General features: G+C 41.5%; 1 protein-coding gene across 2 annotated transcripts; it reads right to left on the bottom strand.

Moving 5' to 3' along the window:
* Positions 1-78,918: 78,918 nt before the first annotated feature.
* TRPA1 (transient receptor potential cation channel subfamily A member 1) lies at positions 78,919-143,221 on the bottom strand. Of its 2 annotated transcripts, XM_048840931.2 has the most exons (27): positions 142,940-143,221; positions 140,996-141,158; positions 140,336-140,511; positions 135,482-135,589; positions 134,118-134,226; positions 132,450-132,595; positions 129,374-129,510; positions 127,125-127,173; positions 117,410-117,509; positions 116,187-116,287; positions 114,036-114,205; positions 113,784-113,948; positions 109,671-109,785; positions 108,058-108,224; positions 103,476-103,569; positions 103,035-103,094; positions 96,891-96,989; positions 95,729-95,799; positions 94,983-95,130; positions 92,556-92,645; positions 92,166-92,335; positions 88,796-88,925; positions 87,465-87,647; positions 86,088-86,156; positions 82,284-82,394; positions 81,578-81,675; positions 78,919-80,131 (listed from the first exon to the last, which is right to left on the bottom strand). In XM_048840931.2, the coding sequence occupies exons 1-27, from the start codon at positions 143,180-143,182 to the stop codon at positions 79,933-79,935; spliced, it is 3,471 nt and encodes a 1,156-aa protein (XP_048696888.2). In that variant the 5' UTR covers positions 143,183-143,221; the 3' UTR covers positions 78,919-79,932. The 2 variants fall into 2 exon arrangements, with proteins under 2 accessions (XP_048696888.2, XP_074981222.1); XM_075125121.1 differs by lacking the exons at positions 78,919-80,131; positions 81,578-81,675; positions 82,284-82,394 and adding an exon at positions 85,006-85,125.
* Between the last annotated feature and the right edge of the window lie 958 nt (positions 143,222-144,179).

The following is a 144,179-nucleotide window of genomic DNA, read 5'->3' as shown; positions in this document are numbered from 1 at the left end:
ACTGTAGGTAGCTTCACAGGAATGCAAAAGGGTGAAAACTTCCTCACTCCTCCTGGCTTATAGGTAGTCAGTGCTAAGTGAAATATTCACCCTGCCAATGACTACTGTGACAGCCAAATAAGGCATGAATACTTGGATTAATTCAAGAGTAACTTTCCCAAAACAATTAGGCTCATTTTAACAGGTAGAGTCATATTGTAATTAGAGCAGTAGGAACAAGTACTAGAAATACACATGTACAGTAAACTTGTCATTTTCTAAAACTACTTACATGTCTTAAATGGCACTTTTGTTAATATAAAAATGAACACTAAATGTGAGAGCAATAAAACGATATATTAAACAAATACTTGCTGAGTTGGCATAATTCCCAGAATGTACTATGGTGAAATTTTTGATTGGAGATATTAGTAGGTGATAATAATTTTTTGAAAGGTTCATGTATATTTTTTCCACAGTCTCTGAAAAACGGAGGCCAAACTATCACAAAAAGGGAGTATTAAATTTAAATTCCACCCTAAATTAAAGGTGCTTGGCTTATGCTGTCACATAAGATTTTGTTTTTGACAGGGCAATATATCTGGATTTGTTCCGAGAGTGAACTAGAGGTACTGCACATTTCTGAGGGCTGGGTTACCATTAAAAGACTACATACTGTCTCACAACAGTAGATCAGCTCTCAGGAGCTCTTTCTGGGATTCATAGATTCTAAGGCCAGAAGGGACCATTGGGATCATCTAGTCTGACCTCTTGCATAACACAGGAAGGTATTTCAAAACCAAAGCCTCAGTCAAGAACATTTTCCATACAAGGTTTCCATTAGAATAAACGTCTGGCAAATACAAATAATCAAAAGTTCCAAGGACTTTCCTCTACACAATTCTTCAAGAGTGTTAGATATAATGTACTCACTGTGGCTCTAGATGAGTGCAAAGTGGGACAGCATATAGAAGAGGGAGGAGTGCCTCAATGGCACGAATGGTGAGTGGCTCCAGAGAATGCCAATGCCCCCCCAGTGTGGGAAGGGCATGGTTAGGGAAGGCATATGAGGAATATGCCTAGAGGAGTAGAAAGAGCTGGAGTGTCCCTGTCCCTCTCTCTGTTCAGTGTGGATTCCCACTGGAAATGTGCATAGTAGTTATTGCTGGTTGCACCAGCAGAAATTCCCAAGCTGCTCCAACTTGCGCTGTGGGCCCAGGTTAGTACAGACTGGCCCAAAGATCTGGGAGCTGTAAAAGTTGCCGGACTAGTAGATCTGACCCAATAACGTTTTTATAGACCATCTTCATTGTATATAATGTCAAAGGGCTTTGCAAACACAGATGAATTACACTTAGCCATGCCTTATTCTCAGAGGCTGTGCTAGCCCATTGGGGGCCATAAGCAGGAATATTCCCCTCCCCGCCCCCCCGCCAACACATAATAAAAAGTGAATTGGGGCTCCTTGAGCTGCTCGGTGTCCTAAGCACCGGCTCCACTTATTCTTATCCCCATTTTATTGCTGGGGAAAACTGTGGCACAGAGATTCCTTATAGTGAGTCAGTGGTAAAGCCAGGGACAGATTATGGAACAAGAGTTCTCCATTCCAGGCCCTTGGTCTAGACTCCTAGACATAATACACGGATAGTTTTTTTTTTATTTTGTAATCTTTAATACCATATAAAAAGGAAAATCCACAAATCTCTTCTTTCAAATTCCTCCTTAAATCATATTTCTTCTAAGATGCTCCAATCCTCTAGCCTACTTAATTTTTGTGATACCTTTTGTACAAAATTAATTAATGAAGGAAGTAAAAGGAGTTAAAAATACTCCAGGAGTCAGGTTTCCTTTAGGTCTCCCATTCCATTTGCACTACCCATCTATTTACATTGCAAGCACCTTGGGACTGGGTGTGATGTTGCACTCCACATGTTTTATGGAAATGTGCTTATGAGTGTGAATATGATGTAACTGGAATATGCTTAATGCAAAAGGTCTCTTGTAAGGTATCATAATAAAGGTTATAACCTACTAAATATGTTCTTCTGATTTGTATGTATGTATCATTCTTGTATCTGAAGCTAGAAATATGAAGTATAACTCTGAGGTCCTATTGTAATTATTCAACGTGTGGGCCATTAATGGTGGTTTAGAATCTTGATGGCTCCCATTGACTAGGACAATTGGTTGTAAATGGTTTATTTACCTGCAAACTTTTCTGTGTACCTGCGGGCCAACCCAGGAAGAATGAAGACTAGGCATCTTACAGTGACATGTGACCATGTCACATGGTACTGGAATCCATCTTAATCCTTGTACTTTTCCATTGATGAGGCGGGGTGGGGACAAGCTCAGACAAGAGATTCCGGCCTTGTGCCAAAGCTATAAAAGGGGTTGGAGCAGGACAAACGGGGCAGCCAGTCATGAGAAGACCCCTGCTTACCACCTGAGATATCTGCTGGATCTAACAAAGGTTGTACTGGGAAAAGGAGTGGGCCAGGACTAGGAAGGAGTCTAGTCTTTGAGAGAAGCTTATTGGAACATCTTTGAGGGTGTTGTATTACCTATAATCAGTTTCTTAATGTATTAGGCTTAGACTTGTGTGTTTTGTTTTATTTTGCTTGGTGACTTACTTTGTTCTGACTGTTATTACTTGAAACCACTTACATCCTACTTGGTATACTTAATAAAATCACTTTTGTTTATTAATAAACCCAGAGTAAGTGATTAATACCTGGAGGAGCAAACAGCTGTGCATCTCTCTCTATCAGTGATATAGAGGGTGAGCAATTTATTAATTTACCCTGTATAAGCTTTATACAGAGTAAAACGGATTTATTTTGGGGTTGGATCCCACTGGGAGCTGGGTGTCTGGATGCTGGTGACAGGTAACCTGCTGAGCTGTTTTTAGTTAAAGTCTGCAGCTTTGGGGGTGTGGCCCAGACCCTAGGTCTCTGTTTGTAGCAGGCTAGCGTGTCTGGCTCAACAAGGCAGGTTCTGGAGTCCCTAGCTGGCAGGAAAACGGGCTCAGAGGTAATTCCAGCACATCAGGTGGCAGTAACCGAGGGTATCTCGGTGACTGAACTCATCACACAGGATTCATTCCTTCTTCAGTGACTTGTACAGGATTAATCACATGGCTTGCACTTGATGATTAATAAAAAATAAGTAATAAACATTGTGAATGTATCCTTGTTTCTAAAATCTCAGGCACAGTTTGGTCCCATTGCTGTAACTCATTCCACATGGGCAGAGTCTTGGGTCTGGGGGTGTACAAGGGAGTAAGTGTCCATCCATGAGGTACGAGTTTCAGGATTGGGTCCTATATTCATAAAACGTACATTATTTATGTTTTAAGCACTTTGTGGCTATCCTGATGTTTTTAAGCTAAGACTTTAAAGCGCAAATGCAAGATTTTAGATCACCTTGAAATGTCTTATAGTAATCAGTATTTGTCTACTAAATGTGAATTATTGTTCTGCAACCCAAAACCAACCAGTCCCTGACTCAGGTGCAGTTAAAAGAAGAAAGATTAAATTGTGTAGTTTCTGAGGAGGAATGCCTAACAAGGTGACAAAGGCTGTAAGTAATTTTGCAAAAATGAGTTGATTTGTAGCCAAGACCAGATGACCTATAGCCTTGCCTTAATGTGCTTTGGAAGATTCCATAGTCTGTGTTGCCCATCAGGATAAGAGGTTTCTTTTTATGTTGCATATTTCTAATACATTGATTTATCTTCCTGTAAAAAATATAACCCTTAAAAAATATGTTTGTTTCCCATACGCTGCCCAACCTTCCCATACAGTGTAACATTCAAGATTTCCTAGAAACAGGAGTGCAGATATACAGCCAGGCAGTTGGCATGCGGTTGCAAAACTTAGGCCAAGAAACAATGAGTGGTCTTGGGTCTACACTTCTGGAACGATTGGCCTTTAAAAGTCTGACAAGTTTCAGTTTTATTACAGCTCTGATTCTCAATAAGAGCCTGGTCATGGATGATGTTGAGTGGTGCTGAATCTTACTGGCTTTGTTGGGAATTGAGAGTGCTCAGCACCTCACAGGACCAAGCTTTTAAACAATCATCAAGAACAAAACCATGTAGTTCATTTATTCTTCAAATAATATATAGGCTATACTCAACAATCAATAAAGTTATTTATACAATTGTAAAAACAGCTCTTGGCAGTCAATAAAATAGAATATAAACACATATTCCTGCCTACACAAATCCTGCAGGGACAAGGCAGCCACACCCAAACTGATGTTTTTGCTGTGATTACATCCACTTTTGACTGTTCATTCTCAAGAGTCCCAAATTTAGTGAGAATCTTTTTAGTGCATGATGATATCAATAAACTATTGTAATAAGAACCAGCTAAGACCTTTGCCTAGATTCAGAATTCAAACTAAGTCAAACCCAACCCTGTCTTTTAACATTTTCTTTTTTAATTTTTCAGAAGTAATAAACCCCCCAAAAGTAAAAAGTAATATGATAAGCAGACATTTAAATTAACAACACTGAATAATAGACATCAGCATAGAGGAATGTAAACAGACCATGTTTTTAGATTCTTTTTTCCCCTCTCTCTTTAAAAAAAAGGCACAGCAAAGGAACACTACTTTTTCATAAGATCAGTTTACACAAATTAGAAATGCATCCTAACAGTGTTTTAGATATAACATCATATATAACAGTTTCATTAATGCCTCCAAGGGTCACCAAATTTCCATGTATTTTTCCTCAAATTGTTACCAATTTACAGTTATTTTCACCATCAAAGCTATGTCTGACTGTTCTTTCACTCATTCTGAATAAACGGAATGAATGGAGCTAGTAAAAATGTTCAGATTTCCCTTTTTTATGACACCTTTTGTCCAAAGTTCAATTTCCAAACCCACTCTCCTATCCCAGCGCACTGGTTTAGCAGGCACCTCTGCACAGTAAACTGCGGGAATATGGTCCTTTGTACTAAGAAACATATATTTGCTTCAGAGCTTTTACAGTCTGGGCTAGTAGATTTATTTTGTTATCTTTGGCTTTTCATTGCAGGTTGTGCCGATGTCTGCTGAGCAGCAGATAACTCTACGGAAGCTAAAGACAAGCTGAGTAGAGGCTTCAGTGAATCCTGCCTTCTAGAAAAAAAAGATCTTGTGTTCTCACCTTTGTTAGGACAGTTGTTTTCTGTGAAATCACTTGTTGTGTGACAGAGACTGACTCAAATGTCTGTTGTGTGACAGAGACTGACTCAAAAAGGGCACACACACATTAGTCAAAGGCACACTTTGATGGTCTGAAAACCTTGCTCTTATTTCTACAGTTGAATGAAAATACGAAAGTAGTTTAGGAAAATACTATCAAAAGTCTAATTAAAAAACATAAGAAATTATGTTCAGAAACTGTAAATATATCCAAATTTCAATCAGCTACTTATTGTAAAATGTTAAAACTTGACCTTTAAATGGATTGGGGGCAGGGGGAGGAAAGGGATCACATTTGTAGCAGTTATCTCCAAATGACTGAAAAATGTCTTCCCTAGTACTCAATTACTAGAAATTTGAGTGCCCCTAGTCGAGACTGCAGCTGTTGTAGTTTCAATTATTTCTTACTTTATCTCCCCCCAGTATGAACCACATGGCTGCAGTGCAATCCAGTCCAGGTAACAGTGGGATGCCCACTAAGAAAACCCAACTCCCTGTGTCGAGTTAACATGAGAAGAATCAGAGCTCCTGTTCGTTTTTCTAAAACCTGGGGCAAGGTTTAAAAAGATGCTATGGTGCCCCGTTCTCTTACCCATCCACTTGTGGCAACTTAAAAACTTGATTAGCAGCTGTTATTAAGAAATATAACGGCACTGGTGTACAGCTTCGTGACAAAGAGCTATGGCTCAAGGGTGTGACATTCAGATATCTCCAGGATAGAGAGGTATTCCAATGACACTATGAAGAACACTAATCCTTTTCCTTTCTTGGATGAAGAATTGTAGGCTGTGCTATCAGTTCACTGTCACTAATTTAGTGGATAACGATTATGATTTTTTTGTTTTAAGTAGTGATTTTTTAAAATTCAAATTGATTTTTACATTTAAATACGATCTTTTATTTACATGTTGCTAGTTCTCTACTTTCTTCCAATTTTATAGTCTTAACTTGCAAGTGGATGTTTTGCACTTGTTTTTAAATTGTTTTTGTAATTGTTAGTAGAATTTTAGATTTTCCATAGCAATCTTTTCTACTAAGAAGTTTCACAGTTAAATGACAGGTTTCAGAGTAGCAGCCGTGTTAGTCTGTATTCACAAAAAGAAAAGGAGTACTTGTGGCACCTTGGAGACTAACAAATTTATCTGAGCATAAGCTTATGCTCCAATAAATTTGTTAGTCTCTAAGGTGCCACAAGTACTCCTTTTGTTTTTACAGTTAAAATGCTCGTCTAAACTGAAAAAGACAAGCCTAATGTGTCATTAACATAACCGCAGTGAAAACAATATGAACTCAGACACAAAGTTCATAAGCAAATGACCCGGGATGCCTTCGCAACCAGCACCCCTTTCCAATATAGTGAACTTCCACACATCAAAAAAGCAAATATGTTTTGACTAGCCTCTACTTTTCCATGAGGGTTTGTAGTTTGACGTCAATGGGACCAGTGCTCTGAAGTCACTTAGATGTTCTGCAAAATCCCACCCTTTAGTGCCTAAAAATGGGTTTAGGAGAACTCTAGGCTCCTATTTTTGAAAAATGTTGGTTTGTGTGTACAAAAACATTCACAATAATTTTGTTAATGTATTAAAAGTTTAAATAACGTGTCATTGCTAATACTGAAGTACTTTTGTTTTGAAGTGACAAAGATTTGATTCCACTAAGAGAAAAGGTTTTAAGAAAAATACAATTTTAGTTATATGCCTGCTTAATGATGCCTAGGATCAGGGCCTTAATTTTCTATATTTTGTTTATTCTTTAGAGCAGTTTTGTAAAATTCAAATTAATTACCTTATTAGTAATGGCATTCAAAAGAAAACCAGCATTTATAACAGTTTATTACAAATTTTAATCTAAACTTGCACTAGCATAAATCTTCCAATTAGTTTTACACAGCCTCAGCTGTGTAAATCAATAAATCAGTTATTGAAACTGCCTTGCTTTCAATTAATCCACCACAATCACTAGCCATTTTATCTCCCTTCAGTGGATCTTTTCAATATCAGTTATATCCTTCTTGAGGTTAGGTAACCAAATCTGAATATATTCTACCAGCTGAAGGCACATCATTATTTTACATGGGTATACAGCCTCATTTTCAGAGATGCTGAGCACTCTCAATGCTTCAGATCAGGTAATTAATATATGACATTATAATGAGAGTTCCTATATCATTTTTCCCGCCTTTTTAACAATCAGGCATCCTATTTGCTATTTTAGCTGCTGGTGCTTTGTAGTAACTGGAGCTCAACTTTGAACTGAACATGAGAATTTCCTACAACTTATTTCTTGGAGGATCCCAAAAGATCAGTGCCCATCCACTGGGAGAAAAAAAAAGACAGAAATTCATGTTTCAGTCCAGCTGTGGAGGTTGATTGATCCTACCTTAGGAGGTACTACGAGTGGTGCACTAGCTGAGAATTTGATTCTTGAAGTGCAAATACTTTTCTGGTGTGTGAATTCAAAACTCTGTTTTCACAAATTTCACTTTGAAATTCACATTGCGTCAACTTTTGTGCCAGTAAAATTTTGTCAGCCAAATGTTCACAGCAAATGAATACAAAAAAGGTACACATATTGCTGAGGTGATTCATGGTGCATTAAAAATGGTTATAGGAAAGATAAAGGCATCAGCTGAAATGTGGGTAAAGGTAAAGGTTCAAACAAGAACATCAAAAGTTGGACACAAGCCCCCCTATCAGTATAGAAATGCCTTCTTGGTGAAAAGTGAGACATACTTCAAATGGCCTGATGAATGTACACAGCCAGCAAAATGTGGGTTTTTAATTGATACTTTTAATTGGAATAAAATTAATGGATGAGGGGGGTACAGGGGAAGAATGTGACATGAGTGCATACAGTTCTTTCCCAGCTCGGTGAGAAAATGAAAGTCCGCAGTAGGAAGAACAAAGCTTTAAAAAGTGAATTCATATGTGAGATTTCCATTCCCAGGATCAAAAACCAATAGTAGTTGTGAATGCATCCATCTGGTACAGAAAGAGTGTTTATGTGACAGTTCTTCTGCTGAACAGATTATGTTTTGGCTGACTCACATGATGCAATGAGCAATTTCGGAAGGCCCAACATATACTTACATCAATTGGCAAAAGATCTTGGCAACTCAACCAGTCTGCTAGGACTTTGGATTTGCCTACAAATTCAACCTCAATTAAAAATTGAGCTGGATCTTAGTACAGCTGCTTAGCAACTGAATTTTTAGACTAGCACATCTGCTGCTTAGATAAGCCATTGAAGCTCAGAATGGTCAGTTACCTACATGTGAGGAGGCACTAAGTTGTTGAGTGTTAGATAGATAGTCTGTAACTCTGATTATACCCACCAGAACCTCCTAGCATATGAAAATTGATGGTTAGAACCATCAGCAGTTGCAGTTCTATCTAAAAGAACAATTACATAGCCTGTTGTTGATGACATTAATAATTTCTTCAAATCTATTTGCAAACACCACGACTGGAATATTTGGCAATTTCTTTTGAAATACAGAGAATTTCCTGAGCAAATAGTTTGTATTTGGCACGTGTATTTGATGCGGCTTGGGGTGCAATCCAGACCAGTGAGGGATTGTGTCACCACTTGCCCTGAAGCCCTAGGTGTTTTACAATGATTTCCTACTGTAGCTCCCAGACTGGGATGCTCACAACCAGCCTACCAGCATGTAGTTTCCTGAGTGTCTGTGTGCTAGACAGCCCTGGTTCAGCAGCTCTGACCCCAGCAGCCTGTCTACAACCTCACAGCCCGTCTCTGGCTTTATCAGCTTTGGTTACCACTAGCCAGGTGACCCCAACATGCTCCCACTCCTGAATTTTCCCCAAACCGTGAGCTCTGTAATCTCCAGCCCTCCCCTGGATAGTTCAGAGAAATAATAAGGTTTGTTTGTTCCTCTAAGGACACAAAACCCACCAGCATGCCACATTAAATGGAGTTAACATTCATTCTAATTCAAACACAGCACTGGTATTTTAGATTAATAGTAAAACAACTTTATTAACAAAAGAAGATAGGATTTTCAGTGAATTCAGGTTTAAGAGATAAAGGTAGAGATGGTTACAAGCAAATAAAAGTGAAAACACGCATCTAAAAGTTTAAAACTTACTCTAGCAAGGTACAGACTTGTTCAAGATGGTTTCTCACCTATATTCAGTTTCCAGAGATTTGAACGCCACCATGGTTGAAGGACCCATCTTTCTCAGCTTGCAAGCGCTCTATTCCCTTTTGTCTGTCTTGTGACGATGCCAAAGATGGCTTCTGTCCTTGCCCATATTTTCCAAAGTTCAATTAACTTGTTTCAAGAGGCAAGATGACCTCATGCTGTTTCTCCCTTCCTGTGGGCTTCCTATCCCCCTTATGTAAATGGGGTTTCCCTTGTTTTGATTCCACCATGCTTCATTTACATAGGAGCTAGATAAATAGCTGCCTTCCCTCCTGTCTGGGAGCAAACCTGTTTCTCCCTGTTTGGCCACAGTCTTTAAACCATAATATTATTAAGTATTCATATTTCCTCATAATATTAATACATACATTTCAGAAGGATATTAATCACCAGTGAGTCATTGGCTTTCAGCAAAGACCTCACTCTATACACTTTTCTAATACAGTATACAATCCATTGATCCAATTGTTTATCACTTGAGATCCAGCCCCCTGTCTTTATAGACCAATAAACTTGAAATGGATTCTTCTGAGGGTTACCCCTCAAAGTGAAGTTTATTCAAAATGGGAGGAAGATGACATGGAGTCTGGTGGAGAAGGAAGCTCCGTGGTTTTTCTTCTCCCACTTGTTAGCTTCATAGCTTTGTTTTCCTAATTTGTAGAAATGGACCTTCACTGTCTCTGCCATAAGACTGGGCTGGTCAGAGAATCAAATATACATTCCCTTGTCCTAGGCAGACCTGTCTCCCTTTATACTCCCATGCAGGTTGCATTTCTGTTTTCAAATGTTTTAATTGCCCCCTTCTCTTCTCTCATCCAAAACAGTAGCGATAAATTCCAGTAATAACTCTACCACTGCAGTATCTCAGGCTAGCAGACGCTGATTTCTTTCTCTTTCTCACAAATTGGCCACAAGTCTGGAAAATTAGAAGACCACAAGTGTGAATTCTGTCATTCCTAATTTCCTCCATTTCACCTCCACTCACACCTTGTTCAGAATGACAGGACTGGGGTTTGAAGCTGGCTGCTTGCCACCTTTAAAGAAGTTCCTATAAACGCTACACAGAATAACCATCTCTAGGAGCCACATGGTGACTAACCTCCACCTTGTTGGCATGCTGCAGTGCTAACCACATACTGTCATATGTAAACAAGCCTAAACGTTGTTTGGTAAAATGTACTTACAACAGTTCTGGTATTATTTAGAATAAGTCAGTACAATTTTGCTCTAACCAAAGTTAATGTTTATCAAAATATGCCTATTCTCACTCCTAATCCCTCCATTCTACATAAAAGGGATTTTCTTGATAGCTCTCAACTGGATTTGAATAGCCAGCTATCAACAATCAGGAGACTGAGTGTCAGGCAAATATTTCAATGCTTTAGCCAATCACATACTGCTGTGAAGGAGCAGGGTGCAAATGCTCACCATTAGCCTTGCTTAATCTGTTACTTTGGGAAGACACCAGTGGCCAAATCCTGAACTCATCCACACTGGGTTCAGCTAGGGAAGTGAACACCTGCGCCACCCTCAAATGTAAATCTGGGCAGAGGTGCTGGAACTAGGGGAGCAGGGGCCGCTGCCGCACTCTCTGTCTTGAAGTAGTAATAACAACCCAAATACTTGGTTTCTGCCTTCAGCACCCCTGCTATAAAATTGTTCCAGCATCACTGAATCTGGGGTAACTGCATGGACTTCAATGGAGATACTTCAGATTTACACCACCCTGACAGAGATCAAAATCTGTTTAAACAGATACATATCTTGCCAATTATCGCTTATAGGCAAATGGTACATGACCCAGTAAGAAAGTATACAAGATATACAGATCAGCCAGCCTTCCTTATTTGCTGATGTAGAAATCCACTATTATTTATAATCTATTTTAGTCTAATAACAGTTATTCTACTATTCTTCAACACTTGCACTACTAAAACCATATACAAATTTAACCAGCATTGAAATAACACTGATACTGGCAAAAGGATGGTAATACGTGCTTTAAATTGCTACTCATTCCATAAATACATGTATGATATGCTGATTATTCCATATGGGAAACCGTGGCCCACATCAACTCATTCTTAATATATCTGAAACACTTTTTAATGATATATTAAAAACTAACTTGGCCTAAAGGGACAGACCAGTCCAAATTCTCTAAGAAAGTGATTACATGACAATATACTTTGTATATGCTTAATAAGCCATTTTTAGGTAAAAGTGATTCCCATTACACTGCTCTAACTCATAAACGCTCAGCAAACACGGGATATGATACAGTTTTATCTCACCAGCTGACCTCCCTGTATGTGGTTGGACATTTTTTCCTAACTAATTACGTGTGGTTTTGGTAGTGAGTAACCCACATGTTTTAACAGGGAGAAAACAAAGGCTATGTTTTAATGTAATGAACAATTAGGAATTTAAAACAATTTGGTTCATCAATCAGAACATTCAAATGTTCAAAAAAGACCCCCATCTAGTTTAACAGTCTTTTCACCTGGGGCTCATTAGTGCTGGGATTGTTTCTCTCTCCTGCTTCTAACTAATGCACTGCTGGGAGTCCAAGCAGGTGTTCGTTTCAGTGCTGTCTGCTCCCAGCAACTCTATCTGAGAACTCCATCTCTAGTCAGACCACACTAATGGAACCTTCTGCACTGGTTCTATTAAATTAGAGCACCCTCCAATTCCATATTAGCAAATGGAAATATTAATGCATAGCTTAAGACAACACCATTTGGGTGCCTGAAATATGGTGTTTGATTGGTGTTCTGTCTCTAAGGGAATCAGCCCCATCAACATGTTAAAGATTTCTTAAGGGAACATTTAAAAATGTATAATGGTTTTCTTTTTTCTAATGATGGGGTGTTATCCTAAAAGAAGAAATGGCTTGATTTAGAAATAAAACTGACCTAATTTCTGCTCTCAGTAAAACTGGGGTAAATCTAGAGTAATGCCATTTGAATGAACCTGCAAATGGACTACATGAGTTCAAATTTGTTTAACCTACACAAGCCAGATAATACAAGGCTTTTTCAATTCTACTTCTAACTGTTCACGAGCAATGAATTCAATTGCATTATTCTGGGTCTATAATTTGGCCCATTTTGTAGTACATACAGATTATATTAAGTACCATGTAATCATTTTCCAAGATGTTGGTTTTATTTACAATTGAATCAATTTTTTTTAGTGACCAAGTTTAATTACATTTGTGCATGTCAGCAAATATATGTAATAAATGTATGGCCAACCCTCGACCCCCAATATGCCCTTTCCCCTTGTGCCAGAGTATGACATAACAGCTCAGAGTATACCATAATCATATGATTCTTGACCTTTACCATTAATATTTAGTTAAAAATTCATTTGCATTTTCTCTGTTCCAGTACAACTCCTTGGAAGAGGGTTCACATTCTTGTGCACTGCAATTTAATCAAATTAAAATTATGAATTTGTTAATCTCATATTGATGTGTGTGTGTGTGTGTGTGTATTTCTATAACATTTAAAGCTTTTCTCAGAGCCTGGGCATGTTAGGGCTTTCCTGCTTCCTTCATTACTTGCAGCTGCTTCATCTTTGACCTGCAGATTTGAGCTAAGGGTTAGTAGAATACCCACATAATCCGTAGTGTCCACGCAGGATGCCTGAGCTTCTTGGTGCCCAATATGAGACATCTCAAGCTGGACATCCAAAAAATGGAGTTACTCAAAATTAATGGACATTTAAAAATTTAAACCTAAGTAGTTTAATTAACCATCAGAATGGATCTACCGTCACAAAGAAGTTAGCTTGGCCAATAGTGAAAACTGTTGAAATGAAAACAAAAACACTAAGAAAGTGAGAAGTATAACTTGCCTATGAATTTCTGAACTGAAATACACTATACACAGGAAACATGATCATGTTGTCATTGAAGCCAATGGGAATGTTACCATTAATTTGAGATGGGAGTTTTGCCTGAGTTAGGAATGTAGGATCAGGATCAATGTGCATTTTCAAATCACAATTGTTGGAACAGCAGCTCTTGTACATTCAGAGAACAAATTACCTTCTCTTTCTAGGTTTCATTTTAAACTTTTTCCTTCTGAAATTTCCTAATAAAACCCAAGCTAAACAATAAGGAAACATTTTATGGAGATAATGTGAAGGCTTTCACTAAAACCCATAGAAGAAAGCAAATCAGAGCTGATGTTAAAAATTGGGCTTGATTCTATGAGCCAAATGTTCATAACTGACCACCTAAATTGCATGCACAAATTTCCCAATTTTGTGTGAAAATGGAAAGTTACAGGTCCAATAATTACCACACAAAATTTTGGCATCCAGTTTTGAAATTGCGCTGTGCCCTTACCATACACTGATGCAGTTTTTTTTTGTTTTTGTTTTTGCACCTGTGTGACCAGAACAGCAGAGCACTATCATTCCAACGATTTGGAAACCACCACGTTGCCAAGGGTTCAGAAGTAGAAACAAAATGATTATAGTGGATCCCAAAGAGGAAGAGTATTTGCTTCAGAGTTCTCCTTTACTGGGGATGGCAGTAGATATGGAAGCTGGATGCCAATGGAAGCTGTTTCTTCCATCATAACAAATAGAATTTTCTGCCACAAAAACCATGCAAAGCCCAAAGAATGAGCCAGAAGATGCAACAGAACGTTATTATGGGTATGATTTACACATGAAAGGTCATCAAAGATTATTAGATGTATATCTAGAGATGAGCCTGAACAAAAAGTCCAACATTTTGACAGTCTGGATTTGGAGGACATTTTTATTCAAATATACATCTGAACTTTGCTGTTAGTCTTCTCTCTGTAATGGGTCAAATCAAAACCAGCTGAGAGGCAAAATCTCTCAAATTTGAGGAAGCTCAGATCCAGATTCCAAATTTGCAGCTGAGATTCATTGGTACTCATGTCTTAGCTGCCCTAACTTTTGTGGGGTTAAATTAAATCACACATTTAATAATTCTTTTACCAAAGTGTTTGTAGTAATGAGTTTCCTTACTGGTTAATCTGACTAGGACTAAGCAGAAACACTTTGAAAAGCTTAGTTCTCGATTTAATTGTTCATTTCAACATGCTGTTGCTTGCCTTTTCCTCAACTTGCCTAGCAGACTTTAGCAGTAACATACACCACTTGTTATTACAAAGTTCCTGCAAGTGATTTATGGAACTCAGCGTGTATTTTATTTAAGGGGGAAATCACAGCAGGGAAAATATTTCATGCCTGTATGTGGCCCTCTTTTGGCTTGCCTACCTGTTGCCTCCCAATAAATGACACATGTGCAACTCCAATCATTTCCTTCTTTTTATACATGCAAGTGAATGAAACTTCTGGGCACCTTTTGGCTTTAAGGTTTGTACATGTGTGAAACTTAGCTCAGGTGACCATAATAAAAAAATATCACTCAATATATTGGAAAATGTCATATGAAAATGGTAAGAATGAGCAAAGTTATTGAGGAAACAATGACTTATTCAGTGATTTATAATAAATCTAACTAACACAAAAGCAAATTTTTAACGTTTTTAACCAGACCTTTTCCTGTGCAGAAGGCTAGAAATGGACATTACTACTCAGAAGCATGCCAAAAGTGAGCAGACTTGAATTCCTGCCATACTGAGTTTATTAAAGTTTAATGTGGAAGGAAAGTACCAAGAAAGCATGAAAAGACATTATTGCATAGGGCCAGATCTGCTGTCTTTCGCTGTAGAACTAATGCTCACAGCCCCATTGCAATCAATAGGATTAATTAGTTGCATAAGTGATCAACAGCATGGATACCCATGGCTGCAGATCCCATGAAACAGAAACAGTGTGTGTTTGCAAGCTTTTGGAGTTTGTGAGAAGTGGTTAGCTAGAGGAGAGGCTCTCTGTGGAGCACATCTTCCCAGCAAACCCTTTGAAGGGAGCTAAGGGTAGTATAGCTCCTTAGAGGGGCTTAGTTGTTGCTCCAAGACAATTGGTCCGAACTGGGGGTGAAGAGTGAGCTCTGGGAGGCACAAGAGCTTCTGGGAGTGTAACAGTTGTGCATGCTGTCCCCTTCACAGATGTCCTGCTCTGCTGACCAAGAAGGGAGTGGTGATAAGGTCATGGCTCCATTTCTTCCCTTCCTATGCCTTCTGGCGTGGCTAGAGGGAGTGCTCGCAGGGAGCAGTCTATGAGCTCAGTACATTACAGGGGTAACAGTTGTATCTGGCCCTGCACATGGGGAAGCACTGGACAGTGGGAAAGGAAGAAAGTTTTCTTTTGACCATCCTCAAGCACCCCCATGCAACATCAAGGCATAGTCTGCCCCTAAATTAAAATGGTTTTGCCATATTTCATATGGGCCAAATACACCCCTTGTGTAACTCAGCTGATATTAATGGAATTATACCAGAGCTGAACTTGGCAGGGAATGTATCATACCACGCAAACATAAAGGGCCAAATATTGCTCAACTACACCAGTGTAAATCTGGCATATCACCACTGAATTCAATGGCGATAGCTACAGTAGTGTAAATCCAGTGTGTCCCCACTGAAATCAGTGACCTTTCTTTGGACTTACACTATTGTATATGAGAATGAAATCTGGCCCCAAGTTAACAGAAGCAGACCATAACCTGAACAGCAAAGTATTTCAATAGTAAAAAGAAAAGGAGTACTTGTGGCACCTTAGAGACTAACCAATTTATTTGAGCATAAGCTCACGAAAGCTTATGCTCAAATAAATTGGTTAGTCTCTAAGGTGCCACAAGTACTCCTTTTCTTTTTGCGAATACAGACTAACACAGCTGTTACTCTGAAACCTATTTCGATAGTGACTCAGTCCCCCATATATAAGTAACTGAAACTGGTAGTTACTAGGAAGCCTCATTGGTCCACAGCAGGAAGTGGGCAGAAGTGTAGTGCAAGAGTTTTCATAACAATTGCATTCTTACGGTAAAATGTCAGGCCAAGGTCTGTCAGAGCTGAACCTATTTTATTCATTCATGAAATGCTTATGATATTGTTTGTGAACTGTAAGAAATAAAATCTCCCCAAGCAGAAATAAAATCTCGGTCTGGCAGCTAAGTAAAGAGAGTGACCTTTCCCCACTGGAAAGATTGGTAAGCTGCTATCCTTGCAAAATTATTCCCTTCTCAGTGTTACTCAGCATATCATGTCTTCCCTGTGTTTGTCTTTAATTATAAGATCTTTGAGGCAGGGACTGTCTCCCCTGGGACTTATACAGTGCTCAGCATACTGTTGGTTCTTACAGTAGAATAAAAACTTCATTCTGTACCCAAAATACATGTGATAGTAGCACAAAACAGACTGATTATCAGGCAGATAATTCTGTTCATCCCATCTACATTTGGCCTGAAGTCGATGAGCCAGGTTGCATCCTCTCATGGAGAAACCAGCAGGGAGGGGGAAAGGAGACTCAAATATTTCCAAGAGGTTCCACCACATGTGTCTGTGAGGGCGGAAGGGTTTTCAGCTCAAGTGCAATCTGCTGACAACTGTTGACTTTTCTAATAGTGATCTGTCTACCATGTAAAATGGAATTTGGTTCAGAGCATTATCTTCAAGTAGCTTCAGTTACATTACATTATTATATGGAACTCTGATTCTTTGCTGGTGTCAGTTGGTTCTTTGATTTCAGTGATGTAGTGCTAGTTTACACCCACAGAGAATGTGGGCTTAGGGGTAGATAGAAAAGGGATTTAGGCACCTAATTGTCACTTAAGCTTCGTGGTGCCACTTCAGGTGCCTATGTCCAACATTTAAGTGTCACTGAGAGCCTCAAAACTCACTGCTTAGCTGCCACTTAACCATGTAGGCACCTAAGTTTCTGCTGGTAAAGGCCCCAAGCAGCCTAAGTCATTGCAGGTGGGCATGTGCAGAACTGCCTAAGTCCTGGTGCTGACAAGTTGGGTGGGAGGGATAGCTCAGTGGTTTGAGCATTGGCCTGCTAAACCCAGGGTTGTGAATTCAATCCTTGAGGGGGCCATTTAGGAATCTGGGGCAAAAATTGGGGATTGTCCTGCTTTGAGCAGGGGGCTGGACTAGATGACCTCCTGAAGTCCCTTCCAACCCTCATATTCTATGATTGGCACTCTAGGTCATGCCCGCCCCATCAGGATTCTCAGACCAAGCATTCTTCCTCCTGGACCACCTGTGGGGCCTGATCCGGTAAACTTGCTCAGAGCAGACCTGCTGGATTGGGCCTCACACACAGCTAGCCAGAGATGAGCAGACTGGGACTATGGCTGGCTGCCATGCCCAGGTGTATCCCCGTGCCAATAGCTCAATGGTGAGGGCATTCACTGGTGTATCCCCTAGCACAAATCAAGCAGAGAAGTGCTTTGTAATCAGGTCTCGCACGTCTCAGCTGGGCCATTGGCTATAATGGAATGTGGAAAAAAGGATGTGGAAAAAGCTAATGTACTCAATGCTTTTTTTGCCTCTGTTTTCACTAACAAGGCCAGCTCCCAGACTGCTACGCTGGGCATCACAAAATGGGGAAGAGATGGCCAGCCCTCTGTGGAGATAGAGGTGGTTAGGGACTATTTAGAAAAGCTGGACGTGCACAAGTCCATGGGGCCGGACGAGTTGCATCCGAGAGTGCTGAAGGAACTGGCGGCTGTGATTGCAGAGCCATTGGCCATTATCTTTGAAAACTCGTGGCGAACCGGGGAAGTCCCGGATGACTGGAAAAAGGCTAATGTAGTGCCAATCTTTAAAAAAGGGAAGAAGGAGGATCCTGGGAACTACAGGCCAGTCAGCCTCACTTCAGTCCCTGGAAAAATCATGGAGCAGGTCCTCAAAGAATCAATCCTGAAGCACTTGCATGAGAGGAAAGTGATCAGGAACAGCCAGCATGGATTCACCAAGGGAAGGTCATGCCTGACTAATCTAATTGCCTTTTATGATGAGATTACTGGTTCTGTGGATGAAGGGAAAGCAGTGGATGTATTGTTTCTTGACTTTAACAAAGCTTTTGACACGGTCTCCCACAGTATTCTTGTCAGCAAGTTAAGGAAGTATGGGCTAGATGAATGCACTACAAGGTGGGTAGAAAGCTGGCTAGATTGTCGGGCTCAACGGGTAGTGATCAATGGCTCCATATCTAGTTGGCAGCCGGTATCAAGTGGAGTACCCCAAGGGTCGGTCCTGGGGCCGGTTTTGTTCAATATCTTCATAAATGATCTGGAGGATGGTGTGGATTGCACTCTCAGCAAATTTGCGGATGATACTAAACTGGGAGGAGTGGTAGATACGCTGGAGGGGAGGGATAGGATACAGAAAGACCTAGACAAATTGGAGGATTGGGCCAAAAGAAATCTGATGAGGTTCAATAAGGATAAGTGCAGGGTCCTGCACTTAGGATGGAAGAACCCAATGCACAGCTACAGACTAGGGACCGAATGGCTAGGCAGCAGTTCTGCGGAAAAGGACCTAGGGGTGACAGTGGACGAGAAGCTGGATATGAGTCAGCAGTGTGCCCTTGTTGCCAAGAAGGCCAATGGCATTTTGGGATGTATAAGTAGGGGCATAGCAAGCAGATCGAGGGACGTGATCGTTCCCCTCTATTCGACATTGGTGAGGCCTCATCTGGAGTACTGTGTCCAGTTTTGGGCCCCACACTTCAAGAAGGATGTGGATAAATTGGAGAGAGTCCAGCGAAGGGCAACAAAAATGATTAGGGGACTGGAACACATGAGTTATGAGGAGAGGCTGAGGGAGCTGGGATTGTTTAGCCTGCAGAAGAGAAGAATGAGGGGGGATTTGATAGCTGCTTTCAACTACCTGAAAGGGGGTTCCAAAGAGGATGGCTCTAGACTGTTCTCAATTGTAGCAGATGACAGAACGAGGAGCAATGGTCTCAAGTTGCAGTGGGGGAGGTTTAGATTGGATATTAGGAAAAACTTTTTCACTAAGAGGGTGGTGAAACACTGGAATGCGTTACCTAGGGAGGTGGTAGAATCTCCTTCCTTAGAGGTTTTTAAGGTCAGGCTTGACAAAGCCCTGGCTGGGATGATTTAACTGGGAATTGGTCCTGCTTTGAGCAGGGGGTTGGACTAGATGACCTTCTGGGGTCCCTTCCAACCCTGATATTCTATGATTCTATGATTCTATAATGGGGGGGGTGTGTCATCTCTTGTTATTCACAAGAAAGGGCTGAGGTGACTTAGGTGCCTAACTTCAAGAGAGGATTCACAGCTGTGAAACCCAAATGGCAGGAGGCACATCCCTCTGGCCTGGATTTAGGCACCTAACTACTTTGTGGCTTAAGACCCAGTCCTCTCCTTGCCATTTTCCATTGGTAACTCCCCTTTTGGCTTGCTGGCTTCTTTGTATCCCTTTCTTAGGCATCTAACTCTCCCCAGGCACTGTATGGAGAGCGTGGGAGACAAACTTGGAACAGTGAATTCCACAGGGTGGCTAGGAGTTAGGCATTACAATGCCTTTTGTGGGTCTATCCCTTAGGTCTTTAAGAAAATGCATGTATTTAGTTCAAATATACCTTTCATATAAGGTATCTCACTATGGTTAGGCTAAACTAGTTTGCAGAAATCTCACTTGCCTTGGTATACAGAGATATTTTTAGGTAACAAGACAGTGAATACATTTTGCTGTTAGCTCCTTATCTTAGCTAGCTGGGTGTTCCGTTTCATTCCCAGAAGTGCATCTGGGAATAACAGTGTAGTACTGGGAGTACTGATTCATTGGTCCTATAAGGTCACATTTCTCACAGGGAACCAGAGTTCAGAAACCCTTCATCATACTGAATAGTATCTTACTCCATGAAAAGTCTTCCTGAGACCAATGAGACAACGCATGGAGTACAGTGCTACTCAACATGAATTAGCATGGCAGAATCTGCGACTGAGTGACTGCAACATCTAAGGCCAGGAAGAAATCCCCACCTTTCTCCAGGCAAGATGGAGGAAAAGTCAGGAGTTTGCACATTTTTTTTCTGTGTAGCACTGAGCAGTAACTCTCATTTAGGATCAGGTGCATATACCACACAAGATCAGTTTCCTAAAACTTCAGGGACAGATGGTTTTGGATCTCATTCCTTCTAATCATCATCTTCTAAGTTTATGTGAAAGTGCCAGAAGCACCATGTCTAGATGTAAATACTTCTAAGAATATTATCCCTGTGCAATATTTCATTACTCCAAGGATTCACAGATATTTTGACTTCAGACTGTCTCCAAATTTCACTGCCGAAAATTGATCTATTTTGGGGCCATTTTCATTTTATTCCTATCAACAATTATTCATATTCCTATTTAACATACAGTGCTAGTAAATGCTGATAAATTAAGTAGGTGGGACATTGGCTCAATTGATTACTTTCAGATGGTAAAGTCAACACTATTGGTCTTAGCAATATCAACCCCAATATCAACCCCAAACTTATAAACCCCAAGTTTACAAAGTTGTTATTAAATTTTACTGCATTGTTATGACCCTGATGAATGAAAACATTTAAGTTGGGATTTTCAAAAGCCCCTAAGTGAGTTAGGAACACAAGTCCTATTGAATTTCACAGGGGCTTGCGCTCCTAAATCACTGAGATTCGTTTGAAAATCCTAACCAAATTCTGAGATCCAGTTAAACCTTGGATTGAAGTCTAGCAAGAACAGCTGATTTTGAGAGATTACAGCTGCATTGAAATATGGATCTCATCTGTTAATGGATTTGGATCTCGTGATTCTAATCAAAACCACTGCAGAATGCAAAGAGTTCAGCTGTTGACCTCTCTCTTATCAGAGTCCCTTTAAGACAGAACTGACATCTTAATTATTGTTACTGTAATATTTCACAGAGGCTAAAATACTGGCATAATAAAGACATCAGATAAAACCAAAGAAACCCTGTGGAGATTTTTTAAATAGCTTAAAAATTCTTTGATCTTTTAGACCCATAAACTAAAATAAATGACATACCTCCTTGCTTTGCTCTGTTTATGTTTAGCATTTATCTTGCAGTTAATTAAGGTAAATGTTTCTCTATTTTTAGCAGACCAGTGAATTTTCCTTAAAAGAAAAGAAATCATCCTTCCTTTGCCAGTTATTACTAATCTCTTGAAATGAAGCTCTGCTAATTAATCAAAAACTTCTTACAGGCTCAACAATCCAACCCGAACTGACCCTGAGAGTAAATGAAAACACAGAAGTAAAAACAAGAATCTCTCAGCCAAGGAAAACATCTTTATTCTTTAAATAGGCCTGGGGGAAAGGCTATTTAGTACACGAGACTTCACAAAAAACCATCTTTTTCACCGTTGAGATGGAGCAAATGAGAAATATGCCATTAGGAATGGGGTTTTCAAAAGCACTCAGTGCTGGTTTGCATCCACTCCCATTGAAGTCAACGATAAAATGGTCATTGACTCCAATGGGAGCAGAAGTTAGGCCAGTGTTGAGTGTTTTTGAAAATTGCATCCTAATTGTGCTGTTGTCGTCCCAGGATTTCCTCACGCTGCTGCAAAAGAGGGTAGTTTGGAAAATCAGTTGCCTCAGAAATTCACCCCCATTCATAGGACCAACACTAGGCCTCTGAACCATTGATATCCTTCTGGCAACTATAGCACTTATTCTGCCTTTGCCATAGGGCTTAAATTGTACTTTATTGGAATTTGTCCTCAGAGCTCTTGCAAAGGGGTGTAGGTCACTCAGTGTGCACTGTGGGCATTGGTCTGCAGGAAAGAAAGCTTTTACAAGAACTTTAGTTTTAGTTGCTGCTATTTTAGCAAATGTATATGCCCAGTCAAAGAATGCTTCTGGTTGTGGTTTGAAGCAGGCAGTGTAGGAAGTCAAAGGGCTGAAGTAATTCAGGGATTTGGTTAAGAGGTCATAAAAAAGGATCAAAAAGCCACTTAGGAAAGTGTCATAAAAATTTCAAGATGAGGAGAAGACTAGTCTGCAATAAACTTGCACTTTCTTTCCATTGTGCCTTGCCAACACCTCAGATGAAGGACCTTTCAAAGAGCTGTCTGAATGTGACACCTTGTTACTGCTTTAAACATTGCATTAAAGAAGGTGTGGTACTACGCTGCATGTGTTGCTTTAAGGGGATGCTGGGTAGCTGTTCAGCAACACATGTTCCCCATGGTTCACTGGGCTGGATTCAGTTACTCTCACTCCTGCCATATGGACCTTTCCCCATAAAGCCTTCCATTGACTTCAGTTGGGCCATTTGAGGAGTATTGTACTACTCAACAGAAGTAAGAATTTCTTCTTTGGAACACCCCTGGGAGGGTGCCACTGATGTGCTGCCTCTAGCCCACTGTTATTTCCCACCCCTGTTTTCCTGAATGTGACAAAAGCACATGGAGCTCATTGGGAACTACCAATAACCTAAGGCTTTACTTTAAACATTACGACCATTTAAAGTCATAGGAGTCTAAAGCAATTTCTGAAAAAAATGTTATTTGCTTTAAAATGCCACATTTTTCACGCTTAAAAAGAGGTGAACAGATTTCCTTCAGCTTTTAAAAACGCTCACTCTCGGACTGAGAACAAGGACGGAAAGTTTCATCTCTGAAAGTCCTTTTGTTGCTGTCTTTCTGAAAGAGGCTGACTATTAAGTGCATGGAACAAGCTGTGCGATAGATCCAGAGTCCTCCTATTTTTCCCTACCCCCCACTGCCTCAAAATCTAACAACAACAACAACACTGCTTAAAGGGTGCACATAGTAATTTAAAATAGATTTCCAAACATTTAGACTTAAAAACTTCTCCTTTTTAAGGAAAAGTTTGCTGGCTATCCTTTGGAAGTACTGTCTTTTAAAAGTTATTTACTGTTATGCAAACACTGCTGCTGTCTTCTCAGTCTTAAATTAGAATATTTATCCTCAGAGGTTCTAAGACCCTAACGTTAAAGATAAACTAAGACTGTTTGTTTCCCTGAGGAATCCCTTCCTCAGTTACAGCGCCAACCACATGCTGAAATGCCAGCAGTTTCACAAGTTCATTTTTATCTTGGGCTTGGATTTTAAACTGCAACGTTAGCAGGAAGCTATTGTATGTATTCCCAGTGTATTCTTACATATAGAGTAAGGGAGTATTTAGCTCATGGTTCTGGATGAGGCTAACCAAATACTTTCAATTTAATTATAAAATAAAGCAAACACTCATTAAATAATGACATACTCTGGAGTTTCAATATTCATATTCAGACAGTCTTTCCAAGATATTACACCAGCAGTGGCGTTAAATCTATCGTTGCAGACTCACTAACAATTAGAGATCTGCTGTCATAATTTTTAGCTTTCTGTCTTTCTCACTTCTGATGTGGATTAAAGTCTGCAGTCACAACTCTTGCTGATAGTTTAAAGATATTTGATCCTATAGTATTTATCCATTATTGGCTCTGTTTACCCAAGGGAAAATTAAGTGCTGTGCTTTAGAACAGTGAGATCTGTAATCCACTGATGCCTTAACTGATCTCTGACAGATGTTGGTCTTTGGGAAAAAAATGAAAAGCTACGTCATTAGCTTGGGAAGCCAGTTTTACAAACTTACTGTGCTTCTGCAGGTGCACATGCAGTTATTTGTCACAAAAACTATACAAGGGTGAGAACATTTCTGATGAAAATGGTGATTCCATTTTATTTTATTTTTTATTTTGCCTGCCTGACAGGTTAAAAGGTGCCTTTTAACACTGAAAACAAGTTTTTTCATGCACTTAGTTCTGTTTCATCTTCCATGGATAGAAACCTTGACGTAGATACAATTAGTGATTTTTCGGCTTTACTGAATGTTCCTCTAGCTTTTCCAAAGTAAACCATGGAGACATTTTTCTCTATAAAGTTTAGAGGGTTCAGAGGTTGTTTTTATCCTGGTAATAAGAAGAGTATAGATTGAGACCCTGTTCCAACATGACAGTATATACATTTGTCCAAGGAATAATATGCAGTAGGAACTCCCTCTAATGTTGGGGAGCGTGCTTAAGAACATACACAATAATTACTTAGGATCTGATCTCTCACCCTTACCCACACTGTCAATACTCATAAAGGGAAGTGTGTACTCACAATGCATACAAGAGCATCCTAGGTCAGTTAATTTACCTGAATGTTGTCAGTAGGAAATATTTCCTTCCTTACAGATATTGCTTCTCAGTTAGACTGTGGATGGCTAATTTGAGGACCACAGCTAATCTGCAGACCACTCAGATTCCCTTCTGTCTAAGAAAACAGAAAATAGATTTGTCCTCAACTAACTACAAGTCTGAAATGAACCATTCATACCATAACCTATAAGCAATCCCAACACTGGAACAGATTAAAAGCCCAGTCTTGATAGATGTTGACAGCCCTCACCTCCCATTGGCTTCAGTACTAAGGCGTGTAGTACTTTGCAGGATAAGATCCAATAGGATTTAAACCTAGATCATCCTGGGGACTCTGACAGTGTCTCTGGCAATCCCCTCTAGATTGGTTCTGGAACAACATAAAACATGGGCTCCACAAAGAGCTGTTCTCATATACTTTGGGTAGGTAGCAACATGGTATATTACTGGTCTGAAACACAAACATAGATGAGCAGAATAAGCACAGAAGGTTAATTAAAAAGAAAAGTCATGACCCACTCTGATTTACCATAGGAGAGTTGCTTTCTGGTATAAATGTGTATAAATTCTGCTTAAAAGACTGAAGTGATTCACAGCAGACTGAGGGAAAAAACATTGAAAATACTATTTCAGAGTATTTGCTTTCAAACCAGCTGAAAGAACAAGGGTCCCAATTCTCCTACCTTTACTCACATCACTACATGACAGGTTTCAGAAGTAGCAGCCGTGTTAGTCTGTATCCGCAAAAAGAAAAGGAGTACTAGTGGCACCTTAGAGACTAACACATTTATTTGAGCATAAGCTTTTGTGAGCTACAGCTCACTTCATCATGAGTAATCCCATTGAAACCAAGACAGAGACATAATAAAGCACTAATGTAGGGGCCAGCTCCAGCTCCTATCAATGTCAGTAGAATTATTCCCCCTACATTTAATGGGAGCTGGATCAGGTACAGTGTAAGAAAGAGTGACAGAATAAAGCCCTTAACCCCAGATCCTCAAAGGTATTTAGGTGCCTAATTTCCATTGATTTCAATGGGACTTAGGGCCCTAAATACCTTTGAGGACCTGGACTGTGGGAACCATGTTGTATGTTTCTTAGAAAGATCTCCAGCATCACAGGCAGTTTCTGGACCTTTTCCTCAGTGTTATTATTTATCATTACAAAAGAGGTCAGTATAATTATTTCCATTTTACATATGGGGAAACTGAAACACAGAGATGGGAAGTGATTTGGTTATGGTCATCCAGCAACAGAATCAGGAACAGATCTCAATTCTCCTGACTCCTAGTCTGCTGTTCCATTCACGAGGCCACACTGCCTCCTCACAGCCTGCATGTAATACATGCTTATGTCATATAAAATAGTTTCAAAGGCTAGAGGGATTGATTGTGTCAAAGGGTTGAACCTTTTGTTCATCCATACTACAGATATTACCTTGCACCTGCCTGGTTTGCTTAGCTACTGATTCCAAAACGGTTCTCTAGTGGATTTGAGGGGAACTTCAGGCTTTTTGATCATCAGTTCCATACCTTTTGGAAAAAGAGATCATGCTGAAGTATTTGTTTTGAGGGGGGAGGAATGTTACATTTATGGAGACAAAAACGAAGCCATCCACTATACAGTTGGGAAACTCCAGAGGCAAACGAGATCAAAGTCTGGTCACAAGATCTGTTAAAGCTACAACAAACTTTAAAGTTGTATATAACATGGCTGCCACAGCATTTCCAAAACAAGAGCAAAACAATGGTTAGCAGAAGGACTTTTGAGGTAGCCTGGAACAAAAATTAGGCAACAAGAAGCATCCTAATTTTTAAGAAGAATGTTTTACTTTCCCTTGCAAATATAGTTTGAAGTAACATTCGAAAAAAATTGGGGCCAGATCAATATATCTCCATTGAAGTCAATGGAACTAACCACTTTCCACCAGCTGATGTTTACAAAAACAGCTGTGTTAAAAAAAAGAGGTTAACAAAACTAGATGCATGTAAAACAAGCACACTTAGAATTCTCTATATTGTCACAGTACTATGGGTCAAATTCAGACACTGTGTGAAAGAATGTAATTTTTGTGGCCTTAAATATACAACTTAGATCTTTTATCCCAAGCTCAATGAGATATATGAACGTACCTATTTGCAATGAAATATTTTAATTGTTTTCATAACATGACAATGACAATTATGCAGCTATTGATGGGTTGGGTTATAAATGTTGTCCTTAAACAACTGTCTGTTTTTCAATTGACTGGACTGCAGCTACATTTCTGCACAGACTGTTTCAGTAGGTGGTGGCAGAGGCAAAAAATGGCCATTCAGGTAAAAGGGAAAGTGTAAGTTCCCAGTCCTGAGAAAGGCAAGAACTATAATATATTATCTACTGAAGCCACTGTACCCAGCCCCTTCCAAATATGCAAGAATGATTGATTTAAGACACTATGCAAAACTTCCCTTTTTCAGTAAGTGTACAGTTACTATTGAAACATATGTGCCTTGTTTTAAACAATCTCCATGAAAGAAGGACACAAAAGGCTCATTTGGGCTAAAATTATTTCACAGATTATGGAATTTACTGTGTCTTATTTATATAAGAGGCTACCATCCCAGATGTGAACTGCCCAAACAGACAGAACTGATTGATTACTCCATAGATAAACTCATTTCACACATCATCAAGAAAAATTAACATTTGAAATATGGGAACAAGTAAAGAATCAATTCAGTTCCAAGCAGAATAGTGCAATTAAAATTAGTTTGTTAAATGGAAACTAAAATGATTTAGAAAAACCTTGATATCTAATATTTAATGCTAGTCAGATTTGATTAACAGAATCATTACTTAGTCCAGTTTTTGTTTGCTGTTTGTTTTCCTTCTTAAATAACATTTATAGTCAAGTCTTGCAAGGCTATGTTATCACCACCAAACAAAATATAGGCTATATCGAACGGAGTGTATGACTGACACACAGTAAGCTGAAAGTCTGCTTTTTTGTGTCTTCATGAAAGATATAAATAATAATGTAGTTGTCTATAATACCAATGCCAGCAATAGGATTGCTTACAGTAACATCTGATTTTGACAGTAACCCAAAATATAACTTGTATTAAAAAATATGTTCCCTTTGAACCATCTTTCTAAAAATTCAGGAATGAAATCCTGGCCCCACTGAAGTCAGTGAAAATATTGCCCCTGGCTTCCATGAACTAGAATTTCACCCCAGCAGCCTCTACATATGCAATCCCTGCTTAGTAGTAGTAGTATTTATATTACAATAATGTCTAGAGGTTTTAACAGAGATCAAGGCCCCATTGTGCTAGGCACTGTACAAACACCTAGTGAGAGACCATCCCTGCCCCAAAAACCTAAATAGAGCAAACAGATAAAGGGTGGGAGAGGAAGCACAGATACCGAGCAGCAGAGTGACAGGCCAAGGGCAAACAGCAGGTTAGTAACAGAGCTACAGATAAAACCCACGTCTCCTGGCTCCCAGTCCAGTGCTTGAACCCCAAGTCAGTGCTCTATCTACTGGGTCACACTGCTTCTCCTCTGTGTTTAACCACAAAGTATTACCCCAATGGGCTGGGTAGTTCCGAATTACCTATGCAAACTGTTGCTGGAGTAAATCGATAGTGGAGGGGACAAAAAGCTTTAAAAATCTCAGCAAGCCTCAAAGGTCATTCTCTCTCTCATGGGCTCTGCAGTTTGCACAGTAGCCATTTCAGTGTGTCTCCGACATTCAGGGAGACAAGTTTTCCTCTGCAGTGATGTATTGGAAAAGAAATTAAAACCAAATTCCTCACTGAAATTTATACCAAATCACAGGTTGCATTGATAGTAAAGAATCCACATGTCTTGGGCACAAAGTAAAGACAATATCTGTATTTTATATTGTTCCAAAGTTCTGTCTTGGAATATCAGCCACCAATATCATTCTCCTTTCACTATCAGTAGCATCCACAAAGGGATTGTGTGTGGTTCTCCCTGATACTGGGAACTCCTTAAATCCTAGCAATGACATTCAGCTGTATCTATGAGCTCTTTCTGACCTGCAATGTATGAATATTCACACAACACTCACTAAATTTCCAAGATCCTCCTATTCCAGCATCCACTTGGCACAGTGTAAAATGTGGGATGGATTTTCTGGGGGAAGTCTTTTGTTAGGTTGTTCTGGTCAGGAACGTAGAGTGGCAATCCCAAAACTATTGCACTGTGCATCACACCAGAAAGTAAACACAATTGCTAGTTTAACAAAGTTTTCCTTTGAACACACTGTATTGGATCCTGAGTGGGGAGAGGTGTGAGGCAAAGACTTTCCACCTTCTCTGGTCCAGTCATTTACTTCTTATGATGATGATGATTACTTGGATAGTGCCACAAGTGTGCTAGGCTAGAGCATCATACAAAAAATATAATACAAATTAACTCCCCCATCCTGCAAGTCTGTCTGTGCAAGGTGGGCCCTGCAGAGCCCCACTGACTTCAATGCAGGGATCTACCCACATGGAGTTACTCATAGGATCAGGGCCTAACTTTTTAATTTGCAACAAGGTCATGGAACTAATTTTAGTGCGAACAGGTTTTCTGGCTTTCAGGTTGGGTATCAAACTATAATGATCACATGAGCTCAGGCAATACAAGGCCTGATGTAAACAATTAGCTTGGAGGACAGGCAAACATAGGTGCAACTGCAGTGTGGAAAGAAAAGGGGATGCGAGGGACATGCATCACCATTTGTCCGTCAAACTTTTGCTAGGGTCCACTTTTTATTTAAAATGCCACATCTCATGTCCACAAGGAAGGAGGAGCTTTCTGTAGGTTTTTGGCTGCCCAGTAGACTAATGAATGAATCCCGTCTTACTTTAAACGTAAAGCAGGCCGGGCTTGGGAGAAAAGCTTTGAACAATGGAGCATAACCAATTTTTCTCAGGAAGCAGCCCCTTGCACTATTTGTGCACTGTTTAATGAACTATGGGAAGCCTGTAGCTTACAAGGCAAAGGAAGCTCCAACTGTAATTGATGAAGCAGGTAATGATATGAGCAAATTCAGCATTCACTCAGCAAAATTATCCATTTTCCTGTCTTGATAAGTTAAAAACATACTTCTGCAGGTCTGTGACACAAAAGCACCTCGACTGCTTTGCTATTTTCAGTGCATGTTTGGAAAGATTGGACCTTACTAATCTTTCAGTAGCAAGGGAGTGTGTCCAAAAATGTGACTCACGATGTGGTACTTCTGGAAATGTCCAGTTAGATTTTAAGAGGTGTGTTAGTGTAATCCCAGTCACTGATTTTTTTGCACTGTTTTTGCATTGCCTTTGTATTGTATGACTAGCTGCACTGAATTAGATATTATCCTTTTATATTTGTTTAACAATCAGCCAACCCTGCATAAACCAAGCTCATGTGTGGTCCAAAGTTAGTCATCACAAAGCGAAACAAACATACGTTCAGACACCTTCAGTGTGAGCTTGTATAGCACAGGATGGGTTGTTTTAATGGGAAAAGAGTCAGGCCTACATACACCCTTGCAGTTGCAGGCCTGTATGGTGCAGGGTAAGTCTCATATACCCTTTGCATGCATAACCTGCTCTTATTTTTCCATAATTTTGTGAAATTGAGTTTCATGTCATTTTTAAATTCCACAGCTAGATCATTTAGTCTAATATGAGGCATACCAAAGGACCTGGGCATTTTTTTAGAATACAAGTAGCTATAGATAATAAGATTTAATTGCATCTGAAGAAGTGAGGTTTTTACCCACGAAAGCTTATGCTCAAATAATCTGTTAGTCTTTAAGGTACCTTGAAGATTTAATTTGTTTTTCTGTGCAGGGTTTGATACCCAATTCTGAACAACAAAAACCAGCAGCTGTTTTGACATTATCCAACTTTTAATTAGAGCATGTGTCTAGTTTGTCAACCAATGACATGATTATCAAATTCTATGGGCAGCAATATCAAAAGGAGATCTATATACTGCTCTTGTCAAGGGAAAAAGGTGTTATTGGGTTGACAGGCTGAAAGTGACATTGAGGGAAAAACCGAATCTTAAAAGAACCCCAGGAAATATTTTCAAGGAGGGCAGTCTTTGGTGAATGTCACTAAGGAGATGCTGCCTTAGTAGAATTTACAGATCTTTTTTAACTACTGCGCAATCTTTCTCTCTCAACTGCAAGGCAAGAAGCCCTGTGATGTTTGCTACTACCCACATCTAATTGCAGTTCACCTAAGATTTTTCAGCAAGATAGAAGTTACAAAAGACAAGCCATAAGATAAATATTTCTGCAGATTTGCTACATTTTAGCCAGCCAAAAATATTCTTTCCACTGCCCAGCATGCAAACACCCGTTCTACTGCTAGGTTTTATGACTGCTCAGGATGGAAGTTGTAAATTATGTGATACTTTTGTGCTATAGCATAAACTGCTTTTCCCCCAACTTCTTTTGGGAAATCTAGCTCAAAAAGCAATTTTTGTGCAGGAAACTTAATTTATTAGCAATATCATTTTTAGGGATACAGTAGAGAACATTACCATAAATATGTTTTACAAATTCTAGACACAGATCACCCCTTATTATTGCCAGAGGCTAGAATCCTGGGATTCGATAGCACCATGCTCCTTCTCCACTTCTAACAGCTCTGCATTAATATGGTGCGAAAAACCTATATATAGAATACTTTTGTTAAAATCAGATTATACTAATTCTATATGAGGTGCTTTAATGAAAAATGTTTAATGGATGAAATACTATAAGACTGCAGTTAGAGTGCAGGTGCAAAAATGATATTCTACACTCCCTGGAGAGCAAACTTGTACATACTGTGAAATATCAATTAAAGTTTATAGTTGCCTGTGCCGGTTAAATGTCTTTGTCATGGGAAATTTTTCTCCTCTCTTATGAAGCAATCATTTTGGGTTAAAATGTGCACTGAATTATGTGGGCATTTTGAGTTATTAAGGAATAGGTTTGTTTTACAAGCAAGCTGTAAGCATTCTTTGCTGTTTTTATGAGGTCATCGACATGACTTTTAAATGGGGCTCTTGGCCAACGCCGATTCTCACATCAGTTCATTAATTCACACAGCTGTCTTTAAAAACTACAAGAATAATATATACTGCAGTCTGAAAGAGAGAGGTGGATTTCAAGGCTGTATTTCAATCAAGGGATCCTGCTGACATCATAAACTATGAGAAGACAGCTTAAGCTGTTTTGTGAACAGCAGCAACCCCTTGATTGAAATACAGCCTGTTTTAATTGATTTTTTTTTTACTATATGGAGAAAGGATACAGACAATCATTTTCCTGTGAGCACAAATATTACAGAAAAGGACATAGCCATGCGCAACACATGGCCTAGGGCACGTACAATACTCAAGGCTGGCAAAAGTCATTCCAAAAAACCTGCCCACGCTATATCATCACATGCCAAGGCAGGTAGTACTGTAAGTACTGGCCTACAGTAATAGGAAAGGTCCTGTAGATAAGGCACCAGACTGGGATTTAGAAGATCAGGGATTAGTTCCTGGCTATGCCACGGACTTTCTGGTGATGTTCTGTGCCGCAGTTCACAGTTGTCCACTTTTATGTTGTTTCCCTTCCCCCTCCCCCCCGAGCCTTTGTCTGTCTTGTCTAGTTAGCCTATAAGATTTCTGGGTCAGGGATTATCTCTTTCTCTTACCCTAGCACAATGGACCCCCAAGTCTTGGTTGGGGCCTCAGGGCACAACTATAATAAAAATCATAACAAAAAATCAAATGATAAATAACCTAATAAATACTTTGTGTTTGACATACAGAGCAACTATTTTAAAAACACTTTAGAGAATTCATCCTGGGTCAACAGATATGGATAAAAAGAGGACTACAATGTGCCCTCAGGAGCGCTGTCAAAATTTGGTTACCCTGCTATACTCGTTTCCACAGGTCTCTAACACATCGTCGTTTTGCTGCGACAAGAAGTGGATGCACCAAAATATCTGAGATGGGGATAGCGGGGGGAGAGGTGTAAATTGTCATAGATCCATTGATAATGCAGCTCTGACAACTTACACCCAATGAGGATCTGCCGCAGGATCATCTTGTGGTATTTCCAGCTTGACTGCAAACAGGAAATTCCCCAAATCTCAATACAAAGCCAATTCTCATGAAATCTTCATCCTGGTATCTACAGTCAGGTGATTTGGATAAATTAAAATAAGTTTCTGATAGGCATATCTGAGCTGAACCTCCTAACCTCTGGAGGATAGTCCTTCACTAATGTTTTTCAACAGTTTCTACACTGTTCTGGTTTCTGAATTGGGGCTTTGGGTGTTGATAATAGGATACAGACCCTCTCCTCTCTAGACCACTAGTTCCAATCCAGTCCTGGTCGGTAGTGACCAAAAGCTAGAACCATCTAATGACTGTTGTTTCGCCTATGTGGAATGAAATGGTCTCAGACCAGGTCCTCGTTACAAAACCTAGTATAACCGTCATGTGGTTGTGACGCTTCCCAGTGGTACTCAGGGTTGTGAGGCACCTTGCTACCACATGCTCTTAGCATGGGGAAACCTTGTATGGGCCATCCCAACTCCACTGGCCATGGGCAACACAAGCACTCCCCTCTAGGTCTATGCAGGCCCCACTGTCTGTCTAGAGGGCTAGCAATATGCACACTCCAACTCCCGAGTGTCTCCCTGGAGTGTCCAGCACCTATTCCACTGCACACTAACAGTAGTCACAGCTCTGCTGTTTCCAAAGAACCAGTACCCCCAGCTTGCCACTTCCTCCCCAGATCACTGATCAGCTTAACACACAGCACTTGGATATGTCTATAGTGAAATTAAGTGTAAGTTTACTGAACAAAGCACAGAGATTCAAAATAATAGCAAGCAAAAGTACTGGAAACAAATGGTTACATGAAAAATAAAATTACAACATGAATTCTAGAGCCTAGATTTAATTAACAAGATACTTTCATGTCTAACAAAGTATTGCTCACCAGCACTTTACTGCAAGGCTGATTGTGATCTGCTTTTCATGAAACAACCCAGGCTATCAAACAATCCAGAAAAGCTGGACGAGCACAAGTCCATGGGACTAGATGTGCTGCATCCGAGGGAGCTAATGGAATTGGCAGATGTGAATGCAGAGCCATTGGCCATTATCTTTGAAAACTCATGGCGATCGGGGGAGATCCCGGATGACTGGAAAAAGGCTAATGTAGTGCCCATCTTTAAAAAAGGGAAGAAGGAGGATCCGGCGAACTACAGGCCAGTCGGCCTCACCTCAGTCCCTGGAAAAATCATGGAGCAGGTCCTCAAGGAATCAATTTTAAAGCACTTAGAGGAGAGGAAAGTGATCAGGAACAGTCAGCATGGATTCCGCAAGGCAAGTCATGCCTGACTAACCTAATTGCCTTCTATGACGAGATAACTGGCTCTGTGGATGAGGGGAAAGCAGTGGACGAGTTATTCCTTGACTTTAGCAAAGCTTTTGATATGGTATCTCACAGTATTCTTGCCAGCAAGTTAAAGAAGTATGGGCTGGATGAATGGACTATAAGGTGGACAGAAAGCTGGCTAGATAGTCAGGCTCAACGGGTAGTGATCAATGGCTCCATGTCTAGTTGGCAGTCAGTATCAAGCAGAGTGCCCCAAGGGTCGGTCCTGGGACCAGTTTTGTTCAATATCTTCATTAATGATCTAGAGGATGGCATGGATTGCACCCTCAGCAAGTTTGCAGATGACACTAAACTGGGAGGAGTGGTAGATATGCTGGAGGGTAGGGATAGGATACAGAGGGACCTGGACAAATTAGAGGATTGGGCCAAAAGAAGTCTGATGAGGTTCAACAAGTCCTAAGTGCAGGACTCTGCACTTGTCCAGAAGAATCCTATGCACAGCTACAGACTAGGGACTGAGTGGCTAGGCCGCAGCTCTGCAGAAAAGGACCTAGGGGTTTCAGTGGACAAGAAGCTGGATATGCGTCAACAGTGTGCCATTGTTGCCAAGAAGGTCAATGGCATTTTGGGCTGTATAAGTAGGAGCATTGCCAGCAGATCAAGGGATGTGATCATTCCCCTCTATTTGGCATTGGTGAGGCCTCATCTGGAGTAGTGTGTCCAGTTTTGGGCCCCACACTACAAGAAGGATGTGGAAAAATTGGAGAGAGTCCAGTGGAGAGCAACAAAATGCTTAGGGGGCTGGAGCACATGACTTATGAGGAGAGACTGAGAGAACTGGGATTATTTAGTCTGCAGAAGAGAAGAATGAGGGGGGATTTGATAGCTGCTTTCAACTACCTGAAATGGGGTTCCAAAGAGGATGGATCTAGACTGTTCTAAGTGGTACCAGATGACAGAACAAGGAGTAATGGTCTCAAGTTGCGGTGGGGGAGATTTAGGTTGGTTATTACGAAAATCTTTTTCACTAGTAGGGTGGTGTAGTACTGGAATGGGTTACGTAGAGAGGTGGTGGAATTTCCTTCCTTAGAGGTTTGTAAGGTCAGGCTTGACAGAGCCCTGGCTGGGATGATTTAGTTGGGGATTGGTCCTGCTTTGAGCAGGGGGTTGGACTAGATGATCTCCTGAAGTCCCTTCCAACCCTGATATTCTATGATTCTATCAGCTTGTCTCTTTGGTGAAGGATCCTGTGCGTTTCTTTGCATTCCCTGACACACCGGATTAGTTCTTGGATCTCAGTCATAAACAGGACACTCTTCCTCTGATTGTTTTTTCTTGTAGGTTTTCTCTCTTGTAGATTTCGCAATCTTTCAACTGGTATCTGGCTTAGTATGCAAATAGGCATCAATTATTAGACACACAATACACAAATGGCCATACAGTGAGATAAGTACCTATTACTTCCTGCCTGAAAGGGGTATGTCACCTCTTGATGACCTGCCTTAACTCCAAGACCATAAGAATATAATTTTTATTATAGGTACATAATTCCATAAATATTATCTGTATGTACATTTTGCAATGGTGAGGAGTGGGCTCTTGGCTCTCAGGAGAGACCTCACATGCCACCCTCTGGTGAATGATTATGCATTTATCTGACCTAGGGAATCCCTGTAAAACCATATGCCTACCCTGTGCCTTCTGCCAGTTGGCACCAAGAGATCCCTGAGTCACAGTGGTGGTCAGTGCTCACGGAGTGTTTAAGGTGCTTGCAAGAGGACTGATATATTTAGTGTCCCATTCCAACTGGCAGTACATAACAAGAGCTTCTCAGTGCCCCTCCAGGATCTCTGCCTGGGAAACTCAGCCCTTAAATGCACAGACCTGAATACCACATATTACATATGGTCGTCTCAGCAGACAGGTCCAAGTTCAAATGAGCACATAGACTCATGTTCAGTCTTGCATCATGCAGAGGTCCCTGAATGTCTATTCTGGAAAACACCAGCAAGGCAGTGTGGGAAATCTGGTACTGCTGCTGCCATACCTTACCTGCTGAGTAGACATAGGACTTCAGTGCTCAGGGTTAAATTAAGCCCTTTACACAAACACTTTGAGAAGAATTATAGTTTTGCGTCACAGCAAATATCCCTAAGAGCATGTGTGCATGATAAGAACTGTAGCACTCAGGGAGTCTGGAAAAAATTATCTGGCCAGTAAGTTTACTTAAAAATACAAAGCACACCAAACCTCTGAGTCTAGAAAGAATTTCATTAGATTTTTTCCATTTGCTAATTGCCCCACCACACTTTGTAGATACACATATATAAATTTAAAACAATGTAAATTAAAACATTATAAAACAAAACTGTCAATGTCACAGCTCAAAACATCCAGCAAATCTTCTGAACTAGAAATTCAACTCTCTCAAGCCAGTCCCTCTGACAAAATCCTGGATTAGTAGATAGAAGTCACGAATTGCAACTTGGGCTCTCTCAGAGCAACAAGGCTAGTGAATTCCACACAGAGTCCAGGTCCCACACTGAGAATGCCCTACAACTAGCCCCCTCAGAATTGAAATCTGGCACTGACAGCCTCTAGAGCTGCTCCGAATACAAATTTTTCATCCTGTGAAAAACTTCAAGATATGAAAAAAAAAATCATCTTGAATCAGGATGAAAAGCCAACATTTTGAAAATTTTTTGCAAGATAAAATTTTGAAAGCATTTTGTCAAATTCATCAAAATTGGTATGATTTTGTGAAAAGTGCTTGGCTTTGGAGAGGAGACAAGAGGAGGACTATGAGAAGAATGGATCTTTTAAAATGATCAGTGGAACTTCTCTCTAAACCCTCCTCCCAATTTACTCTAAATAAAAGTTTCTGGAGTAGGTACTGCAAAGAGGCCAGCAGTGACACAAACATTGTACACTATTGTTGTGTATGCCTTGCACACTAATAATTGATCTTCAATTTGCAAGCTGTTTGGAAGCAGCTTTTGTGGAGATGAGCGACTTATACAAGGAAGGATGACAGTGTGTCCTGACCATAGGCTTCCACTATAGCTCACCAAATGTTTGATTTTCCCCAAGAAGTGTAAAAGGCGTATGTCAATCACCCTCATGATCCTCAGTCTTCGAACTGAGACAAAACAGAACCCAGTGATACTGGACAAGGAGCAAGAAGAGGGTACGTTTACAGAGTGTTTTAAAATGACCTCTCCAGAGCAGGGCAACCTGCAATGGGAATAGAGCTTTCCTGGTCACTGAGTAGAGATCATTACAGTGGGGCATGGGCAGCAAGCTACCATGTACATGAAAAGCAAGAGGAAATATCTAACAGAGAAAATGACAGCCAGAGTGCCTGTATGAGAAGCTGGTCAATAAGCCATAGGAATTGGCTACTAGTCAAACATCTGGACTTTGAGAAAGACCAGAACAAATAGGTTCACTCATTTAATTCATGGTTCAGTTTAATACAAGTGAAGCCAATGCCAAGGTGGATGCTGAACAAAGGGAAGTGGGTTTACAGTTCCAAGTTTGTAGTGTGTGATGTCAGTAACTAGCCTGTAGAGAGACTGTAAGAACGTAGCTCGGGCACTAACTATCTTACCTCCTCCTGTGATACTGTGCACACTAACAAGACTAGACAGCCCATAAATGACAGCATGACAGTGTAAATCATCATAGGCCAGATTCAGCCTGGCTCTTAACTGGATGCACAGTAGGAGAGGAAGGAAAGGACACAAGCAATGTAGCCTGCATAAAGGCCAGGCAAAACTGCAGTCCCTCCACTCTGGAGGGTGCAGAGACTGCTCTATCCCTACTCTTTATGGAGCTCATGGCATCCCAAGGGATGTGGGAGGAATGGGAAGGAGGTGGACGACATGCTCCCACCTGCACCAGTCCAGGGACTGGGACTGGAACTCAGGAGAGGAGCAAGCTACAGAAGTGTAGTAGCAGGCACACTCCCCATCCCTATGTGCTGGGGAACTTACAGGGTCATTCCTGTATTACTGCTTCCAGCAGAACCCCAAGTCATGCAGCATGCGCATGAGCTACATGTATTCTACCAAGCAAGCTCAGAAATCCCCACCTAAGTGGGTAAGCTCTCTATGAGCTCTCAAAGCTCTCTTTGTTTCCCTGCCTATTTTCTCCCATTTCTGCTCATTGTCCTTACACACAGGCAATGCCATGTCCTCTGAGCCAATAGCCAGCATGTAAGTGAATGTATCCCAGTACTGCATGCAATAGCACAGAATAATGTATTGCACCCCTGAACAATGCAGCCAGTTCCAAGGCCACAGTTGCTCCATTCAGACAATGAAATTGCCTTTTCAGCATTCAAAATGTCTCCTCCATAGCGTTCTTTGTTCATCCAAAGGCAACATTGTGTTTTCTCATGGTCCTCTTCTGGAATGGCCAGATGGGGTTAGCAGATAAGAGGCACGTCTACAACCAAAAGGGAGCCAATCAGAGTCCTTTCAGGCCTACTTGTCCTGTCTAGCCATTCATGCTGCATCCCATATCCCACAAGAAATGGGAGCTTAAAACTCACATCTTGGAGCCTCATATCCACCTGGATGTTCAAGACAGAGGTATGCCCAAGTTGCATCTAGAACATGTCTGTATGTGCCTGGAATTAGCAGCACTATAAAAGGTGCACAGCCATATGAATGGAATCCTGGTCATGGTCCCTGATTTACCTGAGAGCCACCCAGAATTAGCAGACATGATCCTCAATTAAGAACATAAGAACAGCAATACTGGGTCAGATCAAAGGTCCATCTAGCCCAGTATCCTGTCTTCCAACAGTGGCCAATGCCAGGTGCCCCAGAGGGAATGAACAGAAGAGGTAATCATCAAGTAATCCACCTCCCTGTCGTCCATTCCCAGCTTCTGGCAAACAGGCTAGGGATAATGACTAATAGCCATTGATGGACCTATCCTCCATGAAATTATCTAGTTCTTTTTTGAACCCTGTTATAATCTTGGCCTTCACAACATCCTCTGGCAAGGAGTTCCACAGGCTGACTGTGCATTGTGTGAAGAATTACTTCCTTTTGTTTGTCTTAAACCTGCTGCCTATTAATTTTATTTGGTGACCCCTAGTTCTTGTGCTATTTACTTTCTCCACTCCAGTCATGATTTTATAGACCTCTGTCATATCCCCCCATATCCAAGCTGAAAAGTAACAATCTTATTAAACTTGACTCACACCAAAGCTGTTCCATACCCCTAAACATTTTTGTTGTCCTTTTCTGAACCTTTTCCAATTCCAATATATTTTTTTGAGATGGAGCGACCACATCTGCAGGCAGTATTCAAGATGTGGGCATACCATGGATTTATATAGAGGCAATATGATCATTTCTTTCTTATTATCTATCCCTTTCTTAATGATTCCCAACATTCTGTTTGCTTTTTTGTCATGAGAAGAACCAGGAAAACAGGATGGGACATGAGTGATGACTTTCCATGCACTACAAACTGCATCTTGAAATGGCTTCTTGTTCATTACGAAGTGGAATCTCTGCTGCATGTCTGCAAAAAATAGATTCTCTTTGATGTTGCTGGCAGCTTAAGGAAAACCAATCATACAGTCCACATGATATTTGAATGCTGCAGTAAACTGGGTAAAACTCGGAGACACTGAAAGCTGTGACAACTCAGACTTCTGCAGTTATCGCCCTGGAAAGATCTTTTTGATTCACCATTACTTTCTGTGATCTGGGACAATTTCTAGAGACTGGGGTTAGCTGCTCTGCCAAGTGATAACAGAATGCAGCATGACTCCCTCTTTGGGTCTGAACCCATTTATTTACCTATTGTTTTTTAAGCCCAAACCAAAATTGACTGTGAAGAGCCAATCTGCTTTCCTTGTGGGGCCTGCGTTTTCTTGGGCTGGTGCATGTCATTATAAAGAAGAACATGACTGTCCAATATTACTCAGCTTGACCATCTGTTAACTGTTCAAATCCACATGATTACTTTATTACATAGATCTGTAATATAGTGCTCAATTGTCTCACCTGGCTTCTCGTAAAGAAAATGTCTATTTATTCTATATAGGTTCTTATACCATGAATTTCCCAAGTGACATTTTTGCATGGATCATAGTATTCCTGAAAGTTTTAAATGACTTTGTCTAGCAGTTTGCATTCTCCTTTATTTTAACATTGGAATTTATTGTAGATCCCCATTATTTCCAACTTTTTCTTCAATACCACTTGCTTCCAGGAACAACTGGCAGCACCAAAATCACCTGCTTCAGTTCTCTCACAGTTTCCCTTCTATACTGAAGGATACAGACACTTTCATTTGTTCCATTTTTGACAAAAGACCTAGTTTCTAACACCATGTAATCAAGACACGACACACAGGAGTCTTTGAAAGAGACCAGTCTGTATTCTCTGGCATCAGTCACATAACATTGGTCATGGTTTCTAAAGGTTATGCCCTGGTGACATGGCAAGGATCAGTATCCACTGACCTGAAGGGATGCTGCTCCACTCAGATGCTCTGATGAGGTGCTGCATGCCCTCCATTTAATTTAAATCAACAGGAATTGAGGGCTCCTGGCTCCGAACAGATAGTGGTAAGTGGGATGATTGAGTCCTATGTGAGTTCTCATTTGCCTATTAGCTAGAAATGCATGGAAAATGCAAAATGGTGATATATTATTGCAATGGTTGTTCTAGCCAGTAGCTGTGTTTAATTAATTAGGTTGGTGACTGAGATCTATAGGACAGCATTTGAAAGCAATGTGGGAGAGAAGCTGGTTGTATTGTTATAGTCATCCTTAGCATGCCTAGGCATTTTTGTTCTCTGATTCAATAACAGTACAGCTTTGGTTAAAGAAATCCAAGGATAATTTTATAAATTTTGAATGTACTGCAGGGAATATTTGGCAAGAAGGATGGGATCTTGTTAAGATTAGCTAAAGGTTTTCCAGTTTGCTCCCAGACAAATCATTTTTGGATCTGATCCCAAGAGAACAGTACATTTCTAGAAAAAAAACCTTCAAATTTTCATTTCTTTTGATGAAAATATTAAGAGCTTTGATGCTTATCTTAACCATTTGGAAAAGTTCTTTATAGCTAATAATAGTGCCAAAGGGGAAAAAAGGTACATAATGTAATGCTGTATTTTTGCCCACTGTGGGAAGAAAAACATACACATGAATATTGACCGACTTAATGATATCCCAGAAGCCAAATTTTGTTTAAGGACATAATAGAGGGCTTTTAAAAGCTCTCATTTTGCCAAAAAAACCTACTTTTATTGCAGAATGTTACAAGTTATGCCTGAGAAACCAGATGCAAGGGGAAACTCTTTCCAAGTACCTGATGAATTTGACGAAAATGACAAGAATATATCATTTTGGGCAGTTCTTCTATACAGTAGAACCTCAGAGTTATGAACACCTCGAGAATGGAAATTGTTCATAACTCTGAAATGTTCGTAATTCTGAACAAAACATTATGGTTGTTCTTTCAAAAGTTTACAACTGAACGTTGACTTAATACAGCTTTGAAACTTTACTAAGCAGAAGAAAAATGCTGCTTTCCCTTTATTTTTCTAGTAGTTTACACTTAACACAGTACTGTATTGTATTTGCTTTATGTCTCTCTCTCTCTGCTGCTGCCTGATTGCGTGCTTACGGTTCCAAATGAGGTGTGTGGTTGACTGGTCAGTTTGTAACTCTAGTGTTCGTAACTCTGAGGTTCTACTGTAAAATGCTCAGTGACAGATTTGTTTGTGCACAAAGCCCTGAGCTACAAGAGCACTCACTGCAAGCTACTCACACAAAAGACTTAACACTGTAATTTCTGTGGGGGTGAAGTAGGAAATTCTTCAACTTGTGATTTCAAAAATATTTGAAGGTTTATTCTTTATTATTAGCCTATTCAGTGAATCTCAGTGAGCTTGCAAAATGCAGCAGATTGTCCAGGCACAGTCCCCAATGCAAGCCCACAACTGCTCTTGCTCAAAGGGGTTGCCTGCAAACATTCAATCTGAAAATAAACAGCACATGTGCACTTATAAAGGAGATAATTGAAATCAGTTTGCCAGTGAACTTAGAAGCCACCAGAGCCTTTGAGTCTGTACAGCGTCTTTTTACAGGATCATTTTCATTGTAGTCTGTTTACTGAGTTTATAATCTGCCATAAACATTTGATATGAGCCAATACTTTGCTAACTTCTAACTATATGTCAGTTTGTGCGTAAATTTTTCTTACTGACACCAAATGTGCATATGTTAAGTCAGAAATAGTATTCTCTAGAGTATAGTGGGCTTAAATATTAGTGTGGATAAGACAGTAGGTATTAAGAACATAAAATTGAAAATGTTGGAAATATTAACACTTTCAACTCAGTTGCTATGATTGGTTAGTGAGAGAAGGTGGATGAAGTAATATATTTTACTGAACTAACTTCTGTTAGTGACAGAGACAAGCTTTTGAGTTTACACAGAGACATTTTAAAGCACAGAATCATAGAAATGTGGGGCTGGAAGGGACCTCAAGGGGTCATCAGGTCCAGCCCCCTGCACTGAGGCAGGACCAAATAAACATAGAGCATCCTTGACAGGTGTTTGTTTAACCTTTTTCTTGAACGTATGAAATGATGGGGATTCCATAACCTCTCTTGAAAGCCTGTTCCAGAATTTAACTAGTCTTACAGGTAAAAAGTTTTTCCTAATATCTAACCTAACTCTCCCTTGCTGCAGGTTAATTGCGTTACCTCTTGGTCCTACTTTGGGTGGACATGGAGAACAATTAATCACCATCCTGTTTATAACAGCCCTTAACATATTTGAAGACTGTTATCAGGTTCCCCACTGTCTTCTTTTCTCAAGTCTAAGCAGGACCCGTTTTTTTAACCTTTCCTCTGAGGTCAGGTTTTCTAAACTTTTTATTATTTTGTTGCTCTCCTCTGGACTCTCTCCAATTTTTCCACATTTTTCCTAAAATGTGGCACCCAGAATTGGACAGAGTACTCCAGCTGAGGCCACATCAGTGCCAAGTAGAGAGGGACAATTACCTCCCATATCTGACATACAGCACTCCTGTGAATACCCCCCGGAATGATCATTAGCCTTTTTTGCAACTGCTTCACGTTGTTGATTCATATTCAATTTGTGATCCACTATAATCCCCAGATCTTTTTTTGGCAGTACTACCACCTATCCTCTCTTTGTAGTTATACATTTGATTTTTCCTTCCTACATATAGTACTTTGCACTTCTCGTATTTGAATTTCATCTTGTTGATTTCAGACCAATTCTCTAATCTGTAAAAGGTATTTTGAATTCTAATCCTGTCCTCCAAAGCACTTACAACGCCTCCTAGGTTGGTGTCATCGGCAAGGTTTATAAGCACTCCATTATCCAAGTCATTAATATTGAATAGTACCAGACACAGGAGTGACCCCTGCAGGACCCCACTGGATACACCCTCTCAGTCTGACAGCAAGCTATTGATAACTACTCTTTAAGTACAGTCTTCCAATCAGTTGTGCACCCACCTTATATGTAAGAACCTACCGGGCTGGAATCTGGGACTATGAGAGTTCTTTACTGCTGCTGCTGCATCACCACAGGAGGCTTAGGCTGGGCTCCTATGGGAGGTCCATGTGAGGCTGGGCTTGGCAGGAAGTACTGCCCAGCAGGATCTAAGTGAAGTCCCCTCAGGCACACTGATTGGCTGGTACCAGTACTTAAACCAGGAAGCCAGGATGGGAAGCTGCCTGAGCAACAATGCAGACTGTCTACTTGTCTTCACTCTGGACCCTGCTTGTGATGACGCTAGAATCTGGCTTCTGACCCTGGTTTTTCCTTGGTTTTCTTCTTTGATTGCTGTCTGCAACCTGGTGTCTGACCCTGATCTTCTGATAATCTGACCCTGGCTGCCTGCTACTGCCTGAGCTTCAGTCTGCCCTCCGGCCTATCCTGGACTCTAACCTCTTGATACCTGACTTGGCCTGACTCCCAATTCCTGCTCTGACCACTAGGTCTGACTACACTCATCCCGGTCATTACATTACAGTCATTTCATTTAGACCACATTTTCTTCATTTGCTTATGATAATATCATGTGCTACTGTGTCAATGCCTCACTAAAATCAAGATATATCACGTTTACTGTTTCCCCCCATCCACTATGCCAGTAACCTTGTCAAAGAAGGAAATAGGTTTATTTGGCATGATTTGTTCTTGACAAATCCATGCTATTTCTTATAACCTATTATCATCTAGGTGTTTACATATTGATTGTTTAGTAATTTGTTTGAGTATCTTTCCATGTATCGAAGTCAGGCTGACTGGTCTATAACTCCCCAGGTCCTCTTTGCCAGTGATGCAAGTGGAATCCATTTCTTACCTTTACAGGGAAATGTGGGGGGCATGTGACAGCCTCACATGACCCTCCATGTGACTCCTCCCCGCTGCACCCACAGCCAGGGCCCCTACGCTCTCCCTGTCCCTTCCCCATGATCCACCCCCCTTACCTGGTGGGGGAGGCCCTCTGTCCTCCTCCCGCTGCACTGGAGACTTCAGAACCGCAACAGCGAAAGGAGCCAAACGTGGGCCCCACGCCTGCAGCTCCTCCAGTGTGGCTTTACCGCCCCAGCCCTTCCACGCAGTGTCTCCTCCATCTGTATAGCAGCCTCGCTACAGGATGGGGCTGGGGGCAGGGCTGGGGGAGGTACAGCTGCGCCAGAGGAGCTGTGGACGTGGGGCCACCCAGTAGCCCTATGTTCTGCTCCTTTCCCTGCTGCAGTTCCCGGGAGAGCCCTGCAGTTCAGGGCTCTCCCAGGAACCGCAGCGGGGAAGGGAGCAGAACTCCAGCCCCGCCCCTGCCCTTCCACGGGGCTGTGTCTCCTCCTGCTCCATCTGAACAGCAGCAGCCCCGCCGGAGGACATGGCTGGGGGAGCGGGGCTTGGGGTGGTACAGCCGCCGGAGTTGCTGCCGGCAGGGCCGGCCCACAACATTTTGGCACCTGAGACAGGGAGCTCAAATGACACCCCCATACCCCCTCGCTTGGGCCAAAACTTTAAACTCTGGGTCCTAGTGGTGCCCCCCCCCCAGTCTGGCACCTGAGGCGGCCGCCTCAGTTCGCCTCATGGTAAGGCCAGCCCTGGGTCAAAGCACACAGAGCGGTGGAAATTCTGGGCAGTGGTGTGGCCCATAGGGCAATCTGGCAATAGCGCTGCAACTTAAGTCCCCAGGGCTGCGTGTTCTGTGCTGAGCCTCCTAGAGGCAAAGTGCAGAATAGCATCCTGTGTTTATGCATGTGGGCTACAGCATAGATGTTACTCTAAAAGTCTACATTTTTAATGGTTACACAGAGCTCTTCTTCAGCACTCACCCAAAGATGAGCTCTGTTGAAGCTTGAAAGCTTGTCTCTCTCCCCAACAGAAGTTGGTCCAATAAAAGACATTACCTCACCCACTTTGTCTCTCTAATATCCTGGGCCCGACATAGCTACAACACCGCTGCACACATTTAATAGCAGCAGAAAGAGTTTGTGAAAGTCCATATAGGCAGAGCACACTGGTAAACTTACTGCCTAATAGCTTTTGTTTAACAGTTATTCAGTAGTATTTCAAATACCGTTTAATATTGTATTAAATGTAAATATTTGTTTGCTAAGCAAATTGTGTAATTCTGTCTTTCCGAGAGTGAGTGGGAGTTGTTTTCAAAACTCTGATTTTAGATATTAGTAACAATAGCCCTGGGTTTTGTCTCTGTAATGCTTCCTGAAAAGTACTGAAAGAACATAACACTGTCCTGGGCTTTAGCAATGAGTCCAACTGAAGTGCAGGAAAGGGGAGTGTAATAATAACTGTACATAATTTAACCCGTCCCACCCAACATGATTTTTGCATGAATCCATAATAAAAGTACCAACTGGATTTTGGATCTGATCCATTGTATTAGACTAGCTGCTTTGGAACCATTATATTGATCTTTGTGATGCTTTTTTATCTGGTCATCTGTTAACTTACCATTAATTAAAGCACCAGACATAATTCTAACTTTCTTCTTTGTTAGGTACCCAGAATCTTAAACATTACAGACACAGCCTCTCAGTTCAGCAGCCAAACAAACTATTGAGTCTTTCTCTGACACAACTCCCCACTCATTCCACTAAATGCACTTTTACATTCTTGCATTATATATATTTATTCAGTCTACAGATGGACTATTACAACGTTGATACTTGTGAAGTCAGTCCTACAAACAATTTCCGCCAGGTATATTGCTTACTACCACTGACCTCAATAGGAATAGCCATGATAATGCTTGCAGTATTGGGCCTTTTGATCGAGTCCATTGAAGCCACCCCATGATATTATATTATCTGGTCTGGAGTTAATATTATGATATACATTTCCATGTCAGATTCCTTAACGACGGGAAGCTGTTCCAGAATGAAGGTCTGCTGGGAAGAGATGGGATCCACCTGATCAAGAACATGAAGAGCATCTTTGAAAAAAGAAAAGGAGTACTTTGGCACCTAAGAGACTAACAAATTCATTTGAGTATAAGCTTTCATTAGCTACAGCTCACTCCATCGATGCATGCAGTGGAAAATACATTGGGTGATTTTATATACACAGAGAACATGAAACAATGGGTATTACCATACACACTGTAATGAGAGTGATCAGGTAAGGTGAGCTATTACCAGCAGGAGAGAAAAAAAAACCTTTTGTAGTGATAATCAAGGTGGGCCATTTCCAGCAGTTGACAAGAACGTCTGAGGAAGAGTGGGGGAGGAGGGGATAAACATAGGGAAATACTTTTACTTTGTGTAATGACACATCCACTCCCAGTCTTTATTCAAGCCTAATGTAATGGTGTCCAGTTTGCAAATTAATTCCAATTCAGCAGTTTCTCGCTGGAGTCTGTTTTTGAAGTTTTTTTGTTGAAGAATTGCAACTTTTAGGTCTGTAATCGAGTGACCAGAGAGATTGAAGTGTTCTCCGACTGGTTTTTGAATGTTATAATTCCTGACGTCTGATTTGTGTCCATTTATTCTTTTACGTAGAGATTGTACATGGCAGAGGGGCATTGCTGGCACATGATGGCATATATCACATTGGTAGATGTGCAGGTGAATGAGCCTCTGATATTGTGGCTGATGTGATTAGGCCCTATGATGGTGTCCCCTGAATAGATATGTGGACACAATTGGCATCAGGCTTTGTTGCAAGGATAGGTTCCTGGGTTAGTGTTTTTGCTATGTGGTGTGTGATTGCTGGTGAGTATTTGCTTCAGGTTGGGGTCTGTCTATAAGCAAGGACTGGCCTGTCTCCCAAGATCTGTGAGAGTGATGGGTCATCCTTCAGGATAGGTTGTAGATCCTTGATGATGTGCTGGAGAGGTTTTAGTTGGGGGCTGAAGGTGATGGCTAGTGGTGTTCTGTTATTTTCTTTGTTGGGCCTGTCCTGTAGTAGGTGACTTCTGGGTACTTTTCTAGCTCTGACTTACCAATCTGGTCAGGAGGGTTTTACAATAATTTCAAAAGGGGGCAGATGACAAAAGCCCACCAGTAAGCATCAAAAGGAGACCTTAAAAGAGGGCTAGATGTTGGGGGGAAGAGAAGGGATGGAAAATTGCAGTAGGGGCAGAGGAGCAACAAGAATGAAATCTGGGGGATTCTGCTCTACATATGAGAAGTCTATATACAAATGCAAGGTGTATGGGGAATAAGCAGAAGCACAGATGATTTCAAATATCCAGCTTTATTCACCACTGCTGCTCCCCCCTTTTCTGCACTTAAAAACAAAATGGTGCAGTATCAAGCATACGGGTTACAACCATCACACACAGTATTACAGTTGAATGAATACAAATATCAGTTCAATTTTTCCTCAGTGCAAAATTGATGTATGATTTTCATGAAATATTCCCATTGCCAACTATGATGAGAAGCCAACCAACTAGAAATTACAAGTTGTGCCCCCCCCGTCCACAAATTGGTTGCATTGTTTGTCTGGTGTTTTAAAATAAAATGTTTAGTATTATACTGCATAGCCCAAATACTGTTTCAATACATACTTCAGTGAATGATTAATCAGATCAACTATGAATATTCTTTAAAATATCTAAACATATTTTGGGCCTGATTCTAATTTATACAGGGCCCCTTTACACAGCTCTGGTAATGTAAGGGGGGTCTTAAAAAGGGGAAAGCTGTAACTGGGTTACCTTGGGCAAATTGCTTAATCTCCCTGTGCCTCAGTTCCTCATATGTAAAATGGGGATAATCCTACCGGCCTCAGAGGGCTGTAATGAGAGTAAATGTGTGGGAGACGCTCACATACTACTGTGATGGGGGCCCTTGTAAGTAAACACAAAGGATGAAATTCCATTCTCAATTCATTGTGCTCATTCATTGCTGGGGCTCCTGAAAGCAGGGATCATAGGGCACATGCAGAATGACTCTAAAATACTGTGACAGGTTTCAATCAGTCTTCCGAGCCCCGAGGGGGCGAAGGAGAGCTATGGTCCCACTGGCAGGCCTTAGTCACACCTTTCGGGCACTGGGGAATTAGCGGGAAAGGTGTGCTGGCCGGAGTCTGCAGCGCGCCCCTCAGGCAGGGGAGTGTTGGCAGGTTGGCGGGGTAGGGGAACGCCGGCTCACCCAACTCCACTGCGTTCCAGCCCAGGGCCCTGACAGTGGCGGAGCCGAAGGTCCCGCCGCTCGGTCAGCAGGGGACCACCCGCGCCCGCTGACCAAACACACCCACCCCATGGTGCAGTTCTGCCCCTGGGCTATCACCTACCCGGTCTCTCAAGCGGGTCTCTCCGGTCCCTCCAGCTCGTCCGGGTCTTCCGTTGCTGGCAGCTCCAGCTCCCTCTCTGTGTCGGACTCACGCTGGCCTGGGCTACAGCCGGGCCCCTCCAGGTCCTCCGGGTACTCAGCGGCTGGCAGTCCTGGTCGCCACAGGCCTTCCTCCCGGTCAGGTTCCTCCTGGCCCAGGGCCTCCCCTAGGTCAGAGCAGGACCGCGAGGGAGCAGCCAGCAGCCTGTGTCTGTCTCCCTCCCTGGCGCTCTCTCCACTGGGCAAACGGCCCCGCCCTTTGTACTTCCTGTCCCGCCCCTCCCCTTCCGGGGATTGGCGTAAACTTGGTCTGGCCCCGCCCACTCAGGCTGAGAGGGTGGCACTTTACCCTCTGGTTCGGAGAGGAGCCACCCTGGCTCCCTACATACCCCACCCCTCAAATCCAGCTCCCGAGCTTTGGAGCTGGCGTCCTCACCCTCTCCAAGGCGGGATAGGAAATCCGCATTGGCATTGTCTCGTCCCGCCCGATGGTGAATCGTGAAGGCATAGGGCTGCAGAGCGAGATACCACCGCATCAGCCTGGCATTATTGTCCTTCATCTTATTAAGCCACTTCAGGGGTGTGTGGTCCGTAACCAGTATAAAGGGGGCCCCGAGGATGTAGTAGCGGAGAGCATCGACTGCCCACTTAACTGCTAGGGCCTCTTTCTCCACGACGGAGTAGTTCCATTCTCTGGAGAACAGCTTCCGACTGAGGTAAACAATCGGGTGTTCCTCCCCGTCCACCTCCTGTGAGAGGACCGCCCCAAGCCCTAAGCCTGAGGCATCAGTCTGAACGATAAAGTCACGATGAAAGTCAGGGCTGAAGAGTATTGGACCACTACACAGCCATTCTTTGATAGTTCGAAAGGCCGTCTCTCACTCGTTGGACCAATGCACCCGGCGGGGACTGTCCTTGGTCAAGAGCTCTGTTAGCGGGGCCGTAATGCTTGCGAAGTGGGGTACAAACCGCCGGTAATAACCAGCTAAGCCCAGGAATTGACGCACCTGCCTCTTCGTGGTCGGCACCGGACATTCCTGGAGTGCTTGGACTTTCCCGATGAGGGGGCGGACCTGTCCCCGGCCCAAGGTGTACCCTAGGTAAGTGGTTTCCTCCCGCCCGATTCGGCATTTTTTTGGATTGGCCATAAGCCCGGCTGCGCGGAGGTCCCGGAGGACCGCCACTACTTGGTTAAGATGTTCCTCCCAGTTATTGCCATAGATGACCACATCGTCCAGGTAGGCTGCAGCGTACCTCGTGTGTGGTTGCAACATCCGGTCCATCAAACGCTGGAAGGTTGCCGGGGCCCCATGTAGGCCAAAAGGCATCCGGGTGAAATGGTATAACCCTGAAGGGGTGGCAAACGCGGTCTTCTCCTTGGACCTGGGATCCAAGGGGATCTGCCAGTACCCTTTGGTGAGATCTAAAGTGGTGATATAACAGGCCTCCCTGAGGCGGTCGAGGAGCTCATCGACGCGGGGCATCGGATAGGCGTCAAATTTTGAAATGGCATTTACCCTCCGGAAGTCAATGCAAAACCGCCAGCTCCCATCTGGCTTTGGTACAAGGATGACGGGGCTCCGCCACTCGCTCTGGGAGCGCTCAATAACACCCAGATCCAACATCACCTGGACTTCCTCTTCCACGGCCTCCCGCATTCACCTAGGCAATGGCCGGGTTGTCTCTTGGACCACCACTCCGGGTTCCGTCTGGATCACATAGTAGGTGAGCGTAGTCCGCCCGGGTTTCATGGTGAACGTCTTGGGAATGCCATTACTAAGCAGAGTGCCTGTTCTTGCTGCTCGACTGTGAGAGTCTCTGCTAGCTAGTCACCATTATCCGACTCCTCGGGCGGTTGGGGCCCCAGGTCCGGTTCGGGGGGATACGGGGCAACTAGGAGCCCTTCCTGGTCCTGCCAGGGTTTTAAGAGGTTTACATGATAAATCTGTTTTTCCTTACGGAGACCAGGTTGCCGAATCTCGTAGGTGACAGGCCCTACCTGGCGGAGGACCTCATACGGACCCTGCCAGTGGGCAAAAAGCTTTGATTCCTCCGAGGGGAGCAGGAGGAGTACTCGGTCCCCTGGCCCAAATGATCGAGCCTGGGCACCCCAATTGTAGTGCTGCTCCTGGGCTCTTTGGGCTGTGTTTAAGTTCTCCCTCGTGAGCTCACCCGCGCCAGCCGCCCCTGCAGTTGTAAGACGTATTGCAAGAGACCCTGTGTTGTGGACGGGTTGTGTTCCCAAGTCTCCCTCAAGAGGTCCAACACCCCATGGGGTCACCGCCCATAGAGGAGCTCGAACGGGGAGAACTTGGGGTCACCTCCCATAGAGGAGCTCGAACGGGGAGAACTTCGTGGATGCCTGTGGGACTTCTTGAATTGCCAGTAGTAAAGGAGGGAGCAGCTGGTCCCACTGGCAGAGATCCTGGGTGGGGAAAAGCCGCAACATTCTCTTCAGGGTCTGGTTAAACCGTTCAACCAATCCATCAGTCTGGGGATGGTAGACCGAGGTCTGCAATTTCTTAATCCCCAATAGGGCACATACCTGACAGAACAGCTTAGACGTGAAGTTGGTCCCTTGATCAGTGAGTATCTCCCGTGGGAGGCCCACCCTTGCGAAGATCTTCATGAGCTCCGCAGCGATAGTGCGGGCGGTGATACTTCTTAAGGGGACGGCCTCGGGAAGCGGTGGCATAGTCCATGAGGACGAGGATGTATTGATGGCCTGCCTTACTTTTTGGAAAAGGCCCGACCAGGTCCATTGCTACCCTCTCAAATGGTACACCTATGACTGGTAATGGGACTAGGGGGGCCTTCCGTACCCCTGCCGGGCCTGCATGTTGGCAGTCCAGGCACAACGCGCAGTAATCCTTCACCTCACGGTGGACACTGGGCCAGAAGAACATGGCCAGGACCTTGGCCACAGTTTTTTCCTGCCCTAAATGGCCGGCAGCCGGGATGTCATGTGCCAGCTTCAGGACCGCCCGACGATGAATGCGGGGGACCATGAGTTGGGTCTGGATCTCTTGGGTCTGGGGGTCTCGGTCCAGGCGGTAGAGCTGCTCGTGGTTGAGTTCAAACCTGGGCCATTGGATGGTGCACCGCGTCTCCATGACCTCACCATCCACCCAGGCTAGCTGCTCATAGGCAAACCGGAGCGTAGTGTCCTCCCTTTGATCCCAGCTAAAGTCCACCAGGTCAGGAGGAGGACCAGCCATTTCCAGGCCATCCTGCCCGGGGGTGAGACCTGGGTCAGCTCCAGGGTTGGACCTCGAGTCAGGTCCTGTCTTCATCTCAGGCAGGGCTCCCTTGAATGCCTCTTTGGTGGGTAGGGATTGGAGCACCTCGACGAAGTCTGGCCAGTCACGGCCCAGGATCACTGGATAGGCGAGGGATGACGCCACCGCCACATTCATTAACTGAGTTGCTCCATTCACTGTGATGAGGACCCGAACCGTGGGGTACGATTTTACGTCTCCGTGGATGCACTGAATCCGTACTTCCCCAATGGTCCGCTTGGTGTCCAAGGAGAGTGCCTGGCGGACAAGGGTCTGCCCACAGCCCGAATCAACTAAACCCACCACGGGGACCCTGGTGACTTCCATGGGAGCTGTCAGTTTGGCCACAGAGGGCGGACGGGCCCGTCGCCCCCCAGTGCACACCAGGCCAAAGTTACAGTCCATCGCAGGACAGCCCCGTTGCAGATGACCGTACTCGCCACATTGGAAACAAGGTCCTACCTCTGGGCGCACTGGCTGCGTGGGCGCACCAGTGGGGCTGCAGAGTTGGCTGGGGCCCGGTGGTCGGGTTAAGCATCCAGGGCTGGAGAGTGGTGTGGGCTCGGGGGATCGGGAAAACTTGGTCCTGCCGCCATCTGGTCATCGGGTATGGTGGGGTGCGTTGCTTTGGGAAGTGGGCCCCCTCCTTTCAAGTTTTGGTGCATTGGGTCCAGGTTTTGGGCCAGTCCTATCAGGGCCTCTGCCTCAAGAAAGTCCTCCATAAGTGCAACGGCCATGCTCAGGCTTTGTGGCCGGTGCCACAACACCCAAGCCCTCCCCTGGGGCGGGAGGATGTGCACGAATTGTTCGAGAATGACCTGTTCAGTCAACTCAGCTGCGGTTCGACGCTCGGGTTGGAGCCATCGGGTACCTGTGCCCTTCAGTTCCTGGGCCATGGCCCAGGGTCTGGCACCTGGTGGGTAGACCTTTTCCTGAAACAGTCATCGAAAAGTCTCCGGGGTAATGTCGAAGGCATCCAAGATAGCCGTTTTCACTCAAGCATAAATGCGGGCCTCATCATCTGAGAGCCCACGGTAAGCTTTCTGGGCCAGCCCCGTCAGATATGGGGCGAGGAGGGTCGCCCATTGGTCAGGTGCTAACCGGCCACTGAGGCAACCCGCTCGAAGGTCACCAGGATAGGCCTCTGGGTCATCCTCCAGCCCCATCTTGGCCAGACAGATCAGTGGGGCGGGACGGGTTGGGGAGGCTGCCCTCTCCGGTTGAGCCCCATCGTGGCCCGGCCACAGATTTGCAAGCTGCTGGAAGCATTGGGTTTGTTGTTCATGGTGCTAGGCCCCCAGGGTTTGAAGCAACTGCTGCTGGTGGGCCCCCAGCTGCTGTACGAGTTAGTGCTGCTGCTGTTGCTGGCTCTCAGCCAGGAACTTGATAAGCCTTTTCATCTTCATCTTTCCAGTAGGGGAGCTTCAGAGGCCCCCTCACGCTAACCCCTTTCTGCAGGGATAGGGATCGCCTGCCCGCATTCTCCACCACTTGTGACAGGTTTCAATCCGTCCTCCGAGCCCTGAGGGGGCAATGGAGAGCTATGGTCCCACTGGCAGGCCTTAGTCACACCTTTCAGGCACTGGGGAATAGTGGGAAAGGTGTGCTGGCCAGAGTCTGCAGCACGCCCCTCAGGCAGGGGAGCGCCGGCATGCGTCTGCAGCGCGCCCCTCAGGCAGGGGAGCGTTGGCAGGTTGGCCGGGGTAGGGGAACGCCGGCCCACCCAACTCCACTGCGTTCCAGCCCAGGGCCCTGACAGTGGCAGGAGCCGAAGGTCACACCGCTCGGTCAGCAGGGGACCACCCGCGCCCGCTGACCAAACACACCCACCCCATGGTGCAGTTCTGCCCCTGGGCTACCACCTACTCGGTCTCTCAAGCGGGTCTCTCCGGTCCCTCCAGCTCATCCGGGTATTCCGCTGCTGGCAGCTCCAGCTCCCTCTCTGTGTCGGACTCACACTGGCCTGGGCTACAGCCGGGCCCCTCCAGGTCCTCCGGGTACTCAGTGGCTGGCAGTCCTGGTTGCCACAGGCCTTCCTCCCGGTCAGGTTCCTCCTGGCCCAGGGCCTCCCCTAGGTCGGCAGCAGGACCGCGAGGAAGCAGCCAGCAGCCAGTGTCTGTCTCCCTCCCTGGTGCTCTCCCCATTAGGCAAAGGGCCCTGCCCTTTGTACTTCCTGTCCCGCCCCTCCCCTTCCGGGGATTGGCATAAGCTTGGTCTGGCCCCGCCCACTCAGGCTGAGCGAGTGGCTCTTTACCCTCTGGTTCAGAGGGGAGCCACCCTGGCTCCCTACAAATATCCTTTTAGTTGTATTGCAACTCATAGGCGCAATACACAGAGTTAAGCATGGTGTTTCAGACTTTGACATTTCCTAGCTTTTGTAGGCTTACTTTAGAACTTTAATGTTGTCTGAATAGAGTTTCCTGTGCTTTACTAGGAGAGGCATTGTGTAGCTATATAGATGTTAATAATGCAGGTTTCATGAATTAGAAGTAAAGATGGTCAAAGCCTACAGTATAAACTCAAAATTTATAGCTGGAGGAAAGGGGAGGGAGTTACTGTTCAGACATCTTGATTGCAGGCTACAATGAATTCTTGTGTACTTCAGTTTTACAGTGCTCAGGATGATAGTTATGGTAAATACATTCCTGATGGCACATGTTTTTAAGGGTCTTGCCTTCATCTTTTTTTCAATTAAGCTTTTCTGTTAGCTACATATATTTTAAAAGACCATTTTCGCTTGCTTTGTAGTCAGTGACAACATCAACTTAAAGCAAAGCTGGAGAGAAAATGAAAATCAGTTCAACTGTTATAAATTAATAATTGAATGGGTGAGATTTTAATGGAAAGAGCTTGCAGTAACTAACACATTAGACAGAACCATTATTCAAATCAAAATGTCTTACCATAACTTCAGATCAGTCTAAAGCCCTTTTTAAAAACACATTCCATAAAATAAGGATGGGGCTAAGACTGAGTTCCCGGACAGATAGCAATAAAGTCTCTGTCATGCCACTTCATTACACATTCCACCAATGCCACTTGTTTTGTTTCAGTTTTGATATCATTTAGTCTGCCTTTACACTTTCCTCCTACAAAGTAGATTACTCACTATGAGGGAGATGTTCAAAGGCACAGTTAGCAGTTAGGATCACAACTCCCCACTGGCTTTCAGTGGGAGTTGGGCTCCTAAGTGACATTTGTGCCTTTGAAAATCTGCCTGTATGGATAGACAAGGCCAAACAGAGCAGATGGAACTTCAGTGACTTCAGTGCAGTTCATTGGGGCCCACATCCGTGCACCTGCTATGCACAATGCATACTATTGGGAGACAGGGCCACCAGGGGCAGAGAAGGGATAGTTTGCCTTGCGCCCCCGTTTGAGAGGGGACCAAACCAAGTGGTATTGTGACCTGGAAGGCAGTGTTGCATCACCACTCAGGTGGGGGCTGCCGGGCCAAACCTGAGCAGTGCTGCAACCTTACGTGGCAGGTCGCAGCGCCCACAGTGGGGAGCCAGGGCCAGCCCCAGAAGAAATGAGCCACCACTACAGTCCCAGGATTGAAGTAAGTGCACATTTAAAGTTTCATTGGTATTTTAATTTTATAAATATCCAAGATAAAAATGTATAATACATTTGCCTGATGGCTGACATTACATTAGAAGTTGTAATATAATCATCAACGTTTTAATTTTTTATCTGCCTCTTTTGCCACTAAGTGTATGTGTAGACACTATGCTAAGTTAAAGTGAGAGTGGTTCAGTTGTTCTTACCATGTGAAAAATTTCTGGGGGCACTCCTTGTTCTCACTTACACCAGGGTTGACTCTGGTTTAACAACATTTGCCTGCATAAGGAAAGAACTGCAGCTATGGAACCAAAGTCACTTCATTTCTCCTCTCCATCTATTTTAGAGCTTTTCATAGAATGTTTCACCGTATAAAATGAAATTCTGGCCTCAGTGGGAGTTTTGCTGCACAGTTAGATTCAACTTGCATAAATAAGGTCTGTAGTGGACTTCGCAATGTTTTGAAATCTAGACTGTGGATTGTGGAATACAGGAATTGATGTGACAGTTACCGTAACACATTACTACAACTAATAATTCCCAACAATGAGCTAAGCACCTCATAAAAATGACTAATAGATTCTATCCTTGCCCTGACGTGCATACAATCTCAGATAACAAATGGTAGTCAAAAGCAAACCAGAAAGAAGAGTGGGGAAATGAAGCTGAGGATGACATGTCCCCAGGGTAACACAGTAAGGAATGTACAAAGCTTGAGGATCCTGTAAAAACTCTTTTAAAAATGTGTTATTTTTATTCGCCATTGTTTCTCATAGTGAGAAGAAGAATTTCCATCCGGTGAAATAATTGTAGTTAATATACTGAACAATGAGACCTTCAGTAAATCAGATAAAAAGAACGAATGGCAGAGCTGGAATTAGCTAGCTAAAACAAGGTAGCTAGCTAATTAGAGATGACCTGCCACCTTGATATTGCTTAAGGTCTACAGTTACGTTCTTAACACCTGGTCCTGTGAAAAATCCATCTCTAAGAAAGGAGAGTCAGGAGCTGCATAATCTCAGATTTAAAAGCTTTATTGTAGATGTGACAATTTTACTCACTGTTAAAATAAAAGCTACTATTGCAGCAAAAATCATGTGTTTGTATTTCAAAAGAGTCATTCCACATCTAAAATCCTCAAATCAATTGGGCATTGTTAAGAACAGAATTGCCAAGAAAGTTCTGGGAAAGTTATGCAATACAATGAATGTAATGGAGCCTCATAAAATCTCTCTCTCCAACATCTGTATATGAGAGAAAATGCTGTGGGGCAAGTCTTTGAAATGTCTGGCTGAGCTTCCTTCCCCATCCCCCGGATCTGAATAAGACTTCGATTCACTGTGCAACTTCTGATCTTGATTTGAACTGTTCCCTCGACAAGATCAGTGCATAGCAGGGACATTCTCTCTGCAGATCTTACTGCTTTATGGCACTGTCCCATCCCCATGGAGGCCGCTCTGCAGGTCTGGGGTTTGCACTGGGAGAGGTGACTGAGAAAGCTGAAGGTGTGTGGGGGGATACACATTGTTCCCCTCCACTCTGGCCCTCCAGAGAATGCCTGGAAAGCATGATACTGTCTGGGGCCACAGCTGAACTGGACAAATATAACTGGTGTGTCCTAAAGACAGAAGTCTTTGTATGACTTTACGAACTTTATCTACAATAATCATACATACTATTTATATACTATACCTATATAATAACTATGATATAATATGTATGCTCTCTAAATACTATGCCTTTATAAATGTACACTATAGTATACTACGTACGCTATAACACTATATTACTGTGTTGATATGACATGTAACAAGGCTTCTCCATTTTTTCCCTGGTGTGGACCACATCCTAATATTATCTCATGGATCACGTCCCTTTCCATTTTTGATCATATAATGTTTCAGTGGCAGCTACAGCATTTGCTTACATGAAAGATTGATATTAGGGATATATTTTAGCTGTCTTTAAATGCAAATATCAGCTGAAAACAAGGACAGGAACCAGCAGCATATGACCAGCCAGTATGCCGCAGACCATGGGCCACAATCTGATAGCCACTGGCATACATTATATCACTACCATATGAAGAATCTGATACAATGTTTCCCCTGAGACCCTTTCCAGATTTGCCTTTGTAATTAAACAATATCATTTTGGTATTCATGATATTGCCTAAACTTCCCTGTAGTCAGTATAAAGAATAACTACCATAGGGAATACATTTCTGAAGTAATATTTATAGTAATCTCAGGTAACTGAATAAAAAGCCTTTTAAAAAGGTGATCGCTCTGTATTGTATATCTTACATTTATGAATGACCTAATAGCCGAAGAATAGGAAGTACAAATTGTTTTATCAAGTTTTGTTCAGAAAAGAAGTTTGGTTTCTATTGGGATTTAATACAATGAGTACATTGCAGTAGTAGAGTCATAGAAATTAGATCTGGAACTGAACGCTGACAAATTCTTCAGTACCATTAGCTCATCTAATCTATAATTCTAACCAAAACAGGATTGTTCTCGACAATAAATTCCCAAGATTTTTGTCCAATCTACTTTTAAATGACTCAGGTGATGGACTTCTGTCATTTCCCTTAAGACAATTTTTCCATCTAATAAATCTGTTAGGATATTTTTCATGGTATTCAGACTAAGTTTGCCTTCCATTTACATTTCCTTTGTTCTTTCCTTCCAGTTCATTTTTTTAAAAGCATATATTATCATCAAAACAGAAAATAATTTTTCTGTAATCGTTATGTGTACCAATACAATAATATTTTAAAATATTTTTTCCAGTAAAAAGTCCACTTTTTTAGAGTAGGTCCTAGTCAGTTTGTCTTCCATTTTAATTCAAACACATCACAATATGATCCAAATTTCAGAAATAACATAATAGACAATACACACCGGGCCATCTCTCTGCCTTTGATGTTCACAGAGAGAATCGTTTTATAGGACTGACATACTGTAAAAGAGAGGGTATTAGAGGTGAAATTATGAACAAATGAGAGGCCCCAACCCAGTGAAATATATCTGATCAACAGTGCAAGATATCTTTATCTTCTAACTCCTTCTAGTCTCCTCTCCCCACCAAGGTCAGCCACTCTGAGGAGCAATTTATAAACTCACAGCTCATATTGTGGTTGCAGTTCCAGAAATGACATGAAATTAAATCAGTCTTGAGTGCAGTAGGATACAAAAGTTACCTTCCTAGTTTAGTGAGCCCTTCACGGCTCCCAATAAATCTTCGAAAGGTAGCATTCCACTACAGGTTGCCTATCTTTCTTTCCTTACAAAAAGGCCTTGAAATGGAAACAGAGGGGTTTTCTTTGAAGTCATATTTCATACCATAGAAAAAGCCATGCACGGAAGCAACTGACTAAGTGGTTCCCCCTTTTTGTTCGAAGCATTTCATGAAAAGTTTTAAATGGGACTTTTCCCTTAATCCCCAGCATTCCTAATTGCTGCAGCCACATTAGGTTAAAAAGTTGCTGAAAAAGCATGAGCTGATGTCAACAAAGACTTCTTTTAAAAAAGATAAAGGCAAAGCTCTTTAAAACATGTGGGCCAGCAGCGAAGTAAGGTACTTAATCTAACTATAGCCTCTCCTGCAGATTGTAAAACTCAAGCAAACATAAATTAACAATTGGCCTGGAATTGATATCGATCACGGATGTGTATGCAGCATATGCATGTATAATTATTAAATACACTAGACCAGATTCATCTCGGATAGAACATCCTTAATTTCAGTAGAATTAGATCTAGGCTGAATCAAACCCAATCAGATTAGATGTTTGCATTTATACTTCATAACGCAGAACAAAATAGATCTCTCTCTCTCTGAAGACCACATGTTGGGCTTGATTCACTGAGGGTCTGTAGGCTTTTGTTAGTGCATAGCCTTGCACAGGTCTCCCTGCAATAGTAAGTATGCTTGGATGGGGTATGAGGTGTCCCAAGACACTCAGAACCTCCCTTCTACTGGGAGACGTGTAGCCAACCAGCATATCTCCAAAAGTGAGTGGCCAGGGGGATGCACCAATTAATCACATCCACATTGAAGCCTGCAACAGCAGGGCTCTTCTGGAGTTCTCACCTGATATTAACATGCTCCTCCCTTGATGCATCCCCAGAGGGAGGGTGGCAGTTGAAACACTGGCTCCCTTTCCTTTCCCTGGGGTATTCCCTGGCAAAGAAGCCCTTCCTGGCACACCAGCAAAGGTTAACCTAGTCTACTCTTTAATAAAGTGTTATCCTAATTTCTTTGATATTGGACCAATAAGATTTTCACTAGCTTAAATGGTATATATTAGATAGACTTAAACAAAACCTTGGAACCTAACCCCTTCCAAACTTATATCCCGATCCAAATCCAAACTTTGTGACATAGGCCCACCTCTATTTTATATACAGAACCATCCCAATCTCTCTCTCTGTGAATGTGCTCTGAAAAGAACTCCCACATGAGAGAGCTGTGAAGACTACATTTTTTGTTATGCTGCCTAAAGTGTTATTGGAAAACTTTGTAGGGCAGCTCAAGGGAGTGAAAATGATTTGCCTAGGATGAATGTAACCACCAGTGCATTACTTCACATAATCTAAACAGAGTTTCAGGCACACTTCATCTATCATTCCTTGAAAGAGAGAGGCTGAGTTAATGCTCTCTGACAAATATTATGTTTCCCAAGCAGCCCTGGTGCTGTCTTCCACATTTCCTGACCTACTTTGATTAGATATATAAACAGAAGGAGTAAAACATAGTTTGAGTTTTGCTGTTAGAAATACAAGATAAGGATTCCATAAAGATTCATCAACACCCTAGTGCTTTCTGAGTGAGATGTGGAGCACTCAGAAAATCACAGATTCTTTCTCAGTGCTGTAAGATGAGTCAGTTGGCTAATAACTATGATTTATAACAGGGTTTTAATAGATCTCTGGGCTTTCTAACTAAGGCAGGAATGGGTAAGCGGTAGGGTGTCACACCTCAGGATGATTGCCTCCCCTAAGGGAGGCTGGAAGGAAGGGAGACATTAAGGTGAAGTGGGACAGTAATCTTGCACCAGTGAGATATCTAATGTCTGACATTGTTAAGGGTGCTGGCAGACCTGCAGCTGCTAATAAGCATCACTCAGAGCACTGCTGATGAAGACACAAAGAAGCTAGAGAAACATGTGAAAGGGAGGGAAGTTGATCAAGTCCTAATGAAGGATTCGCAGATAATGGCATTTTCCCCTAAATCTAAAACTAATGTTTAGGTCACGGCATAAAGCTGACAAAAGGCAAGAACATTCCATCTCAAATCCACTGTCTTCTTTACAAAAACAATTCCTGAATTATGAACAATTCTGCATGTTTTATTTATTGCAATGAATGCACAAGAGAATGGGTTAGTCAGCCCCAAAGAACAGTTGTACACAGTTTGTTATTTATTATTATTTATTTTTAAATGGCCCCATCCGAAGCTCTGGGAGCATGTACAAAAAAGTAATCAAAAGAAAAATGGAATGTTATCATGAACATAAAATCGTCCCACACCCACCAAATTAGGATTCCTCCACTATCCAGTGCAATGCGCTCTGTCCACATTCCCAGAAAGAAGCTTTACAGCATAACCTGAAGGTCAGCAAATGATGTACCTGATACAAAAATTAAGATTCTAAACCCTTTGGGTGGAGAACTACCAATAAGAACAGAAACGTTTTTCTTATCTCTGATTTCTATAACACCCTCCCAAAACTTTTGCTCTCCCAAGGAGGAACACTGAATATTGGCGAAAGTACAGAACTACAGAGCATTGATCTGGGTTTTGGTCCCAGCAATGTCCCTGACTTGGGTGACCTTGGACAAGACATGTGTAAGCCACACCCACTCAGCATAGCACTCTGTCCCCCTTTAGTAGTGGCTGAGCCACACACAGAGGTTGAGGAACCTACTACAGCCTCAGCTAACAGAGCTGGGTCTTTTAGTTCAGACAGTGGAGGCTCATTCTTTAAATCCAGAGGTTCTGGGTTTGATTCCCTCTGCCAACTAGCTGCCCAGGGGTGTCATGGTACACATGCAATTAGAACTGGGTGGGGAATGGTTTTCCCCTCCTTCAAGAATTTTTGAGATTTCAATAGTCTTTCCTGTCCTATCCCAGGACAAAAAGTCAAAATTGCAAAAATCTTTGCAAACTAAAAATGCAACAACAACAACAAAAAATCCAGACCAGGTCAATGAAAACATTGTTTTTATAAACGTCAAGGGTTTCAGCTTGATTTCAGCCTTCTTAATTTACTCTGCTTCCCTATCTGTAAAATTAGAGTAAAGTCAGATACCTCCCCGTGGAGCTCTGAGATGTACAGTTATTCAGTAGTATTTGGAAAGCACTTTTTTAAGATGCTTGGATGAAAGATGAGTGGAAAGCACTTTTTTTTCTGGGAAATGTTTTTACAGCTCCACTTCATGTTTCTATCTAAAATTTTCTGCAAGCTGCTAACGGGATAATTACTATAATGCAAAGTGGCTACATAATACATAGTAGTGAGGAGTTTAGTTCCTTCATTGAAAAGAGGGAAGATGCTAATTTTATAGATGTCTAACTTAAAGTCTCTTTTGGGAGTGTGAATACAAAGAAGAGCATTCTAGGGTCATTTGTGTTGTCATACTATTCGTTATGTGCTGTCCCAAGGTACTTCCTCAGCTACCAAGGGTGCTGCATGGCCTAGCCAGTTTGCATGGTCTCTTATTCACATCACTCACACACTCTATTTCTTTTCTCCAATTGTACCTTTAATCATTAGATTCCAAGCACTGCAGAATATAGCACAGACATGTATCGGAGGAGCCTTTCACCCAGCTTTCTCTACCACAACCAGCTCACTCTCCCAGGCCTCCCCCCTTACTTCCTCTTCCTGCCAATTCTATATCTTCCCTAGGGAGCTAGTTACCTCATTAGCCCAATCATTGCTCCAAAGTGTCAACAGTCCCCACCACAGCAGGTTAACTGATTCCAATTAGGCCTGTAATCTTCTACAGCTAGCACTCTGTCACCTGCACCTATTTGTATTATGTTTAGTGGAATTGTTGTAAATGATGCATGTTCATATTTTGAAAGAAGGTTTTCAGAAAAATACTTATGAAAATCATTTCTTCTAAGGAAGCAAATCAGCCATTAAGGAATTTCCTTTGTGGGTTTGCTTTTCCTTAGATTGGATGGCTCTTGAGCTACTATCAAGTAACAATATTTCAGGTAACTTTAGGTATCACCATTTATTACAGCGCAGAGTTAGGTTCTATGAATATCCTAGATTTTGTGCCGTAAACCTCCTCATCTAATAAACAAATTACCTAGGTAATAAAATTGCAAATTAAATCCATAAAGCAGTATGCACTAACCAAGGCCCAGAGTCTAAAATTTGCAATGCTACTTGAGAGTTAAGGTGGTACTCAGCATGAGTAAAAGTAGTAGATTTTGGCCCTAATAAGATAGTGGGTCAATGTACCCATACCAGTGTATCTTGTGAGTCATAAAGCAATAGAATATGCATAATCAGCCAAATAACTAGTTACTTAACCCTGCTAGTCTAGACATCTAGCTTCCATTCAGCATTCTCTACTAATAAAAGAAAGGGACAGAAGAAAAAGCTGCTCCCTTTGAATATATATAGAGCCCAACCCCACCTCTCTTCCAGGTGTCAATATTTAGGGATCATATTCTTTCTAACAAGCTTTAGCTAGCCTATGGCACTTGCCAGGTTGATCAGTTAATAAGGAGATTGATGTATCTTCTCTAGCTTGTTCAGAGAAGCTTTAGCCCTTTGTTTGCACCAAGATACTTAGGGGTGTAAGAATAGCCATCTGAGTTCACAGATGGGCTTACAGACTTGAGTTTTCAGGGCTTGTGCTCTACTTTGCCTGGGCAGAATGCTTGTTTGCTCCTGCTTGAAACCTAGTTCCTGGTTCAAAATGTAAGTTACCTCCTGGGTTCAAATGATGCTCCATCTTTCTTCCTGGGCTTGAAATGAGATGAGAGCTGCTGTCTCATGAGATTTTGAGCCCATAAAAGCTGGAGTCATTGGACCTGATTCTGAACAAACTCACAACAGGAGCAGCTTATTCAGGAGTAGCTCTGCTGGAGTCAGGAGGGTTTCAGTAAAGCTATTTTCTCCCTTTCTCCTTTTGCGGAGTTCTCCCTGCTCTGCCTCACAATAGGCCTGACTCAACTCTCACTGCGGGAATTCACCCCTGTGCTGTAGCCACTTTGTGTTCTGTGATGGGTGGGAGCAGGTCGGGGAAAGGGGAGATGGTGAGGAGAAGGAGGCAGGGCCAGGATGGATCTTCACCCTGGCAATTGTGTGTCACTGTGCATGCCCATAGGGGCCATTGTAACAGAGGGCACAAATTCCTCAGGATTGCCTTAGCTTGCACCTGGAGCCATCCCCCAAATAAAAAGGAACCAGCTGCTTCCCTCAATATCTGCAGCATCCCACTTACCTCTCCTCTAGCCTACTCCTGACATGTTACTGGCTGCCCCGTTGCTGCCTACTCCAGCCACATCAGGGATCTGATCCAAAGTCAAGGGGAGTCTTTCCATTGACTTGAGTAAGTTGTGGATCTGGCCCTGGTGTTACTGTGTTCTGTTGCAGGAAGTGGTAACTGCTATGTAGTTGAAATTAGCTTAATTAATAATGACCTGTGTGGGAGAGCACTATAATAGATAGCTACTTAGCCAGTACTTTTACTGCCCTTCCATTCCTGGTGGTGCTGAACTGTGATGCGAGTAGCTATAAAATGCCAACATGAGAAATTATAGCCAGGGCATCCACAAGTGTCTGTGACTCGGAAAGCCTTTGGAAGGGTCGTCTGGCTTCAGTTTGTGGGAGACCACACACATTCCAGTAGCAGTGCCCCCTGCTGTGCATTTCTTGCCAGTGACCGCACTGTTCTGCTATGGTGCTGCTGGGACACTGGATGCCCTTAAAAAGATTCCCATGGTGAGGATTAGACAGCAGTACTGCAGTAGTCCTGATATTTTGCTGTGCGCTTATACCTAAGGCATACCACAGACACAGAGTATGCTATTATTTAGCAAAAGCAAAAACAGTTGGTCAAGGTGACCTCTCCAGCAAGCTAAATATTTGCTTGCTTAATAAGGGCACACCCGTGGCTCAACACTGTTTTGGGGGGTTGTCTTTCTTTGACCCTCTTTAAGACAAACAACACGTGTTACAGCACCTGTTGTTTTGTCCTCCCACTTATTGCTCGGTTGAGTCAACCTCCCCTGAGGCGAGTAACACAGCTCCTAGGACTGCACCCAAGAACTAGCTGTGCTCCCCAGCTGTACGCTTCCTGGCAGCGAGTGCTGTGCTGAGTGCCGTAGTTACGGCTACTGTAACAAAGATGCTCAATGAGCTTTGTGCCACTGCCGTTTTTGAGGGCGTGAGGCTGTGGAGTTCACCCTGTCACTGCCTGCCCTTTAACCTTCAGTCCTTCTGTGCTGTGTACAGCCCTGACACCAGCCGCCTGCTCACAGCACGATGGCCTCACCCTGGCTTCCACCAGCAGGGTGACGCGAACAACCCCTCCAGTCCCGAGTCTCCCCCAAACCGTCTCCTCTGCAGTGTCCTGTTCCTGTCACTGGCCCCTCACAGAAGTTATTCAGTTGGCTGCCTCCAGAGAAACAGAGCATACACCTTCCGAGTGGTTTAACCGAAGACACACACTTTACTTTATTACATAGCACTGAGATAATTTTCTAATAAACAAGAGTAAGTTTATTAACAAAGACCAGAGATTTAAGTGATAACAAATAAGAATAGAAGACTCATGTATGGTTACAAGTAAAACAAAACAACGCACACTTTCCAGTGACTAGAACTTAATTTCAGCAAGTCACATTCTTTGTCTATGCAGGTTTCTCACTTACCTAACGTCTCCAGCAACCCTTGCATTCCAGGGTAATAGGATCCAGTTTTCAAAGGCTCAGAGGGTGCTGTACCCTATTGTCCCCTCAGTAATGGATGCCAAAATGGTTTTCTATCTCTGCTTATACTTCCCAAAGTCTATTGTCTCTGTTTAGAACCAGGAAGTTGTCTTGGGGGTGCAGGATCCATACTCATGGTGATCACTAAGCAGTCTCCCCACCCCTAAACCCTCCTCATTTAACTTGATGGCTTTGTTTGCCTTCTATGTAGATGTACTTTTCATTGTCCTTCAAGGAATTACCTGCCTCAATTTACATTGGAGATGCAGGAAAACAGATGAAACAACATGCCTTTGTCTAGGACAGGCTGGGATTATAAATGACTTGCGAAACACCTTTTAACAACATATTGCCAAGCATATATAATGCTTTACACACCGCCAAGGCCAGCGTGTTACCAGTTCACATACAATACTCTCATGACAACTTTTAGATACAAATTATGACAACAGTGTATTTGGGCAATGAGTGTGTCAGGCCAGATGTGAATTATGATATGGTGTGCCCTCTGTCAGTTGGCATTGAGGGACTCCCTGGGTCACCATGGGTATTGTCTCTCTAGAGCAGTGGTGGGCAACCTGTGGCCTGCAGGCTGCACACGGCCCATCAGGGTAATCCACCGGCAGGCTGCTAGACAGTTTGTTTACACTGACTGTCTGCGGGCACGGCAGCCCGCAGCTCCCAATGGGTGTGGTTCGCCATTCCCGGCCAATGGGAGCTGCGGGAAGCGGCACGTGCTGCAGGGACATGGGTATTTTGGGAAAACAAAATCTAGTGATCTTACTGTTAGAAAACAAGAAACAATTACTGTGATGGTGAAGAAGCCTTTGCACCAGCTTCTACTGTAGCAAACACCCTAGGAATGTGAGATACTGTATTCTCTCATGCTTTGGTAGGGCAAATGGTTTGCTACTATTCCAGATGGAAATTTCGGTAATGAGGAGTCGTGTAACATAGGGCTGGATGTCACTGATGATTCAACTAGGCATGAGTTCAGCAACATTGATGCTGAATACATTTCTGAATCTGAAAATTGGTTTAATATGCCAGAGGTTACATGAATCTCTCAGGGTTTGCAAAGAATGTCTCAGGCTGGAAAGATAGCAACTGAAATAAGGTAGTAGCAAAGAGCTTAGAAGAATTAGCATCTAGCAAACTAATTGCTCTGTCACAGGTAACAGTCTGGCAATACAAACATTATTCTAGGAGGAAATCTTGGCCCCATAGAAGTCAAAATAAGTTTTACCACTAACTTCATTGGGGCCAGAATTTCACCTCAGTATTGATCCAATCTGTGCTATTGCTATGAAGATGTTCACCTTGTTTACAGCTTTCTGGGAGGATCACTCTGTGGGAGAGGATGGATAGTCCTGTGGTCAGGGCATGATCTTAGGACTTCAGAGACCTGGAATTCCCTGCTCCACCACAGACTTCCTGTGTGACCTTGGGCAAGTCAATTAGCCTCCGTTTCTCTCAGCTCCCCATATGTAAAATGAGGATAATAGCGCTGCCCTACCTCTCCGGGGTGTTGTGAGGATACACACAATAAAGATGCTAGGCACATACTTGGGACAGATACTACATTGAAAACAGCGCTATGTCAATGAGCGCTAGAGCAGGTATGTCCCCTCCAGCTTGGAATCAAACACGCCAGCTCGAAGTGGAGACGTACCCTAAAAGAGAGAGATTCTGATGATGCATCATTCAAATATTCGCAACATTAAGACATGTCAGGTATATGGGATGGAAGAGAAAATTTATTTTTGCTGAATATAAGATTACAAAATGCTACTTTGCTTTTACCAAAGTATTTTGCCTTCCATGACCTTAGCTAGTCAGATATATTAGAAAACAAAAACAAACAGCCAAGGATTGATAAACACTTAAATGATGTTTTATTTTTATTTTCTTCGGTCTCTCATCTCTCTCCCTGACTGGTCAGATTAACATATATATTTATGACTATGCAGGAAATATAGGAGGGAAGATTTTCCCATGATTACACATGTATTGTTACTCAGTGTAGTGATCCAAGATTCAGCCCGTTACCAATCAGTTTGGCTTTACCTAGAGGCCATTGTCCTGTCGCTGATGTAAAATAGATTTGCAGATAAAGAATTAAAAAGCAGTCTTTTAAAACAGAAAATGCTCAGTGCCGCAGTTAGAATTTCATTGTTTATATATGGAGTCATTAATACATGGTTTATGAGTTGCTTAGGACTAATTTGTATATTATTGAATTTATTCAGAAAACTGGATGATGCTTTTATGACTCTGCTGGAGAACAAACAGAGCTAACGGGTGACTCACAGCGCTTGTTCTGGACTGTTGACTCCATTCTTAACTCCCTCAGCACCTCCCTCCTTTTATCTTTCTTCAATGAACATTATGAGAAGTCTGCCCTTTGTTTCTTTTTGAAGAACACAGAGACACATAGCTCCATGGCAGCCCCAAAGCCAGGTACCTGCATTCTCCTCTGATCTACCTGTATTTCATCCCCTCTTCCATCCTATCCGCTCTCCTATTCTCTATGGTTCCAGTTCAGTTTAGAGTTAAGCATGTGCTTAAGTGCTTTGCTAAACTGGGGCCTATCTGATTCAAAAACCTGCTTCCTGGATCATGCATTTTCACCCTCAGTTGTCATCCCTTGCCTTCCCCTTCTTTATCCTTATAACACTTTCCTCATCCCAAATAGACTTTTCCTGGTCTCTTGCTGACACCCCCATCTTTGGAAAAATTCCTTGCGTGATTTCTTTTCACTGTCTAACTATCTACATGGTCATTTTCCCTTTTTATAACAAAGTTCTGGAGAAAGTGCTTTCTCTTGCCTCTCTCACCACTATCTCTAGTTTGCTGCAGCACAAACTCCTTGACTACTTTCACGCCGGCTTTCAGTCCTTCCCAGTACCAGCCTTGCTTCTCCCTGCTTGCTTAATCACCTATGCTTCCGATCATGATTCTTTTGACTCCTTTTATCTGACATCATTTCACTGTGACCTTTATTCCTCCTCCAAAATGTTTATTCAATAATACTACAGCGTAACAGAGAACCTTTAAAGACAAGATACAGTTCATTTGTCTCTGATGAAAGAATGAAGATAGCAGTGCAAAGTGCTATTAGCTACTTGACCATATTAATAAAGAACTCCATAAAATAACAAGATTGTTTTCACATGTTCATGGTTGTGTTAACCACGGAACAAAAAGTATGGTGAAATGTTTGTATTGTGTTCATTGTAATATCATGAAACAAGTGAAAAATTAGAATAGAAAACCTGGAATCATGGGGTGAAATCCTGGCTCTATTCAAGTCAATGGAAGTGTTGCAATTGAGTTTAAAGGGACCAGGATTTCTCATATTCATACTAGACAAGTAGAGAGATGCTTGCCAAAAACAAAATTAAGCAAGCAAACTCAGATCATGTGCAATAAGATGCCCTCATGAACCTTACACATATAATGACAACGTAAGAGTCGTGAAGAATAAGATATGAGCCCATGTGGAGGATTAGCAACAATGTTTTTGACTATGACAAAAGTTTTCTCTGGTGGAATCATCCCATTCTACTGCCAGATAATCAGTCCATTGTGCCTTCATCTTATTTTTCCTTGCCAGATCCATCTTACATAGTGCTTTATACAAATATGGAATAGCTTTCTCATTAAACTATTTTTTTAGAAGAGGAAGCTTCCAAGTAAGTACTTTGGTCAGTTATTTGTGTAATCTTCTGGTGTGTGTTACATATTTAAACTGGTAGTGAAATAGGTCAGAAGGAGGTGAACTGAAGAGGCAGCTTTCTCAAACATAAGTTTTTATCCTTTTATATGTCCCTGTCCCCTCCCTGTATGTATCCCTTTTCCATCTCTGAAATATTACTCTCATGTGATCATCTGGATCTGTGGATGAAACTGGGTTACAATAGCAAATATGGAGATTTTAAACTGATTAGATCTCACTGCATCCAAGCATTTGTCCAAGGTATTATTAATATATCTAATCATATAGCTGTAGATATATATATAGCTGTGGGAGGGGGTTGTCTTCTTCTGCAGCATGGGGCATGGATCATTGGCTGGCTTGAACTAGAGTAAATGGTGGATTCTCTGTAATGTGAAGTTTTTAAATCATAATTTGAGGACTTTAGTAACTCAGTCAGAGGTTATGGGCCTATTACAGGAGGGGGTGGGTGAGGTTCTGTGGCCTGCAATGTGCAGGAGGTCAGACTAGATTATCATGATAGTCCCTTCTTCCCTTAAAGTCTATGAGCCTATGATATCTTGCTTCTAGGACAACATACAGGGCCAGTGCTGCTTTATTAATTAATTATTATTATATTTATTATTTATTCTATCCTAGTTGAATATGAAGTAGTTTCTTCTCCAACTTTGAATCCTTTCCTTTCTAACCATTCATTTGAAATTGCTTATTGAGTCATCACACCATTTCTTCCTGCTTTCCAGTTTACAATGCTTCAAGGGTTTTCTTGGCCTTCTCTCCCTCATCCATTTTCTCTTGCTGCTCATCATCCAATTGCTCATTGTTTGCTCGCTTTCCAGCTTCAAGGCTCTGATTCCTGCTCTCTGCCCTCCCATGTGAGCCAGGATCTGGAAGGCTCTGCCTTGTGAGGGGTGGAGGTCAGAGGGTCAATAAGACCCTCTCCCTATTCCACAGTGTGAACCAAGATCTGGGGGGGTATCAGAGCCCCTCGTCTTACCTACATAGCGTCCAACAGTGAGAAGGGGCTCAAGACTCACCCTTCCCCCTGATGTAGTTCCTTCTAGGAGGAAGAGGAAAGTCAGAGAAGTGCAGGGGAGTGTGGAAAGGAAAGGAGGTGGATCAGAGCTATTGAATGGGAGATGTCAGGGGGGACTTCAGATCTCCCCAGATCCTCCCCATTTTTGTCCAAAACATGCCCCCACAGTGATGGGGAACTGGAAAAGTCTTGTTCAGTGGACAGCACAGACACACAGTGCTGAGAGGAGGTGGGGAGTTGAGAACAGGCTTGCTCGGTTCATGGCACAGAGCTATAATGCAGAGACCAGGGTGAGAAGCAAGAAATGGGCATGTTTGCTGCATGGCACAGTACACAGCATTGAAATCTCAGTTGGGAGCTGAGAACAGGCACGCTTGGAGCATGCACCAAGAACATAGTGCTGAGGTTGGGGTAAGAAGCAGAGATCAGGCATACTTGATACATGGCACAGACCCACAAGCCCTGACACCATGAGAGGGGGAGGAGGTACCCACTAAAATGAATGAAGCAGTTGACACTTCTCAGAGCTATTGTTTCAGGCTTCATTCAGCTGCCAATTTCTCATTGAGATGAATGGGCTATTTCAGATGTCTCTGAGCCTCCAGTGCTACAGATGGATGTGCAGAGCCCCTTCCCATATAGATTGGGGCAGGGACTCCGCATCTCCAGTCTCCTGCCTCTTCCTGCCTCCAGCTGGTACTTGCACTCCTCACAGTCCACCACTTTCCCTCTTCCCCAAGCTGGCAAGAGTGTGGAGGATGGAGTGGCAAGTAGGAACTCTGTGTGTGTGTGTGTGTGAGAGAGAGAGAGAGCATCAGAATTATGCAGTGGGGTATGTTGTGGGTAATCTCTTTCCCCCAGACACCGCACACCCATGTCCCCCCCACCCAGAAGTCTGTCTCCCTCTTCAGTAAATGTCTCCACTGTTTCCATGCTAACCCCTGTGCTGCTCTTGCATCCTCTCCCCAGCTCTTCAACCTCCGAGGCCTGTGCTGCTCCATGGGGAAGGGGGCTGAAGAAGGAGAACCAGGTTGGACAGGCAGATAGAGGGGACGTGAGGAGAAGATGAAGGGGAAGTGAAGGGACTAACATGCAGCCAGGGAAATCATCACCAAGGAGGCAGAAGCAGTGGATGGGGAGAGCTAGAAATTAAATGCCCCAAAGCTTCATTAACACAGTTAGTTTCCCAGCAGTACCTCATGCCCTTTCAGAACATTGAATTAGCTACACTCAAACCTCTAAAAACCATGAGATGAAGAGTTAAGGTAACATAAACTTAATCTTCTCAAAACCAGGAAGTAAAGAATTAAAGTACACATTACCCCTGCAATGTAACCTTAACTCTGCCCTCTTTGGGAGATGCCCTGACACACTAATAATGTACAAAGTAGCACTCCACCCTCACAGCTACTAGTGAACACTGTGAGAACGGAGCCCATGAGCACTGTTGGACACAGTCTAACATATTCTCTTTGCTAAGGCAAAACCTGGGTGTAGCAAATGGGAGCTACTTACACCTACTTATGTTCAAACATTGAGCCCATTCCTCACAATCCACCCAGACTTGCTAAATGTTACCACCCTGTCACCTGGGTGCCCCTCAGTGCCACTTGGCAGAGGGCCCTCATTGTACTGTAATGCATATCAGGCCTGATGCACTCATTACCCCCAACAAGCTGTCATCATAATATGTATCAAGAAGGTGTCATGTGAGGTATCATAGGTAAATTGGTGACATGCTGGTCCCAAAAATCATTGTGTGACATATGTTCGAGTTGAGTACAAAGGATTATAGATGTGTGCTGGAAATATGTTCTTAAAATGGGTTGAGGAGGCAGGGCATACACCCAGCCTGCCCTAGACAAAAGAATGTGTATCTACATGTCTGACCAGCCTGATTACTGGCAGAGGACGATGAAAGGACATTTATATAGAAGGTAAACAAAGCCATTAAGCTAATGAGCTGTAGAGAAGATAGTTTAGAGCTCAAGTTGGGGGGCAGTTTCAAAGAAGCTACATGAATTCTTTACATTAGTCTTCACTGCAGAGGATCATGAGGGAAATTCCCACATCTGAGACATTCTTTTCAGCTGACAAATCTGAGAAACTATCCCAGAGTGAGATGTTGATAGAAGAAGTTTTGGAACAAACTAATACATTAAACAGTAATAAATCCCCAGGACCAGATGGTATTCACCCAAGAGTTCCGAAAGAACTCAAATATGAAATTGCAGAACTACTAACTATGGTATGTAGCCTATCACTTAAATCAGCCTCTCTTACAAATGACTGGAGGATGGCTCACAGTTCTAGGTGCCTTGAGCGGATATCACACAATCTTTCACCCTGGCCCTAAAGATTCCAAGACATTTCCACGACTCACAATGCCCCAGAGTATCCAAATACTGCTCACAACCCATAGGACAAGACCACCTTGGTGCACCACTACTGACACAGTTTATAGCAGTGGTTCTTAAAGCCGGTCCACTGCTTATTCAGGGAAAGCCCCTGGCAGGCCAGACCGGTTTGTTTTCCTGCCGTGTCCGCAGATTCGGCCTATCGCAGCTCCCACTGGCCGTGGTTCGCTGCTCCAGACCAATGGGGGCTGCGGGAAGCGGCGTGGGCCAAGGGACGTGCTGGCTGCCCTTCCCGCAGCCCCCATTGGCCTGGAGCAGCGAACCGCGGCCAGTGGGAGCCGCGATCGGCTGAACCTGTGGACGCGGCAGGTAAACAAACCGTTCCGGCCCGCCAGGGGCTTTCCCTGAACAAGCAGCGGACTGGCTTTGAGAACCACTGGTCTATAGAACCCAGCATTAAAATGAGGCTTACGTGATCCTTTGAAGTACAAATGAACCTCTCCTCATATCACAGGAAGAATTATGCCACCCCGCGCCAACTAATCCCCCACCACTCAATACAACTAACACAGGGAGTGTAGCTGGAATGCATGCTGATAAAATGCTGGAATTCAAATCTGTGGAACACAGCACAAATAATGGCACATTCTCTAAGAATTTCCTCACATCTACGTGTTGCGGCACACACATCTCTTATTGAACCGTTCCCAGTGGCTATTGCCAGATCTGAGGGACAGAGTTAAGGTTCTGTTGCAATGGTGGCATGTACTTCTGCTCTGTATTTCCTGGTTTTCAGAATTTTGAGTGTTGCTGAATTCATTGTTCTGGAATGGCATGGACAACGCTGCACAACTTTAATGCTGTTTTGTCTCTCTCTCCTCCTTCACTCTCCATCCCATTTCTGCCCACATACCTACCTGCTTTGAGTTCAGCACTTGTCTAAACCATAACTTCCTACTGCTGACTGCTTTAGAGAATGGTTTCAGAGTAACAGCCGTGTTAGTCTGTATTCGCAAAAAGAAAAGGAGTACTTGTGGCACCTTAGAGACTAACCAATTTATTTGAGCATAAGCTTTCGTGAGCTACAGCTCAAACTTGACCATGAATCTATTTCACTTCCCATATCTCCTTATCTCTAATACCTCCTTCTCATATCTTCTCTGTGCCCCCTTGTTTACATGACCAGAATTCAACCTTGTCAAGTGAGCTGTAGCTCACAAAAGCTTATGCTCAAATAAATTGGTTAGTCTCTAAGGTGACACAAGTACTCCTTTTCTTTTTGCGAATATAGACTAACACAGCTGTTACTCTGAAACCTTGTCTTGAATCTACCTCTACTGAACTCCTTAGTACACACCTTAATCATTTCCTGACTCAGTTAGTATAACAACTTCTTCTTTGGACTTCCTGATTCCCTATTCTCTACACTACAGGGGATCCCAAATGCTACAACCAGGCAACTCTCTGACTTAGAAGTCAAGATTCTCCCCTCATCCTTCATCACCATGACTGGCTTCTTATCCATTTCAGAATGCAGATCAAAATTACTCTCCTGCTTTTGGAAACTCTCTGTGAACTTGCTTTGCCATGCCTCTTTGAGGCTACATTCAGCTACCCGCTTAACAGCTCACTCCATTAGTTTGAACTTGGTCCCTGATTCTCATTTGCGTGTTAAAACCCTGTATGGTATGACTGGCATTTCTTCATGAATGCATCTTTCCATCCTCCTTTCAAGAAAGCTGGCTAGATTGTCGGGCTCAACGGGTAGTGATCAATGGCTCCATGTCTAGTTGGCAGCCGGTATCAAGTGGAGTACCCCAAGGGTCGGTCCTGGGGCCGGTTTTGTTCAATATCTTCATAAATGATCTGGAGGATGGTGTGGATTGCACTCTCAGCAAATTTGCGGATGATACTAAACTGGGAGGAGTGGTAGATACGCTGGAGGGGAGGGATAGGATACAGAAAGACCTAGACAAATTGGAGGATTGGGCCAAAAGAAATCTGATGAGGTTCAATAAGGATAAGTGCAGGGTCCTGCACTTAGGACGGAAGAACCCAATGCACAGCTACAGACTAGGGACCGAATGGCTAGGCAGCAGTTCTGCGGAAAAGGACCTAGGGGTGACAGTGGACGAGAAGCTGGATATGAGTCAGCAGTGTGCCCTTGTTGCCAAGAAGGCCAATGGCATTTTGGGATGTATAAGTAGGGGCATAGCAAGCAGATCGAGGGACGTGATCGTTCCCCTCTATTCGACATTGGTGAGGCCTCATCTGGAGTACTGTGTCCAGTTTTGGGCCCCACACTTCAAGAAGGATGTGGATAAATTGGAGAGAGTCCAGCGAAGGGCAACAAAAATGATTAGGGGACTGGAACACATGAGTTATGAGGAGAGGCTGAGGGAGCTGGGATTGTTTAGCCTGCAGAAGAGAAGAATGAGGGGGGATTTGATAGCTGCTTTCAACTACCTGAAAGGGGGTTCCAAAGAGGATGGCTCTAGACTGTTCTCAATGGTAGCAGATGACAGAACGAGGAGTAATGGTCTCAAGTTGCAGTGGGGGAGGTTTAGATTGGATATTAGGAAAAACTTTTTCACTAGGAGGGTGGTGAAACACTGGAATGCGTTACCTAGGGAGGTGGTAGAATCTCCTTCCTTAGAGGTTTTTAAGGTCAGGCTTGACAAAGCCCTGGCTGGGATGATTTAACTGGGAATTGGTCCTGCTTTGAGCAGGGGGTTGGACTAGATGACCTTCTGGGGTCCCTTCCAACCCTGATATTCTATGATTCTATGATTCTATGATAAGTAGCCTGAAAGAAGAGGTTCTTCAATCCTTACCTGCTTATACCATTCAGCTGCCTCTTCTCTGACCCTTCTCCCTGCTGTATCTATTTTTCCCTTGCTGCACTCTGCTGGGCACTGGACCCAGTGCTGTAAGACGCACTCTTCCTCTCCATTCTATGTGTTGCCGGGAAGTGTTTTGTGATGCTGTATATGAAGGATGTATTAAAGTAAATGGCATTATACACGAGATTAGGGAGAGCATGATGCAGAATGTTTCTTTTCAAACAGGAAGGCAACATCTCTGTGATTTGCTTACAGTGCAGCTTGTAATTAGTGCCATTAGTGTAAGATGGCACTTTATAATGGAATCACCAAGTAGGTGAGCTGAAGCAGGAAATTCTTTGTTTACTAGGCTCTCTGGTCCTAAAATAGTCTCAATCTATTCCACTGCTAAATAAGGGCTCCAGTCTCTGTGGAGGAAGGGAGTGTCACAGCCCTACCATCTCCCAAATTCACCAGGAATTACACCAGTCTCTGCCAGCAGAACTGCGTACAACTCAGGTGGACGGTGATTAGTGTTTCTGCCATTGACCTCCACAGGTTTTCTACCAGATGTGGCCAGCTCTTACGCCTATCAGGGGTCCAAAGGAGCTCCCCTGGCAGGAGGTTGACTGGTGCACTACTGAATCAGCAGGCTCCCCAGATGCCCTGGCCACACAACTTTTCCTGACACCTCCAATCAGTATTGGCTCTTTTTTCCTTAGAACTGAAATTGCTTTTTTTTTTTTTGCCACCACATGCTGAGGCCCTGGCAGGTACCACCAGCAAAAAAAAACATCCTCCAAGGATTATTGGCCCATTGGCATCACTGGATCTTAATACTTGTTTAAATACAGATCTGTGTGTAAGGTGCCCAGGTAAACAACATACATTTGACAATTTTCACTAGTCAGGCTTCCACAAATAGTACGAAACAATTTAAATAATGATTTACAAGTAAGCATGTATATGTGTAAAATGAGTGTATTCATTATATATCATGTTTGCCTTCTCAAACTGTTTTTAAATGTCATAAAAGTGTTTATCTCCTCCCCAAATTACTACTTTTCTCAGCACCCTGATGCACATTGGCTTGGGATTCTGGAGCGAATGGTGGGATTTGGGACCGCCCTGGATTTCCAAGCTGTGTTGTCACCCTCATTTGTGGAAGAGCTGTGGCTATAAATTTCATCTGGCTGTGAACCTGCTATGTCTAGGTCACAGTAAATAAAATAAAATTAAACCACTTGGAGATCGGGGAAGTTGCTAACAACAGCAGTCAAATGGTCTTCTCTGCCAGCCAATCCTCAGAGTGGCTTTGGGGTTAGCCTTGGATGTGTGTATGGGAGGGAGGGATAAGGTTATCCATACTTTCAACCATAATGACAGCTGCTAAGTGAGTACAAGAGGCAAGAACATAAAAGAATGAAAACGAAACATTTCAAATTAAAAGTTAAAACCTTAAGAGCCCCCCGCTGAAAGCCCCATGTGCAAACTCCTCTGAATTCTGCACACGAAAGGTTTACAGAATCAGGCCGTAAAACTCCAGATGGTGATTGCTTCTGTTCTGAAGTAACTGTGTTGCTTCCCTTAAAAGAATATTCTAAAGATCAAAACTTAAGAAATATTAGATAGACAAGGTGGGTGAGGGAATACCTTTTGTTGGACCAACTTCTATTGGTGAGAGAGACACGCTTTTGAGCCATGCAGAGCTCTTCTTCATAGCTTCATGTGGCTCGAAAGCTTGTCTCACTCACCAACAGAAGTTGGTCCAATAAAAGATATTACCGCACACACCTTGTCTCTCTAATATCCTGGGATCAAAACAACTATAACTACACTGCATTCGGAAATATTGTCATTCACTGCCATCTAGTGTTAATCTGAGAGACTGCCAAAAACAGCAAATGACTGTCCTCTGATTTTTATAGATGTAGTGGTTTTTCATTTACAGATCCCTAAAATATTTCGAATGGAGGTGTGGACCCCTTTGGAAATTCAACCTGTGGCCTGAGGACCCCTACCATAGAAGTTTTAGACTGAAAACTGACTGAACAGAATTCAACTATAAAGGTAGCATGTGCTCAGCCTGGCACTTGACACAGCATGAGAAAGGGCATTAAACTGTGGGCTTCTATAGTACTGACACCACTTCTGACTTTTGACCTGTAGGTGGGGGTATTTGCACACTTTTGATGGATCAGAAAATGGAATGCCTTTTCTGGGATCTGAAACTTTATTTTCACGATCACCTTTTGTGGGCCCCTTAGACAGATTGTGGACCCCGAGGGGTCTGCAGGCCACAGGTTGAAAACCACTGGCTTAGGCCAACATTTTCATACATGTGGGGCTGAAGTTAGATACTTAACTTCATAGTTTTAAAAAAGTGGCCTGATTTCCAGAGGTACCGAGCACCCCCATATTTCACTGACAGTAGGAACTGCAGATGCTCAGCAACTCAGTCAGGCCATATGGCAGGACTTCCCTGGAGCCCCAGACACTGGATGCCCATCTGAGGACTTCTTGGCTTCATAGCAGGGAGCAGAGACTTGATTAGAGCTGGATCTCCCAGAGCTTCCAGGACTTACAGGCTCCTGGCTCGGACTAGCTCTATTTTAAAGTAATAGCTCTGTTTAGTCAGTGGAAGCTGCATGCACTTGGAACCTTTGAAAGCCAGACCACTTATTTTGATGCCTAAATATGAACTAAGGTGCCTGACTTTACCCTAGTTTCAAAATCTGACCCACTGCTGCCACAGTTTGTCTGTGAGGTGTCACTCTGGGAGTAAAGAGCCACCTGATGAGCAATCTCAGAAGAGATTCCTGGACATCTTTACAGAAGCAGCTCTTAGGAGAATGGTCACCACTTGAACTTGAAAGCGGGAGGAAAAGGGGAGGGGCAAAGCTGGGAAATGTCCTTCATCTTCAAAAGAAGCGATCAATAGAAGCTGTATCTACTTGCACCTGTGGCTGCATTCAGGCCACAGAACCCAAGAGGCAGCAATGGCTCAGTAAGAGTTGCATTGAAGGGCAGAGGCACAGTGGCCTTCCTGAGCCTTCCTGTTCTCCCATAGGAATCCAGGAATCTTCAGCAATCCAGCAGCTGACTGCACTTCACCTTTGGTAGTCCCAGCAGAATAGCTGTGAGAACAGAGAGAGTCTGTTTCTTTCCCTGCTCTCATTCAGCAGCAGTGTCAGGGAGTATGAAGATGAGCAGATACTAACTAGCTCCAGCTCTGGACTATAGCCAGTTTTGGGTTAGAGATGTTGAGTGAGGTGATATCCTCACTGAAATCATAGTGTGGTGTTATATATGCTACCTCACTCTAGGCAGTTTTAAAGCACAAATGCCATTAACTTGCACTGAGGGTCCTCGCCTTTTGTGTAGATTAGTGAGGTTCTACATAGTATGACATCATTCCCAGTACTTAATTTACCATTACCTGAATAATAAGGTATTCTTTAGAGAATGAGTAAAATGATGTGCAAAGGCTAAAAGTAAAATATGTCTGAACACAAAGGCAGAGCACTAATGGTGACAACCAAATACAGACATAAGCAGTTTATTGTTACCATTTCTGAAACCGAAAATACATTGCAGCATTTCAACAATGCAGTTTAATTAATGTTTATGGCATACATACATGTATATTATTTTATTGCACATATGCATTTTATATTCTGTAAGTAAACAACAAGACCCAAAGTGCAGATTAAGCTAAAAGATGAGTTCTTATGGTAGAACCCAGAGTAAAGGTATGTCTACAATGCAGCTGGGACCATGCTTCCCAGCACAGGTAAATACATACATGGTAGCTCTGAGAGGCTTTGGATATGTACCCAGTGGGTTGGGCAGGTTTGGACTCGGTTGGCTATCCTGAACCACCACTCATGGTGCCAAGGCCACACTGCTATTTCTAGCACACTAGCTGGAGCAGCAGTAGTGTGTGTCTGTTCACCTGCGCTGGAAAGCACCATGCCAGGTTTGTCTACACTGAAATTTAAACATACTACGTATAAAGGACAATAGTTCAAAGTGACTGACAGAACTAAATTCTGCATTCTGCTATTTGTATTTTAGGATGTACTTATCTGATGGCAGAATCTGGCCTTTCAGTTGCACAACAGCTTCACAATCTTACATTTATTTTGTACCTTTCAGGGCCTGATCCTGCAGTCCTTACTCAGTCAAAACTCCCAATGAAATCAGTCTGGCTCAGCTTCTTGTTTTATATTAAATGATTTTTGACATAAAGTGATTCCCTTCCTCATTTTCCCCCAAAAGTCAGGTTATTATAGGAATTAATATACTCTGAATCCATGAAAAAAAGATGTTCATAACAGCAGAACAGGTCAGTAAATACAGAGCTAAGAGGTTTACTGTATTTCTTGTAAACCCTAATTAGGAACCTGTTCTATACTTGTGTACATGATGTGAGTACCATTAACATTACACATGGGCACTAGAGGAGAGGAGACCCTAAAGTAAAGCAATTTTACAGATAATATATGATGTGACAGTCATGTTCAGAAAGAGTTGTCATTTTCAGCTGTGCTAGAGCTAGGGACATTTTGATTTTACAGCTTTTAACACAGTATCCCATTTACTGTTCATGCGTTCTAACTGCTGTTTTCTAAACTTATGCTGAAATAAATCATTACTGTCTTCATCCTCAGCCTCTGATACTATCTCCATTTTTTGTATGATCAATTTAATGAGCTCATGCTGTTTTTCCAAGAGCGTTGACATATCCTTAAGCCTAAAACAAAATAAGTATATACATAGAGAAAATTTTAAAATCTAGTTTTACAGCAGATTTCATAGAATCATGAACATTAAAGATGCAAAAAACCTATTAGATCATCAAGTTCACACCTCTGCCAAGAAAAAAAAAGTTCCCTAGAGTATATTTAATATCTCATGCCATGGTGCTTCCCCCATTTCAGGAATACTGGGTTGGAAAATGAGCTGCATGGTCCTTAAGAAAAGTGATATATAACTATACATTTTAAATATAAGAGCAGGGGTCTGTCCCATCCTGAAGTAGAATTATCACTTGCAGGGCATGATCCTGCAAAACCCTTTCTATCCACAATAGTTACTCATTTGTATAGTCCCACTGATGTAAAAAGGGCCAGATTTTTAAAAGTATTTAGGTACCTAAAGAGGCAGATTGGTGTCCAGAGGATTTTCAAAAGTGCTTTGGCACCTGCCTAACTAAATCTGGCCCAAAGGGACTACTGACATTTCTGAGGATTTAGTATTAGTCCTATAGAATGCAATTTGACATGTACATCTTTTTGTTATCTTTTACAAAAGAAATTAATTACAAAAATGGAAACCATCCCCAGAAACTGTCTACCATGAGTTATTGAATGAGTGTTTTGAAAACTCCAGTGGTGGTCCAATGGTAGAACAATGATACTCAGACTGAGGCTCGGGAATTGCAAGGGGCTCCTCAATGCGCTGCCTGTGGCTCTTTGCAGCACATGATATTAAAACACTCAGATTTAATTATTAACCAATCAGGATCCTTTTACTACGTTATTAATCAATTGTAGAATACTTGGTTAGTCATTTTGCTGTGAGAATTATATATATATATACACACACACACATACACACACATACAAACTCACTCATACATACAGCAAAATGACTGACCAAGTATATGGTAAATGAAACAATAAATTCACACTTCTGTGGCTCTTTTGGGCAATGTTGATCGCTAATTTGGCTCCTGAACCACTGAGATCTATCACTGGCCTAGAACATGGAAGACCTGTGTTCAAGTCCCTGCTCTGGCACAGATGTCCGGTGTGACCTTTGGCAAGTCATTTAGGCCCAAATTTTTTTAATAAGATTTAGGCTCCTAAATCAGTTATGGGTTACAACGCTGAATGCAGCAACAACACCTAAATATATTTAAAAATCTGGACCTTAGTGTCTCTGTGCCATAGTTCTTCATCTGTTAAATGAGAACAATAAGACTTCACTACCTCACAAGGCTGTTGTGCATCTAATACATTAAATATTGTGAAATATTCAGATATTATGTGATGAGGGCCATCTGAGTACCTTAGATAGATTTAATTTCACTTTATGAGTACAACACTAAGTGCTATGACACTGGCATTAACTGAAAATATATTCGCAATGCTGATTCTGCTTATTAGTGCAGAAATAAAACAAAAAAATTAAATACCTGTATTTCTGCTTCAAAATTTCCAGTTCTAAAGTTGTGTCAGCACTCTGAGCATCTGTGACAGAGTCTTCAAAACCAAAGCAATAATTGAACACGCTCTAAACAAGAAATTGTTTAGACATTACAATTCAGACATTACAGTGACGCACAAAACCCTAGGGAGATAAATGCAGCAATTTCTCCTCCCTAGAGTGAAGGTTGCAGCTTCTATCATAAAGCTATATTTTAGCACCCTTATAACTTTGGTTTAGAAAATGTATTTGGCCTGAAAACAGCTAGATTCACTTTGTCAGCAAAATAACATGTTCCCTCAAAGTCTGGAAAAAAATATTCTGTGCTGCAGGTCATTAAACTATTACCCTTGTTTGTACTATATTAGTTTATCTCATATTTCTTTGACTTTCTCTGCCAAGCTTCTCAAATGGTTATACTTCCTTGAAAACTCATGACCAACTATAGTTGCTTAATCACAACTTGTTTCTTCAAAGTTATGTTATTTTTGTTGTGGATAGTTTGAGGCCTAATCCTGTGCCCAGTGATGTCAATGGAAGATTTTGCCATTAACTTTAATGAGGGCAACATTGTATCTTCTGGTCCCACTCCTGCACACAGAAAAATTAATGACAACATTCCTATTGACTTCAGTCCGTGAAAAACAGAGCCCCAAGTGTGTGTCAGCATTTTACTCTAGGATACATCAACTTACCATAAATCCACAGTATCTTGGCCTATTAGGATACACAGTGATTGATTCCTGGTCCACCCGACTTAGGAACCAATATGGCAGCTTCTTCTCTAAATTTGTGTGAAGATTGACCTAAACATATTTTTGCATTTAGAGTAGTAATTAACATAGCATAACACAATTCTCTTTAGATCAAAATACATGATTCGGATGATGTAAATGCCCTTCATCTCACCAATGTCCTACATTCTGGTAATAGGTTTAAAAAAAAAACACTTGCTTCATTGTTTTGAAATGTAGACCTTCATCCAATGTATAATATGTAAGTCTGGTTGTTATGGCCAAAAAGAGGAAAAGTCATGTGTTAGTCATAGCAAGATAATGCAAATGTAAAATATTTATAGAGAAAGAACACAAAAAGTCACTGGAGACACTTGTTTAGTGGATGCTGGGTGGGCTGGGAAACATCTGGAGTCCAGCATGGTTTGTAAAGCTCAGTCTCAGAGCTCAGGATGGGTGGCTTTGTGCTTAAGGCTCTGGATGCAGACTTCAGAGACTTGAATGTCCTGCTCTACCATAGATATAATGTGTGACCTTGGCCAGTCACTTACTGTCTCTGTGCCTCCGCTCTCCATCAGCAGAATAGGAATACTAGTAATTCCTTGCTTTTCAGCAGTATTGTAAGAGTAAATACATCAATAATTATGAGGCTCTCAGATACTCTGCTGATGAGGGCTACGTAAGCAGCTGAGATAGAGAGACTGGTATTGAGGGTTTCAGTGGGATTTGGGGAGGATTGTGCAGTTGTCAGAAGGTTAGATCAGAGAGGATTTCCATCACTTGAAGAGGTTGGGTTTGCAGGACTATTAATAGGATTAGTAATAATAGGAGAAATTAGGAGAGATTCTGCAATAGGATGATGGTTGGATTCTTGTCAGTGTGGTAGGATCTGAGACAATTCAGCAGTCGGAGTGGGTATTATGATGCCCTGACATGCAGGGGGCATGGGTCTACGGTAGGGCCGCTGTAGGGTAGCCTAAGCTGCCTTGTGTAAAACCGGTTCCAGTAGGAATTCTCCCCTGGCTTGATTCAGGGCTCCACTGGCCTTTTTACACTGCTGCTGCTGAGTGATGAACCCCTCAGTGATGGGTGTACAAACTCCATCTTGTGCTCACAGGGGTTAACGGACAATACTGGACCCAGGTAGCCTGCCTGCAGCACATGCTCCAGCTTGAGAGGAAGCTTAAATGGGAGCCACTCAGCTCAGAAGGGAAGAGGCTGGCGAGAAGACAGACCTACCCTGAGGGCTCCTGAACAAGGGCACTAAAGAAGCCTCACTGTGAGGAAGAGGACTACCTGCTGAGCTAGGGCTGAAGTTGTCTTTTCTTTTGCTATCTTATATTTAACTTGGAGACTTTGGGGGAGACAGATGGTAGGAAGTGACTTAGGGAGGCAAGCTCTAGGGCACTCCAAATTGTCCCACATTTTATAGGGCCAGAGGTCTGAGCCTGGTGGAGTGGTAGGGCCAAGGATCCCCTGCCAACTGCTCTTGTTGCAGGAGGGGCATAAATCTCATTCCCCCATTTCCCCAAGTAATGAGAGACTAAAGATGTTGAAAATGCTGAGGCAAGGATAAGCCACATACAAGAGTTAAGAACTGGATGGAAAGTCCTTGCTGCTGGGAGGTGAGAGATTGCAAACTAGGTTCTGGCCCTTTGAGGACTCTACTACACCCTCCATCCATTGAAACTGTTAAGGAAATACTGAACATGTATACTTATTTCTTTAAACATGAAATACTAGATCAGCTCATTTCCATTATTCATAGCATTAGCATTTCATGTATTTGTCAAACATGGAAAAGATCACATAGGTCATTTGAAGTTTCAAAACACATATATTTGAGTTTTCTGATAGCCACCTGTGCTCTACATCACTGGATGACTCCTAGTGACCATGCCTGGGGAATAGCATTCAACCAGTCTGATGCCCCATCCTTCAGTTTCTCATCTGTGGTCTCGCTCTCTCTGGAGTCAGGTTACTCCTTATCTTCTCTTTCCTGGTTCTGGGTTTACCACTGGAGCCTACTCAACTCCTGTGGCTACTTCACCCCTCCTGGCCTTTTACCAGACTCCTTAATCCAGTACAGGATCCCAGGGCTTGCTCTCCCACTGGACTTCCTCTTTGTTCCTGGAGGCCGACTTCCTCCCAGGAAGCAACTGCAGACTCCTTCCCCTGCAGCCCTCTTCTGCTTTCAGCCTCGTGGTTTTATAGTGCTGGCCCTGCCGTTCCCCATCTGGGCTTCACTCTCAATTAACCTCAGCCCTCCTTTTTTCAGGTGATGCAAAGTGAACTAATTGGCCTTTTAGACCTTCATTATCCCTATCAGAGCTGGTGTGGGGTGCACACTCCATCTCACCAACCAATAACTAAATAAGTGCAAAACATGCATTTCTTCTTCAAGAATTGCCTCTGTAGTCCATCCCAAACCCCTGCTTTCAGTCATTTGTATCTCTAGCAAAAGAAATTCCTTTTGAGATGAAATTTCTCATTCCATAAGCTAAAAGCAAATTTTTAAAAGAAGTTTGAACATAGTCAGTTCAGCTAATTGTGAGTTTTGTGAGCATCAAAAGAGAAAGGTTACTCACCAGAAAGTGTAGTTCTTTGAGTGTATTGCCTCTGCACACTTCTGGGATATATGCTGCAGCATTGTGAAGCTCTGGGAACGTTCTAGAAAGCAGTGCAAACCAGGGCCACATACGCACCCCCTCTTGACATTGAGTTCCTGAACGTTCAAAGCTGGAACTACAAAACAGCTGTATTCTCCCAATCACCTCGGTTCCTTCCACCAAACTTTGGAGCCCTAGAGAAGTAGAACTCCAAGGTAGTGTGAGGATGCAGAAGCAATACATTCTAAGAACTATAATTAATTATAAGTAACCTTTATTTCTTATTTGACAATTGCATATTCTTCACGTTTCCACTCATGGAAGTCTAGTGGTCATACAACCTACAGGTAGGTGGGCTGAGTTCTAAATAAATGTGTGTATAGAACTCCAAGCAGCACACCTGCAGATTTCTTAAGTGAAAACATTACAAAGTCATATCACCTAAGCTGCCTTACTCCAGTAAGCAAGCCCCAAGGCCTAGATTTTTAAAGGATTTGGGGCACCATAAATGCAGATAGGTTCATAATCAGGTTTCCAGAAGTGCATAAATGAGTTGGGTGCTCATATACTTTTGAAAACCCCACCATCTGCATCTTTAGGCACCTAAATACCTTTGAATTAAGTTCCTTAATTACTGTCATTGGCTACCATATAACACGTTTCAATACATAGCCTCTGCCCAACTGAGTGAGCCTCTAATATGTTGCAGTGGATCTGGTATCCTTCACATTTTCATGAATCTTGATCATTTTTAGGCTAAATAGATTCTCCCTTCAAAGGGAAAGCAATAAATCCCCAAAATTACACATACTATTTTTGGCTTTTATGCTCACATAACTAAAATTGGCTGAATTGACTGTTCAAACTTACTTTAACAATTTATTTTTAGCTAAAAGCATGAAAAATTTCATACTATAAGGAATTTTTGTATAGTTATACAAATGACCAAAAGCTGGGATTTAGGATGGAATGCACTTGTCAACCTACCTAGCTTACAAAGATATTTGAATACAAGTTTACCATAGTGATAAAAATTATATTAAAAACGACACTAGAGACCAATAATATTAATGCTAAATAAACCAGTTCTTTCAAAGTGATGTTTAAGCAATTATATCTTCTACTTACACCCTAAAACCTAACATACACTACGAACCTGCATTGCAATCCTTTTCAGTGCAGCATATTTTTGCACCTCAGCAATGTCTCCAACAGCCAAACCAATCTAAAAATACAACAACATAGAATCAAACAAGTATTTTTAATTACCTGATTTTTTACATTGCGTGGTTTAAATTATATTCCTCACTGGTATTATGATCTGAAAAGCCTTTTGCTAAATCATATTGTATCAGCAGAACATTACCCACTAAACACAGAAGATTTGTGCATGCCTAAAATCCATAATCAAGAAAGTTAATTGTTTGTTTAATTATATTTTCATTTTCTTAGCAAATTATATTTGGCAGACCTGATGCTCTTTTTAACTACTTCTAAGAACTGTTCAAAAACTAATACAGCTTCTTTAAGGCCCTTTATTGCTTTCATTGACTTCAACTGAAGCAGGATCAGGCCAACATCCTGTAAAATAAAAATCTTTGTATCATTTCTTCTCAAACATGTTGTTTAATGGGGCATAGGCAAAGATGATGCATAAAATATTTTCTCTCTCTCGCTCTCTTTGCTACAGTTCCAGTTTGCTGATCCTTTTTATTTACATCAGTCCTACCATTTAGTGTTCAACAATACTTCCAAGGGGATAAGTGGTTCATTTATTTAATACAACCCACTGAGATTTGCTTAAGCAATTTGTTTAAATATGGCTCTAAGAACATCAACCTGTAAATTACTATAGTTAGGTCTAGATATTGGCTTTTATGTCCTGGATGGCGGCACTGTTAAGCCACATCAGTTCAGGAGAAGCACTGGAGAAATTATGCCTCAGACAGTCACAGTCTCTGCTATGGCTTCTCCATGGACATGGGTAGGGGACACAAACTGCTCCAGCCATTAGGCTGGTACAAGGTTGCTCTCCATGATGTGCCACCCTTGCTCTGTCAGCTGGTGTGGGGCCATGATCTTGCTTCCTTCCCTGTCCCTTTTTGGGTTCATTGCTTCCTAAGGGAGGGGGAGGAACCAGTAATCTCTGGACTCCATGGAGCATAGGGGTTAATATTGAGGGAGGGCAACATAAGGGTCTGGATTCTTGCATGCCCACCTTATACTTTGCAGTTGCACAAGGGCCATCACAATCTGGCTCTAAATACATAAATACTTAACTTGTTCTGCAACAATGACAGAAAAACACTTGTTTTAGGTAGTAAAATGAAGGAAGAATGGAGAAAAGAGAACCAGAAAAAGGCAAAAGGGAACACCTCAATGTCTTATTTAAAAAAAAAAAGTCATGTTGCTAACTAATGAACAAAGGTTTCTGCAAATCAGCGTGCATATACACAAATTATCCTATCCAATAATGATGTGTATAAACAGTTATGTTCCCAAATCTCCATATTTTACTATGTGAAATACTTACCAGCAAGTTCATAAGAAGAATTGGAATAAGCAAGGTGAAGACAATGAGAACTGCATAACTCAGGAATGGATAGGGCAAATTATCACTTAGCAGCGGATCAAGGAAAGCTTCATGATAATTAATATCTCCCAGCATCATAGCAAATGTCTGCATTACAGAAAGGAGCGGAGTCTTGTAATGTTGCTGAAAAAAGAAATAAGGCAGGCAATGTAAACAGGTACATTTTTAAAATCTATAATGTCCCCTCTTTTTTTTTTCTTCCAGATTCTCAATTCATGAATATTGGTTGTGGTGTATTTAAAACTTGCACATAGATCCATAAAATTTACAAATACAAGATAGAGTGGACCAGATCTTCTGCTGGTGTAAACTGGTGCAACCCCATTGACTGTTCAGCCTTGCAAAAACTATTGTCCTAAATACCATACCGAGTGATTCAAACTGGAGTGATGCATTTCTGAAGTGGATTAACTTCTGACTGGAGAGAAATGAGGGGACACAGAATCAGGATATTCTCTCCTATTCTATTTTTATTTACAATGTTCATGTAGGGACAAATTGGGCTCCCATCTGCGCTACTGTAAAAGGGCTTCTGACAGTTGAATTTGACAATTTCTCTGATGCACAGGGCACTAAGTCAAATACTTTACAGAAGTCTAAGTATATTATATCAACACATACCCCTTTATCAACCAAACATAATCTCATACAAAAATGATTCCAAGTTCATTTAACAAGACCTATAGTATTTTCCATACAACCTTGTTGACTGGTATTGATCATGTTGCCATTCTTCAATTCTTAATTGACAGAGTCAAGTGTCAGCCTTTCCATTATTTTACCTAAGATCAATGTCAAGGTACAATTATCTAGATACAGTAACCTAGGTTATCTAGGCTTTTTCCTTTTTTAAATACTGGCACCCTGTTAGTACTCTTCCAGTCCTCTGGAACTTCCCCAGCATTCCAACATTTATTAAAAATTAACACCAATGGTCCAGAGAACTTCTTGTCCAATTTTTTTTTTAAATCTTGGGGAAGATCTATGCAAGAAGAGCTCCAACAACTCTGGGGTTCTTATGGGGCAATCTATCCTTCTATATTTTCTTTTATAGGGAAAAACAACAGTAGCACCTTTTGGATTGGTTTCTGAATTATTATAGATATGTTATTTTTTCAAAGATAGAAATTATTTTTCACTACATTATAAATTGTCCTAATTTTAGACTATTAAAGTACCTCATCAATTGTATCTATCAAATATCTGAATATAGGAAACATACAAACAGGATTATTAACAATGACAACAAATAACTATGCCATTAATCTAACCTGTGAACACAGAAGGACAAAGAAGCTGAGTCCAAAGGCCAATATCAGGAAAAAGAACACAACAGCAATCCGAATCAAAGTCCTCAGAATTTCCCAGAACATTACAATGTAGATTCCATAGTTTTCAAATCTAAGAAAATGTTTGTAGGTAAAAATTAACCACCATCAAATACTATGACAGGTTACTTTTCCTGCCATATCTGTAAAGCAGAGCACAACCCTAATGCAAGCTGCCTGGTTGTCATTTTGCTTCTAGGAAAGATTTTTAAATGGTCAGTACATTTTTCTAATTTCATGCACACAAAAGTGGAAAAAGTCCAGTTTGTTACAAGTTTAGAATAGGGGTTCTCAGATTTTTTAATATGGTACATCACATTTTAATTGAAAGATGATTGTCTCATGGCTGGCTTCTCTCCCATTCATGATCCCACCTCCTCTTCCATCTAAAAATGCCTAACCCCCCTGTACCATGTACAGCAACTGATTACATGTAAAAGTAATATTAGAAAACCAGTCCATCTATTAGAGCTGTCTTTTAATGTGACTTAGCCACTAGAAACAAAGAGAGCTGGTACCATGAGATAAGCCAACTCTCCAATTTATAAGATCTTCCTTCTTTCGCAACGAGGGATAAAATGTGCTATACCTCTAAAAGCTGCAGCAAAAAGCTCACAGTTAAGGTCAAGAGGCAAGCTACCACAGCTTTAAGACACCTTTGTAGCCTCCTGATTTTGTGCTACAGAGGGCTGCCTATGTAACAGTTGTTTCAAGCTGGCCTATGCACAGAAGTGCTACCCACAATCCCTGCAGCACTATGTCTCAAGTCACCACCCCCTCCTGCCTGTGATATTCCCCTCCCACTCTCTACTCACCCCCAAAGCTGCCCCAACACCAGGGATTACAGTGGGGTTCTCACAGGGCACTACAGATGCCTTATAGAAAGCTTGTACTGGGTGAATTCCCACATTCCCTCCCCCAACCACATTTAGGGCTTTCACAGCTCTTTGACATGCCGCAGCAGCATAAAAGGGCCATAGCAGATGGAAAAATCCCAACTTTAGCGTTTCTCCAATGATATGTTATGCGTTAGTTCAGAGGAGCAGTTTTAGGAATAGAGGACCTAATCTTTTTCTGTTTTACATTGTGTATATCAGGAGTAACTCCACTGAAGGCAAAGGAGTCATACCAGCGTAAAATGATGTAACTGAGAAAAGAGTCAGGCCTACTAGGTTAGAAAACCAATGTATATGGTACCTAAAAGTTTCTGCTGGCATACAGAACTAAAAGTGCTTTGGGAAGAGGAAACATTTCACCAGGACAAAGAAGGATGGTCGAGCAGTTAGGGTATCAGCCTTAGACTTAGGAGACCCTGGTTCAAGTCCCTGCTTTACCATGTTGCTCAGTGCTCTGAAAAAATTTGTAAGCTGTGCAAGATAGTTAGATAGAGTTAATCCCTGTGTAGCTGCGGTTAAGTTGACAGAAGAATTCTTCTGTCTACCTAGCTACTGCCTCTCAAAGAGATGGACTAAACTACATAAATGGGAAAAAAAATCTTCTGTTGATGTAGGAAGCATCTACACTATGGTGCTGCAGTGCCATAGTTGTGTTGCTGCAGCAGCTGTAGTGTAAAAGACCCTTAGAGTATGTCTACACTGCAAACTAAAGGTATCAGTTCCAGTTGGAGGCAATGTACCTACATTAGCTCTTACTGGGCTAGCATGCTAAAAATAGAGTGTAGCTGCAGCAATGGGAGGGCTAGCTGCCCTGAGTACATGGGTTATGTGCTTAGGGCTGCTACTCCTTTCCACCACTGCAGTTATATTGTATTTTTAACATGCTAACTTGATCAGTGCTAACGCAGGTACATCTTCTCAAGCTCAAATTTATACCATCAGCTCAAAGTCTAGAGGTACCCTAAGGGGATACACTGCACACCAAACCCAGGCTCTGACTGAGATTTGAGCCCAAGCTCCCCTTCCATCCATCAACAAATCAATCTGACTTGGGTCAGCAAGCACCTAGGAGCCTGGCGCTGAGATCTTGCTGGGGGGACATGGGTCAGAGCACAAGTGCCCCTGTGACGCAGGTCCCCAAGCCCTGTTATTTTGCAGTGTGGACAGAGCTCAAGCTGTAGACCTGAGTCAGAAGATTTGCGCGGATCAGTATGGCCATGTTAGCACAGCTGAGAGACCCAGGTTGAGCAATTGTAAACCCAGGTTTACAATGCAGTGTGACTGTTCAAACACAGGCTTGGAAACACCAAGTCCACAAGCCAATGTCCCACAGACCCGGGTTTATAAAGCAGAGTAGACATACCCTTAATAGCTCCGTGTCTTGGGTTCCCAATTAGTTAAATAGATGTAACTACTTCCATAGCTCACAGGGATGTTGTGAGGGTAAGTACACTACCAATTATGAGGTGTCCTGACGCTATGGTCAGGGCCGGCTCCAGGCACCAGCGTTCCAAGCAGGTGCTTGGGGCGGCAGTTAGAAAGGGGTGGCAGTTCCTTCATCCACGGCAGCAATTCGGCGGCAGCCTCTCTGTTCCACCCGCAGCAGCCTCTCCCCTTTGCCGGCCGCGGCGGCAAATCGGTGGCAGCTTCTTCCTTTTGCCATCCGCGGCGGCAGTTTTTTTCACTGCTTGGGGCGGCAAAAACTGTAGAGCTGGCCCTGACTATGGTAATGAGGACCATATTAGTACCTGATAGGACTATCAGTCAGCCATGGAAAAATCTTTCCCATCCCAGCTCCTTGTTCAAATACGAGGGTGGAAAATTTTTTGTTTTTTTATTTAATCGATGAAATGATACTACAAAGCTGCTCTGGAGTAAAAAACAAAGAAAAAAAACCACCTTTTCCTCAGTTGCGGGGCAGTCTCCATAGGTAAAAACTAAAAGGGCAGGCTTTCTTAGGCTAGTGGAGGCTGCTTTCTTCTGGATATAACGCAAAACAAGAAACATTTCCTTTTATTAGGCGTAACTAATCTTTCTCTTCAGACCTTTTTTCTTTTTAAGATTTTTCAAATGATAGCAAAAAAAAAATCCTGTTTTCTGAAGCTGAAAGGATATACAAGATAACATTTTAACTATTTTGTATTTAGGCCACTAAAAAACCTAAAGATCCTTTGTTTTCTTACAAAGTGACATGGAGAGTGCTAGTCACATTATCTATTATTTCTTCAATTGGTGTTATGTGCTTTGAAGTTTTCATTATGAAAAACAATGAATCACAATTCAAAATTCCTTAGGGAAAACAGAAACAGAGCAAAGGCCTAATCCATGCATGTGTTATAATTTTACCCATGAAATTATTCCTAATGAATTAAATGTTTGTATTCTAAGTGTTTGGAGAATCAGGACCTAAATTTTACCTTTGAAGATAAAGCAAGAAGTTCATCCAAGATAAATATACAGAAATTGCTCCACATTCCCACTGCAGGTGAGCTGGGATATTAATAAATAAGGAAGACACAAAAATTATGCTTGAGGTATAAATTATCCAGTCTAATAGATTAGAGTAATCCAACAGGTACTTCAATTTCTAGGATTTGAAAGAGAGAAAAAATTAGCATACTGACAAGTATGAAACCATTAAAAATAATAAATTATATAATATTTTTCTGTCCTCTTAAGTTTTAGTGTATCTTGAGTACAACCCTAAGTTAGCATTTCACTTATAATAAAAGAAAAATCTAGCAGTGTTTTTAATATCAAACAAAATTATTAAGACAAATAGAGTATGATAAATTATATACATATACCTGTTGAAAGAGCTGAAATATCTCTTTGCAGATTCCAAATAAACTCATGGTAAAAACTAAACACATACATACTCTTATGAAGTATGAATCCTGTAAAAGAAACCAGAAAGGACAACAAAATGGTAAATATAATAGAAACTTTGGCTGAAATTCTAATTAGGACACTCATGTTGCATTGACAAGTCTGACAATTCACAGGACAAAATTTTCCAGGAGAATATCATTAAAAATAATAATAAAAATGTTCTATTAACATTTATGGTGAAATCCACTCCACCTGCATTGAGTTCAGACAATGAGGCTCTATACTGATAATGAGGCTCTATACTGGAGGGGTTGCAGAGGTGAAATTCAGCCTTACAACTCAGAGTCTTCGACCAGGACTGCTGTGCAGCCTCCCTAGAGTGGCTATTCAAGCCTATGAGCTGAAATGGTAGCCACTTCCCATCTATACCACTTGCACAGGGTGTTGCACTGGATGTGTGTAATCACTGAACCTGTGGCCCATCATCTCTGCACCATTATGATCTTCCATGCTGGCCTACAGTATTCATGGCTAGCAAAGGGATCCTTTCCATGGTACTTAAAGGGTGTGCAGGCACCCTTAACTGGCTACTCTCCCTTGATGTCTCCCAATGCAGCCACTATGGAAGACATTAGTGACATGGAATTCCTCATACTGACCCCCACACCACTGGTGAATTTCATACTCACTAAATAAATTCAGACTATGTCTTAGTCATATCTTTTCTCAGACACATTCACATGCCAGCAGCAGAGCTGCTCTCACCTCCTTGCCAGTGTGTCAACCATTATCTGAAACGAACAAATTAGTTTTAAATCTACACCATAGGTCAAGCTCTGCCTCACATACACTGTGCTCCCTCAAGTACTTGGCTCACACCTGGTCATATCTTGACTTCAGAGTTACTGCATGGTTTTAAGCAAGGCAAGGCGAGGGCAAAACTTGGCCACATATTCCAGCAATTTCCACAAGATGCATAAGCCTTGACTGCAAAGTCACACGCAGAGTTACTGTATGTCTTGTTTCTGGATGTTTTTGTCACTGATCTCGCCAGTACACCGTGTGTTGTGGATTTTCCTCCTAGGCCCGAGGCACATTTAATCATTTATAATTATATTAACCATGTGTATATAACTGACACACTGAAATTAACAGTATTTTCAATATTTTGGGGTTTTTGTGGGGAGGAGATATTGCAATATAATTTAGATTTCCTTTCCCCTTTTCTCTGTTCCATTCGTTGATTTATATTCACCTTAATATTCATTTTGAACATCATGATATCACAAAAGACAACAAACATGCAGTATTTTAAAATCATTGTTTGAGTGTTCTTGGAAACCTGAAAAGAAAAAGAATCAATACCACCACCACCACACCAAACATTAAAGTTGCATATGTGTGATATTGCTATTGTAAACTTCAACGCTATTTTTTAGTTTTCAGGTTCTTATCTCACCACAGGATATCAACATCTATCCTTCTCTCTAGTTTCCTCTGCCCATTAGCTTATTTCTTTTTATTTGTGTGTAAAGTACAATGCTGACTCATGGTGCTGTATAAATAATGAATTCCTATCTATATCAACAGAATATTGAGGATACCGGGTTAAGCAGATGACAAAGTTACGGCTGCGTACACAACCTTTACTTGTGTGTATGTATTTTGATTAAGTCTTTTATATGCAATGGTATTCTATTTCCCAAGTAGGATATCATAAATATTGTGGCACAGCAGCCCTTCTTCAACACTTTTACAATTACCCCTTACAAGATGAACACAGGCTGAGGCAATGGCTTAGCAGTATTCCTAAGCTACATTTTTCACTATAGCTACAGCAGAGTTAGTCATGCACAGTACAACCCTTCTTAGCTGCATACTTTTTTGAGCTTAGTGCAAAATGTACTGTGCTTGTGTGGCCTCTGAACGTCAAAGACACAAAACATGGCCAAGTAAAACCCAATGTTCACTGGAATATTCAAAAGCACTATCCATGCCAGATTTCAAACTTGCAACTTTGGACATTACCCATTTTGCTGCTTTTTATTTTTAAGAAAAAGACAGAAAGTGTATTTTTTTCAGACACTTCATACTAAAAAGCAGCTTAATCCCTTTTGTTCAAACTCTGCCTTAGGGCAGAGACAGAAACCGGAAAAAAAATGTGCCCAAGAGGTAAAATTTTCAGAAAATGAGTAAAAATAGAGAAAAATACTGTGGAATTTACCGGAGTTACCAATTCCCATTCCAGGACAATAGCAGCAGGAGAATAGATTGTTTGGATGTATATGTTCTATAATTATATGCCTTATTGTTGCAAAGTGACTAATAATTCTAGAAAACCATTTCAATTATCATATTGCCCTGTTTTAAAATTATAAATTGTAACTAATTAAAAATAGTACCTCATACTCTAATGGTCCTGTTTGATGGGATTCTGTTGCATTGGAAGATATTCCTGGTCGTATGCGGGTGATCAGAAGAGTCAGAGGAATGAGACCAAGAGAATACACACTGAGGTTCATAATATGTGCTCGGAACCCATAGGCCATCCTGGAAGATGAAAAAAAGTTATATTTGTGAGGTTGTATTTCCAATTGTCCTTTTGTGATCATGGGGAAATGCACTTTAAGGTTGCAACCATGCAATTACAAGTGTATAAATACTCTTAGTGACTGGCCTTGCCCCAGGAGTTCAAGGTGAACAAAGGCTTAATGGCTGACTTTAGGGTCTCTGGGCCCAACTCTGCTCTTGTTTCCTTTGAAGTTAATGAAGTTACACCAGATTTTCTGTAATGGAATGGAAAATAAAACTTGTGCCAATATAGATGGGGGTGAGTTTCTGCCTCTTGTAAGTTCAAAAGAATCTGCAAGAATCTTTGCTAACATTCAAGCAACCTTTTTATTTTATCTGCTAATGGTTGAGATATTTAAATATTCTTATCAGGGTGACTGGATGGGAGTGAAACTGACTTAAATTCTACAGTTAAAATTATCTTTCTTTGTAACAAATCTTTTCCATAGGACATATAAACGTTTTTATAGCAATGGGTTTCTTTGTATATTCCATTTTATTGAAAATCTGATTAAGAGATTAAAAAATACAGTTTACTCTAATAACTGTTTTGGCGGTCCAATTAACAGATACATACCACTTCATGAGCAAATATTCTTTACATACAGGATGATTGAGAAGCTCCATTCGATTATGACGTACCATAGCCTACAAAATGTGTAAGCAAATGTATCAAACATACAGTATATCCAATTCAGTTGAGTGACCCAGTTACAAACCAATTGTTTAGATTACCTATTTCAGTACACTAGAACCCCCTTTATCTGAGCCTCAATTATCTGGCTCTCCATATCAGCCAAACCACCGACTGCCCGGGGCTGACAGTGGGGAGTCCCACTGTCCATTCTCCGGTTTATCCAGATGTTTTATTATCCCATTTGGCCCAGGTCCCAGTTAGATCAGGATCCCACTGTACTTTACATGAATTCTAGCCTACTGAAAGGTACAGTACATTTGAAATGATCTTATTTATCTAATTTTATTATGACTGAATTGGAAAGAACAGAATATTCTTTGAGGCTAATGTTGTGTGAGAACATTGGAATTTGTTTTAGATCAATAAAACATTTTGCAATCTGCATGTGAAGAAAGGAAATGGTGAATACACCATGGCCACTTGTACCCTGGCCAAATCCCTCCCTTAAAAATGTTTTTTCTGCAATTCTGTTTACATTTCAGGATGTGGTCACAAGTGATGAAGGATGAGTTTGCTTAGATACATGTACATCCACACACACTGTACCCTTTCAAAGTATCTGAAGTGCAGGCCCACCTTGATTATCACTACAAAAGGTTTTTTCCCCCCCGCTCTCTTGCTGGTAATAGCTCACCTTACCTGATCACTCTTGTTACAGTGTGTATGGTAACACCCATTGTTTCAAGTTCTCTGTGTATATAAATCTCCCCACTGTATTTTCCACTGAATGCATCAGATGAAGTGAACTGTAGCTCACAAAAGCTTATGCTCAGATAAATTTGTTAATCTCTAAGGTGCCACAAGTCCTCCTTTTCTTTTTAAGTTCATAACGTCTATCTATACCTAATAACTGATTAAAATATTTATTATATAAACTATAAGAACTTCCACTGGCAAATTAATGCTCAAGTTTCAGCCCAATGTGCTTTAAAACTGCTGAGTTACAACCCCTGGAAAAGAGGGTTTACAATGAAAAAAACCGTACCTTTAGCTCCAACAATACCAATGTACAATATTTTGATAGTTAAAAAACAGAACTTACATTTAGAGTGGTAAGCGGTTCATAGACAATTTCTTCATCTGCCTTTACTTTTTTGTTAAGTATTAGTGGACACTGGAGATACCTGAAGTTATATTCAATCTGTACAGTAAATACACATATTAGTGTGTGTTTATGACAATATTGATGTAGCAGTTCAGTCTTGGTACATCAAAGCAAACAAAACAAAAAATAAATTAAATATTCTTCAGAAAAAATATGACGGTTGTGGCAGAATATCTATCAACACGGACACTTTGTACTTATCAATCACTCAGTAAAACTATGCAATCTATACGACCAGCTATGATTATTATGGATTTTCATCACTATCAGTAAAATAAATGGGATCTTAAAATACTCTTAAAGAGTATTTCCCCTAAAATATTATAATTTTAAATAATTGTTCTAGATTTTTATTTTATTTTATCATTGACTACAAGGTAAACGTTATATAGGTAATATAAGAAAGAAACCTGATAGTATTATATTAATTTTCCAAATGATCTCTTAATGTTGTGGACACAATCCAATGAAAATCTACATGAGATGTTTTAATATAAATCCAAAATTAGCACAATTGTAAAAGCAACAAAGACTTAAAAATATGTCCTGCTTCCTTGGATATCTGTAAGGTGACTGTCTGTTCTTTTAGATTTTGGAAGTGATAATAAGATGTGCCAATTTATATTCAGAAGCCATTTTCAGGTTTGGAATAAGCACATCCTGGTTAAAAAAACAACCTCGTTTACAGGGGATGTGAAGGCATTTATAAAAATTAATGTCTAACAAATGGAAGAAAGGGGAAGTTGATAGTTATTAATATAAATCAGAAGTTATTAATGTAGAAAATTGATATGGGAAGCCAAAGGACATAAGAAGAAAGCTATGGCCTGCAGAGTTTTTTAAAATATAGTAGGAACAAAAAGAATCCTGACAATTGCATTGGTCCATTACAAGATGGAAATGGTAGAATTATCAACAACAACAGAGAAAAGGCAGAAGTGTTCAATAAACATTTCTGTTCTGTCTTTGGGGAAAAAACAGATGATATAGTCTCATAATATGGTGATAACACTCCTTCCATTCCATTAGTATCTCTGAAGGATGTTAAACAGCAGCTATTAAGGTTATACATTTTAAAATCAGCGGGTCCAGATAACTTGCATCCAAGACTTTTAAAAGAGTTTGCTGAGGATCTCGCTGGACCATCAATACTGATTTTCAAACAGTCTTGGAGCTCTGGAAAAGTTCCTAAAGACTGGAAGAAAGCTAATGTTGTTGTGCCAATATTTAGAAAGGATAAACAGGATTACTCTGTTAATTATAGGCCTTACATCAATCCCAAGCAAGATAACTGAGTGGCTGATAAGGGACTCAAGTAATAAAGAATTAAAGGACGGTATAGTAATTAATGCATATCAACATGAGTTTATGGAAAATAGATCCTATCAAACTAACTTGATATATTTTTTGATGAGATTACAGGTTTGGTTGATAAAGGTAATATTGTTGACGTAATCTATTTACCTTAGCCTTCTCTAAGGCGTTGCACTTGGTATCATATGGCATGCTGATTAAAAACTAGAATGATATAAAATTAATATGGCACACATTGAATGGATTAAAAACTGACTAACTGCTATATCTCAAAATGTAATTGTAAATGGGGAATCATCACAGAGCGGGTGTTTTTCTAGTGGTGTTCTGGAGGGATCAGTTCTTGGCCCTATGCTATTAACCATTTTTTTATCAATGATGTGGAAGAAAACATAAAATCATCACTGAGACAGTATGTCGATGAAACAAAAATTGGGGGAGTGGTACATAATGAAGAGGAGAGGTCACTGATTCAGAGTGATCTGGGTACCTTGGTAAAAGTAGTGCAAGCAAACACTATACGTTTTAATATGGCTAAATGGAAATGTATATGTATCAGAACAAAGAATGGAAGCCATGCTTATAGGATGGAGGGGTCTATCCTAGGAAACAGTGATTCTGAAAAAGATTTGGGGGTCATGGTGGATAATCAGCTGAACATAAGCTTTCTGTGGCCAAAAGAACTAATGTAATCCTAGGATGCATAAACAGGGGGATCTCAAGTAATAGTAGAGAGGTTATTTTATCTTTGTATTTGGCACTGGTGTGACTGCTGCTGGAATACTGTGTCCAGTTGTGGTGCCCACAATTCAAGAAAGATGTTAATAAATTGGAGAGGTTTCAGGAAGAGTCACAGAATAATTAGATGATTAGAAAACATGCCTTATAGCAAGACTCAAAAAGCTCAATCTATTGACCTCAAAAGAGAAGTTTAAAGGGGTGACTTGCTTAGTCTATAAGTCATGGGGAACAAATATTTGATAATGGACTCATCAATCTAGCAGAGAAAGGTTTAACATGATCCAATGACTGGAAGTAGCAGCTAGACAAATTCAGATTGGAAATATGGTGTAATTTTTAACAGTGAGAGTAATTAACCATGGGAACAATTTACCAAGGGTCATGATGGATTTTCCATCACTGACAATTTTAAAATCAAGACAGAATATTCTTTTAAAAGATCTGCTCTAGGAATTCTTTTGGGGAAGTTCTGTGGCCTGTGTTATACAGGACATCATACTAGATCATAGAATCATAGAATATCAGGGTTGGAAGGGACCTCAGGAGGTCATCTAGTCCAATCCCCTGCTCAAAGCAGGGCCAATCCCCAATTTTTGCCCCAAATCCCTAAATGGCCCCCTCAAGGATTGAACTCACAACCCTGGGTTTAGCAGGCCAATGCTCAAACCACTGAGCTATCCCTCCCCCACAAAGATCAAAATGATCCCTTCAGGCCTTGGAATCTATATGCAACTCTATGAACACTGAAGACAGCTGCACCACTTAAACCAGGTCTGTGTTTGACTCAAAAAATGAACATTTCGCCTATTCTCCTGGTTAAGAAATTAGCATATATTCTGGAAAATTTATAACCTTTGATTCCAGATTAATTTTAAGAGGTATCTTAGCAAAGTTGAAGACCTATAAATTGCTAAATTTAAATTATAGTTATAACAATTTCTAAACATGAAAATCACAGCAACTGACCTTCAAAACAGTTTGCAGGACAAAGAGGAAAATAAGACAACATACCTGGAAGCATATATTTACGTTATGTGTATGTGATGTATCTGTACGTGTATATATCACTTTGTGTGTGTGTGTGTGGGTGGGTGTACACACACACACACACACAAAATTATATACACAATTATATATACACAGACACAATTATATACATCCACTGAACTGCTAAGCCAATTGTGAATGTGTCCATTTCAATCTCAACTACTATAAAAAAAATGATCAAGGGTATGGAACACATTCCATACAAGGAGAGACTAAAAAAATTAGGGCTATTCAGCTTAAAAAAAAGAGAGAGATGACTAAGGGGGATCTGATAGAGGTCTATAAAATCATGAATGGTGTGGAAAAAGTGAATAGAGAAGTGTTATTCACCCATTATCCAATATAAAAATGAGGAGTCACCAAACCTCAGGCTTAATACAAACAAGAGGAAGTATTTTTTTCACACAATGCACAACTAACCTGTGGAACTCGTTTCCATGGGATGCTGTGATGGCCAAAAGTATACTATATTCAAAAAAGAACTGGATGAGTTCATGGAGGATAGGTCCATCAATGGCTATTAGTCAAGATGGTTAGGAATGCAACCCCATGCTTGGGGCAACTCTAAACCTCTGAAAGAAGACTGGGTGAATCACTCCATAATCACTCTATTCTGTCCACTCCCAGTGAAGCTTTGACAACTACTAAGCAAATGGATCACAGTCTGTCTCGGTATGGCAGCTATTATATTCTTATGTTCTAATCTCATGCAGAAGGTGAAAAGGGCATATCAGGGACATCTCTTGGTACAAGATATTTCTTCCCTTGTCAATATACAAAGTTGACAGCATCATTTGTATACATATTTCACCAACTGGCCCATATACTCAATAGATGACTATAGTATCAGATTTGAAAGGGCCTTCAGTTCAAGGAACTACATAATATGAATACTGTAGCCTTTTGTGGGTTCCTGATTAAGTAGAATGGCTTTAGCAGTGCTCTCCTCCAAAAGCGAAGTGTGGAGCTGTCTCCTCCCCTTGTCTCCAGACAGATGTGTAGATTTTAAAGATATTCTTCTATTGCCTTTAAATGGCAATTCTGATTTCATTAATCCTCTTTCTTTTTCTTCTTATCCCAGTTTGGCTCATGTTACTGAACCATCTGGGGAGGAACATGCATCAACACTTTAAGTATGACATCAACACAACTTGTGCTGAAGTTGCTGGAGTCAAGGATGCTGACTGTACTGAATATTATGAAATTGTGTGATGACAGGTTCAAAGGTTAGAGAACAGGGATGTTAAATACACACTTCATGATTTTAGCACCAAAACCATCTAAGGTCTAACCCTGCAATTCTTGAAGTCAATGGAAATTTTGCCATTAAGTTTAATTGGAGGACACTGAATCAGTTTGGTAGGGCGAAGTACTGGGAAACTGTTTTCACCAGTTGATACATGTACACAGATTGACAGAGGTGAAGTCAAGTGATAACAAGTATTCACCAGGCTAGTCAACATGTCTGGCTGTAGCTTAGATACTGGAGTACTAAGAAAGACACTGAGGACTTGAAAGATCAGAGTTCTCAAGGAGTTTGAAACAGACATCAAAAGCACCCAAGGTATCTGTGGTAGCAAAAGATCACCACAGTGTAGCCTTAACTTGAGCTTTGTAGGACACTCATTTTCAGTTGAGTTCTCCTGGGAAAGGATTTTTTAACACCTACTCCTTTGAAGCCAAAGTGGGTCCTCCCATCTTGTATTTACAATAGATGAAGGAACAATTTATGGTGTGGTAGTGTTTCTGTAAAGTCTGTCTCAGCTGACCTATGCAAAAGCAGGTAGTAAAAGGAACACCATTACAGACTGCAATGAAAAAGGGACTGATAATGACTGCACTGCATCTTAAGATGGGGGGGGGCTGTTGTCTGGCTTGCTGGGGGAAGGAGTATACCTCTTTAAGAGGCAGAGAAGCACTAATGCTGGTGCAGCCGAAGAGCAGCTCAATGTGGGGACACTGAATCATCCCTCCAGGTGACCAGACCCAGAAGGAAGGGGAAAGTATATAGAGTAAGTCAGGTGAGGAAAACCCTCTCTCACCTGGACCAAGGCAAGGTGGGGGATTTTTTGTCTTCCTCGCAGCAGGGTCAGTGGGGCATAGGTAGGGCAAGCAGGAACAGGAGTTCGGCTATGATGTCACAACTCATGTAAGCATGGGGCAGATGTCCTGTGCAAGTACTCCACAGGAAAGGGATAGAGTGATCAGATAAATGGATTGGTAAAGGAAGCGTTTGTTAAACGAGTGAAAATGGGGGGGGGGTTGGGGCTGCCATAACTAGAACCTCAGGGAGCTATCCCCTCTCCTTTAGAGCCCATCTTAACCCTAATTCGAGGGTGGGGGGATGGTAAGGACCCAGCAGTGGACTGGCTGGGAACCAGGATGGAAAAGGGGTAGGGCTAATGGAAGCCCCCTGGGTAGATAATGAAATGATCATGGATTTACCTGCACTGTACACTGTTATCTGCCAGGTACTCCCAGACAGTTGCAGTCTAATTAAACCATATCCAGTGTCTCCTGTCCTTCATCTGGTATAGCTGGACAATTAGAGGCAGTTGGTACCGCTGAACTGCATGACCAGGTAAATTCATGCTACCAACTGATGAGGTGATTTAAATGATTTATTCTAAACTAAAGGGATTATTGCCAATCACACACTGGGAGCACAGACCCACGAGTTTACTCAGCTTACCTTTGGTGAATTTCAGTTGGACAATGATCCAGATATAAACTATCTAAAACATGTTAAAAAGGGATTAAACTTTACAGAGTAAGCAAGTTTAAGCAGATATAAACTACACTGATGATTTGCCAAAGTTCAAAAAGTGCCAAGTTCACTCAATTTACTACGATCCAAATTTCTAACAAATGATTTATCACTACTAATATATTGCAGGTACAATATGACATATCTTACTGTAATAAGAGTTTTAATAATTAAAAGGTACTAGTTTTAATTACTTTTTTTCTTCCACTTACACAGAAGTCTTGACTTGTCTTTTCCTCTGAAGACTCAATCATACAGTTGTCCAAAACCAACTTTCAGGGTAGAAAGAAAAACAATTAATTTGCATAAATTAATTATGATGATTGCTGAAAATTAGGACTCTTCAGAAAAAAGGAAGACTTCCATACTTTAGAAAAAAAAGTTTCCATGGTCTTCAACAATACAGCAGCCCTTCTGACAAAAATAATGATTCAATCCACATTTACAGCATACACAGAGATGTGCACAACTTATACTTGTGCATATATGTTAACAAACGAGAAATTTTACCTTGTTTACATGGATGTATGACAATTTGCACTTGCATGTGCCAAGTCTTTATAAATACTCACAACACTTGCAGATTTACTTGAAAATTTCACCGAATTTTTAGAATGAAGTAAATTCTTAATGTGTAGTCTAAACAATCTTACCTTTAACGATTCAGGTACATATTCAACCATTTCCAACAAAGGACACTTATTGGCAGTAGAAGAGTGAGAAAATGTTGTCACAGCTTCTTCCCATCTGCAACAATAAGTTGAAATAGTGGAGAATGAATTCTATGCTTCTCAGCAAAGGATATGAAGTTAAACATCAACTTTATAATGAAAGAAAAAATGGATTATGTTATTTTGAAATCTAATCGTTTTTAGACCGGATGAGCTATTATTTCAGAAATTATTCTGCAAATTGCAATGTATAACAAATTTATATGCCATGAAGTGAAAATCAGCAGTTGAGGCCAATGTTTAATCTGGTTTTCAGATAAGCAGTGATGTTTTGCAAATCACAGGATATACTGAGCTCTTCTTAAAAGCTTGGACTCATGATGAGCCCTACACTGATACTGAAGTCTGTATCTTGGGCTCACAAAATTCTGAAGGTAATAAAAAAATACTGGGTGTCATCGTGCTCCTCTTAGCATGATTGGTGGTCACTCATGGTTACATTTCCATCGGTCCTGAAATGGGCCCATCAGGCTCAGCAAACTGATGGCATATAGAACACGTCCCATCTAAACTTCAACAAAACTCTCATAAGAGCATAAGAATGAACAGAAGAAGATAACAACAGACACACTGCGTGAGACCAAAGGTCCTTCTAGCCCAGGATTCTGTCTTCCGACAGTGGCCAATGCCAGGTGCCCCAGAGGGAATGAACAGAGCAGGTAATCATCAAGTGATCTATCCCCTGTTGCCCATTCCCAGCTTCTGGCAAACAGAGGCTAGGGACACCATCCCTGCCCATCCTGGCTAATAGCCACTGATGGACCTATCCTCCATGAACTTACCTAGTTGTCTTTTGAACCCTGTTATAATCTTGTCCTTCTCAACATTCTCTGACAAGGAGTTGCACAGGTTGACTGTGCGTTGTCTGAAAAATACTTCCTTTTGTTTGTTTTAAACCTGCTGCCTATTAATTTTATTTGGTGCCCCCTAGTTCTTGTGTTATGAGAAGGAGTAAATAACACTTCCTTATTTACTTTCTCCACACCAGTCATGATTTTATAGACCTCAATCAGATCCCCCCCCCTTAGTTGTCTCTTTTCCAAGCTGAAAAGTCCCAGACTTATTAATCTCTCCTCATATGGAAGCCATTCCAAACCCCTAATCATTTTTTAACCTTTTCTGAACCTTTTCCAATTCCAATATATCTTTTTTGAGATGGGACAACCGCATCTGCACGCAGTATTGGATCAAGTTAACAGGGGACTTTTGTGAGGGAGTTCTCTGGATAAAGGAGGAGCGTTTACATGACCCTTGGGGTAAGACTATTGTCTGTATTGTGTGTGTTTGTGTTTGTGGTATGCTTGCTGCTTTACTGAAATATACTATGTGGTCTGTTTATTTTGGGGACTGTTTGCTGAGCCTAGCCCATCAACCCTTAACGAAGGGGCGGAGCTACTCAGGAAGACTAGGGCTTTAAAAAGCCTGCTCCTAAACAACCAGAGGAGCTAGTGGCTAATGGGAGTTTTGCAAGGGAGTTTAGAGAGGGAGTGGGAGGGGGGACTAGATACACTTAACATTCTTTAAACTTAAAGCCAAAACAACTGCCTGATAAAAACAAAACATCAATAAAGGAACGAGCTGCAGGAGTAAAAAAAGAATGCAGGCACAAGTCCAGCAACAGAGTGGGGGCTATGCAGTGTATTGTACCCAGTGCAGCATGTATGATTACCTGCTCTATGGGCAGGTGGCATATGTGTGCATTCGGTGCAAGGAGCTCCTGGCCCTCAGAGACTGTGTAGACCAGAATGGCTGAACTGTAGGAGCTAAGGGAGACAAAGAGGTACATAGATGAGACTTTCCAGGACACAGCAGAACAGTCCCACCCCTGGTCTGACAGCCTCTGAGCTGTTGAGGAGAATGAAAGTCTCAGGGAAGGAGAACATCCAAATGGAGCAGAGGGAAATGATCCCATAGCTGGGACCCTCCTTCCAGATGATGTCGTGGTATCCTCTCATAATGACGATACCTCTCCAGGGGTAGGAACTCCAGTTATTAGGAAGAGACAGGTAATAGTTATGGGGCATTCGATCATTAGAAACATAGATAGCTAGGTTTGCAATGACTGGGAGAACCGCATGGTGATTTGCTTTCCTGGTGCAATCTATTAATGGAGATTCTCTATGTTCTAGTAAGGAGGAGAGGATGGAAGATGATAAAATACAGGTAGAATCTGATGAGAAACAGTCAAATGAAAAAGTGCTATTCAAGTTTCAGAGTAGCAGCCGTGTTAGTCTGTATTCGCAAAAAGAAAAGGAGCACTTGTGGCACCTTAGAGACTAACCAATTTATTTGAGCATAAGCTTTCGTGATGCAACCGATGAAGTGAGCTGTAGCTCACGAAAGCTTATGCTCAAATAAATTGGTTAGTCTCTAAGGTGCCACAAGTGCTATTCAACTATATCATGTAATGTCAGACAGCTAAAAAGTGAAAAGTGCTTATACACAAATGCTAGAAGTCTAAATAATAAGACGGGTGAACTAGAGTGCCTCGTATTAAATGATGACATTGATATAACAGGCATCACAGAGACTTGGTGGAATGAGGATAATCAATGGCACTCAGTAATACCAGGACACAAAATATATCAAGGACAGAACAGGTTGTGCTGGTGGAGGAGTGGCACTATATGTGAAAAAGCATAGAATCAAATGAAGTAAAAATCTTAAAATGAACCAAACTGTACCATAGAATCTCTATAGATAGTAATTCCATGCTTTAATAATAAGACTATAGCAGTAGGGATATATTACAGACCATCTAACCAGGATGGTGATAGTGACTGTGAAATGTTCAGGGAGGTTAGAGAGGCTATAAAAATAAAAAACTCAATAATAATGGGGAATTTCAACAATCCCCATATTGACTGGGTACCTGTCACCTCAGGACGGGATGCAGAAATAAAGTTTTCTGACACCTTAAATGACTGCTTCTTGGAGCAGCTAGTCCTGGAACCCACATGAGGCAATTCTTGAATGGCCATACTGGGGTCAAACCAATAGTCCATCTAGCCCAGTATCCTGTTGTCTGACAGTGGCCAATGCCAAATACGGACAGAATGAAAAGAACAAGGAACTTATCTATTGATCCATCCCTTGTCGTCCAGTCCCAGCTTCTGGCAGTCAGAGGTTTAGGGATACCCAGAGCATGGGGTTGTGTCCCTGCCCATCTTGGACAATAGCCACTGATGGTTCTGTCCTCCATGAACTTATCTAATTCTGTTTTGAACCCAGTTATACCTTTGGCCTTCACAACATCCCCTGGCAAATTGTTCCACAGGTTGACTGTGCATTTTGTGAAGAAGTACGTCCTTATGTTTGTTTTAAACCTATTGCCTATTAATTTCATTGGGTGACCAATAGTTTGCATGTTATGTGAAGGGGGAAAATTACACTTCCTTATTTTCTTTCTCCACACGATTCATGATTTTCTAGACATCTATCATATCCCCCCTTAGTTGTCTTTTTTGTGTAAGAGCCTTTGGTGAGGGACCTTGCCAAAGGCTTTCTGAAAGTCCAAGTACACTATATCCACCGAATCACCCTTGTCCACGTTTGTTGACTCTCTCAAAGAATTCTAATAGATTGGTGAGAGATGATTTCCCTTTAGAAAAGCCATGTTGACTCTTTCCCAACAAATCTTTTTCATCTATGAGTCTGATAATTCTGTTCTTCACTATAATTTCAACCAATTTGCCTGGTACTGAGATTAGGTTTATTGGCCTGTAATTGCCAGGCTTGTCTCTGGAGTATTTTTCCTAAAAATCAACATTACATTAGCTATCCACCAGTCATCTGATACAGAGGCTGATTTAAGTGATAAATTACATACCACAATTAGTAGTTCTGCAAGTTCATTTCTGAGTTCCTTCAGAACTCTTGGGTGCTGGTGACTTGTCACTGTTTAATTTATCAATTTGTTCCAAATCCTTTTCTAATGACACCTCAGTCTGGGATAGTTCCTCAGATTTGTCACCAAAAAAGAATGGCTTAGGTGTGGGATTCTCCCTCACATCCTCTGCAGTGAAGATCAATGCAAAGAATTCATTTAGCTTCTCTGCAACAGCCTTTTCTTCCTTGAGTCTTCCTCATGTACTTAAACATTTGCAACAGTTTTACACAGCAATTTTAAATTAAATCCCTGGAATTATGTGACTTGTGCTCAGGCTTTGATAAAAAACCTGCATCCTTGTACCATTACAGTATCATATTGTAGGGCAAGAACTACTCATTCTCTTGGTTTCTTGCCATGTTTCTTGTGGTTCTTGAAGAATTGCCCTGACATGGAGAGGATTTCCTTCCTATAGCTGGTTATTATTTATTTACCATTTCTTCCCAATTCTCATTATACATATTATATCAATATTAATCTTTTGAGTATGGAAAATACGTATCTGATCAACCATAGTATATTACATTCTCAGTACTTTAACTGCCAGCGAAGAAGGAGAAGACAATGGACACTAAACACCTGAAACTATTAAAAAGTGTTGTATAGGCAGCTCACCTTTTATTCAGAATGACAGCAGACACTACATCTTTATGCCTCTTGTGTATCGCTTCATGGAAAAAAGAGGCTGATGCTTTGTTCAAGATTATTTTGGCACCATCATCAAGAAGCAGTCTCACTGCTTTCGCGTGTCCTTCTTTTGCAGCAAGATGAAGAGCTGTGTTCTTTTCAGAAAGACAACATACCAAAACATTATTAGGAATCACTATGCTTAAAAGAAATGTACAACCCTTTCCCCCTCCCCTTCCACTCCTCAAGGGCAAGATTCTGCTCTCAATTCATAGAGCCACAGGACTGGAAGAGACCTTGAGAGGTCATCTAGTCCAGTCCCTTGCACTAATGGCAGGACTAAGTACTGACCATCCAAATCACTTCAGTGGTGGTATAAAAAAAAAAGAGACTTTTGTTCCAAGTGCTTACTTGTATATGCCTGAACCATTACAGAGAAAACAAACTGTACATAGGAAAGGGCAAAGCGTATACAAGGGATACTAATTATTAATATCTCATAGTTTTGCAATTAATAAAAGCAAGATGTTAAAAATAAAACTGTCCTGTGTCAACAGATCCACAGAATCTATATTTAGGGTCAGAAAGAGAAGAATCCGAAATTAGTTTCCACCAGTATGGTACTACACATATGTCTGCAGGGAATTATTTGCAAGCAGCTCTCTGGAAGGAGGATTTTGCCCTCAGTGACTTGCACAAAACCAAGGTAAACAGTTGTGACTTTCAAAGCACTAAAAGGCCTTAGAAGCACAAGTCCCATTGCAAGTTAGTGGGCAGGAAGAGACGTGCTTCTAGATATCTTTGGCACTTTTGTGAATCTCCCCAAATATCAAACCATCCAGTCTTCTCTGAGCAATGTACAAATAAGGGACTACACAATGGCTTCTGATTAGCTTCTAGTGGAATCTGAAGTGCTGTTTTTAATCTAGCAGGTCCTAAATGCTTTGAGCCCTGACTACCTAAAAGATTGTCTCTCTCCCATTTTGGTAAAACAACAGTTGCTTGAGCTGAACATCCCCTGGTTTCTGAAAAGGGGCTGTTAATGCATCATTTTCTACAAGAGGTCTTCAGCTCTGGAACTAGATTCCTCTCCTGGCCAAAAGATCTTGGTTTTGACAAACTTCAGAGCAAGCTGTAAGCATAGCTACTAGGCTTTGCTAGGGGGAGTAGACTGAGAGGTTTGAAGAGGTTTGTTGGTGAGTCATTATTTATGGTGGGTTTCCTTTCATTGTTATGAGCTGTTCATATCGTGAGCTGATTATGTTATTATATTCTGCTATATTGTTATGTGGGTCATGTGGCATAGTTAGTAGAGTCTAAAGTGCTTTGTACTTTATGTTTTGTGTTAATGATGTTGGTTTTCTGTTGTGTACAGCTCCTAGAACTTGGATGGGCATTTCACTAATTATAAATAAACCTAAACAGTATATGTTAACAAGAACAAAACAGTTAGGGTTTTATAACTGCCAAAAGAAATATATTATCATAAACACAGTCTCTCATAACCTTCAACAGTGAAACAAGTTTGCTAACAGGGATTACCTGTTTGATTGCAATGAGACAATAGAGTGGAAACAAACAAAAATTATACATATACATACCCCTTCTTCATCCACTCTGTCTGTAGATTTTACATTAGTATCCAAAATTATCTGCATTGTGCGAGTGTATCCTCCGAAGGCAGCATGGTGCAGGGCTGTCCAGCCTTTATAATCACTTTTGAAACAGCAGATATGATGTTATTCACATATTTTTACAAGTATAACCTACAACCTTGAGCTCTTGGGCCTGATTCTCCCCTCCCTCACAATAGTTTCCACACTGTTGTTCTCCATCAATGTCAATGTCTTTTTGCTGAGTAAAGTACAATAGTCTCCTACTAGCACTACACTCAGCCATGTAAGGGTAATCTCAACTGTGTAGAAGTAATTGGGTCTCAAAGGCAGATATGTGATCTTGTGGGATCTTGCCTGTTTCACGGGATTCGCCTCTGAAATGAGTGAAAAACTTACAAGACCCTGGTATAGAATCATAGAATCATAGAATATCAGGGTTGGAAGGGACCTCAGGAGGTCATCTAGTCCAACCCCCTGCTCAAAAGCAGGACCAATCACCATTTAAATCATCCCAGCCAGGGCTTTGTCAAGCCTGACCTTAAAAACTTCTAAGGAAGGAGATTCCACCACCTCCCTAGGCAATGCATTCCAGTGTTTCACCAGCCTCCTAGTGAAAAAGTTTTTCCTAATATCCAACCTAAACCTCCCCCACTGCAACTTGAGACCATTACTCCTTGTCCTGTCCTCTTCTACCACTGGGAATAGTCTAGAACCATCCTCTCTGGAACCACCTCTCAGGTAGTTGAAAGCAACTATCAAATCCCCCCTCATTCTTCTCTTCTGCAGACAAAACAATCCCAGTTCCCTCAGCCTCTCCTCATAAGTCATGTGTTCCAGACCCCTAATCATTTTTGTTGCCCTTCGCTGGACTCTTTCCAATTTATCCACATCCTTCTTGTAGTATGGGCCCCAAACTGGATACAGTACTCCAGATGAGGCCTCACCAATGTCGAATAGAGGGGGACGATCACGTCCCTCGATCTGCTCGCTATGCCCCTACTTATACATCCCAAAATGCCATTGGCCTTCTTGGCAACAAGGGCACACTGCTGACTCATATCCACCTTCTCGTCCACTGTCACCCCTCGGTCCTTTTCCGCAGAACTGCTGCCTAGCCATTCGGTCCCTAGTCTGTAGCGGTGCATTGGGTTCTTCCGTCCTAAGTGCAGGACCCTGCACTTATCCTTATTGAACCTCATCAGATTTCTTTTGGCCCAATCCTCTAATTTGTCTAGGTCCCTCTGTATCCTATCCCTGCACTCCAGCATATCTACCACTCCTCCCAGTTTAGTACCAACCGCAAATTTGCTGAGAGTGCAATCCACACCATCCTCCAGATCATTTATGAAGATATTGAACAAAACCGGCCCCAGGACCGACCCCTGGGGCACTCCACTTGACACCGGCTGCCAACTAGATATGGAGCCATTGATCACTACCCGTTGAGCCCGACAATCTAGCCAACTTTCTACCCACCTTATAGTGCATTCATCCAGCCCGTACTTCCTTAACTTGCTGACAAGAATACTGTGGAAGACCGTGTAAAAAGCTTTGCTAAAGTCAAGAAACAATACATCCACTGCTTTCCCTTCATCCACAGAACCAGTAGTCTCATCATAGAAGGCGATTAGATTAGTCAGGCATGACCTTCCCTTGGTGAATCCATGCTGACTGTTCCTGATCACTTTCCTCTCCTCTAAGTGCTTCAGGATTGATTCTTTGAGGACCTGCTCCATGATTTTTCCGGGGACTGAAGTGAGGCTGACTGGCCTGTAGTTCCCAGGATCCTCCTTCTTCCCTTTTTTAAAGATTGGCACTACATTAGCCTTTTTCCAGTCATCCGGGACTTCCCCCATTCGCCACGAGTTTTCAAAGATAATGGCCAATGGCTCTGCAATCACAGCCGCCAGTTCCTTTAGCACTCACGAATGCAACTCGTCCGGCCCCATGGACTTGTGCACATCCAGCTTTTCTAAATAGTCCCTAACCACCTCTTTCTCCACAGAGGGCTGGCCATCTATTCCCCATGTTGTGATGCCCAGCGCAGCAGTCTGGGAGCTGACCTTGTTAGTGAAGACAGAGGCAAAAAAACCATTGAGTACATTAGCTTTTCCCACATCCTCTGTCACTAGGTTGCCTCCCTCATTCATTAAGGGGCCCACACTTTCCTTGGCTTTCTTCTTGTTGCCAACATACCTGAAGAAACCTTTCTTGTTACTCTTAACATCTCTCGCTAGCTGCAGCTCCAGGTGCGATTTGGCCCTCCTGATTTCATTCCTACATGCCTGAGCAATATTTTTATACTCTTCCCTGGTCATATGTCCAACCTTCCACTTCTTGTAAGCTTCTTTTTTATGTTTAAGATCCGCTAGGATTTCACCGTTAAGCCAAGCTGGTCGCCTGCCATATTTACTATTCTTTCGACACATCAGGATAGTTTGTCCCTGTAACCTCAACAGGGATTCCTTGAAATACAGCCAGCTCTCCTGGACTCCTTTCCCCTTCATGTTAGCCCCCCAGGGGATCCTACCCATCCGTTCCCTGACGGAGTCGAAGTCTGCTTTTCTGAAGTCCAGGGTCCGTATCCTGCTGCTTACCTTTCTTCCCTGTGTCAGGATCCTGAACTCAACCAACTCATGGTCACTGCCTCCCAGATTCCCATCCACCTTTGCTTCCCCTACTAATTCTTCCCGGTTTGTGAACAGCAGGTCAAGAAAAGCTCCCCCCTAGTTGGCTCCTCTAGCACTTGCACCAGGAAATTGTCCCCTACACTTTCCAAAAACTTCCTGGATTGTCTATACACCCCTGTATTGCTCTCCCAGCAGATATCAGGAAAATTAAAGTCACCCATGAGAACCAGGGCGTGTGATCTAGTAGCTTCCGCAAGCTGCTGGAAGAAAGCCTCATCCACCTCATTCCCCTGGTCCGGTGGTCTATAGCAGACTCCCACCACTACATCACTCTTGTTACTCACACTTCTAAACTTAATCCAGAGACACTCAGGTTTTTCTGCAGTTTCGTACCGGAGCTCTGAGCAGTCATACTGCTCCCTTACATACAGTGCTACTCCCCCACCTTTTCTGCCCTGCCTGTCCTTCCTGAACAGTTTATAACCATCCATGACAGTACTCCAGTCATGTGAGTTATCCCACCAAGTCTCTGTTATTCCAATCATGTCATAATTCCTTGACATCACCAGGACCTCCAGTTCTCCCTGCTTGTTTTCAAGGCTTTGTGCATTCGTATATAAGCACTTGAGATAACCTGCTGATCGCCCCTCATTCTCAGTATGAGGCAGGAGCCCTCCCCTCACAGACATTCCTGCCTGTGCTTCCTTCCGGTATCCCGCTTTCCCACTTACCTCAGGGCTTTGGTCTCCTTCCCCCGGTGAACCTAGTTTAAAGCCCTCCTCACTAGGTTAGCCAGCCTGCTCGCAAAGATGCTCTTCCCTCTCTTCGTAAGGTGGAGCCCGTCTCTGCCTAGCACTCCTCCTTCATGGAACACCATCCCATGGTCAAAGAATCCAAAGCCTTCTCTCCAACACCACCTGCGTAGCCATTCATTGACTTCCACGATTCGACGGTCCCTACCCAGGCCTTTTCCTTCCACGGGGAGGATGGACGAGAACACCACTTGTGCCTCAAACTCCTTTATCCTTCTTCCCAGAGCCACGTAGTCCGCAGTGATCCGCTCAAGGTCATGTGGTACTAACACTTAACAGCTGATGCTGCATACAACACTGTAGTACTGTTGAATTGTACATTTAAGGCAACTGACAAACATTAAATGCACACAATTTTATTTCTATTAAAATTATTTCATGTTAATATTGTGACATCCTATGTGTTAGTGAATTGTCCCGGACTAATAACGCATTATATGAAAAGCCCCTTGAATCAGGTTCATTGTAGAATATTCTTAATGACTTAAACAAAAGTGTAATATACATGTTAGTGTACATGTGATAATTCATACCTTAGCTTTAATGCAAACTTGTGTGGACAATCCAGCACAACTTTAGAGATGAATACAAAATGTAAGTAATAAAGTAGCTCAGTAACTCTAATTATTTTAAAGAAAGAAAACCCATACACTTACCACAGGAAGAGGGCACCCTTCTTCAGTAGAAATTGGACAACCTTTTCATGACCATTTTGGGCTGCCAAGTGAAGGGGAGTCATTCCCTTCTTATCACCTTCATTCAAAAGCCTTGTGTCATTCATGTCTCTGAGAAGTCGCTGACAGGTGTTGATGCGCCCATAGCTTTAAAAGATTAACGTACAAGTTAATACTGAGAAAATCTGGATGGATAAAATGGCATTGATACATTGTGTAGACTGCATCACTTACCTGGCTGCAAAATGCAATGGAGACTTCTTGTCTCTACTTTTAGAATAGACAGAAACATTCAAGTCGAGCAAGCTATTTACAGAGAAGGGCACTCCTTGTCTGCATGCATAATGTAGTGGAGTGCACCCCTCGTCATCTTCTTCCACTACAAAATCTTTAATATGTTTCATCTGTTGGCAAATGGAAATGGTTGTATACATATTACCAATGTTACTAGTTAGTTAGCAGTAATTTTCTGTCCTAGTTAGTTAGCAGTAATTTCCTGAAGCTACATTTAAAAAAAAATCTTTATGGAACTTTAAGAAAGATAAAATTAAAACAACAAAAACAAGAGAGCGTTTTAAAAATATGTATGCTGATTGATGGTTTTCAGTGAATTCACACTTCACAAGAAGAACTCAGCAACTTGCAGTATTGGGCCCTCAAGCTCTGTATTTATCCACAGAACAGGTACATACAGGAAGTACAAGATTCTCTTACACTGCCACACCATGCACCTCAACCACATTAGGGAGGAAAATGAAGGCATGTCAGCCTACATGCCTCCTGAATATTTGGTCTCTCTGTGGGGCCATTAAGAAAGAGGCCAGTGAGGATGTTGGTAATTTTGCAGTGTGGACACCTGCAAAGCCATCAGTAGGTGAAAAAATTTGGTCATAAATTACCTGAGGCTAAATTTGCCCACAGTAATACAGAGAGGCAGAAACTGAACTCCTGTGCAAGTGGGAGCAGCTGCACTACAGCGGAGATTCAATCTCAGGAGGTGGGAGACAGCATTTGCCAACACCGTTCTCCGGGGAATTCAAATGGAAGTGAAGACCTTTACAGAAGACGTGTCAAACTTATTCAGAGGAATAAATTCTGTTTAATTGTGTTCCATGGGCTGGGGTATAAATTTAGGAGTATGTATTCCCCACAGTATACAGTGGAATGCCCACTGATGTCAGTAGGTTTGCACAGAGAGCAATAGGAGAATTGAGTCTTTAGGTAGTAATGAAACATTTAGTTATTTATTCAATGCCTCATTGTCACATTCACTACTCAGTGAGGGAATATGCTTCCCTTGAGGCATCACTATTTCTGCTTTGTTTCAGAGTAACAGCCATGTTAGTCTGTATTCGCAAAAAGAAAAGGAGTACTTGTGGCACCTTAGAGACTAACCAATTTATTTGAGCATGAGCTTTCGTGAGCTACAGCTCACTTCATCAGAGCTGTAGCTCACGAAAGCTCATGCTCAAATAAATTGGTTAGTCTCTAAGGTGCCACAAGTACTCCTTTGATTTCTGCTTTGTGTTTCTCTTCCTTCCCGTCCTTTCTCTTTCCCTCCTCTAATTTTGTGAGTTTCCTCTTTTCTCTGCATTTCCCTTCCTGCGGCAACTTCCAATTCCCAGTCCAGTGTACTTCACTCCCAGCTCCTAACCCCATTCCATCCACTGAAATAATCAGTGATTAAATAATTTTAAAAGTTGACAATGTGACATGCAAGTATCATCATTGTTCTTTAAAGTTGATTCTCCAATCAGATTAATATGGGGAGTTCACACCTCTGACTCATGGTTTCAAGCTGTCTGCACATTCAGGCAGATATAACTGCAGCAGTTATACTCGGCTCACATCTGAAAAGTTATCTCTGCAGCTATGAGGGCTAGAAACTTACTATATTTTCTTTAAATGAAATCTTAGATTCCAGAGAATCTGAATATTTCATGTGGCCCATATAAATACATCAAACAGGCCAAATGCAGAATTATGTTTGATACTCCTGTTTTAAAATATGGCTGGGGATTTACTGAAATCCAGGCAATGGAGACTTCCTTAAGAATTTGCTGCAGCATATCCCAAGGTTTGAGTGCCTCTTAATGGGCAAAGTAGGAGAAAAGGTTCTATAATATATTGCTAATCTCCTGAGCCATTCAATCCCCTGGCAGCAAATAACTTTATTCCTTTGCCTGCCAGAGAGATCCGTATTATTGGCTTGGTCATGTTTATTTTTATATTTGTATCTATTTAAATTAACCTGTGGGGACAGTGAGGTGAGTTTACAAATAAAATGAATTTCCATAAATGTTCTGGAAGAAAAGAGAATCCTTAAACTGTTGGACAAAGATATTGAATTCACCAGAGAAAGATACAAATAGATCCTCACTGTACCTGCAGAAATTTCTCATCCAGATGTTGTAATCCTCCAGGCTGCAGTACTGTCAAGTGCAAGAAATTCCGACCAAGCTGATCTTTTAGAGAGATATTTGCTCCTAAATAAATATGGAGATAAATACTAGCAATTCAAAACTACTGGCCTCTGATAACTAGCCATGTTTGATTAAAATACACACGCTAAAATGAAATTAAAAATACAATTATTTCAGCCAATACAACAACAAATATCACACCAAGACTTCGACTGACTCTAAGCTTTCAATTTCCAGTAACGTATGAATTTCATTTGTTCCACTGCAGCACTCAGATTTATAGGAGTCTAATATTTGGAAACGTTGAGCCTCCACAACTGCTGGTGTGAATGGAGGCTGCATGATCAACACCTCTAAATATATCAGGTTCATAGTGTACTGCTGCCATAGTCATATTGTTTCAACTGGAAATCTATGTTTTAATATCAGTTTACTTCCGTGCTGTTATATGAATAATCTATTATAACATAATAATAGCTGGGCAACACAGAAATGGAGTGTCTTGCTTATTGGAAGCAAGAGAGTGTCTTTCTAAAGTCCATAATAGTTTTACTATAAGCTTTCTATTTAAAAAAAAAGAATTGTTGTTAATAAAAATTAATGTTATAAATACTAATGAGAGAAATACTCATAAGAATATTTACAGTAGCTTACTCTTAAAAATGTGGCAACTGACAATTAAAGATGAACCTTCATTAACGGTGCAGTAGTTAGTAAAGTTTCAGGTGACACTACACTGTGACCACTTACTGCAGTTTAGGTTTAATACTTAAAATCCATTAATGGTCAGAAACTTGACCATGTCAAAGTGGTATCTTCATGTTCAATAATTCTGTTCCCTCTCTGTGTACTCAGTAGTGCAGAGCTGCCTTGAGCTTGTGGAGAGTGCAGGGGGAGTGCACACCAACCCTTAGGAGGGTGCAGCATGTGCTTTCCTTCCACAGCCCACACACTCTGTAGGTTGATGTGGAGAGGCAGGGACATGGCCCTGCCTCCTCCTTTCCCCTTCTGAGGATTTAGCACTGTAGAGGGTGCTAGCATGGAGCAGTTCATGTGTTCACTTGTGCCTGCTATCTAGGTAGGGGGCTTGAAGAGGAGTCCCTTGGGAAAGAATCTTAACTTGTATGGACCCTTCTCAGAACCCGCCCCCCAACCCCCATGTAATACTTGTTTGATCCTTTGTACCTTTTGAGAGTAGTAAATTCACAATTTTCCATGATGCACAGGAAGTAGCCAGCAGAAGTGGTGACCGACCCTCAATGTCAACACTATCAATATTTGCTCCCTGCAATGAAAAAACCCAGGTTTATCATAGATTCATGAACAAATTCTGTTTAGCAATAAATTGTAAACTGAGCAGAATTACAGGCATGGTTAGACACTTTCACATGCTTTAAATTATGTAAGTTCAATAAACAAATTCCTTCTTAATTTAAATGAATTTAGGTCAAAGTTTTCAAACTCGAGTGGCTAAGGTTAGGTATCTAAATCCATATTTAGTCATCTAAATAACAGCATCTTGATTTTAAGAGGTGCTGAGCTGGGGAATATCAGGTCCTTTGTGTGGAGTTAGGCAAGGCCGGATTTAGGGGCAGGTGACCAGCTAGGTTGCTGGGCTTGGGGGGTGCCAAGCTTGGAGTGCTGGTTTTGTTGTTAGTGACAAAAGGGAAAATAGAATGTTTGAAGTAAAATGTTTCAGGTATTCTGTATCTGGATTCATTTTTCATTAACATCCTAGAAAGTTCTGGACCGTTGTAGAATCTTGTGGAACCTTCCAGACTTTCTGAGAACTATATTTTCCTTGAACCTCCTAGAATGTTGTCAGCCATGCCCTCGTGGTACATAAGGGGCAGGGCGTCGCCAATCAGTCAGTTAGTGAGATATAAGCGTGAAGTGAAGTGAATGTCCAGCCGCAATAATGTGAACCTTGCTTTATTGTGTAACTGTGAAAGTGTACTTGTGTTTTAAGATTTGAAGAGTGTAAGTAGCAATTAATAAAGGACATATTTAATGATGATAGATATCTACCAAACCCCTACGCAATAATATAAAAGAAATACTGTTACCTCTTCTGACATGCTTAACACGTAATGTTTGATGACTTTCTAAGACTGTGGAACATAGACTTTTGCTCTCCCTAATACTGTCTCTTTTCCCCCCGTAGAAAATAAAAGATGCCCCTGAAGAAGCCTTCAGGAGCTCAGTATAGGAAGCAAAAAGCTCAATTGCAATCTAGTTTGCAGCAAGGGGCAAATTTGATGGGAAAATATCTGAAACAGAACAATATAGACTGGGCTTTAGGTAGAAGCAATCGTCCCAGTGCAGAAGAAATTGAAGAGTGAAGTATAAATGATGGAAGTCATATTAATAAGGAATTAGCAGATTTACATGAAGATAAGTAATGGAAATGTGAGGAAAGTTATGGAGAATCGTCCAGTTTTCCTGACAAGCTAAAGGAGAGTGATGAAAAAGAAGAATGTGGCTCACATGAAAAGGAGAGTAATAACAAAGAAAAATCTGGTTTACATGAAAAGAAGAGAAAATATAAAGAAGAATCAACCTCACATGACTACAGAAACAGTAGTGAGAAAAATTGCACACCACAAATCGATACATCAGATCCTGCTTTATGGCCAGCGATCCTAAACTCTGCTGATATTGATCGTAAAATTTTGAACGGGCCAGGCAAAACTGAAGATATGACGCTTCTAGTAAATGAGCGGAAGTGACATTTCTCAAAGTCACCTTGCGAAAGAGTGCTCGAGAATGGTGAGAAACTGAATTGACAATGGCTAGCTTATTCAAAATCAACTGAGAAAGTGCTCCAGTTTTGTTGCAAAATATTTGACAAGAATGTCAAATCATTGCTTGCACTTTCCAGCTAAAATTACTGACATAACTTAGCTGATGCTCTGAAGCAACATGAAAAGTCACCCAGCCATTTTACAGCCTACTCCAAATGGATGGAGGTTGAGTCCAGGCTCAAGCTGAATAAATGAGTAGATGCAGAAAACCAGTACGTTAATAATGTAGAAACCCATTATTGGAGAAATGTGTTCAAGTGTCTGATCTCAACTGCCCTCTTCCTTGCAAAGAATAATTTGTCTCTCCCGGGCTCGTTGGATAAATTGTTCACTAAACATAACTGTAATTTCCTCGGTTTGGTAGAGCTCCTTGGGAAATATGACACTGTCACGCATGAATACCTACATTGAGTAGTTTGTAAAGAAGCTATGACCCATTCCTGTAGTAAAACAATTCAAAATGAATTGATTGACCTTATGGCAAGGAAGGTGTTTGACAACATATTTATGCGACTCAGCAAAGCAAAGTACTATGCCGTAATAATAGACTGCACTCCTGATATTAGTCACAGTGAAAAGATGTCATTTACAGTAAGATTTGTTGATGACAAGGATGGCTGTATCCAAGTAAAGGAACACTATCTATTTTCCAGTCTGTGGACGACTCTACTGGAAAAGGCCTAACAGAACTATTTATGAAAGTTTTGAAGGAGAATAAAATAAAGCTTTAGGACTGCCATGGCCAAGGCTAGGACAACAGCATGAACATGAAGGGAAGAAACAGTGGTGCTGAGGAAAGGATCTTTGCACTGAATCCAAGAGCTTTCTTCATGACTTGTGGCTACCATTTCCTCAACCTGGTGGTGTCAGATGTAGCATCATCTTCTTCAGATTCAGTATCTCTCTTCGGAGTACTGCAAATAATACACGTCCTATTTTCAGCATGAACTATCAGGTGGAAGATCCTCATGGACAGTGTTACAAATCAGACCCCAAAGCCACTAAGGGACACTTGCTGGGAGAGCCACATTGACAGCGTGAGGCCAGTGAAGTACCAAATGACTGATGCGCTGATGGCAGTGGCACAATCAAGTAAAGCCAAGGCTGGAATGCAATACGAGGCTCAAAGCCCTGGCAAACCAGATCACTAACTTCAAAGTTCTGGTCTCAGTTGTGGTTTGGCAAGATATCCTGTTCCAAGTAAAGCAAGGCGTTGTAAGCAAGGCGTTACAAACTCACTTGATGGACATCGTGACCGCGACTACTTTGATGAGAAGCTGCCTTGATTTCATTGTGGCCTACAGAGACAATGAATTTGAGGATGCCATCACTGCTTACAAAGAAATGGCAGAAAACTTAGGAGTTGAGCCTGTCTTCACGGAAACTTGTATTCATCCGAAGAAGAGACAGTTTGGTTCTGAGGGCAGAGATGAGGTGATGGGAACCTCGGAATAAAAATTCAAGAGTGTTTTTTTGCTCAGTCATTGACATTGTTTGGGTGTCCATCAAAGAAAAGTGTGGATAAATGAAACACCATGAAAAGACCTGGGTTTTTTTGTATGACCTTAGTAAGCTACCAGTGGACAGGAAACCACTCTTGAACAACTGTACAGACCTTCACCAGACACTGACATGTGGGGCATATTCGGAAGTCAATGATAAAACCCTCTATGGTGAATTGGACAATATTTGTCACATTTTGCGACATGAGACACACTCTCCACTCCAAGTTCTCCAATTTATTTCTGAAGCAGAGCTGAAGGACACTTTTTCTAATGTGTGGATTCTGCTCATGCTGCTGGTCATAGCTGCGAGCGGTGAGCGCAGTTTTTTGACGTTTGGGCTCATTAAAACATATCTTCGATTGATGACAGCTGATGTGAAACTGACATCACTTGCTATTTTATCATTTGAAAGTGGCATTGGCTAGTATTTGGATCTCTCTGATGCTGTGCTTCAGTCCATGAGGGCAAAGGTGAGAAAAGTGACCTTTTGAACTCAAGGACTAGGATTAACGTTCTAAGACTGTCACCTACTGTAATACTATTGAATACTGGTCCACCCAATGTTGGTACACAGTTCAATATCTTGATGTTAGTACATTTCAGTTATTCTTAAAATTAAAAAGTTTCTATAAGCTTAGAGAAAATCTTTTTGATTTGTGTACATGTGGCATACAGATTTACAGATCCTAGTGTGCAAATTTATCAACTTATATGACATGGATAAATCATACATGCAAATTGTGCAACAAAGTTATGAAATGGGCTAGAAATGCCATAAAAATAAGGTATTCAAAAGTTTAACAAATGGGGGGGCACCAAAGAGACTCTTCACCTGGGGCGCCATTTGGTCTAGGGTCAGCCCTGGAGTTAGGTGCCTATTTTAATGGACCCAAGTTTGAAAATAATAGACTTAGTGGTCTGGAAATGTACCAAATTTACAGCCCTGATTAATAAGGTTCCCTACCTATCCACATAATAGGCAGCAACTGTGCAAGCCTCTTCCGAACCACCATACCACTGCATTTTACACCTGTCCTGGAGGAATCACATCCAGAAATTAATGTAGTTTGATCTCTATGCCCATTAAATCATTGTCTTCTCTGCTCAGACTGCCAGGGAGTGCAAGTAAAGGGCCAATACGTGGCAGCTTCGATGGTGGATTTTGTGATGTGGACGTTTCTAGAGTTGAGAGATGAACTAATCTAACATCTAATGCAAGTCTGATCTAAAGTCAATTGAAGTGAATGGGAGTCTTTCCATTAATTTCAACTATCTTTGGATCAGGCCCTAAATCACAAGAGAATTATTAACCAAAGCCTGAATCAATATTTAACTTGAGGAATAATAAATCTTGTTGTTCATAGAAAAGTGGTAAGTTGATTGTTATATACATAACGACCAGAAACACCAGGAAGTTATCCAGCAAGGCCATGAATTTCTTAAGGATAACAAATAATTCCCTGCCCCCTGCCTTTCAGTTACTATTCATTCAATAACTTAAGAGGGCAACTGAAAAAAAGTGTTCATTTCTGATAAGCCAATCAAACAGAGATTTTCCTATCCGATTGTCAATCAGAGATTAAATATAGTTTCACATGACACAGCTGCAGTGAGTCATGAGTAGCCATTTACATAAACATTCTGAGTGGTTACCTTTACTCCAGACATTACTATTGTTGACCTCTCAGGAACATGAATTCAACAATATTGTACATCATATATGTTTTAATGTATTTAACAAGATTAAGAGCAGTATATTAAAATATATATTTAACAAGGACATCAGGAATAGAAGATAATGTATATTTATAACATGCTCAAGTTATCAGTGTTCTACAAACCTTGAATTTTCTGACTTTTGTGTAATTTAGTTCTCCTTAACATTACTTTAATGTTATTCCTGCATTTAATATAGGTTTTTTTAATTGAAAAGGGAGACAACGAAAATATGAAAGAAAAGAAGATGAAAAAAAGAATAAAGGGCTAATAAAGAAGCCCCTTAGTGATATAAAATCACTTCAGGGAGAGAAACTTTCATTAAAATGTTCTTAACTCAAGATGCCTTAACTGAGGCAGTCCTTAAGAGAGACATCCTTAACTCAGGAGGTCTTGAGCATGTAAAGAGATCTCAAAGCTAACTTGTCCAGTATACAAACAGAATTCTAAATCATGATAGCCTGAAGTCCTAATGGAAAATGATACAACCAATTCTAAAGCACATTTGTGAACATTTTGACTTTGCTGTTCTGATTTTTTTAAATTACTCACACACAACTGAATGCCTAATATGTGTATGCAATTACATCATTTGTGTGCACAAATCAGATGCTTTCCAATACAGTAGAGACAAAGAACTGTCTATGTGCATATGCAAATACCATAGTTGTGAATATAATTGCACAAGTATTGGATACACAATTGACCACAATTTGCAAATACCCTTTTTAAAATTAGATACATAAAGTTCAAAACATTTAAAATAATGACCTAGATTTTCTTTTTCAAGCTTAATTTGTTTTGCTTCTTAAGGCCCTGATTTAGCAAAACCCTAAAGCATATCAATTTCTGTTCAAGAAATAACTTAAGCAAATGCTTTAACTTGAGTGGGACTTAAGCATATGCATAAGTGTTATGCTGAATCAGGGCCTACATGAGGACAACAAAACAAACCATTAGTTCAATTTTTAGCTGCAGGGCTTGATTCTCCACTGCTTTGCATCTTGTGCAGTCATTCACATTGGGCACGAGTACAAAGTGGGTGTATAATGCTACAGGCGAATTCTGCTTTTGTGGGGATGATCAGGCTCTCATTGTCTAAAACACGACGTATAACTTTATACCTGTTAAGAATGTTTTGACAGCTGCCATTTTTATTTCCAAGTAGAAAAAGCACTTACAATAAGATAAACGTTTATACAAGCTAACATGCCTTAAATGAGATGCGGAGTATTAAAGGATACAAGTGATAATCAAACCTAAAGTCAATATTTCTCTCTTTTTACTATGGAGACAATGGGCAGGATCCTTAGCCATGTTGTGGCAGGAAAGCTGCACTAAACTGGGAGCTCATGAGTCCCATAGAGCAGTGAAATCTCTGACTGACACAATCAGCTCTATACCACCCTTTCCCATTTAACCCTGCTCATATCCAGTGTAGAAGATGCCACAGAAGTATGCAAAGAGAGAGGAAACAGAGGTAACAGCTGAAATGTGCAGTGTTTTGTTGATCTTAGGTGGTACTTTGGGGGTTATTAGAAGACACTGCAAATTACAGGCATCCTGAGATGGTCTTAATTAAGCTCCAAACTGCATCAGGGAGCAAGAAGTGCAAAGACAGCACATAGTCACTGTAATAGAATGCTAAACTGTATTATACTGTTCATCCACTAACCAGCGATGAGTGTATAAATACCTTATGTAAATGACCCTCAGCCATACCTGGAAGACCACTGAAGGATCTTATGATGAACGTATCTGGTGTGTATAAGCAAACTCTGAGCCCTGTCGATACCAGATACAGAAACATTACATGGTGTCAGGAGTAAGATAAGAACAGAAACAGAAAGAAAACAGCTATAAAGGTTGCAGACAGATGGAACACAGCAACAAAGGTTGCAGGATCTCATCAACATGCCAGTTGTCAATGCTCCAGAGAACTTCAGTTTGGATAAACCTTCAGAATGGACAAACTGGAAAAATATTGTGAAAAATTTTGCATTGCTACCAAGCTGCACAAAGAAACTGAAGATATACAGGTATCATCTTTAATTTATGCTATGGGGAAGCAAGCAGATCATATCTTTCAATCCTTTAAAATTACTGAAGACAGTCACAAATATGACTATGAAAGGGTTTTGGCTATGTTTGATGAATACTTCATACCTCAGAGAAACGTTGTTTATGAAAGAGCATGTTTTTACCAGAGAACTCCGAACCAAGGAAAAAGGTTGAATGTTTTATAAGAGCTCTACATATAGAGCTCTACATATTTGGCTGAAAACTGATTTGGGGAATGCAAAACATAAATATATCAGAGACACATTGGTTATTGGGCTAACAGTTAAAAACCTTTCACAGCAGCTATAACTGAAGATAGATTTCATTCTAGCCATAGCTATTCAAATAGCAAAATAGTGGTGAAACAGGAAAACCTAGAGAAACTTGACAAACTTAAAAACCTGAAACTAGCTTAGTAACTGCAGACACTTGAGTCTTAAAAATCATGATCATAAAACCCCGATGCAAGAAGAGAGGGACACATTCCAGCCTACATGCACAAGGTGTGGAAAAAGTCATATCCCAAGAGATGAGGAATGTCCAGTTAGAGGCACAGGTTGTAATAAGCATGAAATATGGACATTTTACAGCTGGGAGTTAACTCAGATTACAAACAATCAAGAGCCTTTGTTTTGGGGACCTATCACTTACAATGACATAGAACCTGCCTGGACAGTGAAACTGAATATTCATGGCATGACTATTGACTTTAAAATTGACTCAGAAGCTGATGTCTCAGTCACCTCAGACAGCACTTATAATCACCTTCAACCCCTCCCAGAGCTGAAGACACCTGACACAGCTCTGACTAGCCCTGGAGATACTCTGAAATGCACAGGCCAATTCATCAAGAAACAATTTACAAACGCAAAAGCTTTGCATTCAGAGTGTATGTGATTAGGGGATCTAAGACCAACAACCTTCTCAGCACCCATGATGGGCCTAGTGAGAAATATGGAGGAAGCTGATGATATCAGACTTTGGGGCAGAGATTGAGCACAAAAGAGATAATTCTGAACCACAGTATACAAACACCCTGTACCAGAAAGACCTTGGAAGAGGCTATGGCAGATTTATGCAAATTCAGAGGATATCATTACCTGGTCATTGTGGACTATTTTTTCAGGCATATAGAAATAATGTACTTGAAAGACCTAACATGTTGCAGTATTATCGAGAAACTGAAGAGCACTTTTGCTTACTTTGGTATTCCAGAACAATTAGTGATGTACAATGGATTGCAATTCATTGCAGCAGAATTTAAGTAATTCCAAATGAAATATGATTTTGGTCTGGAGGCTGACAGCTCGCGATCCCCTATGTAATAACCTTGTGACCCCCTGAGGGGTCCCAAGCCCCAGTCTGAGAACCCCTGGTATAAATACTGTAAATGGTAAGAATGTAGAACTTAAAGGGGGAGATGTAATGGAATGCTAAAGCTAAACTGTATTATACTGTTCAGACATAGGTGGCACTTTGTGTAAAATATCTTATTTCAATGAACCTCAGCCAGACATGGCAGAGCATTAACAGATCTAATGATGAACACATCTGGTGTGTATAAGCCAGTTTTGAGACCAGTCCATATTGGGTACAGGAACATGATAGTCACCTTCACTTTCCAGCATGGATCCTACGTTGAGCATAGCTCAGCCAGACCTCAGGAATGCAACAAAAACATTCTAGAGAACATCAGAAAGGAATGCAAGTTCATTCTTAACAAATACAGTGTTAAATACTGGATTTTCATCCTTTAGGCTCTAATTGTTTGTGCACATGGACTTCCACATTCACAAACTAGTACCTACCCTTCACAGGTGAAAACATATATGTGCCTGTTACTACTCAAGGATAAGTTTATATATTCTAATGCCAAGTGTCAGCATTTGCTGATATTTAAAAAAAAAAAAAAAGAACTGGTTCCATAGCTCACTTTTACTAAAGTTCCTAAGACAAGGACAACTACTTGTACGGACTAAAACATTTCTAACATTTACTGTCTATTGACACAACATTAAGGGCAAAATCTTCAGCTAGTATAAATTGGCATAGCTCTACTGACTCCTGACAATTTGCTCAGCACTGTACTAACACAGAGGATATAGTAATATAGTAGAGCATACAGTGAATATAAAAATCTTATAATCTACATCGGTGTTAATGTGCACCCACATTCTAGCCAGCAGCAGCCTCAACTATGTTTCCCCTTTTTCTTTCCCAATTATTCCATGAACAAACCCAATAAATCTCGTGTGTGTGTGTACAAGATATTGCTGGACCACACATGAACCCTTTTCCCCACCTAGAAACATCTGTGTGATGCCTGTCACATACACACACACACACACACACACACACACACACACGGTGGGTGTGAGATTTCACTTCTGAAAAAAGCAAATGAATTAAATTAAATGTATATTTAAGTTTTATTTCCTTTCCTTGTTAATTACTTTAAAAGTGAGGCCAACTGAATCATTCTGGCATATTCTACAAACACTTCTGCATGTTAAAACTCTGTCTGAATAACTCAAATACAAATACAGAATCAGTTTTGCAGCATCATTATGAATCCCTACAGAACGCTACAGTGGAATCATAACTACAGCAGTACTGTAATTTGCAGCTGTGTATTATGAAATATATTTAAACAAAAAAACCTGTTCCTGAAGAAACATTCCTCTTTGTAATTTCCTGTACTTGCTAAACAGGAAATTATTTTTTAAGTAAAAGTCTTTAATAGATGTTTCTACACAACCTGCATTAGTAGCTAGCAACAATCTTTGTTAATATATTCCTTGATTAAATATTTACCATTGAAATTAAATACTCTGCCAGTTCATAGTGATCAAATAATGCAGTCCTGTGGGGGGAAAAACATATAGTTATTTTAGAAAGATCAATGAACTTTAAAAGTAAAGCCCAATGCTTTTCTACATCTGCTGCCTTCTTTCAGTGCTTTCAAATGATTTTCTTTATATAAACAAGAGAGAAAGAGACAGACCAAAAATGCTTCCTCTATAATAAGCTCATAGAATAAATTATTGTGGACCTTGTGGACTCCCTGTATTGTGGGCCTTGGATTTTTAACCATGTTCAATTATACAGATATGCTAAAAACTCATTGAGTGAAATCCTGGCCTCCCCCGTAAAGTCAACGGTAAAACTCCTATTGACCGCAATACAGCCAGAAATTAGTACCTTTTATAATACCACAAAATGTTGATACAAAGTATTATGCACCAGGAGCTCAACTTATTCTGTGTACACCTGAAACTCCAAATGATTTCAATGGGATATGGCACCCAGAACTCCCACTGACCCTACTGGAAGCTTTGGATGTGTACAGAATGCCAGATCAGGCCCTGCAATTGCATTGACCCTGCTCAGGGAATATTCTGACCATGGTAATCAATTCCATACCAAAACTAGAGAACGAATTAAAACATACCTCAGGGCGAACTTTTGTAGTGATAATCAAGATGGTCCATTTAGACAGTTGACAAGGTGTGAGGATACTTAACATGGGGAAATAGATTCAATATGTGTCATGACCCAGCCACTCCCAGTCTCTATTCAAACCCAAGTTAACGGTATCTAGTTTGCATATTAATTCAAGCTCAGCAGTTTCTCATTGGAGTCTGTTTTTGAAGCTTTTCTGTTGCAAAATTGCCACCCTTAAGTCTTTTACTGAGTGGCCAGAGAGGTTGAAGTGTTCTCCTACCAGTTTTTGAATGTTATGATTCCTGATGTCTAAATGGGCCATCTTGATTATTACTACAAAAGTTTTTTTCTCCTGCTGATAATAGCTCATCTTAATTAATTAGCCTCTTACAGTTTGTATGGCAACTTCCACCTTCTATGTATGTGTGTGTGTATATCTTCTTACTATATGTTCCATTCTATGCATCCGATAAAGTGGGCTGTAGCCCACGAAAGCTTATGCTCTAAAAAATTTGTTAGTCTTTAAGGTGCCACAAGTACTCCTGTTCTTTTTGCGGATACAGACTAACACGGCTGCTACTCTATATACAGGAGATATCTCCTGCCAGGAAGATCAAATATTTAGCATACGGACAAAAGAAACTCCAAGATGACAGGACATAGGCTTTGTAAAATATTCAAACTGAAGCCTTAACCCAGGACTCTAACTGGGTCTCATCCCACACACGCTTGCTGCCCTTAACAGATTAGAGCTCCTACCTACCTTATGGAGTCTTCTGAGGAATCCTGTTAACAATGAACTCTTCTTGTGATGCCTGGTGGCACATTCCTCAGCCAAAATTCATTGGGTGGTGACAAAAATCATCTGCTGTTGTGCAGAATGCCTGCTTTCCTATTTTCCTGCCTTTCTTCAACAGCAAAATCCTGATCTTGCTACTGCTGCTGCTTTAATTTACTCCGGGCTGAGATGCCGTTACATGTAAAAATGGCCATTTACAAATGCGTGATTTGCATAAGCAGGCATAGAAACTGTGCATGGATGTGCAGTTGCACCGTGATTTTTTTGAAAATCAGGCACTAAATGGCTGTTACAGAACAGTGAAATAGACTCCAGTGCGTTTTTAACATTCCTTGTTCATTCATTTGTTTGGGAAGGTCCACTGAATCCTGGTAAACCAAGTTTAGCATTTATTTGGCCTGGTGCCTCAAAAGGCTTTTGATAGTTCCAAAATGTCATCTTCTATCTTCCCATGAGTATCCCTTTTCCAGTACTGCAATTTCTTTCAGCTTGTCTGCCCATTGACCCTACACTAGAATAGTTTTCCAGTTCAAAGAGGCAGTGTACATTGCTGAATGTACCATATGAGATGCCAGAATCTCGATCTCTCTCTGGTCTTGACCCTAGGCACAGGACACCAGGCATCCAGCAGCTTGATCAATCAACCAATTACAGTGTGTCCTTGTGAGATCACCTACCTACTGAATTCCCATATCAGTGAGAAACCCCTCCAGATGTGGATGCACATCCCCTGTTTTCTCTCATCAGTTGAAGTTATATTGTTGGATATTGTTGGAACTGAAACAGTGATTATGAATATAATGTTAGAGGATTCTCTTACCTGTGAAGCAGTGTTTCCTTATTCCCATCTACTGCATCAATAATAGATTCATCACCAGAATAGGATGACATCATTAATTTAACAATCTCAGTTGCTCCTTGGGTGGCAGCAAAATGAAGAGCTGTGCATTTTTCATTCTGCAAACAGGATTATACGGCACAATTTAAAATCAAATTATTTTTCAATCAATTCTATCTGCTTAAAAGATGAGTCGTAGCCTGACTTCAGTGATATGAATTGCCATGCAGGAGACCACACTTCAGTTCGTACACTTGGACTCTTACATATTAGGCCACAGAAGTCTAGGAATAATACAGTGTTAATTAGATAATTTTTAAGGTCTACCAGATACTCTTAGTCATTGAACAGCAGCCCCTTGAACTGAATGACATAGATGGACTGTGAAAAAGTCCAAGCTGTCCTTTGTAGCTAGAATAATAATGGCCACAGTGAGTAGCTTTGAAGGTTGGATGCTAAAGCAGAGGAAATCATCTGTAGGTAGTCATTTTTGTCATGTTAATTATTATATTTGATTTATTTCCTGAGGTACATTTTCCAATTTCTTCATTTTATAAACAGTAATTGTTTGCTTGTTAGCCCTTATTTATATGTGATCTGTTTGACTGGGTGAATCATATCCACCCTTGATAGATGTCTGAGCGGTCCTGTGTTTTTCCTTTTGGCTACACATGTATAACTTTTAATGATCAGAAAGTCTCATTGAATTGAAATAGTCTTTTTCATGATGCCATATCCATGCTTAAATACTCCCTGCACCATCCACTCACCAAAAAGAAAAAGCACAAGTGTTGTATTAACAGTTTCACCACCAGATGATCTCATTTAGATTCTACATATCCAAACAACAAATACATAAAGGAAAGACCTATCTTTTTGTCATTAAGAGCCAAGTCATGTAAATCCTTACTCACAGTAAGTATGTGAGTAATCCATATTCACATGAGTAGAATTCACTCACACAAGTAATCTAATATGTATTTGCTAAAAAACTGAATGAAAAACATAAGACTGTTAATACAACACTTGTTACCTAGGTCCTACTTATTACAATCAGACTAGTGGTCAGAGCGTGGTGAGCAGAATTTGACTTTTTAGATATAAAAAGTACTACAGTCTTTAGGTGAGTAAATGTTGCTTGATCCACCATATCCTTACTAATAGTCTTTACTCACACAAGGAGTACTGTGGAAGTCAATAAGATAGCTTGCATGAGAAAAACAAACAGGGTCCGGTCAATAATTTGTTCTCCTAGAGCATTCAACGTCCCGTTTGTCACTGCAGGCCTTTTCTGCAAACTTTCCCCTTGAAATAACTGTTTGTAAATACTATATGCTTTTCATTTAGCTTTTATAACAGAAATACATTATTTTAAATGTCTCAACTTCCAGCAAAGTGATGTTAAGAACTGTATAACTGGAAGTGCACTTCAGAACACAAATACATGCCAGTAATATTTTTGCTTTCAAGCCTATCGTCACATTCCACAGTGTTACTCTGGTTTCAGTGTTTCTCACATTTCACAGTGTTTCTTACAATTGGCTTTCAGAATTGAGGAGCAGCTTCTGACACTGCTTCATCTGCTACAAAGGGGACTTAAAACTGCCTTAGCCAGCTGAGGATTTCTCCTGACTTCAGCATGTTGCTCCCCATCTTCTCACTTGCGCAACCACATTACCTTCAAACAGCTCTGCTATTGCAACATTTATTTCAGAATCAAGTTCACAACTACCTTCTCTTGTGGTGAAATACTGGCTCCATTTAAGCTAACAGGAATTTTGCCATTGACTTCAACGGGGCCAGGATTTCATGCTTTGTTTGTAGGAGTTTTCTTGTCTTTGGATTTGCTACAATCTCACTCAGGAACCTTTTCTCATTCTACTCTCCTGGATGACACCACTAATCTAATCAGTGGTGGAGGGAGGGTTTTCTCTTCTGCAGTTCCTGCCATCTGGAAAAGTCTTCTTGTCTTTCTCTATCTCTGATTCTCCATTTATTTACAAATTTCACCTGAAACCTTATTTTTTTCTCATTTGCTTATTCCTCTTAATTTCCCTTAACTATCTTTGGAATTGCATTATTTCTCTGTGTAAAACTTTTCAGGATACAGTTTGTAAGGAAAAAAATCTACTTAAAATATTTCTAACAGATACAAGTATATCATTAGGGACCTTCATTTTTTGTTTTTATTTAATTTTTCCCAGGAATTTATCAGTGTTTATTACTACAACAACAAAAACAGGTGAAAATCGGTGGAAGAAACGTAGATTACATGGGTAAATATTGAGGTTTATTTCAGTGGACTGAAGGATGGGAAAAAAGTATTCAGTAGATTAATGCTTTGATTAATGGAATTCAATGTGGTTTGCTGCAGAACTAAAAACAGAACTCAAAACACAATGCCACCTCTGAGTTTAAGAAAACAATATATCTCTAAGCCCCAAATAAAACTTTTCATTTGAATAAACAGTTTACTCTTGTAGACTTAGAACTATTAGCCTATAAATGTTTACATTAAATAATTGGGCCACATCATTTGCAGTGCATACACTCAATTTAATCCTTTTCTCCTGTTTTTGTTTTTTTAAAACTTTCAAATACTTCCTTATGTTCTGAAACTTATTCTGATACAGATTTTCATTATCTTCCCATTTTAGGATGTCAAATCTTTAAACTGTTATCTGCTAACAGCTTGAAACGTGCACGCGATGGGTGTGAGATTCATCAGTAGGTTCAGATGCGCACGCACTTCAGAGCTTGCATGCTTGCCTGTTTGTTTATTGTGCGTATCTTCTAGACTAAAACATAGCCTGACTTCAACAGGCAGCTTTTCATATACACACAGACTGATGTTTTATTGTAATACATATATCTCATGCAAGACATTGTATTTTCCTAATAAAACAAGTTATCTTTATATATTTGAATAATATAAAAATAGGGTAAAATCGGAAAAAAATGAACATTACTTTCTGTAAAACCTGTGATTTTTTCGACAAAATTAGTTTAAACTGAAAACGAAGGGGATTATGTATTGTATTGTATTATATTATATTACCTGCTTCAGATCAATCTGTGCTCCAAATTCGATGCACATTTTAATCATTTCCAAGTCTCCACTCTGAACTGCCAGATGGAGAGGACTGCACTTTCCATTATTGGTAAAATTGATGTGACTTTCAGTAGAATGACCTAATTCTTCACCTGAGAAAGAAAATAAAATGCAAACATATTAAATAAAGATAACACAAGAAATCAAGATTTAAAAAACAAACAAATATAGGGATATATTTTCCCCCTAAATACCAACATGTAACTCCTGTTAACACTCATGGAGTTCTGTGAATGCACTGAGCATATGAGTTATGGCCCTCGGTGTACACGCACTTAGCCATATCTGTAACTTTACTCATTGGAGCATGCTCATTGAACTTGTAGAGAGTTATAGTGTGTAAATGTTTGCAGGATCAAAACCTTTGCATAGCCCTTTGAGAAGCAAAGTACTAAATACGCACTAAGTGTCACTACAGGTATGTCTATATTTGAATTGGGAGATGTGATTCCCAGCCCACTTAAGACTTACCCGCATTAGCTCTGCTCAAGCTAGTGTCTAAAAATGGCAGTGTGTCTCAGCAGGACAGGCGGCCACTTGGGCTAGCTGCCGCAAGTATAATCCCACCTGACCCCTGGGTACGTACTCAGGTGGCTAGCCTGAGCCACCGCCTGTGCCACCATGGACACATTCTTTTTTAGGCACTAGCACAAGCAGAACTCATGGATGTACATCTACACAAGCCTCTCAGCTCAACTATAGACATACCTGTAACAGGATAGGTGGCCCATTAAATGAAACTGGGTTCAGTTCTCCTGTCCCAGTCTAGGTGCTCCCAGTTGGGCCAATTAAGAGGATGGGGCAGCACCTGGGGGCCTATAAAAGGTCAGTTAAATGTCAGAGCAGGGTGAGTCAGACAGGAGAAGGAAGAGAGAAAGCTGCCATAGAGAGAAGACAGTCCCTGGGAGAAGTCTGAAGGCAGGAGAGCAGCAAGAAGGGTTTGCTGGCTGGCTGGCATCCTCAAGTCAGAAAGCCAAGGATGGAGAGGGCTAAAGGTAGTAATAATAGGAGGAGGAGGAACAGCAGCAGCAGAGAGAGGGATTCCTCCTGGCTCTAAGCCAGAGCCAACAGCCAGAAAAGGCTGAAGGAAGGGGGAGCAGCAGAGGGGCTTACCAGCTGATGTCTCCTTGCTGGAGAGCTGGATCCAGAGAAAGAACAAAAGGAGGATACTCCCAGAAGAGAGGCTTTGGGAGTTCCCATGAGGAGAGCGGGGTTGCCCCCCAAAAGGAAGGCCTGGAGTAGCTGTCATAGCTGAGGAACAGAGGACTGACAAAGAGTCCAGGTACAGCGGAAGATGCCAGAATGTGGTTGGTGTTATGTCAGTGGCCAAAAGGATAATGTGCTTTTTAAGGACTACTTGTACTGGAATGATATGGACTATGTTTTGGAACTTTTACTGTGGACTATTTGCACTATGTTTTACTAATGAACTGTGTGTGGATTAGAAGATAAGCCTCCATGGAGATACTGGGGACTCAGAAGGGAAAATGAGGCGAGGGGCCAACTGAAGGGCCGCCTTGAGGCCACGAGAGCGCAGCTGGGAGGAGGCTACTCATTTACAGTACCCTATAACTAATAAGGATGAAACAAAAGAGATTTGGAACATTTATTTACCTTTTTTTAAAATAATTTCCATGCATGCTTTTGCACCTGAAAAGGCAGCTGCATGGACAGGCATACATCCAGTTTTGTTTGATTTACATAACTTTCCTCCATTTTCAAGCTGAAAAATAGCGTTCACATATAGTTAAATGGCATGCTGCAAATTATGACCAAATAACACGTTATCATAGATGTACTTTCTCACTTGTAATGTCTGTGTCTATTCTATGTTTTGATGATCTTTAAAATACATGATTCATTTGAAAAAAAAATAGAATAGCAGGCTAGACTTATATATGTATAATTCCTCAAGGAGCATGCTTGAAGTTTACCCAATGGTTTTCTAAAATTCACATTTCCAAAATCACATTTCATTTGGGGTTTCCTGGGGTTTTTTAAATATACTGGACCAAAGTGGGGTGAGTTTTTTCACCTTTCTCACAGCAGACTGGAGACCCAGTGGGGAAGCTTAGTAGATAGTAGGTGTAGCAGCTGTCCAGTGTAGGCACAAGGTACAGAGGGAATACAGTTCCCCGATAAACTCGATTTGGAAAGGGATTTAGGGGAAGACACCCCCAAGGAAGCTGGGAAAATGGGGCTGGGACTCCTAACGTCTGGTACAGTGGGGAGACAACCCCTAATCCCCTTTTTCCAGTCCCCCATAACCATCATTCAATGTTGCTGGGGTCCCAGCGACAGACTGGGACCAAGTTGGGAAGGGGGAGGGCACACAGAAGTTCTCCCAAATAGGAGAAAACAATTAAGGAAATAATGATGACCCACACTGTATGATTTATTGGTGGGTATTCCCAGATATTTTAAGTGAATAAAGTTGCAGCCTAATTAAACTACATCCATTGCCTCTTCTCTTTCTTCCAGCTTGGCCAGGACAAGCTATTTTTCTCAGGAATGGGCATTGTTTTAACATAATGCACTCAAGAATCTTGTTAACACATTTTTTCATAGTGCTGCTGTAGGTACAAAGAGATTTAAAAGATTCCCAAGGAAAGACAGGCATATGCTGGCAGATAAAACACACTGCATTTCAGAAAAAATAAAAAAAAAAATATACCTCATGCAAGATGTTAAAATGTCTTTTTTCTAGCTTAAGACACCAATTTTGCAAATAGATGCACCCTTACATGTAATGGAACTATATGAGAGCACTAGGATGTGACACACTTATTTGCAGTATTATAAGAGGCCATTGAAGTGAACAGGGCTCCACTCAGGCTCATGCAACTTGCCGTACTGGGGCTTTAATTTATGCTTACACTTCTTTGGTTAAGCAGAGCTATACAAAGTAGAAAAACAGACAACACATTGTATTAAGATAAGTAGAAGAACATTAGGGGAAATCAAATCATTCTACGTACCAGAAGCGTCAGTGCCTCAGGATTTTCTTTGTAACATGCTACTATTATAGGTGTGTTGCCAGTTTCTCCTTCCAGATTAACATCTGTACTGCTGTGTTGGACCAACACCTAGAAAGTAAACATAAGAACGGCCATACTGGGTCAGACCAATGGTCCATCTAGCCCATTATCCTGTCTTCCAACAGTGGCCAAAACCAGGTGCTTCAGAGGGAATGAACAGAATAGGTAATCATCAAATGATCCACCCCATCACCCATTCCCAGCTTCTGGCAAACAGAGGGTAGGGACACCATTCTTGCCCATCATGGCTAATAATCACAAAAGAGAACCTTTAAAATTTTGCACTAATTTAATTGCTTATCATGCATCATTTCTTATTATTAGTGTTCTGTTTGAGGCGCACCAACAGCATGCAGAGTAATAGAAGGAAAGGAAAGGAGTTCCAGATATATGTACCACAGTGCAAGAAGATACAGGTGAGAGTAGGCCAGGGAAAGAAAGCTTATGTTTACAGTAGAGAGTCACTAGTAATTGAACTAGTGGGACAATACTGCTGTAAGCACCAACAGTAAAGTGACTACACACTAGCGATACTATTTTGGGCCAAGTTCTGATTCAGTTTTGCCCTGTGTTTACACTGGCACTGAACTATATACCACTGAATTTCTACTGCTGTCTGGATATCTAACAAAGTTACCAGAACAGGTCTAAGAAGCAATGGATTCTGGGAGATCTGAGAAAAATTAAATGTCTCTAGTTATTATCTATATTTCTCTGTGTTTTCTCTTGCTAAATAAACTTTACTTTATTTCCCTTTCAAATAGCTCCCATATGCCTTGTCGGCACTGGAGAATTTGGCATATTAACTAGCTTTTGGAAAGGGAAACAAAGGGAGAGTTAGGTTAAATAGAGGAAAGTGCGGGGGAAGACATGAGAGTATATATGTAAGCATGAGCAGACTTGTGCAGAGTCTTGAAGGTGAATTTAGGCCCATATCCAGAATTTAATTTTCAAATTCCGTGTTCCACATTTATTTTTAACAGACAATGCATATGTGCAAAATTGTGAGGAGGAAGCTGGAGGTTTTGGCAGCTGTTTAGGGGAATCTCTGACATCTTACAGAACTTTAGTTACATTATGGACCACAGTGGTGTTTTCTTCCTTTCTGTGTTTGAGAAAACTATCAGAAGAGTTTGGATGCAATTTAGAAAAGTTCTTTTCTGGTGATGTTATAACAAATGCATGAGCTAGTAACTTCCAGAATTCTACTTACACAACATATGCCTCGTCAAAAAATGGGGAAATAGTTTTGCTAAAAATTTCAAAGTTGTTTCTGCAAAAAGAAAAGGAGTACTTGTGGCTTCTTAGAGACGAACAAATTTATTTGAGTGTAAGCTTTCATGAGCTACAGCTCACTTCATTGGATGCATGCAGTGGAAAATACAGTGGACAGATTTTATATACACCGAGAACATGAAACAATGGGTGTTTCCATACACACTGTAACAAGAGTGATCAGGAACGGTGAGCTATTACCAGCAGGAGAGAATAAAAAAACCCTTTTGTAGTGATAATCAAGGTGGGCCATTTCCAGCAGTTGACAAGAACGTGTGAGGAACAGTAGGGGGGGGAATAGTTTTACTTTGTGTAATGACACATCCACTCCCAGTCTTTATTCAAGCCTAATGTAATGGTGTCCAGTTTGCAAATTAATTCCAATTCAGCAGTCTCTCATTGGAGTCTGTTTTTGAAGTTTTTTTGTTGAAGAATTGCGACTTTTAGGTCTGTAATCGAGTGACCAGAGAGACTGAAGTGTTCTCCAACTGGTTTTTGAATGTTCTAATTCTTGACGTCTGATTTGTGTCCATTTATTCTTTTACGTAGAGACTGTCCAGTTTGACCAATGTACATGGCAGAGGGGCATTGCTGGCACATATCACATTGGTAGATGTGCAGGTGAACGAGCCTCTGATAGTGTGGCTGATGTGATTAGGCCCTATGATGGTGTCCCCTGAATAGATATGTGGAAACAGTTGGCAATGGGCTTTGTTGCAAGGACAGGTTCCTGGGTTAGTGGTTTTGTTGTGTGGTGTGTGATTGCTGGTAATTGCTTCAGGTTGGGGGGCTTTCTGTAAGCAAGGACTGGCCTTCTCCCAAGATCTGTGAGAGTGATGGGTCATCCTTCAGGATAGGTTGTAGATCCTTGATGATGCGCTGGAGTGGTTTTAGTTGGGGGCTGAAAGTGATGGCTAGTGGCGTTCTGTTATTTTCTTTGTTGGGCCTGTCCTGTAGTAGGTGACTTCTGGGAACTCTTCTGGCTCTGTCAATATGTTTCTTCACTTCAGCAGGTGGGTACTGTAGTTGTAAGAACGCTTGATAGAGATCTTGTAGGCGTTTGTCTCTGTCTGAGGGGTTGGAGCAAATGCGGTTGTATCGTAGAGCTTGGCTGTAGACAATGGATCGTTTGATGTGGTCCGGATGAAAGCTGGAGGCATGTAGGTAAGTATAGCGGTCAGTAGGTTTCCAGTATAGGGTGGTGTTTATGTGACCATCGCTTATTAGCACTGTAGTGTCCAGGAAGTGGATCTCTTGTGTGGACTGGACCAGGCTGAGGTTGATGGTGGGATGGAAATTGTTGAAATCATGGTGGAATTCCTTAAGGAATTCTTTTCCATGGGTCCAGATGATGATGATATCATCAATGTAGCACAAGGAGAGTAGGGACATTAGGGGACGAGAGCTGAGGAAGCGTTGTTCTAAGTCAGCCATAAAAATGTTGGCATACCGTGGGGCCATGCAGGTACCCATAGCAGTGCCACTGATTTGAAGGTATACATTGTCCCCAAATGTGCAACAGTTATGGGTAAGGACAAAGTCACAAAGTTCAGCCACCAGGTTTGCCGTGACATTATTGGGGATACTGTTGCTGACGGCTTGTAGTCCATCTTTGTGTGGAATGTTGGTGTAGAGGGCTTCTACATCCATACATCCAGGATGGTGTTTTCAGGAAGATCAGGATGGTGTAGTTTCCTCAGGAAGTCAGTGGTGTCTCAAAGATAGCTAGGAGTGCTGGTAGAGTAGGGCCTGAGAAGGGAGTCTACATAGCCAGACAATTCTGCTGTCAGGGTGCCAATGCCTGAGATGATGGGGCGTCCAGGATTTCCAGGTTTATGGATTTTGGGTAGCAGATAGAATACCCCTGCTCAGGGTTCTAGGGGTGTGTCTGTGCAGATTTGTTCTTGTGCTTTTTCAGGGAGTTTCTTGAGCAGATGGTGTAGTTTCTTTTGGTAACCCTCAGTGGGATCAGAGGGTAATGGCTTGTAGAATGTGGTGTTGGAGAGCTACCTAGCAGCCTCTTGTTCATATTCCGACCTATTCATGATGACAACAGCACCTCCTTTGTCAGCCTTTTTGATTATGATGTCAGAGTTGTTTCTGAGGCTATGGATGGCATTGTGTTCTGCACGGCTGAGGTTATGAGGCAAGCGATGTTGTTTTCCACAATTTCAGCCCATGCACGTCGGCGGAAGCACTCTATGTACAAGTCCAGTCTGTTGTTTCGACCTTCAAGAGGAGTCCACCCAGAATCCTTCTTTTTGTAGTGTTGGTAGGAAGATCTCTGTGGGTTAGTATGCTGTTCAAAGGTGTGTTGGAAATATTCCTTGAGTCAGAGACATCGAAAATAGGATTCTAGGTCACCACAGAACTGTATCATGTTCGTGGGGGGGGGGGGGAGGGGCAGAAGGAGAGGCCCCAAGATAGCCCAGCAGAAGAATCTTTCCTAAGAGTATAGCTGGATAGATTAACAATATTGCTGGGTGGGTTAAAGGAACCACTGTTGTGGCCCCTTGTGGCATGCAGTAGTTTAGATAGTTTAGTGTCCTTTTTCTTTTGTAAAGAAGCAAAGTGTGTGTTGTAAATGGCTTGTCTAGTTTTTGTAAAGTCCAGCCACAAGGAAGTTTGTGTGGAGGGTTGGTTTTTTATGAGAGTATCCAGTTTTGAGAGCTCATTCTTAATCTTTCCCTGTTTGCTATACTGGATGCTGATCAGGTGGTTCTGCAGTTTCTTTGGGAGTGTGTGGCACAATCTGTCAGCATAGTCTGTGTGGTATGTAGATTGTAATGGATTTTTTACCTTCAGCCCTTTTGGTATGATGTCCATCTGTTTGCATTTAGAAAGGAAGATGATGTCTATCTGTATCTGTACGAGTTTTTTCATGAAGTTGATAGATTTCCACTCCATACGGCTAAATTCAGTGCCTTGCATAATGACAGGTTTCAGAGTAGCAGCCGTGTTAGCCTGTATCCGCAAAAAGAAAAGGAGTACTTGTGGCACCTTAGAGACTAACAAATTTATCTGAGCATAAGCTACGAAAGCTTACGCGCAAATAAATTTGTTAGTCTCTAAGGAGTACTTGTGGCACCCCTTTTCTTTTTGCGGATACAGACTAACACGGCTACTACTCTGAAAGTTGTTTCTGTTTCTCAGGATTTGGAACAGTCCCATTTGCTTAATTTCAGCTTTATCAATATTTGTATTGAAATTGTTTTCAACGTGGTTATAAAATGTTTTGTTTACTAAAAACCAAGTTTTCTTACTAAAAACCATGGTCATAACAAATCTTAATGGATAACTTTGTTGGTAAGTCACTTTTGCTTAGCAACTTTTGAGTACAGTTTCTCTTTTGTGAGTACCTGCCATCTGAAGAACTTAAAGGGCTATATTTTCAGTGGGTATAAGCTTCTTGTGTGTGAATTTGTACACCTGGAATTTTGCATACAACTAGTGAAATTGTGTGCCCAGGGGGCTCTTGAGCCCTTTATGCATGTATATTTACTTGGACTATAATCTTACCTTAACTATTTCATTGTGAAGGCACTGCACAGCTAGATGAAGAGGTGCCATCATACTGGAGTTTAAAATGTTTGGGTTAGCGCCTCTGCTGAGAAGTAATTTAACACTTTCAACCTGGTTTTTTTTTGTGGCCCAGTGCAATGGGGTGTTTCCAGAGGAGTCCATCACATTTAGCGCTAGGTCAAAAGGTAAAAAAACAAAGTACATACTACAATAAACATGTAGCTGGCAAATGTTCTGATGCAGTTAATAGACAACTGATTTTCCTGTGAAATATATATTCAGTAGAGGTTCTCTGTCACTGGGTTTGTTTGTAGGTTTGTTTAAATAAATCATCAACTGTGAAAGACTCTTGCTGCTATTACTAAGGTGCCAGTTACATTATAAATGAATTACAATTAATTACTTATGTCCTATGCTGAATCCACAATGTTATTATTGAGAGGTAATATTACATTAAAAATGTCATCATACAACAACAGAGGAGAGCAAGGATGAACATGTAACAAAGATACCAAAACAATGTTAAGAAAATCGTGATTCCTCTGTGAAGATGGCAGTAATAAATCCGAACACCAATCTACACTATTGAAGTAATAAATGCTTTTATTTAAACTATTTTTATTTAATGATACAGAAGATAATTTAATAAAGTATTACCTTCATTGGAAGAATCATCTAAAATCATCTCCATTAATTCTATGTGACCTCCTCCTGCAGCATGATGCAATGGAGTGGCCTTCAGTTCATCCAATTTGCTAAGCCCAGAACGATTTTTCTTAATTAAACTCCGCAATCTGCAAGCACTTCCATCTGAAATCACCTAATTTTGGGTGCAAATATTGTAAATTGCTTTATTTTTTTCCACTAAACAAGACTTTAGTAACACCATATGCTAAAAAGTAGATCAGAATAAAATTTCTCTCTGTCTTGTTTGCCTATCAGTTTCAAAAGCAGTTGGACTACATTACTTTTACTTAGGACCTTGCACACGTTTTTCATTATGTGACATATAAATGTGTGATTTGTTCCTGGCCTTACCATTCAATTAGTTTCTAAAAGTAAAAGCAGTTATTTCTGAAAATGTTCAACTTTTTCATTGATTTGTCATATAAAATCTTATAATTAATTTGAGTTTTCAATATATCAAAGACAAACTAAATGGATCAACCAAATATATAAACGAGCTGGCAACAGAAAATTAAAAAACAGACACTTTCACACCAATCCAAACATGAAATACAATATTTAAAAGTATAAGTGTAATTCAACATCCTTACTCCAACTTCTTCTAATTTTCCCTTTTGCTAAAAAGAATGGCAAAGAATAAGAATCAGAAAGTACCACGTGAATTGCGTATATTTTTCATATTATTGCTCCTGTCTTACAGCCTGATAATGCATGTAAATAGCTGTATTCAAATACTGAAATGAGTATGTGCTCTTTGCAGTTGGTATAACCAGAAACCTCCATAGCTCACCAACTGCACAACTCCATGCTGAAGGAATCAAATCCTGCTCCACTGAAGTCAATGGCAAAACTCCCATTGACTTCAATGAGTGCAAAATCAAACTCAAGACAAGCAGCAAAAAGAAATTAACAAAAATGTAACTAATCTAGACTCAACTGTTTTCCCTTCTGCATAAAGTCAAAGATCTTCCCACCCACCAGCCTCTATTCTGTTCCCCTGTGTCCAGGAGGGGAAGAGGTTAACGATGAAGGAAAATAAACAATCTTGACCCTTTCCCTGAACAGAACTTTACACTGAGATTGAGAATGATTCGGGGCTGCACCTCCAAGTCACAGTTCAAGGAGAAGGGGCTTGTGCCCTCAGGATTCTGGACTGCTTTGGAGAAAAAAATCCATTAAAATGTTCACAGCTGCAGGAAATTATGCAGATGCATGTCAGACAATAGAAGGGGTCAGACAATCATTACTTAATGAGAATAAACACTGAGATTCAAAACGTTAAAGCTTTCGCACCATTAACATCTAAATTGTCAATATCCCATCCCCAAATATACCAAGTAACCTTAGATCAAACTCTGGTAAGTTCTCAAGGGACACAAAGTGGGTGAGGCAACGTCTTGTATCGGGCCAAACTCTGTGGGTGAGAGAGACAAGCCTTCAAGCCACACACAGCTCTTCTTCGTGTCATACTAGCTAATAATAATCTAGGGATACCCAATATCACAGTAGCGAACATCTGAGGACCAACAGGGCTCACCATCACTGCAGGCAAGTTCTCAAGCGGCATTTTCCTTCCTTCCTTCCTTCCTTCCCCCCCCCCCCCGGCTGTGCATTTGGACTGTTATCCGTGGAAATACAGTGTGTGGGGCGCGGGGGCGTTAGTGGGTGTAGGGGGAAACAGAGGGTTGCTGACATTGACCCTTCCAAGCCTCCTCCCGCCCCACGCCCTCTGCTGCCTCCAGCCTCTCCCATCCCCTCCCCCACACCTTAGACAACTCAGCCCCCCATCTTCCCCCCTTAGACACCTCTTCCCCCCCCTCCCCCGGTAGAACCTTCCCCGCGCCCTCAGCGCCTGCCCAGCCCCGTCCTTGCCCCATTCGCCAGGCCGTCTGCCCCGCTTCTCGCCGCACCGACCTTAAAGACGTCCTGCGAGGCGAGGGAGGCGGCATCGGCCTCGCACACGACCCCCTCGTAGGAGCCGCACGCCGCCTTGTCCCGCGGCTGGAACATCCTCAGCAGGGCGCGCTTCATGGCTCTGTCCGCCGCCCGCCCCAGCCACCTGGAAGGGAGCGAGAGCAGCGAGTGAGTCCCGCGCCGGCGGGGGGGGAGGCGCCTGCGGCAGGGCGCGGAGCGCGGCCGGCTAGGGACACGCCTCATGCCGCGCACCTCAGCTCCCCCACGGGCGGCCCCCGCCGGGAGCCCGACGAGGCTGGGGGACCCGCAGCGGGAAGAGGCTCTAGGGACGCGAAGCGCTGGGAGCATTCAGGAAACGTCTCCCCGCCTGGCCAAGGAGACCAACCCTTGCCCGCCGCCTTTCCACCAGCCGGCAGCCCCGGCCGGCACGACTCAGGGAACCCTTCCCGAGCTGCGCCAGGGAGGCTGAGCCCGGGGTCTTTCCCCTGCCGGCCAGGAGCGAAGCACTGTGCTGAGGGGGCGAGGAGAGCGTTCGGTGAGGGAGGGAAGGAAGGGGGTGAATTTTGCGCCCCCCCAGGGGCCTGTGAGAGGGAGATTCACAGCTGCCAGTCCTAGAGGGGCCAGGTGGGTGAGGTACATGGGACCAACTTCTGTTGGTGAGAGAGGCAAGCTTTTGAGCCACACAGGGCTCTCCTTCAGGTCTGGATAAAGACTCTCCCAGCCTCATGCAAGGTGGAACAGCTTATTTTATCATGAAACCTTGAAAATTGCCCTGGTGTTCTTGTTGATCAAATAACTGGACAAGCTCTGAGTCAAAAGAACAAGGAAACCCATATTTACTCAGCTCGCCAGCAAAAGCTTTGAAAACGTTTGAAATGTCAAATTCTGATATTTCCTTCAGGTCAAGCAAGATTTCCCTACTGACACTGAGGGACCTGAACAGCCCCATCTTGAAATCCCAATTTTAGCCCCAGTAAAATTGTGTATTATTATGATCACTCAGAATGAAATTATGAAAATGTTCATAATCTTTAAATCAAATCAAATCAAATCTTAAGTGTTTTGTGGGGCACCAGTTACAAAAATATAACCGTAGTGATGTCAGTATGGTTACACAGTTGTAAATTAATTAGGGTGTTAACTAATAAATTCATTTCTTGAGTGCTTTAGGATTTCCAGCATGTCAACAAGTATGAGGTATTTATAGAGCTTTGGGTCATGTAATAAGTATAATATTAAA

Source organism: Caretta caretta, chromosome 2 (genome assembly GCF_965140235.1).
Source record: "Caretta caretta isolate rCarCar2 chromosome 2, rCarCar1.hap1, whole genome shotgun sequence".
Lineage (NCBI taxonomy): Eukaryota > Metazoa > Chordata > Testudines > Cheloniidae > Caretta > Caretta caretta.
This window is presented reverse-complemented; position numbering and strand designations above follow the sequence as displayed.

What these genes read in the sequence shown, in the direction of transcription:
- TRPA1 (XM_048840931.2), bottom strand. Translation starts at nt 143,182, where the DNA reads ATGAGGCGTGTCCCTAGCCGGCCGCGCTCCGCGCCCTGCCGCAGGCGC. An exon ending in CACAGATTGATCTGAAGCAG is followed by an intron (nt 129,511 to 132,449) that starts GTAATATAATAT and finishes TCCTGTTTGCAG; the next exon opens with AATGAAAAATGCACAGCTCT. An exon ending in AGACAAGTCAAGACTTCTGT is followed by an intron (nt 96,990 to 103,034) that starts GTAAGTGGAAGA and finishes TTTACTGTACAG; the next exon opens with ATTGAATATAACTTCAGGTA.